Source organism: Canis lupus, chromosome 15 (assembly GCF_048164855.1).
Source record: "Canis lupus baileyi chromosome 15, mCanLup2.hap1, whole genome shotgun sequence".
Taxonomy (NCBI): domain Eukaryota; kingdom Metazoa; phylum Chordata; class Mammalia; order Carnivora; family Canidae; genus Canis; species Canis lupus.
In genome coordinates this window covers 5,963,850-6,108,028 of record NC_132852.1, presented here as the reverse complement: position 1 = coordinate 6,108,028, position 144,179 = coordinate 5,963,850, and the positions used below count along the sequence as shown (strand labels likewise).

Below are 144,179 nucleotides of genomic sequence, written 5' to 3'. Positions count from 1 at the left end.
GACATTTATTAAGATGATATTTGTATACAATGTTTCAGAAAATAAAACAACTACACAGTTAACTCATGAAAGTGTTTATAGTTAGTTACAGCAAACCAATGTCTATCTGACTCTAAAATATCCTCATTTATTGCAGATCATTTTTGATATATAGTAATCACATAGCATAATAACATAGCCGTTAATATTTTTTTTAATTTTAGGCGCTGAACACTGAACTCATGAATGATCTTGCAAAAATTCCTCTCTAGTAATTAGTAATTATTAAAAAGTAGTTCTAACAAGTAACATTTATGGTGTGCTTCCTGTGGTCCAGGCAGTGTTCTTATGGTTTTATATACATTGGCTTATTGAGTCTGAACAAAATCCCTATGAAATAAATCACTGCTGCTACACTGCAACTTAGGCAGTGTGCTGTTCTCAGAGCAGAATTCCTGGATATTTCTGTCCTACTAGGGCTTACATCAGAGGCCTGCTATACCAGAGCCCTGGCATCCCCCAGCATGTGATGGTTGTGTAGGAGGAGATGGTGCTGCAGCTAGCTGCCCTCGTTCACCCCTTTCCAGCCATGTAGTAGCTGGTATCCCAAACCTTTGTGTTAGTAGGTGAGTAGGGATTGGAAGTAGAGGAAGAAATCTCCTTAAAGCAAAGGACCAGACCATATATGAAGATGGGACCAGTACACTGGGCTGAAGACATATTACTGGGTCCAGTCCATTGGTAAAAGAAATTATACTTATTATAAATAAAAATTTTTAAAAAGTCATGTGGCATGAGCACACATATTACATTTATATATAATCGCATGTGTATGTTAAATCATTCACTTCACTTGGAGAAAAAAAATTCACTAAGAAATAGGATTATTGGTATATGTTACTGACAGAGAGAATTAGCCACAGGGAAGAAAGGCCTGAAGAAAATATCCAGATAGAACTACAGAAACATAGAAAGGAGGAAATTCCTTCTTCCAGGAAAGAAGATCTCATGAATATACAAACAGACTATATGAAGCATAGTAAAATGGTCTAAGGTTCAAAAAAAAGAAAAGAACAGGGCAGAAGCCATATTCAAAGAGTTAACGGTGAGAGTTTTCCAGGACTTACAAAATACAGTATTCCTCAAGTTCAAAAAGTAAGAAGGCAAATAAGAAGCAAAATAAATACTCCACTCCCCATAAAGTTACATCTGTTGAAAAACAAGGGCAAAGAGAAAGACAATATAACAAGTGAGACTTGTTAGAGGAAGCAAATAGTAAGACAGTACATTGAACCAACATATCAGTAATTATACACATAAAATGGAGCAAAATCCTCAATTACAAGACAAAGACAATTACAATTCAATCATTCTGAATATTAAGTGACAGTCATTAGCCTTTTCTAAGAAAGGCACTTTAGATACAAAGCTATGGAATGGCTGAATGTAAAAGAATGGACCAAGTTGCCCCACAATTTTGTTTGCCTTAAGCATGTTAAAATATTCCACAATTGCGCATCTGAAACTCTGAAATCCAAAATTCTTAGTGTACCAAAAATTTAGATCATGGTTTCAGCTCAAATATTTGTCACACTTTTGGCAGAAAATCTGACCTTAACTGACCTAAAGTCACCTTTCTTTACATTCCTTCTTATGCTTCCTACGATGAAGGTTCCTATTGTATAAGACGTATTAATGAATGTGTTTACAAAGTTCTGTGTCCCCCCCTAAAGGAAACATTTCATAATATAGACATTGTGAGAAGTTACATTTCATTTGCAAGTAGTTCTTCTATCTCCCCTCTCTTAAGACAGTATACTTTCCTGCTCCCTTGATGTAGGGCCTGACCGTGTTACTCGCTCAGCCATTCGGACGTGAGCAGGTAAGATACATCCCATCTCTAACCACAAACTTCAATCTGAACACAAATTTGCATGGATCATTTTTCTCCTTCCCTTGCACTTCCATTGTAAGCAAGAGAACAGTATGGGTTAGATAGAACCCATTCTTTTGGCCTAGATCCTCGAATTAAGAAAAAACAGGCAGAATAACCCCCCGTTAACCCATAGCTACCAACAATTTTCATGTACAATGAATAAGAAATAAATATTGTTGATAAGCTGTTCTTTGCTTTGCCATGACCATGCTTTGTCTTGCTGTGCAAAAACAGACTAATAGTAATATATCACGTTGTGTTTTTAAAAATCCATCCTAAATAAAAATAAAAATCCATCCTCTTCTCAGTACTAAAACACACTAGCCTCAATGGCTTGGGGTAGGCAGTGAGTTTATTCATACGAGTCAATGCGGTCTTGATCCAACTAGCTCAGCAGCTTGGTGGAACACTGGAGAAGGTCCTTGGCTATATCCACCCAGGTTTGGTGTGTACACAGAGAGTAGGGTGACAAAATGGTGAAGGGTGTTTTTCAATATACAGAAGGAGACTTTTTTTTTTTTTTCATTTCCAGAAAATTTCTTTTGCCTGTCGTCTCCCTTCGGATTTTCCAGCTCTCTCTCCCAGTCCCCAAGACAAAGAACTACCTACCGGGATTTGAAATAATCAGACATCTTGATTTTGCTGGCAGGAAGGATCATTGTTAAAAGACAGAAACTCGGGATCCCTGGGTGGCGCAGCTGTTTGGCGCCTGCCTTTGGCCCAGGGTGCGATCCTGGGGACCCGGGATCCAGTCCCAGGTCGGGCTCCCGGTGCATGGAGCCTGCTTCTCCCTCTGCCTGTGTCTCTGCCTCTCTCTCTCTCTCTCTCTCTCTGTGTGTGTGTGTGTGTGTGTGTGTGTGACGGTCATAAATAAATAAATATGACAGAAACTCATGATGTAGTTTCTCTCTCTCCTCTTTGGTTACATTTTCAAGTAAATTGTCTGATTTTTTTTTCATTTTTTAAATCAATTAATTAATTAATTAATTAATTAATATATTTGAGAGAGAGAGAGAGAGGAAGAGCACTAGCAGAAGAAGGGGCAGAGAGAGAGGAAGAAGCGGACTCCCCGCTGAGCAGGGAGCCACATATGGGGCTCCATCCCAAGACCCCAGATCATGACTTGAGCAAAAGGCAGTCCCTTCATCAGCTGAGCCGCCCAAGTGCCCCCTGGTGTGTGATTCTTAGAACATACTCAAAAAAAAAAAAAAAAAAAAAAACAAAACATACTCAAATCTGTGTCTCTCATTGTCTCTTCTTAATCATGCTTGAAAACAATGGTTATTGTACCAGATTCCTGAACAGAGCAGAAGGTGATAAGATGCTAGCATGTATATTTGGAGGAAGAAGGATGTCTCATTTATGTCTTATGTATTAAATTGATGTCCTTACTTAGTTTTAACATCACAATTTCTGGTAGGGTTAACACATTGTAATAATAAAGTATTAATTATTTTCCCATTGTAGAACCCTGTTGGTCAGGGATCGCTGTTCTAATTCCTCCCTTTTTTGATAACTTATTTTATCATCAGGATCATTGATAAATACAGCATAAGACTTAATTATTGTAAAATATTCAGACAATACATCTGTGCTTCTCTGTATCTGTCTCCTAAAATCTGAAATCTCCTTTCCTAAAAAATATGTTCATCAACATAGTGCCTTATAACAGAAAGCATTTTATGTGGTATTTAAGAGCGAATGCATTGGAGTCAGACAGGTCAGACAGGAATATGCAATTTCAATAGAAATTGAATTCTGAAGCTTCTGTTTATTGTATGTGAACTTAGTGATTCTTTTAGCCCCAATAACTTCACTTGTTGATAAAATTGGAACAGCAGTATATATCTTATTGAGTTGCTGGGACAATTTTATAATATAATGATTTGGAACAATTAACTATATATCTGGCATTTCACAAGTATTTAATTAATCTTTATCATTATTGTTATGAAAGTATCTTTAAAAATAGATGTGAAAAAAAAAAAATAGATGTGCTATGAGCACCTGGGTATCTCAGTGGTTGAACATCTGCCTTTGATTCAGGTTGTGATCCTGGGGTCCTGGGATCAAGTCCCTCATGGGCTCCCCTCAGGGAGCCTGCTTGTCCCTCTGCCTGTGTCTCTGCCTCTCTCTCTCTGTGTCTCTCATGAATAAATAAAATCTTAAAAAATAAAAATAAAACAATAAAAATACATATTCTATGATTTCTTCCTCTGCATTTTATTTCAGTTCAGGAATCTGCATTTTTAAAAAATCTCACAGCAATACAGAATTTTGAAACCTCGTTTACTTTTTTTTTTAATTTTTATTTATTTATGATAGTCACACACACAGAGAGAGAGAGAGAGAGGGAGGCAGAGACACAGGCAGAGGGAGAAGCAGGCTCCATGCACCGGGAGCCCGATGTGGGATTCGATCCCAGGCCTCCAGGATCGCGCCCCAGGCCAAAGCAGGCGGTAAACCGCTGCCACCCAGGGATCCCACCTCGTTTACTTTTTAACATCGATATATTAGAGCTTGTTTGGAGTTGCTATTTTTTTTTTTTTTTGTTTTGGGGTTTGTTTGTTTTAGATATTTCTTAGTTTATCCTCTGTTGTTTTCTTTTATTTATCATCCACTTTACCTCTCTGTTAATGACTGATATTCCTCATCATCTTGGCTTTTCTTATTTAGCATCAGGGTTTTGTTTTCCCTCACCTTTTTACATAATTCCACATAAATTCCATTATATTTTTTCTCAAATATTATCTTTATTAGTTTTGAGGTTTTACTACATGTAGGGAAAAAGTCTACTACTTTATTATGACTGGAGGGCAAATTACAATTGTATCATGCTAGTAGTGTTTTAATTAAATTGTACATAGCAGGGGTAAGGACCACATAGACTACTCAGAGGACTCTCCAGGCACCCACAGAGATCCATTCATGGCAAATGATTTTATACTTAGTATAGAGGAATATCATTTTGAAGACTACACCTGGTTAGTGCTATTTTTTCCAAGCATCTGTTTTTACTACCTATGCCATTAAACTTCATTTATGCTGACTAAAAAGGTAAGGACAAACATTATATGATCTCATTCATTTGGGGAATATAAATAATAGTGAAAGGGAATATAAGGGAAGGGAGAAGAAATGTGTGGGAAATATCAGAAAGGGAGACAGAACGTAAAGACTGCGAACTCTGGGAAACGAACTAGGGGTGGTAGAAGGGGAGGAGGGCGGGGGGTGGGAGTGAATGGGTGACGGGCACTGGGTGTTATTCTGTATGTTAGTAAATTGAACACCAATAAAAAATAAATTAAAAAAAAGGTAATGCTTAGAATTTTGTAGAAATAAATAACATCTTAATTTACTTATTTGTTTAAAGACTTATTTATTTGAGAGAGAGAGAGAGAGAGAATACATGTATGAGTCAGGAGGGTGGGACAGAGGGAAAGAATCTTCAAGGAGATTCCCTGCTCACCTGGGAGCTCAATCCAGGCTCCATCTCAAGACCCATGAGATCATGACCTGAGCCAAAACCAGGAATCATACACTTAACTGACTTAACCCATTTCTTAAAATGAAATGCTATTTTATTTCATTATAAAATGTTACCCTTATTACAGTCAGAGGGAGTGGGAAATACAACTCATTCTAGTCTATGGTATCCTACAATAAACATTTCTAGAAATCAAGCAGAGTGAATTTTGTGTTCTGTGACTATGGCTCTGAAAGGTTCTTCTCCATCTGTGATTTTTCTCATTTTACAAGGAATGTTTGCTTCTTTGAAAGAAAGACAACTGGAGGATGATTGATGTTCCAGGTAGTCCATGCTTTTGCTCACAGATTTTTGACTGGGTATCAACAAGTGGCTCAGTCAACTTAACTACACTGGAAGATGGGGAATATGCAAGAGCACATGGGTATTTGATAACTAGCGAGTATCTCAGCCAAAAAAATTTTTATCAGATTTTTCAAGGTTTCATTCTATCCTTTGGCTTGGGATTTTTTTAAAGATTTTACGTATTAGAGAGGGAGAGAGCGAGTGAGCAAGAGCCAGCACAAGCTGGGGGAAAGGCAGAAGGAGAGGGAGAAGCAGACGCCTCACTGAGCAGGGTGCCCCATGCAGGGGTCCCTCCCAGGATGACCCTGAGATCATGACCTGAGCTGAAGGCACATGCTTAACTGACTGAGCCACCCTGGTGCCCCGATTTGGCTTGGAAAGTTTTAAGGTGGGAGCCCAACTGTATCATTTGCTTTTTCTGAATCTATTAGGATGTTCATATTTTTTATTTTTTCTGTTTGTATAATAATTAAATCCATTGATTTTATAATAGTAATTCTTTGTTCCTTTCATTCCGTGGTCATATCATTATTTAAATATATTGCTGGATTCAGTTTGCTAATGTTTTAACATTTTTTCCCTCTTTGCTAATAAAATACGTTAGTCTGTAATTTTATGTCCATATTATGTTTTGTCAGATTTTAATATTAAAATTATGTTGGCTCACTGTAGCAATATAGTGAGCCTCTTTTTTTTTTTTTTTTGTCTTTTTCTTCTCCAGGAAAGCTTACATACAATTGGTGAAATATTCTCTTTAAATATGAATAATTAATAAGACAAGCCATATGTGAATAGAATTTTAGTTTAAAATTCAATTTTTAAAAACTATACAGCAAAGTTTTCATTTTTTTACTATTTTTACTTAAGATTGGTTTTCAAACAACTTCTATAATTTAATTATAAGTTTATTATTATAAAAGTTGCTCTAAAATACTCTGAGTTTTGAAATGTCTACAGAACTTAAAGTGAATTTCCAATTTTTATTCTTGATATTAGCATGTTTCCTTTCATTTATTCTTAATTAATCCTGCTGTGTTTTTGATGTTTTGTGTGTGTGCGTGTGCGTGTGTTTAAGCAATTTTTAAAAATATTTATTTTGTAATGTACCCCTAGTCCAAAGTAACTATGTTTTAAAAATTGAGGGCCAAAAAACTTACAAGAATCTATTCAGTTCAACCTAAAAACAATGATACCTGGAAAATACTCCATACTAATAAGTCTGGCCTAAGAGGTTAAGATTCTAAGGCATTCCTAAATCATGGTGCTCTGAAAAATATATGCGTTTCTGCTGGTATTGTGTGATATTTTTGTTTGTTTCCAATTTAACCCTTTAAATGAATAATTTATTCCTTTGCAGATTTCCTTATTGTATGTTTCTTTCTATATACTTAGTTATTGTCTCTGTCATCATAAGTAGCTTTCTTTCTTTAGGCTTACTTATGCACTTTTACCTGTTCTTTTTTTTTTTCTTTTTATTATTAGCCCTTAATTTCTTTCTTTCTTTTTTTAATAAAATAATTTTTATTGGAGTTCAATTTACCAACATACAGAATAACACCCAGTGCTCATCCCGTCAAGTGTCCCCCTCAGTGCCCGTCACCCACTCACCCCCACCCTCCTCCCCTTCCACCACCCCCAGTTCGTTTCCCAGAGTTAGGAGTCTTTATGTTCTGTCTCCCTTTCTGATATTTCCCACACATTTCTTCTCCCTTCCCTTATATTCCCTTTCACTATTATTTATTTTCCCCAAATGAATGAGAACATACACTGTTTGTCCTTCTCTGATTGACTTACTTCACTCAGCATAATACCCTCCAGTTCCATCCACGTTGAAGCAAATGGTGGGTATTTGTCGTTTCTAATGGCTGAGGAATATTCCATTGTATACAGAGACCACAGCTTCTTTATCCACTCATCTTTCAATGGACACTGAGCCTCCTTCCACAGTTTGGCTATTGTGGACATTGCTGCTAGAAACATTGGGGTGCAGGTGTCCCGGCGTTTCCCTGCATCTGTATCTTTGGGGTAAATCCCCAGCAGTGCAATTGCTGGGTCTTAGGGCAGTTCTATTTTTAACTATTTGAGGAACCTCCACAGTTTTCCAGAGTGGCTGCACCAGGTCACGTTCCCACCAACAGTGCAGGAGGGTTCCCCTTTCTCCACATCCTCTCCAAATTTGTGGTTTCCTGTCTTGTTAATTTGCCCCATTCTCACTGGTGTGAGGTGGTATCTCATGGTGGTTTTGATTTGTATTTCCCTGATGGCAAGTGATGCAGAGCATTTTCTCATGTGCGTGTTGGCCATGTCTATGTCTTCCGCTGTTAGATTTCTGTTTAAGTCTGTTGCCCATTTCATGATTGGATTGTTTGTTTCTTTGCTGTTGAGTTTAAGAAGTTCTTTATAGATCTTGGAAACTAGCCCTTTATCTGATACGTCTTTTGCAAATATCTTCTCCCATTCTGTAGGTTGTCTTTTAGTTTTGTTGACTGTTTCTTTGCTATGCAAAAGCTTCTTATCTTGATGAAGTCCCAATAGTTCATTTTTGCTTTTGTTTCCCTTGCCTTCATGGATGTATCTTGCAAGAAGTTGCCATGGCCAAGTTCAAAAAGGGTGTTGCTGTGTTCTCCTCTAGGATTTTGATGGAATCTTGTCTCACATTTAGATCTTTCATCCATTTTGAGTTTATCTTTGTGTCTGGTGGAAGAGAGTGGTCTAGTTTCTTTCTTCTGCATGTGGATGTCCAATTTTCCCAGCACCATTTACTGAAGAGACTGTCTTTTTTCCAGTGGATAGTCTTCCCTCCTTTGTCGAATATTAGTTGACCTTAAAGTCGAGGGCCCACTTCTGGATTCTCTATTCTGTTCCATTGATCTATGTGTCTTTTTTTGTGCCAGGACCACACTGTCTTGATGACCACAGCTTTGTAGTACAACCTGAAATCTGGCATTGTGATGCCCCCAGCTATGGTTTTCTTTTTCAATAAATCCCTGGGTATTCGAAGTCTTTTCTGATTCCACACTAATCTTAAGATAATTTGTTCCAACTCTCTGAAGAAAGTCCATGGTATTTTAATAAGGATTGCATTGAATGTGTAAATTGCCCTGGGTAGCATTGACATTTTCACAATATTAATTCTTCCAATCCATGGGCATGGAATATATTTCCATCTCTTTGTGTCTTCCTCAATTTCTTTCAGAAGTGTTCTGTGGTTTTTCAGGTATAGATCCTTTACCCCTTTGGTTAGGTTGATTCCTAGATATCTTATGCTTTTGGGTGCAATTGTAAATGGGATTGACTCCTTAATTTCTCTTTCTTCAGACTTATTGTTAGTGTATACAAATGCCACTGACTTTGGGCATTGATTTTGTATCCTGCCACACTGCCAAATTGCTGTACGAGTTCTAGCAATCTTGGGGTGGAGGCTTTTGGGTTTTCTATGTACAGTATCATGTCATCTGGGAAGAGGGAGAGTTTGACTTCTTCTTTGCCAATTTGAATGACTTTTATTTATTTTTGTTGCCTGATTGCTGAAGCTAGGACTTCTAGTACTATATTGAATAGCAATGGTGAGAGTGGACAACGTGTCTCATTCCCGATCTTAGGGGAAAGGCTCCCAGTGTTTCCCCATTGAGAATGACATTTGTTTGGGTTTTTCATAGACGGCTTTTAAGATGCTGAGGAATGGTCCCTCTATCCCTACACTCTGAAGAGTTTTGATCGGGAATGGATGCTATATTTTGTCAAATGCTTTCTCTGCATCTATTGAAAGGATCATACGGTTCTTGTTTTTTCTCTTGATGATCTGATCAATCACACTGATTGCTTTACGAGTGTTGAACCAGCCTTGCATCCCGGGGATAAATCCCACTTGGTCATGGTGAATAATCTTCTTAATGTATTGTTGGATCCTATTGGCTGGTATCTCGTTGAGAATGTTTGCATCTGTGTTCCTCAGGGATATTGGTCTCTAATTCTCCTTTTTGGTGGAGTCTTTGTCTGGTTTTGGAATTAAGGTGATGCTGGCCTCATAGAGGAAGTTTGGAAGTACTCCATCTCTTTCTGTCTTTTAAACAGCTGTAGTAGAATAGGTACAGTCTCTTCTTTAAGTGTTTGATAGAATTCCCCAGGGAAGCCATCTGGACCTGGACTTTTTGTGTCTTGGGAGGTTTATGATGACTGCTTCAATTTCCTCCCTGGTTATCGGCCTGTTCAGGTTTTCTATTTCTTCCTGTTCCAGTTTTGGTAGTTTGTGGTTCTCCAGAAATCTGTCCATTTCTTCTAGATTGCCTAATTTATTGGCGTATAGCTGCTCATAATAAGTTTTAAAAATTGTTTGCATTTCCTTGGTGTTGGTGCTGATCTCTCCTTTCTCATTCATGATTTTATTAATTTGAGTCTTTTCTGTCTTCTTTTTAATAAGGCTGGCTAATGGTTTATCTATCTTATTAATTCTTTCAAAGAACCATCTCCTGGTTTTGTTGATCTGTTCCACAGTTCTTCTGGTCTCCATTTCATTGAGTTCTGCTCGAATCTTTATTAACTCTCTTCTTCTGCGGGGTGTAGGATCTATTTGCTGTTCTGTCTCCAGCTCCTTTAAGTGCAAGGTTAGCTTTCGTATTTGGGTTCTCTCCAGTTTTTCAATGGATGCTTGTATTGCGATGTATTTCCCCCTCAGGACTGCTTTTGCTGCATCCCAAAGATTCTCATTAGTTTCCATGAATCTTTTAAATTCTTCTCTGATTTCCTGGTTGACCCTTTCATCTTTTAGCAGGATGGTCCTTAACCTCCACGTTTGAAATTCTTCCAAACTTCTTCTTGTGATATAGTTCTAGTTTCAAAGCATTATGGTCTGAAACTATGCTGGGGACAATCCCAATCTTTTAGTATCCGTTAAGACCTGATGTGTGACCCAGTATATGGTCTATTCTGGAGAAAGCTCCATGTGCACTTGAGAAGAACGTGTATTCAGCTGCATTTGGATGTAAAGTTCTGTAACTATCTGTGAAATCCATCTGGTCCAGTGAAGCATTTAAAGCTCTTGTTTCTTTGGAGATGTTGTGCTTAGAAGACCTGTCAATTGTAGAAAGTGCTATATTCCAGTCACCAAGTATAAGTGTTTTATTATTTAAGTATGTCTTAACTTTGGTTATTAATTGACTGATATACTTGGCGGCTTCCACATTCGGGGCATAAATATTCATGATTGTTAGGTCCTCTTGTTGGATAGATCCTTTTAGTATGATATAGTGTCCCTCTTCATCTCTCACTACAGTCTTTGGGACACACTTTAATTTCTCTGATATAAGGATGGCTACCCCTGCTTTCTTTTGAGGACCATTTGAATGGTCCATGGTTCTCCAACCTTTTATTTTCAGGCTGTAGGTGTCCTTTTGTCCAAAATGAGTCTCTTGAAGACAGCAAATAGATGGGTCTTGCTTTTTTATCCAGTCTGAAACCCTGCACCTTCTGATGGGGTCATTAAGCCCATTCACGTTCAGAGTTACTATTGAAAGATACGGATTTAGTGTCATCATGATACCTATTCAGTCCCTGTTTTTGTGGATAGTTCCCTTGGACCTCCTCTTTCTTTTACAGGGTCCCCCTTAATATTTCTGGCAGAGCCAGCTTGGTGGTCACATATTCTTTCAGTTTCTGCCTATCTTGGAAGCTCTTTATCTCTCCTGCTATTCTGAATGAGAGCCTTGCTGGATAAAGTATTCTTGGCTGCAGGTTCTTTTCATTTAGGACCCTGACTATATCCTGCTGACGCTTTCTCGCCTGCCAGGTCTCTGTGGAGAGGTCTGCTGTTGTCCTAATGCTTCTCCCCATAAAAGTTAGTGATTTCTTATCTCTTGCTGCTTTAAGGATCTTCTCTTTATGTTTGGAATTTGCAAAGCTTCACTATTAAATGTCGAGGTGTTGACGATTTTTATTGATTTTGGGGGGGGGATCTCTCTATCTCCTGGATCTGAATGCCTATTACCCTCCCCCAGTTAGGGAAGTTCTCAGCTATGATTTGTTCAAATACAGTTTCTGGACCTCTGTCCCTTGCGGCGCCCTCAGGAACCCCAATTAAACGTAGATTTTTCCTTCTGAGGCTGTGATTTATTTCCCTTAACCTATCCTCATGGTCTTTTAATTGTCTTTCTATTTTTTTACTCAGTTTCCATACTTGCCATCAACTTGTCTTCTATGTCACTCACTCGTTCTTCTACCTCGTTAACCCTTGTCGTTAGGACCTCCAGTTTTGATTGCATCTCATTTAATTGATTTTTAATTTTGGCCTGATTACATCTAAATTCTGCAGTCATGAAGTCTCTTGAATCTTTTATGCTTTTTTCTAGAGCCACCAGTAGTTGTATAATAGTGCTTCTGAATTGGCTTTCTGACATTGAATTGTATTTGAAATTTTGTAACTCTGTGGGAGAGAGGACTGTTTCTGATTTTTAGTATTGAGGTGAGTTTTTCCTTCTAGTCAGTTTGCTCAGTGCAGAGTGGCCAACAACATGTTGTACTGGAAAAAGGAGAAAAAGGGGGGAAAAAAAAGAAGAAATAAAAAAGAATAAAAAAGGGTGTGGGGAAACAACAGAAACAAACAGAAAAGAAAAAACAAGGGGAGTATCCTCTGATTCCATATACTGTAAATCCCTTGACTTCCCCTGGAACTTTCCAGGCTGCTTGGTCAATAACTTGCTTTTCCTCTGACCTTCGAGCTGGTCTTCTGGGGGAGGGGCCTGCTGTGCTGATTTTCAGGTGTGTGCACCTGGGGGAGCTGCCCAGCCCTCTACCAGGTCTACAATTCAGTGGGATTCTTTATCCTGTGAGGCCCCTGCTCAGGCCCAGGTACAGGGTGACACCAGGAGGGACAACCACAGTAGCGGCGGCCAGCTGTCCAGCTCTGGAGTCAGCTCCCACAGTAACTACTGCAGCTCCCAATGTGCAGGGGTCTGGGTGCTCCGGGGTAGGGGCACGATCTGCACAGCTCGGGGCCACCCGGCGGCAGGAGAGACCTGGCTGTCCTTTGTCCTCCCGGCCTCTGCCTGTGCTGGGGGAGCCCCAGATCCTCGGCTGTGTCTCCCAGTGCCCTGGGCTCTGGGGCCTCTGACACTGTGAATGGACCTAAAGTACCACGATGTGTAATTTAAAAGCATCAGTCAATTTTGTGTGAAGTTAACTTATCCTTTATTGCAATAAAACTCTATAAGCTATTATACAGGTTAAAGAAAAACTCAAAAAATAGAAACAGTGAAATAACAGGGGAGGGCAAGCCTCTGTTGGGCTGTAGCCATCACGAGCCCCGCGGTGGGAGCTGGGGCGGGCCCCCGAGGTGGTCAGGGGGCTGCTAACGGATCGAAGCAGGTTGTTCCAGAGGCAGGTTGCAGGTCTGGCCCTCTGGGGACCCCGATTGCAGGCACCAGGGCCTACTCTTCCGGGGTGGCCATGGGAGCAGGTGGCTCCTCCTCATCGGGGCAGGGAACCATAGGTTCGACCAGCACGTGCACCACCTTCACCTCAGGAGCCAGCATCTCTGCCTTGACCAAGTCCTCATCTCCAGCAGCCACTATCCCTTCAGACCCGGAACCTTCCCCAGGCTCCACAGTTGGAGCTGGGGCGGGCTCCTCGGGTGGTTCAACAGGTTGCTCCATCCCCGAGGCCAGTTGCTCCATCGAGTTAGGAGGTGGCTGGGGCACATCCACGACCTCGAGAGCAGGGGGTGGTGCCTGCTCCTCTTCCAGGGCTCCCAGGGGTGCAGGGGGCTCCTGCAGGGCAGCAGTGACCACTATCTGCAGGGGCTTTGCCTCCCCAGCAGGCAGCTCATCGCAGGCCAAGCCCTCAGCCCCAGCAGCCAGGCCCCATGGGGCAGCAGGCCCCACGGTCGGAGCTGGGGTGCACTCCAGAGTGGGTTCAGGGTGTTTTCCTCGGGCCGAAGCTGTAGATCCAAGAAGACAAAGTATCACCACCAGGACAGACTGTCCACGTCCCTCCCAAATCAAGGCCACTCTTCCCGCCACTCGACGTGTGTGAGGGCAAGAGCCCTGGGAGGTGTCCCCAGGCTGCAGCCCGTGGGGTGGGGTGTGAGCCCACCCCCTGCTCCTGGTCCAGCAGCAAGGAGGCTGGATCTGCGGCCCCCCGCATCCCCAGCTCGGCCACCCCCAGTCCTCCTCACCCCCAGCCTCTCGCTCTGCTGCATGGAGGCGTCTGAATTGCCTCAGGTGATGCAGGGCCCGGAGATGCGCATCTGTGCCTGGCATGTGCTGTCTTAACAATTCCAGGAGTTTTATAAGGGAGGGAAATTCTGGGAACTGATGAAAGTCGTCCCCATAATAATTCAGCCATATTTCCATCATGAAGGACATGGCCCTGGGGAGGGACAGGCGGGAACAGGCATCAGAAGATAGGGTTCTGTCACATGCAGGTGTCCCGGGGAAGCCCTGCAGGACCCGGCCTTCCGCGCAGGGTGTCAGAGACCAGTCCTGCTCCTCGTCCCCCTGCCACCTGGTGGTCCTGCCTGCCACAGGCCTGCTCCCCGAGGAGGGGCTGGGATGCAACCTCTGTGTGGGGAGCCCAGGCCCAGCGGGGTGACCATCAGCGTCTCTCCTGGGGAAGCAGGGCTCCCTCCTCAGCCTGGTCCCTGCCCACCTGCCCCTTAAGTCCACCGGCAGGCATCAGGGGACGGGGGGCGTCTGACCTGTCATTGCCCTCACTGCACACACTGTTGCTCTGGGAAGCTCCAAGGCAGGAGGGCTAGGGCTCTGTGTCCTGCCAGGCCTTGCCAGGAGCCACCCGGGACCGCCACCTTCCTTCCTGTGTCTCTGTGCTGCCTCCCTCCCGAGGGGCCCCCGGGGGTGTCCTTCCACTGACTCTAATCTCCGTTCTCCCACGGGGCGGGGGCCGCCTGGTCCGGGAGCCCTCACCGGCCCTCCTGAGCACCTGCTGTTCCCCCGGGTCCAGGTGCCACCAGACTGGGGAGTATGATGCTCCCCACCCCCTCTGCTCTGGGCTCCAGGTGTGGGGCAGAGAGAGGGTTGGGGGGGCATGGAGAAGGTCTCCCTGAGGGGTCTCAGTGCCTCCCACCAAGCCCACACCCCATCCACCGCTCTCCTTTGCTCTTTTCCAGAAGGGGCCTTAGACTTTTCCCTGTCACAGGAATTGCAGATGTGTGGGGTGAGGGGGCAGCCCCCCCACCGCCCCACAGCCCCTTCGCTGCCCTCCAGGAGAGGGAAGGCCCTCCTGCAGGAGCCGGAGTCACTCACAGTTTCCAGCACTGCAGGACCACATCGTTGTTACCCCACGCATCTGCGATGCACCCATACCTAGAGGAGAGCAGGGACATCCCATGAATCGTCCTGTGGACGCGACCTCTCATCATAGGGGCTTCACCCTCTGACCCCGACTAGGCCTTGCCCCGGGGGCAGTCAGCTTTGTGCCCCGGGGGCAGTCAGCTTTGTGCGTGGGGCCACGGGCAGCTCCCGGAGAAGTGCCCGCACCTGCTGGGGCCTCCTGAAGGCTTGAGCATGAAAGGGCTCTGGGCAGGCCCATGGCCCATATCTTAGTGGGCTTTTGGGGTCCCGGGGTTCCCCTGTCTGGCTGCCCCAGGACACAGACCCCCGATGGACTCTCAAACCTCCCTTTCAATGGGGAAACAGGCCGCTCAGGACCCTGGTGATGGGGGGGCGGGGAGGAGGCACAGGCCTGGTCACGGGGAGGAGGACGGCTGCTGAGCACAGGCACAGCCCCTCTGGCTGACCCGCCACAGGCCAGGCCCCGGGGCTGCCCTCCAGGACCCCGCTAGGCCCTGGGGGACCCTGCTCCAGGCGGGGGAGCAGCCCGAGGCCGGGAAGCTCACACCATCCCCAGCCTCCCCAGCAGCAGGTGGCCCAGCCCTGGGCTGCGGAGGGGCAGGTGCTCACTCGGTGAACAGCAGGTCCAGCACCTCGTCCGTGGTGGTGAATGTACGATAATCCTCTAAAAAGCTGAAGATGTAGATGACGTCCCTGCGCTGCAAGGTGAGCAGCAGTTGTCGGACTTTGTACTCCAGCAGCTCCGTCCAGGTGAGCTTGGTCAGGACGATCTGATGCCCCTTCCCGGCCGCTGCCCCTGCACCCTGAGGTGGGACAGAGGTGACGTGCAGCCTGCAGGGAGCCGCCAGGAGACCTGGGATCCCGCCCCGGCAGGCCCTGCGCTGGGGCCCCGTGGGCTTGAGGAGCTGGGGCTCCCTCTCCCGCTCAAGCTCCCTGCCTGTCTCTTACACAAACAGGACCAACTATGCAATAAAGAAACAATCTCAGAGGATAAATGTTCAAAATATTTGGATCATTACAAGGACCTCCAGAGACACAGAGAGAGAGACCGAGAGAGGCAGCCACACAGACAGAGGGAGAAGCAGCCCGTGCAGGGAGCCCAGGCGGGGCTCGATCCCGGGCCTCGGAGATCAGGCCTGGGGGAAGGCAGGCGCTAACCCCCGGGGGACCAGGCCTCCCCTGAGGGCTCTATTCTGATGTTCCCACACATCTGTGCGCAGGGACTCTGCATCTGGCCCAGGCAGGGGCAGGGCCATGGGGGCAGGTGTGGGGAGGGGGGGATCCAGACTCATGTGGGAGCAGGAGTGTCGGGGGGCCCAGGGGGTAGCAGGCTGGCTTCTGGGACCCGGGGTCCTTCCTGCTGCATCGGGGCCCGGGTGTCGGGGGGCCCAGCCCCTGCACTCACCTTGAGCCCGTGCTGGCCTCCATTAGCTGCGCAGGGCACCTCCCTGCTCCTGGAGGCGGTGGGGCAGACGACCCCTTCCTCCCACTCGCGCCCCACGACCCGGGTGGAGCTCTGTGGAGACAGTGCCCGGCAGCCAGGCAGGAGGCCTCAGCGCCCGGTCTGGCCCCCTCGGCTGGGCCGCACCCCCAGCTGCCTCCACCCAGACACCCCACAGTGCAGGCGGCACCCACCGCCCCTGGGAACAGCAAAGGGATGCGGCTGCAGGGCCTCGGAGTGACTCTGGGGCGGGTAGAGGACCTCAGGAACCCTGTTTCCCCCCTGCCCACCTTGACATCAGGGTGACCCTGAAGGGATCCCCGGGGAATGTGCCGCCCTGCAGCGTCCCCCAGCCTGGATGGGACCTGCCCACACATCCCTGGTTCCCTGAACCTGAGGAGGAGGGGATGAGGCTCCCAGGATGGTGGCACAGGGGGCCTGGCCTGGCCTGCGCTGTGTTACCTGACGGCGCCTCCTGATCACCGCCCTGACACCTTGGTACCTATGCTGGAGCCACTGCCTACAGCATAGGAACAAGCCGCACCCCTGGGGTTCCTGGGAGCCAGAGCCCCCAGACGTGGGCCGGCAGCAAGAGAACATCTTCTAGTAGCAGATGTCTCCAGCCAAGTGAGCCTGAGCTGGGGCTGCACTGGATGCGGCTGCCTGGTTACGGGGGTTCCGAGTTCTGTTGGGCTCTGTGACACGGCAGTGACCTCACTTCCTGGGACCCCCTCCCTGACCCACTCCTGGAGGAAGCTGCAGGGGCAGCGCTCGTGCTGCCAACGTCCCCCCTCCCTGCAGGCGATGGCCTGTGCACACAGTGACACAACCACACCCCTGTCCACAGGCCCCAGGGAAGGACTGTGTGCACCCAGGGCCCCAGCTTGGACACACACCTGGGTTCAGACACGACTGTCCAGTCTTCCCCGGTTTGACCCCGGAGAAGCCGTTGTGCCCGTCGGGGATGGTCTGCATCTTGCCTGTGGGATAGGGAGTGTCCTAGCGGGTGCTTCCCCCAGACGTCCCAGGCCACTGAGGCCTCATATCTATGACCTTGGAGGCGGGTGTCACCTGCAGGACATACCTCCACCCACACGTTCTTCCTTGGTGTGTACATGCGTCCAGGCCCACGAGGTCCTGTGTGCACAGGACTAACACACTAATGTTACCTATATGGCAGGGCTGTTTACCTGTAAAATACTGCAAAAAACTACCTATTACAATGTCTGCTATTTATTGCTGTCACCAGTGATGTCGATGATAAGAGTCTTTTAAAAAGATACTTTTATTTTAAGATTATACTTTATTATACAGCTCTAAAGCCACACATGTTTTAAAATCCTAAATCCACATTGGGCCAGAACAGCTGGCTGATAAATAGATTACATTCCAAATATGTGTCAGTAGACACCATTAGCCAAATTAAAAAAAAAAAAGAATAATAGAAAAAGAGAGGCACTTTCTAGGGACAGTGTCCTTTACATCTCAAGACTATGTCTTGTTTTTTACATGTGGTATCTTATAGTAGTTGGAATTTTTGGTATTTTAAATAAAGGGATTATTTTCCTCAAACACACACACACACACACACACACACACACACACACATGGGCACCGGTACCCTCATTCTGGAGGCCCAGAAGATGACAGTCCCCCCGGGGCAGGGATGGGCAATAGCTCCCCACGATCCTAGGCTCCTGAATCCAAGGCAAACCCTACAGAAGGTGTCGGGGTCTTGGCCTAGAAGGGGTGAGGCCGTCCTCATCCTGAACCCCTGCCTGTCGTGCGTTCCGGGTCCTTCCCTCGTTTCCCCTGGGTGAGCTGTGGACGGCGGTGCCCCCAGTGGGTCGCCCTGACCTGGGCCCTAGGAAACCTGCCGTCAGTCGCAGAACTGAACGTAGACAGGAGGCCCTGACTCTCCAGCCTGACCCCGACTGAACTGAAATCATGTGGTGTGTCCACGCACACTGACCGAGAAACAGAGACACGGACACACACGCAGACACATGTGCAGAACCAGGAAGTTGGCAGAGGAGAAGCAACATCATTGAAGATCATTAAATAAAAAAAGAAAGAAAGCTGAATCTCGAATGGAGAAAATGGAGCAATTAAAATAGAATCATGAAAAAATAATTCATCAAACCAAAAAGCAGAAAGAGGGATAAAGAGGCAGGAGCACATCGGTGACACAAAGCGGCAAGCCTCGAATGTCAGGATGATCGTGCCTCACGGACTCCACGGAACACAAGTCGAGCAACAAGCAGCACCTTCCAGCAAAGGCCTAAGCGGATTATTTTGTGTTGTTTGTTTTTAGTTAAAGATTTTTATTTCTTTATCCAAGAAGGTGGATTTATTTATTTCTTTATCCATCCGAAGGTGGATGCTCAACCCCTGAGTCACTCGGGGGGTCTAGACTAAGCTACTTAAAATGTTCAAGTGATTGTGAATACTGTTTGTAATGTGGTAAAATTTCTGTTTACTAAGAAAGAGAGGGCAGCCTGGGTGGCTCAGCGGTTTAGTGCTGCCTTCGGCCCAGGGCCTGATCCTGGAGTCCCGGGATCGAGTCCCACGTCGGCCTCCCTGCATGAAGCCTGCTTCTCCCTCTGCCTGAGTCTCTGCCTCTCTCTCTGTGTGTCTCTCATAAATAAATAAAAATCAGTATATACCACATTTTCTTTATCCATTTATCTTTGATGGACATTTGAGTTGCTCCCACCCCTTGGCTATGATAAAGAATGCTTCTATGAAGATGGAGGTCTCTCGGAGACTTTATTTCTCTTTCTTTTTTTTCCATCTTCTTACCTTAATAGAAGCGCGAACACTTCTCACTGTAGTATTCCAGCTGTTCTCTCTTTAAATCTCAGGCCGAATTCATAGGTTTTCAGGATGATTTGAAAGTTATCTAGGTAAGTGGGTGGGGACAGGTGACCTGGGGACCCTACTCTTCCGCCATCTTGCCCCGCCTCCTAAAAAATCTTAAATAACTGACTAAAAACTATTAGAAATGGTGGAAGAGTTCAGTAAGCATTGCACATAAAAGATCAATCTCCAAAAATCAACTGTATATCTACATACTTTCAATGAACAATCCAAAAATAAAATTTGAAAAAATAAACCCATTTACAAGAGCATCAAAAATATATAAATAAAATTCTGAGGAATAAACTTTACAAAAGAAGCTTATAACCCAATTTCTGAAAACTACAAACACTATTTCAGGAAATTGAAGATCTAAATATTTGGAAAAAATCATATATTTATGCACTGAAAAATTTAACATTGTTTCATAGCACCCCTGGTCCAAATTATCTCCAGATTCTATTACCTTCCAATAAGTAGATAAACATTCTCACACTCAGATGGAATGCATGGGTGCCTAGTATCCTGAAAAAGAACAAAGTAGATGGAATTCTCAATTTCGAAACTTTCTGAAAAAGAATAGGAAACAAGACAGTGTGAGAACAGTGTGGTACTGGCGTAAGGATAGATATATTAATCAATGAAATAAGTTTCAGGATCCAGAAGTACACCATACATCCATGATCAGCTGAATTTAAGTATCTGTGCCATGACTATCCAATAGGGTAAAAAACAGTCATTTCAACAAATGGTCTTGGAACACTGGATGGCCACATGCAAAAGAATGAAGTTGCATCTTCACCTTACACCAAGTACAAAAACTAACTCAAAATGGATTAAATCTAAATACAGGACATAAACTAAAACTTCTTAGAAGAAAACATGCAGATAATCTTTTGACCTTGAGTTTAGCATAGAATACTTCAATATGGCACAAAAAGCACTGGACTTCAGTGTTAAATGCTCTTGTTCTTCAAAGGACATAATAATGAAAATAAAAAAGCAATCCATATAATGAGATAAAATGTTTGTAAATCATATACCTAATGAGAAACTTATTTCCTGAATATATGAAAAACACTAATAAGTCAATAATATAAGTACAAAAAGCTCAATTTAAAAAAAATGGGCAAAGGATATAAATAGACATTTCTCCAAGGAAGATCAGAAATTGCTGATAATTACTTGACAAGATACCCAACACATTTTCAATTTTCATTGTATTCATTACCAAAGCATCTAACCATACCGTGAAATAGACTCCTATATGTACCACACCGTACAGAACAGTGCCGCTTCATAGATACCCAATGCAGTTGTTCCTCAGGACAATCCTATAAAATAGGTATCATGGTGCCCATTTTATAGATGAGGAAATTGAGGAAAAGGTACCTCATCAGAGTTTTACAAAGAGCAGGACGTAGAACTAGGATTTCATCTCAAACTTTTATTAAGTCCACAAGTCCAAAGATGACTTTTAGAGCTGTAAACTAAGTATTATATTAATGTTTTGCTCTATTCAGAGTTTTTCAACTAGAAGGAATCTGAATTTATAAATTGTAATTTTTCTAGAAATATTTGCTTTTTCTAAATGATCAGAATAATTAACAAAGTTCTATTCTTATATTTTCATAATCTCCTACATATGTAGGTTTATAGATCTACATCCTTTCTCATTATAATAAGTCTTCATTCAAATTTCTGTCCTCCTTCCTTTTTGGTGGATTAAGATTGATGAGATTTGGTGGATTAAGATTTCATTTAGAAATTAATAATTTTATTTTATTAATATTTTATATTTAGAAACATTTTAAATAAATATACTTAACAATGGATTTACTCTACTTTTTAATTTTATCCATTATTTTATTTCAGTTATTATTATTATAAGATGTTTTAAATAATTATTTTTTCTGAATTTCTGGGAAAAGTTTACATTATTTTTATTATTTCTATTCTATTCTATTTATTTAGTTTTAGAGAGAGAGAGAAAGAGCAACCACAGGAGTTGAGAGGGAGAGGCAGAGGGAGAGAGAAAGAGAGAATTGTAAGCAGGATCCACACCCAGTGTGATGTGGGACTCCATCTCATGACCCTGAGATCATGACTTGAGCCAAATCAAGAGTAGAACGCTTAACTAACTGAGCCATCCAGGTGCCCCTACTATCTCTATGTTAAAAAGCTTTAGCAAAATTTTTCTAAGTGAATGAATGTGTACTATTCTCTTTTTTGCCATTATTTTTCATTTTTAGGGCAAGGTCAGTTCCCATCTGATGGATGTCAATAACCATAGCTGATGATGATACTTGGTAATACGCTTTGTTTGACTGCACAGTAGTAGAATCCTCTTTGCAGACCTGCGGCTGGCAAGACAATTGTTTCAACTTCCAGTTACCAATAGGCTCGTATCAATCATATTTCTTCTACAGGAAGGGTGGCATCTTTCACTTCATATTCTAGATTCTATATTGTCTCTGTGCAGGGGATGCAACACTATCCCTCTTTGGATGGAATACTAGTAGAAATCACCAGTCTCCTTTCATAAAGGATTGCACTGCACTGTACTGCATATCCCACAATATTCAATCAATTCATTTATTAGTTCTACTTTCTCACTATTTTTTTAAAGAAACTTAAAGATATTTAAATTGGCATATAAATCCAAAAAAGAACTCCACAGAATATTTTGTGAAAAAGACACCTGGATACAGTGCTAGAGATGGTGTCGTCACAGTGCTTCTTCAGAGATACTTGGCACAGTGCAGCAAGAGTTAAATGAAAAATGAGAAACCATTTGAACGGTGACTACATTTAGAAATCTATCTTAAAGAAACCATTAAAGATATTCAAAATGTATATTTAGTATTATTTAGATCAGTAATATAACAGCTGGAATTACATATTTAAAACAAAGGCATTTAAAAATAATTATGTGTTATATGTGTGATAAAGCATTAAATTCTACCCTTGAAAACGACATTACACTATGCCTTAACTAACAAGAATTAAAATAAAAACTTAAATGAACAAAAATAAAAATACAGGATAAAATAACACCGTTAGAGATTATAAGGAGTTCCCGAAAATCTTTTATTAGTGAAATTCATTAACATGAAAATACTCCAAAGTTAATGTTAAATGAAATAAGGGGTTAAAAACTGAAACAGAATATGTATATTGCAGAGAGATGAAAGCTAGCATTTTGAGGTGACTGTTATTATTCTCTTTTTTTCAAGATTTTCCAGGTTTTTTATGATATGTATAAATCACTTCTATCACCTAAAACTTATAATTAAATTATTGTAACAATAACTTGGAATTAATTTTATTGGTTAATTTTTCTTCATTCTCTGAATTTATTCTGGATACATATTGATGAGCACTCAAAGTTCAATGTACTATTGTACATTGTTAACTGTAGACTTTATTTGTTCTCTCATCTTATATGGAAGACAACAATACAAACTTATATAATATAACACCACTATCAGTTTTTTTGTATATTATGGTTTGTGTAAATTAAATGAAATTAATTAAATATTAATTATTAAATATTTTATGTAGTCACCAGTGGGGAATGTAATGAGCGATAGAAAGGATGCATTTGCAATTATGTGTCTTTGTATATATGTAATTATAAATAAATATTTTTGAGGCATTAAGATGACTCAACTTTCAGTACTTTACTATAACACTGTCCAGTCAGTATAATTATTTTTCAAAATTGGTTTTTAAACATTTTTAATTAATTGTAATAGCTTCAAAAATGGATATATTATGGAAGTGTCCTCAAAAACTTAAAAACAGAATGACTATGAACTAGCAATGGCACTATTAGGTATTAAAGAATACAAAAATACTAGTTCCAAAATACGCATGCACCCTGATGTTTATAGCAGCATTATCTACAACAGCCAAATTATGGAAGCAGTCCAAGTGTCCATCAACTGATAAGGGAAAAAGAAGATGTGGGGGATCCCTGGATGGCTCAGCAGTTTAGCGCCTGCCTTCGGCCCAGGGCATGGTCCTGGAGTCCTGGGATCAAGTCCCACATCCGGCTCCCTGCATGGAGCTGCTTCTCTCTCTGCCTATGTCTCTGCCTGTCTCTCTGTGTCTCTCATGAATAAATACATAAAATCTTTAAAAATAAAGATATGGGGATCCCTGGGTGGCTTGGTGGTTTAGCGCCTGCCTTTGGTCCAGGGCATGATCCTGGAGTACCGGGATGGAGTCCCATGTCAGGCTCCCTGCATGGAGCCTGCTTCTCCCTCTGCCTGTGTCTCTGCCTCTCGCTCTCTCTCTGTGTCTTTCATGAATAAATAAATAAAAATCTTAAATAAAAGATATGGTATATATAGATATATAGATATAGATACATAGAGCGTGTGTGTGTATATACATACATATATATATATATGTATTAGAATATTACTCAGCCATTAAAAAAGCCATATAAAAAGAACCAAATCTTGCCATCTGCAAGGACGAGGATGGAGCTAGAGTATTATGTTAAGCAAAATATGTCAGTCAGTGAAAGACAAATACTATATGATTTCACTCATATGTAGAACTTAAAAAACAAAAGAAATGAGCAAAGAGAAAAAAAAAAGAGAAAGGCAAACCAAGAAACTGACTTCTTAACTATGGAGAACAAACTGATGGTTAAAAATGGGCAGACAGGTTAAATAGATGATGGGAATTAAAGAGTGTCCTTGTGATGAGCACCAGGTATTGTATGGAAGTGTTGAATCCCTATCTTGTAAACTGAAGCTACTATTACACTGTATATTAACTAACTGGAGTTTAAATAAAAACTTAAAAAAAAGAACAGATGTCTACTATTTGAGTTCCTGAGAAAATTATATAGGGGGAAAGAACATCTTCTTTTTAAAACAAAAAGCTCAGCAACATTAACAGCTTAATTTTCTATTTAGAAATGCATATTTCAATGGCAAACCAATTCAGATTTTCAAAAAATCATATTTCATAAAATACTTTAAGAGTGAAATACTCAAATACATATATTAGACCATGTTTGTAAAAATAATTCTATATTTAAACCCACTAATATAAATATGTGTGATGTTTTTAGATTTTTAATAAACTACAGACAATATTTAAAGTAAGTTATGTATGTTGATACTAGTCAGATTAGTGACTTGATAAAGAAACTTTTTAATGCAGATTTTAAAAACATTGTTGATTAACACATCATATGTTTTGTGCTTTTACATTACTTTAAAATTAAGTACTAAAGAGAAATAATAAGTTTTTAAAAACCTAGTCATCTACTATCAACTTATTTTGTTATATATGTCATGTTTATTTTTATTTTCCACATACTGAAGGTACTAAATAGCACATCTGCTATCTAAATATTTTCATTGAAGTGCTGCTGAAATTGAAATCATTTCTACTCGTGGACACTAAAATATCAGCTGCTTCTGGTTAGTTAATTGAACTAGTGATTATTCTTGAACATGTGGGTTGGTTGTTTTCTGCCTGAAATAATTACCCAATGAGGCTTACACTAAGGCTATCAGCAGGAAGCTAACAATTGGGGTGTTGGTGAGAAGAATGTACATAACACTTCTGTGTCTGCTGCCAGATGGAGAAGCAGATGGGTGTGTAATACATTCAAAACTAACTACATGACCTCAAATCTTCTCAGTATCTATTACCAACAAGGTCAAGATTTTTGAAAATCAAATTTTCCAACCAATAAATTACTAAAAATTAGCTAAGAACAAGTTTCTGCTTAAAAGTCTGCATATTTACCTGCAAAATCATTATTGAACCAAATTGTACATTGTTGTCTGTCACTAAAATGTGTGGTAATATGAATTTTTATTAATATATATGACTAAATAAGCAGTTACTTACTAAAAAAGTGGTTATGTCTTAGTGTTTCAACTTAATATCATTCCCTGGGTAAAGAATTAAACAATTTTAGTGCAATTATTCTTCTAAACTGTGGTAAATAGAGGTTTTAATTTGTAGACCAATTTGTATTTGTTTTTTTTTTTAATTTTTATTTATTTATGATAGTCACAGAGAGAGAGAGAGAGAGAGAGAGAGAGAGGCAGAGACACAGGCAGAGGGAGAAGCAGGCTCCATGCACCGGGAGCCCGATGTGGGATTTGATCCTGGGTCTCCAGGATCGCGCCCTAGGCCAAAGGCAGGCGCCAAACCGCTGCACCACTCAGGGATCCCACCAATTTGTATTTGTTCTGTGTGTATGTGTATGAGAGTGCAGGTACATCTATTACCTATCTATCTAAATATATGACTTATTATTGTGCTATGCTGCCTTAGAAATAAAAGTTCAAATATTTCCAACACATCTGTTTAATATTCCTTTTGGAATTTTCTTAATTATATGAACTTGTAGGAAAACATTGCTTAATTCCAATAAAAGTAAATAAAGTACACTTTTTTTCCTGATTATTCTTAGTTGTCCATTAGGTTTTCTTCAGGTGTGCTGTCATTACAAAGGAAAATTAATACTATAGAAGAATGTGTTCATGCCACTAATCTGAAGAGGTAAGTTAATCATAATACTCCGAAAATAGCACTCAGAAAATATATATTTACAATCAAATAATACTGCTACTTCATTTTCCCATGTTTGTCATGCTATTATTTACATTTCTTACATTTGTAACTATTGCATTGTACTTTGTGTCTCAAACACATAAATGCTTCAATCGTTTGAAAATTTAATTTACCAAATTGGAAAATGGTACAAGAAATAGTAACAAATGCAACTGAGATTAATGCCATAAATTCACATAATGAACATAAGTATTCAAAGAGTAGATGAATCTATATTTGCTAACAAATGAATATGTGAAACTTGTTTTACACAATTACGCATAAGAAAAAATTCAAATGAGTCAGTAACACCTTTAAAAGTGGGAGATTTGGGCAGCCCCAGGGGCACAGCGGTTTGGCACCACCTGTAGCCTGGGGAGTGATCCTGGAGACCCGGGATCGAGTCCCACGTCGGGCTCCCTGCATGGAGCCTGTTTCTCCCTCTGCCTGTGTCTCTGCCTCTCTCTCTCTCTGTCTCTCATGAATAAATAAATAAAATCTTAAAAAAAAATAAAATAAAAGTGGGAGATTTGTTTTTACATTGGTTATATATTATTCCTAGTCCTAACAGAATACATAATACTATAAAGACGTTTGATATAGGGGATCCCTGGGTGGCGCAGCGGTTTGGCGCCTGCCTTTGGCCCAGGGCGCGATCCTGGAGACCCGGGATTGAATCCCACATCGGGATCCCGGTGCATGGAGCCTGCTTCTCCCTCTGCCTGTGTCTCTGCCTCTCTCTCTCTCTCTGTGTGACTATCATAAATAAATAAAAATTAAAAAAAAAGAAACTCCTTGAGCATGTGGATCATAGATCTCACTTAAAAAAAAAAGACGCTTGATACATATCTTCAAAGTTATTGACAGACATGGCTAAAAAATTGCAACAGTTTTCTGGCAGTATTTGTCAATCAAATCACACTAATGCATAATGACACTATTTTTACTTGGCCATACAAGCAGATATTTTATTTTTGCATGTGAAAAAACACTAAAGGTCAAAATATAACCAGCTTCTGGCATGTGCTGTGTATATATAGGATAAATGTTCATGCCTTTTTATTCTTTTTAGCACTAAAAACCCAAAGCTCAGAACTTTTGGTTTTAGTTCTGATGTGTAAAGAGCTTAGACATTGTCACTCCTGTCTTTGCAACAAGAAAAATCAGGACAAACTGAAAGCTCTTGACTTCTCTTGGCCCTATCTGAAAACTGGGCTTGTAGGGAAAAGCACAATCTTAAATCCAGAGATAGAGAAGAAAATTCAGAGAATTATAACCAAGATCTGTTTACCTGGAGAAGTAATTGTCAGACCCACAATCTAGTAAGAACATTTATGCAGTAACTTGCTTAATTCCTGGAGGCTGAACATGGTCTTGTGTGAGCAGGAGTAATCTCTGGGCAATATACTCCTGAAGGCCCCCAAACTTTCATGAGTTTTATCTTGAGGATCCCCACCTATTTATTACAGCGATGATTTTTTTTAATTTTTATTTATTTATGATAGTCACACAGAGAGAGAGAGAGAGAGAGGCAGAGACACAGGCAGAGGGAGAAGCAGGCTCCATGCACCGGGAGCCCGATGTGGGATTGGATCCCGGGTCTCCAAGATCGCGCCCCGGGCCAAAGGCAGGCGCCAAACCACTGCGCCACCCAGGGATCCCCACAGCGAAGATTTGAGCAAGATCTTCTCACGACCTTGGCAAGTGAAAGGGGAGAGTAATCCTTGTGAATATGACCAGAACTGTCTCCATTAACAAAGACCTCCCATCCAAGGAAAAAGACTTTACCAGAGCATTATTGAAGCTGGGTAAAAGGTATCCCTCTAATTCCAGTTTCCTATAGTTTTCTTGTCTTACTAAAGGGAGAAGGAGAGAATACTATATAAGAAGAAACATATGTGAAGTTCAGAAGGTAAAGAAACAGGTCCACAAAATGAGATTTAGTCATAAGATTTTAGAGGGTTTCCCTTCCAAGACCCCAATACAATAATAGTGGATTATAGGTGAAAGTTTGCAAGACATGAGACTCTGAAAAAAATACATGGGAAAGCCCAAAGTTTCTGGCATTTATAGCTACAGTAATCATCAAACAAAGCCAGGCTCCTAATCATATACACAAAATCCTCACAGGAGAGTCCTACTTACCTCACCTACTATTACCCAAAACTACATGTTCAGCTTTCAACAAAAAAAATTACAAAGAATACAAAAAAGACAAGAAAAAACACAGTGTGAAGATACAAAGCAAGTATTAGAATCAGATTCATATAAAACACCGATGTTGGAATTACATGGTAGAAAATTTAAAGTGACTAGGATTAATATGTTTAAAATTCTTAGAGTAGAAAATAATAGAAACAGGGATAAAAACCCTATGAAAAGAGTAAAAAAGTCAGAAATTAAAAACACATAGACAAAAAGGAAAAATGACTTTCATGATTTTACAAGTAGATATGCACTGCTGAGTACAGAATTTCTGAGTTTGAGATAGGTAAAGAACATATCAAACTAAAGTGCAAAGAAAATATTAACTAAATAAAAAAAAGAAAACAAACAACAAAAAACAGAAAAGATCATCTAAGAACCATAGGATGCTTTTAAAAGATGTAACATATGCTTAATTAAGAGACCAGAAGAATAAGAAAGAAAGAATGGAGAAGAAATATTTGAATGAGTAATGTCTGAGGATACTCTAATACACGCCAAATCACAGACACTAGAAGCTCAGAGAACATCAAGCAAGTTAAAACAAACAAAAATACACTATACTTGGGTATATATTATTCAAATTATAAAAAACTAAATGAAAGAGAAAATCTCAAAGCAAGATATAGAAGATAAATACCTCACCTACAGAGAAAAGGAGTAAGAATCACAATGGACTATTATCCAAAACCATATAAGCAATAAAAAGTGAAATATTTAAAGTGCTTTAAAAAAACTAGAATTCTATTTCCAGTGGAATTATCCTTCAAGAGAAGAAGAAATATAAGGTATTTTAAGACAAACAAAAACAGAGAACTCATCACTAGCTGATCTTTTTTTTTTAATTTTTAAATTTTGATAGAAGGAAAATTATTTAGTTCAGTAGCCTGGATCTATATTAATAAGAAAGAATGTCAAAGAAGAAATATTAAGGTAAAATAAAATTTGTTTATTTTTAATCAATCTAAAATATAACTGTTTAAAGTATTATTGGGTGATTATAGTATAGGGATAAGTGAAATGAATGACAGCGTATCTATAAAGGACAAAAGGGAAGAATTGGAAATGATCCATCATAAGTTACCTGCACATGAAGTGGAGCAATATTATTAGTAGGTTAACACAGATTAGCTAAACTCTAGGGAACTATGCATAGTTTTTAAAGGAAGTAAATCGAAATAATAACAAAGGACATAAATGGAATAATAAAATAACTAGAAGATAAGAAGGCAGTAAAAGAAGTGAAAAGAAGGAATAGAAAACAGATACAAATATGGTTGATACCAATCAAAATATGTTAATAATCAGTTTAAATGTGAAAGATCTAAATACAGTGGTTAAAGACAGAACTAGTCAAAATAATAAAAAAGACACAACTATATATTACCTAGAAAACATCCTCTAAATATAAAGAAGTTGATAAGATGTAAAATGATGGATGAAGATATATTTATGGTAGCACTAATCAAAACAAAGTCAGACTAGTTATATGCATTTCAGACAAAACAGACATCAGAACAAGGAAAATTATCAGTTATCAGTGATAAAGAGAAGTACTATGAAATAGTAAAGAAGTTTATTCTCCAAGAACTAACAATCCTAAATATATATGCATCTAAGGACAAAGCATCAAAATATCTGGGGCAAACAGTGATAATATATTATAATTCATAAATCAAAGATGCAGAAAATCAGAAGAGATATAATTGGCCTAAACAATATATCAATCCACCTACCTAATTGAATATCCTAAAAATATTCCATCCACAAGGAGTAGAATATAATTTCTTCTCAAACTTACATGAAATATTCACTAAAATAGATTACATAGGGCCATAAACCACACCTTAGCACATCTTAAAATGTATAAATCAAACAATAAATATCTTAGATCACAATGAAGTCAAACTAGAAATTAGTAATAGAAGCCCACCTGGAAAATCCTCAAATATTTCTAAAACCACAATTCTTAACAGTACACAGGTCACAGAAATGTTAAAACATTTCAAAAAATTCTTAACTAAATGAAAATAGAACTCATTAAAAATGTGCCAAATGCAGGAAAAAAGTAGTGCTTAGAGAGAAATTTATAGCATAAAACACATATGTTAAGATACAGGAATAACTAAAACTGTCAGTTTGGGAAACCAGAGAAAGAAGACTAATGTAAGCAAGCAGAAGAAAAGAAACAATAATTTTGAAATGAACAGAAATAAAACTCAAATTAAGAAAAAAATAGGGAAAAATCAACCAAAATAACACCTCCTTCTTTGAAAAGATCAATGAAATTGATAATCTTCTAGGTAGGCTAAAAAAGAAAAAAAGAGACGAGAAGAGGAGAGGAGAGGAGAGGAGAGGAGAGGAGAGGAGAGGACAGGAGAGGAGAAGAGAAGAGAAGAGAAGAGAAGAGAAGAGAAGAGAAGAGAAGAGAAGAGAAGAGAAGAGAGAGGAAAAAGAAAGAGGAGAAGGAGGAGGAGAAGGAGAAGGAGGAGGAAGAGGAGAGGGAGAGGGAGGAAAGATGGAAGGAAGGAAGGGAGGAAGGAAGGAAGGAAGGAAGGAAGGAAGGAAGGAAAGAAGGAAGGTAAGAAGAAGCAAATTACAAATGTCATAAATAAAAGCCAATACTACATCTACCATGGGATTAAAAAAGATAAGAAAGGGCGGCACTTGGGTGACTTAGTCCCTTAAGCATCCAACTATTGATTTTGGCGCAGGGTGGTGAGCCAACTCTGATTTTAGGATCTCGAGGTGGTGAGACCCAGCCTGTAGTCAGGCTCTATGCTGGACGTGGAGCCTGCTTAAGATTCTCTCTTTCCTTCTTTTCTGCCTCCCCCTTATTCTCATGTGCTCTCACTCTGTCTCTCTCTCAAATATAAAATAAAATAATAAAATAAAATAATAAAATAAAATAAAATAAAATAATAAAATAAAATAAAATAATAAAATAAAATAAAATAAAATAAAATAAATAACATAGGAATACATTAAATAATAATTTTGTGCCCATAAGTCTGGTAATTCAGGTAAATGGAATACTTTGTGAAATATACAAACTACCACAAGTCTCAGAAAGACAGATAAACTTGAGAGTGTTTTATCTATTAAGAAAGTCAGTTCAACTCAACTAACCATTTAAGGAAAAAAATGAAAGCAATTATCAACAATCACTTAAGTCAATAGGATTAGTAAAAGCACTTCCTAACTTATTCTACAAGGCCAGTGATATCCTAACAACAAAACAAGATAAATACCTATAAGGAATAAAAACTATAGATTAAGACCTTTTCAGGAACATTAATATATCTCATGAACATAGAAGAAAAGTGAATTAATTCGTTCAATTAAATATTAACATATCAGATCTAATAATGTATAAAAAATTATACACCATGACCAAGGGAGATTTATTCCAGATACACAGAGCCAGTTCAAGATGTGAAAATCCATCAATGTACTACACTATTAATGTAATCTTTAAACCATCAAAGACTAAAGAAAAAAATAGTATGACCATAGCAATTCATGCAGGAAAAAAACATTTCACAAGGTGTAAAAATCTTAATTATGTAAACCTCTCAGCGAAGCAAGAATAAAGGAGGATATCTCCAACTTTATTTAAAAAAATCTACAGAAGCAAAACTGACTTCATGTTTAATGGTGAGAAACTGGACCCTTTCCAACTAAGACTGGGAACAAGGGAGGATGTTTTCTCTATAGTCCCATTCAATGATATATAAAGAATCCTAGTTAGTGCAAGAAAATAAACAAACAAAAGGAAATTGATTATTTGCAGATTGAGAAGGAAGATATGAACTATCTCTAGTCACAAATAATTTGATTGATTTTTTTTAAATCCCAAAGAATTAAGAACTCATAAAAATCATAAGTGAGTAGAGGAAGAAGGATAAAGGATAAATATACAAAGAGTGATTCTATTTTCTTTCCAATAAAAGCAATTAGAATTTGATATTTAGGACATGAACTGACATTTTACCAAAGACATACAGACAGACAACAGACCCATGAAAAGATGCTGAATATCACTCATCATGGGGGAAATGCAAATCAGAATTACAGTGAGATATCACCTCATGCCTGTTAGAATGGTTAAAATCAACAACACAAGAAACAAGTGTTGGTGAGGATGTGGAGAAACTGTAGATGAGAATGGAAACTAGTACTTTCACTCTGGAAAACAGTATGGAGATTCCTCAAAAAATTTAAAATAGAACTACCATACAGATCTAATAATGACATCATTGAATATTTACCTAAAAAGTACTAAGACACTAAATCAAAAAGATATCTGCACCCCTATGTTCATTACAGCATTATCTACAATAGCCATTTGTAACAACATGGACGGAGCTAGAGAGTATAATGCTAAGTGAAATAAGTAGTCAGAGAAAGACAAATACATATGATTTTACTCATATATGAAATTTAAGAAACAAAACAGATGAATGAAGACCAGACAAAGGGATACAAACCAAAAAACAGATCATTGGCTATAGGGAATAAACTGATGGATACCAGAGGGGAGATAAGCAGAAGGATGGGTGAAATAGGTGAAAGGGATTAAAAGACACTTATCTTGATGAGCACTGAGTAATACATAAAAATTTTGAAGCACTATCTTGTACACCTGAAATTAATATTATAACACTATATATTAACTATACCTAAAATAAATAAAAATTCTAAAAATACCATTTACCACAGTATTCCAACACTGAAATCCTTAACAAGAATGAATTTAACAAAATGTACATAGGAATTGTATGTGGAAACTATAAAATATTGATGAAAAAACACAAAGAAGATTTAAATAAATGGAGATTTATTACATAGTTTTGTTTTGGAAGACTTGTTATTATTAAGGTGTCAATTCTCTTAACTTGGACTTTAGATTCAACTCAATCCCAATGCAAACAGATCTAGTAGAGCCAACACAATACTGAACAAGGACAAAGTTGAAAGGCTCGTAATATTTAAGAATTACTATAAGCTACAGCTATTAAGATAGTTTGACACTGGAAAAGAAAATAATAATTGAACAGATTAGAAAGCACCAAAATAAAACATAAAATCAGTCAACTAAATAAATACCAACTAAAGTAGTAAGGGTAATTCAATGAAGCAATGATAGGCTTTTCATTAATGGCTGAAATACTTAGATGTCCATATGGAAAAGAATGCACACAGAAACTGAACTTACACAAAAACTAGTTCTGAATGCAGCAAAAACTACACAAGCATAAAATTTCCTGATGAAAATGTGAAACTTAATGAAGAAAGTCTTCATAACCTTGGCTTTGTGAGTTTTCTGATGTAATAGTAGCATAATTAATAAGCAAAAATTTTAAACACTGGATTAATAAAAAACTGCAAATATGGATCTTCAAATGATACTAGCAAAAGTATGAGATAGTAAGTCATAGGCTGGAAGAAAAGATTTGCAAAAGACACATCTAATAAAAAAATTTCTATCTAAAATTTATCGAGAACTCCTCAAACTCAGGAATAAGCAAATAAAGAGCCATTTTTTTTTTAAAAGGGAGACAGAACTTAAAGACTGCTAACTCTGGGAAATGAACTAGGGGTGGTAGAAGGGGAGGAGGGCGGGAGGTGGGAGTGAATGCGTGACGGGCACTGGGGGTTATTCTGTATGTTAGTAAATTGAACACTAATAAAAATAAATAAATAAATAAATAAATAAATAAATAAATAAATAAATAAAAAGTAAATGTTCTAAAATTATACATTAAGGAAGATATATGAGTGGAAAACAGTAATATGAAAAGATATTCAAAGTTTTTTCAATTAGGAAATTACAAATTAAAACCTCACTGATATGCTAAAACATTTGAATGGCTAAATTAGGAAAAAAAAGACAATACCAAATGCTTATGAGGATGTGGAGCAACATAAACTCTCATTTCCTGCTGGTAGGAATGCAAAATGAAACAGCCACTTTGGAAGACAGTTTAGCAGCTTTACAAAGTTAAGTAAGCATAGCCTCACTCTATATACAGCAATACTACTCTTAGGAAATTGGTTGAGTAATTTGAAATTGCTTGAGTAATTCTGCACATACATAAACCTGACTGCAAACGTTTATGGAAGCTTTATTCATAATGGCCAAACACTAGAAGAAACTAAGATGTCCTTCAAAGGTGAATGGATGAATAAACAGAGGTATACCTATACAACAGACTATTACTTGATAAAAATTTTAAAAAGAACTTTAAGGTACAAAAACACATGGGTAAATTAAAAATGCTTACTGCTAAGTGAAAGGATCCTGCCTGAAAAAAAAAAAACTCTATAATTCCAATAATCTGACATTCTGCAAATGTTAATACTATAGTTATGGTAAATAAATCAGTGGTTCCCAGTTCAGGAAGATGGACAGATTGAATAAGCAAAGGATGGCATATTTTCTTGGGGCAGTGAAATTACTATCTATAACACTGGAGGGTGACTATAAGACATTAAACAATATTATTTGTATATTATTTATAAAAAGATCAAGTAATTCAATAAGATTTAATAGGATAGACATGTGTTTATTTTCCAACATTTAAAAATATATTTAATGTATTTTTGCAATGCCAAGATTTCCATTAAGACAACTCATGAAAATGATCTGGGAACTGTCATTAGTTAATAATTGTTTAAAAATGCAATATTCTATCAATTTATCAACTGCACATGTTTTTACATTTTTAACTTCTGTGACATTAAGTTGAGTCTTATAATGGATAGCATGTCATACTCTAATTGGCAAGATTTTTCTTTCTCAGTGGTATATGTAAAATGATACATATAAAAAATTAAGGAAATGAAGCATTTTGCTTATTAGACTTTGCTTTAATTTTTGTTTTCATTTTTCCAGAGTAACTAAGGAAAAATATAAAAGCAAGTAAAAATTATAGTTAGTATAACTTGAGATGTTCTATTCTATTTTTATTATCTTTAAAAAGATTGTGCATTTTTTTTTTGAGAGAGAGAGAAAGAGAGAGGGAACATGTTAGAGCATCCGCATGCAAGGTGGTGGGGGAACAGAGAGAATCTTATGCAGGCTCCAGGCCCAGAATTTATGGAGTTGATGCAGGGCTTGATCTCATGGCCCCAAGATCATGACCTGAGCAGACATCAAGAGTTGGATGATTAACCAACTGGGCCACCCAAACGCCATTAGAGATTGTATATTTTATTTAGGTCTTCCCTTAAAAATCAGTAATATTCTCAGGAAAGAAACTTTGAAATGATGCTTAGAATTAGATCAAAATACACATATTGGGTAATCTGAAAAAATATTAAAATGTCATGGAAATATTTGCACATATCATGATATTGAAATGCCATTAACTGGAATGAGGAACATAATATACCATGATTGTCACTTCTACTCCTAAATGATCAAGCTCAGTTTAAGACCAAGTGTTATTTCCCCCTGAAAATGAGATAAGAAAGGCTAGATCTTTGATCTCCATGGAGTAGCAATGGGTAAAGAGATGTTTTTGAAATTTGTCATTTATAGACCACCATAAGTCTACATAAGGAAAAGTTTCTATTCCAGTTATGTTTTGATTTTCCCTAAAAAAGAAGACCACATAAAATATAGGGAATTTAGGACACAGGTAAAAAACAAAATATGATCATCCTTAAATTGATAAGAGAGAGAACAGTTCTATTAAGATTTTAAAGATAAGCTGTACAGATATTATAAGATATTAACTTGGAAACCTTGACTGAGGCAGTAAGATATAATAGGTAAGACATTCTTATAGACCAAGATGCAAATTTTCAAACAACATTTCTGAAAATCAATTTCATCACCCTTACAATCTTTCATTTGCATGGAGAATAAGAAAATCACTCCTCATTGTATCTGCAATCAGATGTTCCCAGCCTAGAGAATACAAAGCTAATGTATTTCTTCTTCCATTTGACTTGCCTCTTGTCACTCTACTCAAGATTGAAGAGATTAGACACTGTGCTTAGGAAAGAAAGAGAGAAAGAAAGAGAGAGAAAGAGGAGGGAGGGAGGGAGGAAGGACGGAAGGAAGGAAGGAAGGAAGGAAGGAAGGAAGGAAGGAAGGGAAGAATGCAGTAGAAATGACTCATCTGCCTTCCATTACTCAAAGTTCTCACCTGCAGTAGACCCCATTAGGGGAAGAAAAGTCATTGTAATGTTTAAGGAAGTTGGATATTGGGAGTTTAATTATTAACTGGTAACTACCATTCAAATTATTAAATTAAGATTGTTTTGCAACTTATAGTGATATTAGAATCTTCCTACTTTCATCATATATTTTCCATAAATTTTAAAGTTAGCATCACTATTAGGGCTTTCCCTATTCTTGATTGCTTGAAATATCACTTATATACTTAGAAAACGAAATTGTAGTATACATATTTGAAATACATGTTAGGTTATTAAGTAAACCATTTTCATGATGTTTTTAACAAATGTGTACTTTGATTTATATATTCTGAGATACACGCAAGATAAAATTGGTGTCACTCTGCTTTCTCCCTAGGATTAAAAAGATTTTCCAATTCTAAATTCTCTTCAACTACCAGGACAGCCCTGTTTTTAAAATATAGTCCTGTATGTAGGCCTGGATAACACATGGGCATGTTTTCCTCAAATTATAAGTATAAATTTTGTATTCCTCATCTTTAGCATCCTACGTGTGTGGAGAGGACCATTTGCGGTTTCTTGTCCTGTATGGTCATTTATTTAAGGACTGCACATATTCTGTAAAGAAGCTACCATGATTCCATGCTTTCTAGGCACTAGAAACTATTTTAAGTACTTAAAAATATTATTTATTTAATCCTCTCAACATCTGTAAGTGGAAAGTATTGTAATTATACCCATTTTAAAGCTGAGGAGACCAATGGCCAGAGAGTTAGGGAACTGTCCAAGGTCACACGGTTACAAAACAGCAATCCTGGAATTTGGCCCCAGGCACTCTTGGCTGTGGTGGCCACCACAGGGCCTACTGTCCTGCACTGCCAAGGAGAACTTTCCAAAAACAAGCAGGGAGTGTGCTTTGATCATTTATAAAGCTCAGCAGCCAGAGTGGAACATGAGTGGGAGGGTTTGTTGCCAACGAAAAAGAGAGCTGATAGTGGGCAGGTCTCCAGACTGGACAAAATGAAGAGCTGAGCCAAGACAGGGGCAATGCAATTGAGACAGAGTGATGGAGATGGAAGAGAATGAAACAACAGAATTTAGAGAGAGGTGAGGAGGAGGAATAGGTCTACCTGTGGTTTTCTGACTTTGAAAAAAACCAAATCCCTTTGTCTCCTGTTTACTTCAAATTGGTTCCTTCCACTCTGTGGAGAGAGTATTTTGGGAAATCTGTAATTTCCCTGATATATGTCGGTGTATCAGTTTGGAATGGTTGGTAAATATAGCCCCAAATCTGAAATTTAGAAAGGAAGAAATAAGACAGATTGTATGTGTTATAAGGCCGGTACCAAAACAGGTACTTTGCTCCCAAGGGCACACATTTCTAAGCTGAGATCTATGAACTTGATCTCTGGATGGGCTCTAAAGGGTCTGAGCCACTTAAAATTGCAGGCAAAATTGTGCGTACCTTTGCGTCTCCGCGCTTCTCTGGGGAGGGTGTCCAAGCCTGTGTTAGAGTCTCAGGGGCTTTGTGACACAAAACGCTCATAAACCACAGTCCGAGACCCTTAAGGTAAGTGCCATACTTTTTTATAACATAGTGCGGTGCTCAGGATTAGTCTGCAGACAGACCATCTCAGTTTAAAGCCTGCCTCTGCCACCTGCTTTTTTATGACTGTGAGCAAGTTTTTTTTTTATTCTCTCCATGCCTCAGTTTCCTCATCTGAAAAACGAGGAGTCTATTCTAGTAGTTTTGGGGGTTTAGTCAATACAGGTAACGTTAAAAGGGCAGTGCTGGCACCAAATAAACTCTGATATGCTCTAACTCTTCCTTTGACCAGCAACATTTATTTTTCTTCACATAGAACTGTATCTTGCAGTCATTCCTGCCACATGGAGAGATTATATTAATATTATATTATGTAAAATCGTTCGCTCAGTAACTATTGTATGAAACTAAAATGCACCCCTCATATAGGGAGGGGCAACACTCCTCATCAAACCCTGTACACGGGTATAATACAGAAGAATCATAAAGAATGAATATTTTATGGATTCCTACCTAGAAATATTCACATTCTATAGATCTGTGTTCAGGCCAAGTTTCTGCATTTGTAATAAGGGGCCTCAGATATGAATGATTTAGGTAATCCAGAGAGTAGCCTGAAGAGCATTATTTTAATTGTTCTACTTTCGTCCTTTTATACCTGCAGTCCTCCTAGTTATATTAGTCAGGAGTGATGGGATCTCTAAAATCTACAGATCATACATAAATTGCCCATGAACAAACAGGGGTGGAATGGATAAACAAATGTCCTTTTTTTTCCAGGAAAGCTGGTTACTTCGCCCTCTTAGAAAAAAATTGCCTATCGCTTTTCTACTCCCAAACTAGCTCTTGTTATTTAAAATACATCTTATTAAAATTACTTCTGTTATAATTTGGAGATCCTTAAATTTCCATCTGGCTATAGCTTCATTCCCTGTCATAGCAGTGCCTTTGCCACAAGCATCCAAGGCATGATTATGTCAATCAGTCATGTATTAGAACATTTTCTGTTTTCCCAAGAGCATGTCTAAGAAGCGAAAATTAAAAAAAAAAAACCACTCACACACCCCTCACAGTTTATAATCTGATTTTGCATGAGAAGTCTGCAAAACCAGAATGATACGAAAATCTGTGAGCATCTTGCACCAAGACATTGATGGTATTCTGGTTTTTCGATATCATGTGGATTCTTTAAAAATTAATTTCTCATCTTCTGAGTAGCTAAATATTTTGAAACTGTAATTTTTCCATCACAGAAAAAATAATTTAGAAACATACTTCTTGGCATATCATTCCAATGGGAATTTCATGCAAAAGTAATATTTTAACAGCAGGCTGGAAGGAAGACTCATTGCCTTGTCAAGTGCCAGTTACAAAATTAGACACAGCCTTAAAGGGAATAAATGGGGGATTAAAATGTTTTTGAAGCTGCTCATTTGTCTAAACTTTATTAAAATTTCCATGAAAGGGTAATGATATTGATCGACATATTGTCATATATACAGAACAAAAACAAAGTGAACGGAAGAATGATAAATTATTTCGCCTTAAAAATTCACGTTACTGATGGCCAGTGCTATCTGAACTGTATTTAGATGAATTAAGCAGATGCTACCCTTCTATTTCTAACAAAAGGAATGAAATTCAAATCAAAACATAGGAAGGCAAATCTCAGAAAAGTATGTGAAGGTTTAAAGCGGCCACAAGTCTACGAGTTGAGATGTCCTTAGCAAACAATTATTCCATCTAATACATCATTGATATCATTACCATATTTATCACCAGTATGCAATGTTTATAAATTGTGTTGACCTCAGTGACTAATTTAGGTTACAAATCATGAATCACTGTATCATTTTTCGCTTCCGTTTCTTTTAATGTCTGGGTCCTTTCTGGTTTCAGAGTGATACATTCTGGGTTCTGTAGTCCTTTGGGCTAATATCTTTTATACAGGGTGGGGGGGGGGCTGAGCCATCTATCCCTTTGAAGGAATCTGCTTTGTAAATAGACTGATGTACACTTTTTGTACACAAATATGTTTGTATACAAATCATGTTTCCTACTTTTAATTTTTTTCCTGTGTGTGAATATATCATCATATTCCAGAGTAAACGACTGGATACACCAGGTCTACTGGAGTAGACCGTATCTGGGGATCTCACGGACAGAAGAGTGATGGGTGCCCAGGTGCCTGCTTCTTTCGGGACCCCCCAAAGAGTTGTCGGTGGGGTTTTAAGCCACACAGTGTTCTGTTTTGTTTCTTAAACTTAGAGGAAACTTCTTTTTAAAATGACAACAAAGGGGATCCCCGGGTGGCTCAGCGGTTTAGCACCTGCCTTCAGCCCTGGGCCTGACCCCAGAGACCCGGGATCGAGTCCCACGTCGGGCTCCCTGCATGGAGCCTGCTTCTCCCTCTGCTGTGTCTCTGCCTCTTTTTCTCTCTCTGTGTGTGTCTCTCATGAATAAATGAAGAACATCTTAAAAACAAATAAAATGAGAACAAAGAACATAAACCGTTGTGGCCGCGATAAAGGGACAGCAGGGAGGACGGGGACGGCCAGGGACTTCCACGGCAGGTCTTCTACCTCCTGGAAACGAGCTCGTCCCAGACTCTGGTCACTTCGTGGTCTTCTTGGGTCCGCTCAGCGGTCTTCCCCGGAGAGTGGGTGAGATCTGCTGCTTCCCCGCGCCCCGGGCCCCCCAGGACCTGAGGGCTTCCATCACCCCCTTCCGTCCCTCACAGGGCTTGAAGGGGTTGGAGAAAGATCTTTTCCCATGCTGTTTGTCTCATAAAGCCCTATTTTTTTCTCTTCCAGAACCTTCCAGAGTTCGGCTTTGGCGAGTCCCCCGACCCCGTGTCCGAGCACCTGCAGCGAAGGAGGGTGCACGGGGCGGGAGGGCTCCGGGGCTGCGGGCGGCGGGGCGGGCTCGGACACCGGGTGGGCTGGGGTGGGGTGTGGAACTCGCCAAAGCCGAACTGTGAAAGGTTCTGCAAGAAAAAAAAAAAAAAAGGGAAAAAGGACTTTATGCACACAAACAGCATGGGAAAAAAAATCTTTCTCCAACCCCTTCAAGCCCTGCGAGGGACGGAAGGGGGTGATGGAAGCCGTTTGGTCCTGGGGGCCCGGGCGAGCCCAAGGAAGGCGCAGATGCTCCTGGGAGCCCTCCGGCCACGTGCACCCTCGTCCCCTGCAGGTGCTCCCCTGCAGCTCCTCACACCTGCCCTTCCGCAGTCACTGTCCCTGCGTGTGGCTGCGCGGGGGCGCCCAGGTCCTCCGCCCCGCTCTCCTCCCCCCCCCGCAGCAGGTGCACCCGGGAGGGGGGGCACGGGGCCCCGTGGGCAGCCGCCCACCAGCGCGCGGACAAGGAGGCGGCGCAGGTGCAGGTGCAGGTGCAGGGACCTCGGGGCTCGGCCGCTTCCTGTGGCCCCGCGCACCCCCCCCCCCCCGCCGCAGTGCGCAGGTGCGAAGGTGCCCGCGGAGGTCCACGGGCTGGGGGCGGGGGGCTCCAGGCCTCGCCCTCGCCGCCGACCCGCAGGTGCCGGAGCGCAGCCGGGTCAGGCCCCAGGCGGGCCCTGCACCCCCCAGGAGGGCCCGGCTCAGCGGGCGGGGCTCCCCGAGAGGCCGCGGTTGCCTGCCGGGCTCCCGGGGGTCTTCCCCGCGGCGCATCCCCTCCCGCGGCAGGTAAGGCTCCGCGCCCCCCGCCCCCGTCTGCTCCAGGGGCCCCTCGCGCCCGCAGGACGCCGGCCGTTGGGTCGTTGGGCTGGTCCCGGGCGGGGCGGGGCGGGGCGGGGCGGGCTGTCGGGCCCCCGGCGCCCCGGGCCGCCGCCTCGGTCTCCCCGCGCAGGGCGGCCCGCTGAGGGCTGCGTCCCCAGAGAAGCCACAGGCCAGCCCCGGGGCAGGCCCGAGAGCGCCGGCGGGTGCTCCCAGGAGGAGCCTGGCGGGGCCTGGCGGGCTGCGGGGGGGCCGGGCGGGGCTTCTCCGCCTCCCCCGGGGCAGCACCAGGAAGCCGAGCAGGGACCCGGGGGAGCCTGGGCCGCTCTTCTGTCCTGGAGCCCGCAGCCCGGAGGCTCTGCTAGCCTCCCCCTGTTGGGGCCGGGGCACCCTGACACCGCCCGGGGAGGCTGGGCCCTGCCAGCACCTGCCGAGGCGGGGCCCGGGGCTGCAGCAGGGCCACCCCCGCCTGACATGACCAGGCCTGGGGGGCGAGTCCAGCAGCTACATCCGTGCACATCCCTAGTAGGAGGGGACGGCCTCCCGCCTGACATGACCAATGCTTGGCCATTGTTATTAACCTTGGCCTTAGTCGTTTTTCAGGGCGCTTAGTGGAAGACTTTTCTTTTTTTATTTTGAGAGACCAACTTACAGCAGGAATCAGTCTTTGATTTGTTCCTTTCTCTGTTTAAAAAAGTACTTTTTTTCCATTAATATGTGAGCAGTAGTTTTAGTATATTACACCTCTTAATTTGTAATGCCTTTAAAATTATGATTTGCTTATCATTTAACGTGCATCATTATAAATTAGATCATAATTTAATCTATGTATTTTTCCTGTATATGAAAGGTAGAACAGAAAGCTTAGGAGTTATTATAAATATGACTGACAATACGGTCTAATTATAAAAATTATGGTGTCAACAGACTTTTACAACTTTCATCATGGAAAAGTATTCACAGAGTTTCTCCCTTGTTTTGTTTCAATAGAGATAATATATTTACACAGTAAAAGAGAAAAATTAAATTGTGCAAAAATAAATTATATAGGCTCTAACAGGCTCCCTCCATAATCCCCAAATGATAGCCTGTTCTCTAGAAATCACCAGATATTTTAAGGTTTTAAAAGGTTTTTAAAGAAAGACCTTAAAATATCTGGTTTTGTTTGATTTGATTATTAGTACCATCGTTCTAATGAATGCAATTAAAACATAATATACCAATTTGAGTTTACACATCCTGTTGTCCGTTCTTACAGGCAATAAACGTGGGGGTCCAGCTTCTGGAGGCAGTTAGGTCTTGAAAAAAAATACCTGAACACTCTGTACCTACAGTCTCTAATTTTTAAGCAGAATAATATTAACTTATATCTTAAAAATCTGTTGTTAGGGTTCATTAAAATGCATTCAGCGTTCAAACTGGAGAGATTTACAAGTCAGTATCATGGCTATGTACATATTATTAACTACATAATTAAGGTTAGCGATGGTCTCAAGTAAGAAAACATGTATCTTTTTCTTTAAACCATGTGAAGGAGCATGTTCAAGCTCTCAGGTTCAATTCATTCTCTTTCTTACACTTTATCAACTGCTTAAAACAATTATCATATGTTAGATTGCTTTGTAATCATACCATAACTACTGGTACAGTATTGTGATTTTCCTGGAGTTAATATCTTGTGGATATAGAAAAGTCATATGAAATATTGCAATTTCTATAACCTATTTTTTTGATTGGGAACTACATTATCTTGATCAAAGAGCCATCTTTATCTTCTTACTTCTCAAGTGTATACATGTAATTAGATTAATTGCCCTAAAAAGACAGTCTTCATGGGGCCTCCTTTGTCTTCCTTTCATTTGAATCTTGTTTTAATTTTCCTAGAATACTTTCTTAGGTTAGTTTGGATACTGGAGTTAGCTGAGTCAGAAATGACTCCAAATAATTGTTACTTTAAAAAAAAAGGTAGTTTGTTTCTCCAATAAATATAAGGTAAAGCAACTCCATAACTGTCAGTCTTCTGTTTCATTGCTCCATTATCTCAACACATGGCTTCATTCTCATAGTCCAATATGTCTACTCCAGTTTCCTCTATTATATTGTGATTTATGCATGAGGAGTGAAGCGATGAGGAAGGCTGGGATGTAGAGGGAGGATTTCTTTCTGTTAGGGAAAGAACCCTGACAACTCTTATGTTTATAGTGCAATGGTCTGAACTTAGGCATAGAGCCATACTTAGCCGCAAGAGAGATTGGAAAAGTTTGCTTTAGCTGGATGACCATTGCTCAACAAAATACTCTTATATTGCGAGAGGAGGTTATTAGAGGGCAGCTCGCTGTCTCTGCCACAGTTCTTGCTCTTGAAAAGATAAGAATACTTGCATATCTTTCTTTTCACACGCAAAATTCACAAAGTTCTTTCCATTATGTCACCCATCCCAGGATTTCTAGCTAATGTGTGGTCTTCTCTTTCAGGGTCAATTATAGTACCAAGTGGTCTGACCATATATAAACTGAACTTAAAAACAAACAAACAAACAAAAAAACAAAGGCAGCTTATCTGTACACACTCCCCTCCCCATGCCAAATATGCAGTGGTTTGGTTAACATAGGCAATCGCAATACAACATACAATTTGAAAAAGGGTAAACAGAAATAAAACACTGAACAACTGCTCAAGAGCTATTATCCTATTTCGCTTGGTCAGAATTATGAAGCCTTTAGGCAAAGGCAGAGAGGTAAATCCCCTGGTAAATCCATATATCAGCCCTGTACTGCTTTCTAGGACAAATCCCTATGTCCTTCACAGTTGAAATTTGTTGTGCTAAGTGGTCCTTCCTTTTCTGTTGTCTTCTGTACCCTTTATGAGATCTACAGAGCATTTGCAGCTAAAGTTTTCCTGATGCAGTTTTGGGATAGAACACTCACAGGCTTCTGCAGACATGTAGTCTCTGCAACAAAACATTTTTAGGAGCACCTGGGTGGCCCAGTTGTTTAAGCATCTGCCTTTGGCTGAGGTCATGATCTCCTGGTTCTGGGATGGAGCCCTGAGAGTCAGGCTCCCTGCCCGGTGGGGAGCCTGCTTCTCCCTCTCCCTCTGCTCCCTGGCTCTTGCTCTTTCTCTCTCTCAATCTCTATCTCAAATAAATAAAATCGTTTTACAACCTGACAATACATTTTTTAGCCAAAAAAAAAAGAAGAAAAAGGAGGTTTCTAGTGTTTTTACTTTTCATCAATTTCTTCTTGCAAATGAACCCAGATGGAGAGCCTATCTGGACATAGAGATTAAACCTGAACACTCTCATCTGTGTATTGGTGTCTGTAGTTTGTCCTTCAGGATCTCTCAGATGATAGGAAACTGCAACCTGGCCAGTTGTTTAACATTTAACAGTTATCACTGAGATCTTATTGTACCAAGTTGTATTGTCAGTAACAAGTTTGATGGTTGTCCAATTTTTTTGTGTATTTTTCAAAATGTAGATCTTTTAGAATTATGCATTTTTCATCAGAACTTTGAAAACTCATGTCTATGTGTTTATGTCTGGGAACTCAATGTGCCTTTCAATTAAAAGATTTATCAGACAGTTGTCTAATTAGTTCCCATAGATAATTGCGTCAGTCTTCCTGGCCTTTGTCAATGTATTTATAATCCTATAACCAATGTTAGTAAAAATGTTACTTTTTTTTTACATATTTTCTAACTTTGTTGGGATTTATAGTTTTGCTGTGATTTTAAGAGGAAAATTAAATTTAAAATGTGTTCCCAATCCACTTCCATTTAAAACAACAAAAAACATACAGAGATGTGAATAAAGACTAGAGCTTTACAAATGAGAATATTTACCAGGACTATTTCCAACTCCCAAACTATTTGGGAAGACAAAAGTATTTTAATAATACAGTTTTCTTTTTATCTATAATAAGTAAAAGTGTAAGTTATAAATTCACTTATTTTTACTTTTAATTTTTTGTTGTCATTGACGTATTTAATATGATATTATTCACCACACTGCAGATTCCAAAGTTAGATAGTGTTACATTCTGAGTATTTTGAACAATAGAACTAAGTTAAAACGATCGACTAAATATATCACAATCTCTCCCATGACTGTGACAGCGTGAAAAGCAAGATGTATTTTATATGTAAATAAATGTGGTTTGGACCTATGTTTTTCATTCTCAAGTGATAGTAGAACTTTCTGATTGATGGCTTTATGTTAATAAATAGCTGCACTTTGGGAGACTGCTTGGGCTGTTGGAAACCACAAAGCAACTGAACAGTGGAGCAGTGGAGAGGAGCATTTGTGTGCATTGTGAATGAAGTTACATATTTATACTTAAAATGCTATTTGTCATACATTTTTAATCTTTTGACCTCATATGAAACTTTATTGATCAATCTTTAGAACTATTTTTTGTTTATCTCTGTATAAATTCACACATATTCATCAATCTGTCTACCTGGGCATGATTTAATTAAATGAGGATTTCACCTGACTTTTTAGCTGATTTTGATAATATACCCACATTTTTTTCTTCAAACCCCCTAAAGAACAATGTACAGTAAATAAATGTATAAAAACTCAAATTTTATTCTTTTTTTGTGATATTTGACATAAGCCTAGTAATGTGCTTCACAATAGGCCTGGACAAGTATGATGAGAGAGGTAGATTATTCCAATGCTAAAACTTCTTCCTTGTCTCTATTACTCCTTTAAACTTTGAATCTACTTGTATCCTTTCCAGTTCATAAATTATTCTTTGAAGGATATGTTGTAAAAATATCCCTAATATTGGCTCCCCCTGCCCTTGAAACCATATTTTGGTGACTCGAAGAGCTAAATCTGAGTGAATTTAAGAGAAATAAGATATTTTGTGGGGAACTTGGGTGGCTCAATCAGTTAGGCATCCAACTCTTGATTTCAGCTCAGGTCTTGATCTCAGGGTTGTGAGTTCAAGCCCTATTTTTGACTCCCAGTGTGCAGCCTACTTAAAGATGATATTTTTAAAGGGGAGAAAATAACTTGTGTGGGACCTGAGAGAAATGGCATCAAGCTAGTTTGTATTATCCATTTCATTTTGTTTTGTTTCTTAGTATGTAGAAAGGAACTGTGTGTGTGTGTGTAATATTCCTGAGAATAAAATTGCACAAAATATAGAGTAAGGAAGGAAGAATAAAAAATTGCTAGAGCATAAAACTTAAATGGACAGAGGAGATTCTGTCTAGAAAATAAACAGATTCAGTTAGTATAGTACTTTGACAATTGATTCAAGTAACAGTTGGAAAGAGAGTACATAAGGTGCAGATCCTGAGAGTGGGTATGTGTGGTAGTGGGATTCTGTAGAACATTTTTTTAATGTTGAAATTAAACCAGCAAAGGGTAAATCAGGACATCTCCTGAAATTAGGGAAAAGGGAGGAAGGAGAGCTAGAATTTTTGAGGAGAGCAAAGACAGTAAAGGAGCCATCTAGGAGAGTGGGAGTTGAAGGACCTGGAGTTGTGTGATTGTTGGACAGCCTAAAAGTTCCTAAGGTTTGTGCCATCACATAAGTAAGGCTGATTAGTTGCAAGAATGCAGAAATAAATGTAGACAATTGGGTTAACTCAGAAGTGGTGCTTTTTCCAAGTGAGTTTAAATTAAAAAAAAAGAGGGGAGAGACAAGGAATTGGTAAAAGAAACATTATTTTGATTGACCATGGTATTTAAGATAGCTAAAGACAAGAGGACACCCAATAGGTAAGAGGCAGTGGAAATGCAGTAACATTTGTAGCCCCTATGGTGTAGAGAGATTCTTGGAGCCTAGATCCTTTTTTTTTTTTTTTTAAGATTTTATTTATTTATTCGTGAGATACACACAGAGAAAGGCAGAGACATAGGCAGAGGGAGAAGCGGACTCCTTTCAGGGATCCGGATGTGGGACTTGATCCCGGACCCTGGGATCATGCCCTGAGCCAAAGGCAGATGCTCAACTGCTGAGCCACCCAGATGTCCCTGGAGCCTAGATCTTGAAAGAAGTGACCTCAAATGCTAGTTGGCAAGGATCAGAGAAGGAAATGCCTGAAATTGAGATGAAAGATATGCAGAAATCTCTAAGGACAAGATCTGTGGTGAGTTGCTTTTGTAGGGTGAAGAATAGGAACATCAAGGGAGAGGACTCAAGGTGTCAGAAGTGAAGGTGTTGGAAGGATCATCTATACACATACTGAAATCCCAAAAAGACAGGTAACCAGTAAACAGGATGACAGTGAATTGGGAACTGAAGTCATCCAAAAATAAGGATTAATAATGTAGGTATTGGGAAACTGCATCAATAATTTTCATAATTGGAAATATAAAGTAATAACAAGAATTTTATTTTATTTTTTAAGATTTTTAAAAATTTATTTAGTCATGAGAGACACACACACACACAGAGAGAGAGAGGCAGAGACACAGGTAGAAGGAGAAGCAGGCTTCATGCAGGGGGCCCGACGTGGGACTCGATCCTGGGTCTCTTGGATCATGCCCTGGGCTGAAGGCAGGCGCTGAACCGCTGGGCCACCCGGGCTGCCCTAACAAGAATTTTAAATGCAGATAGTTTTAGGGAAATGCAGGAGATAATAGTTTTAAGGATGGGATGAAGAACAGGAAACACACCTTTTTTATATCCAGACCCAACGGTTCAACATCTTTTCAGTGGCATAGAGAACAGTTTCTATGTATAAAGACTATGTAAAAGCACTGACCTCTCAGGCAGAGTGCAGGTTTATTGGAACAAAAGGAATAAGGTTGTTCAGAGAAAATATGAAGACAAAGTGGATTTTGCAGATGATTGGTCATTTCAAAAGGCATGATAGAAAGAGTTCAGGAATTGGGGAAGGCTTAAAAGTGATGAGAATAAGGAAGATTTAATCAATTTGTAGATTGGAATGCATAAGATGCCTAGTAAAATGAAGGTTTAGGCTTCCTGTGATTACCTATTTGCACAGGATGAGAGGGCATAATGAAATCAATTCCATCATATTTGAGACAGATGACAGTGGCAAGGCTATGGATTTTAGAAGGGAAGGACATCCATTGATGTCTGGAACTTACTCATGATCCCTGTCAAGTGAAGCCAAGAGATGAGCAAAGTAAATTTGGGGAAGACCGAAAACCAAATTCGGAAGCTATGAAAAAAGTAAATGGCACTTGGCATGGTCAAAAACACAAAAAGGCCAGGTAGGATGAAGATAATTGAGATGAGGTCAGAAATGTGGCTAAAGGCCAAACCATGTAGAAACCAGCAAGCTCTAAAAGACTTGGGTTTAATTTAGAGTGAAATGAAGAGTCTTTAGAAGGTTTTGGGCAGAGAAGATTTTACTGGATTTAGATTTAGAATGGCTAATATGAGATTTGTGTAAAATAAATATCCAGGTAAGCAAAAATGGTAGCTTAGAAAAAAGGCACAAGTGATAGAGGTGTTGAGAATTGGTAGGATATTGCCTATATTTTGGAATGAGGTCCGAATTAGATTTTTTTGTTGGAATGGATATACACTTGAAGGACAGAGAAGAGTCAGAGATCATTTAAGATCCTTGTTCTAGCCGCCGACCATTGAGTTTCCATTTACTGAGATGTAGAGGGCTGATGGAGAGATTTTGTCTATATGGAGATAAAGTCAGGAGTTCTGTTTTCAACAAGCTGTATTTGAGATATCTATCAGACATGCAAATGGAGCTGTTAAATGAGAAGCTGGTTTTATGAGTCTCGAGTTCATGGATAGGGTTGAGGATTTAATTTACACTAATATTTTATGCTTTTATTTACATTTTTTCCTTAAAAATGTCATAGTTAAAAAAAAAAAAAAAAAAAATGTCATAGTTATACTATTGGTATTTTTTAGTCAGCATTTTAACTTTTCTCTGTATGTTTTTAAAAATGAGTGACACTTTCCTCTTTTCACCTTTCTTACCCTGCCTTCTGCTCATTCCTTCGAGAAGTTATAATTTGATTTCTATACTTATTAACTCTTCATTCATGATTTTATCTCCCTTTGCATTGCCCTTTCCCTGGGAACATGGTCCCATTTTATTTGCCTGCTCATTAAGTGTCTCTTTTCATTCTCCTCTCATTCTCCTATTCAGTTCAATATTGAGCTTTTCTTTTTTCTTTTTCCTAAAATAAAATATTTCATCTGAAAAATCTCTAGTATGTTACCTTATGGATGCAGGGCCTTCTCGTATCAGTCTTGTTTTTTTATATATTTATTTAAATATTTTTATCTGCTGCTTTATACATTAACTTTCGTTATAGAAAAATTATTACCTGTTTATTGAATTTGATCTCTTAGGTTTACGAGATTATCTTTTCTGAACATTTTGCTGATTCTTGGTTTTATATTCCTGTTTTGAATCTGAGATTCCCATTAGGTTGTTTTGAGAGTACTACATATGGCTTACTATACCCTGCCTCCAGGTCTGGTGCTGCATGTGTGGTGATATATACTTCCAGATGGTATGCCTATCTATGACTGGACCTTTGAGCATGGAACCTTTTGATTAATCTGTGTCTCTTGCACAGGGTTCTTTTCTGCTTTCTGGCCAAAGGGTCCTCATTATTCCCTCCTTCCCTTAGGGTAGATGTTTCTGTTGCCTACTGTTTAGTATGATAAGTGAGGGATAAAAAATCTGATTAGCCTGGTTGTCCCTCCAAACAAACATTCTAAGGCTTTTCCCTATCTCCAAGATGTCCCACATTTGAGTTCAGAACAACTCGTATAACAAACAGAATTGGTATAGAAATGAAAGCACACTCTGAGTTTAGTCACAATCTTCCTACCAAATGTATGCCAGGAATTTAACTAAATACTTTGTATGGAATTAACCATCAGATGCACGAAGTAAATCATATTAGTATCCCCAGTTTGCAGAAGAGGGTTGTATCAGAGTCCAAATCATTTTACCAAGGTCAGTATAAAATAATCCATCCAATTTCCGTTTGGCAACATGGCCCATACCTAATCCACCATGATTTTCTAGCAGGTCTCAATGAGATGTGTGTGTGTATTTCCTTTTCTGTAATTTGGGTGTTGTCCTTTGTCCACTCTGGATCTCCTATTTCAGGAATGACTCCTTTTTGTTCTACCTATCTTTTCTCAGTGATGTTCTCACATCGTTGCCCTTTCCTGGGGAATTTTCTTTTTTCTGAATTAATAGTGAAGGGATAATACAAATTACGGGCAAAGTATTTTTAGCAATTATCTATATTCATCATTTTAAGTCTAGCTACAACTTTGAAGTATTTAAAGTTTCCAGCACTGCAATTATGGCTGTTTTCCATGTTTTAATTGTTACTCTTTGTGTATGAATGTGAAAAGAATTCGGGATAAATCTGAATTCTCTTAAATTATATATAGCATTGTGTTTATGTCTACATTCATATTTTCTTTTTTTTTTCCTATGGAAAGGGTCCAAAGATTTCATTAGTCTTCAAATTGTAGTAAATCACAAAGACACACTATGTAGGAGAAACATGTCCCTACATACGCATATAATACTATGCTTCTATTTTCTAAATAAAATGGGAAACTAAAAAATGCATACAGACCTAGCTACATGAAAATAAATATTTTTCATTGGATTTACCATTGGAAATGAGGGTAAAAAGAGATCCGTGAAAGTACAAAAATGCTAAATCCTAAATCTTGCAAATATAGGAGAACAACAAATGAACATTTCTCATTTCCTCATAAAATGTAACATTATTTACAGACCACATAAAACACACAAAATCGCTGTAATGGTAGTAAATATGTATTATCATTCTAAATCAAGCCATAACTAATGACACTCTGGGAAAGGTTTAGCTTATACTGAGGCTAGGTGTCTTGCAAATGAAAAGCTATTTAAGTGCTAAAATCAATTGACTATATAATACCACGTTTTCTGATGGGAATAGTGCACAAAAGATGCCTGGAAGTTGTTTGTTACAATGGCTAAATCAGATTCTACCTCTGGTTATTATCAACCCATACATTCGTCATTATAAACTGCTTCATATTTATTTTATTATATTGATTTACTTTAGCTCCCAAGACAGTTTGAACTCCTACAAAATTCAGAAAACATTGATTTACTTAAATTATTCAATACTTTACTGTATGGCTATTATGTCATTTAACATTTTAGACAAATCAATACAACTTTTCTTAATTGCCTGTCACATACCAAAGGTATCGCAAATGTGTATCGCTGGAATCATTAATTTGCACTATGTTGATGACATTTTTATAAATCAACTAGCTTAAAACCATAAAGTGGCATATGTGGGGGGAAGTACTAGGATATGAAATGAATAATTTAAGCTAGTTGGAATATATAACTGCAGAATACTTTATTAAGTTTATAATAATTCTATTTCTCAAATAGCTGAAAGGTGGACTGCTGTCTTCTGAGGACATTGTGTATGATTTCTTTCCCCTCTTTTAAGTCTACGTAAGTATGACAGATGAGATGCTAAGTAACCTCAATGCAATGTTTTCTATTCTGAGAACTCTTCTATGGAGAATTTTGACTACAAGGTAGAGGAACCACACTGTATTTGTGCAGAAAAAAATATACTTCAAGCATATTTTTGTATATCAAGTGATAGTGTGCTATCCTTGTGTTTTAGACGAGACCAAAATAATCAAAATGGGAAAAAGAACTCATCCAACAAAATGATCATCCAAAAGTGTTATAGGTCAACTTGCTGACACTATGTCCTTTTCGAACATTCTAGAAAAAGTTATTGTGCATGTCTCAGTTTTCAACCTAGGATATAAGGCCTGCATGGGCAGGAATTTACATCTGCTTTACTAATCATATATATATATATATATATATATATATATATATACTCACACACACACACACTCATATGTATATATACACACATATATTACATATATTTTACATGTAATTACATTCCTAATAATAGGTAATCAGTAAATTCCTAATAATAGGTAATATAAAAGTAAATATTTCTTGATAAGCAATGGATCAGAAAGTATGATAATTGTTCTGTATTTTATTTAACTTGGGTACTAGCACATGATGCTTGAGGAAGCTACATTTGTATTTTCCTACTATATCTAATAATATTGTGTTACATAAAATATGTGCAACATAACAAAAGGTCATGTTTAAGTGGATATGGTGGTCATATTACATTGAAGCTGTATTTGAACCCAGTATCATTATTGCTAAGATATCAGCTATACATTATAGAATGATGAGAAATATAGCAGAGCTCGAAGAAGAAAATAATAGTCACCCAAAGTCACAGCAGCCAAAAGATAGCAAGATAAATACCATTTGTATTTTGGAGAATAATTTTGCACTTGCATATAAATTACTATGCTCCAAGACTGCCCTGACAATTCTGTTTGATACTGTCACATATCAAAATACATTTAGAATTACCTACTTTAAATTTAGCGATATTGTAGCCTTGAAGAGTTTATATTGTATGAATGAGTGTGTTACTACAGTTATACTTGTAATAATTATTTATGTAACTATTTAGTCATTGATTTTATACTGTGTTTGAGGCATTTATTATGATCCAGAAATAGCTGTAGATAATTTCTTGCAATTGAAGAACTTTAGGTCTGAGAAAGGAAAGTACAAATGAGAACCTTAAAAGTGTGCTCGAAGTGATAGACTACAGGAAGAACACGGTGTAGGAATATGAACTATATCAGTGCTTCTAAAATCATGTCTAAAGCATCATTACCCTCTCATCTGTCATAAACTAATACTTCTGAAGAATCCAACAAGAAACTGAAATTCCGGAAAAATGAAAACAAAACATGGAACATATCAATTTTCATTATTAGGTTTGGTAAGGATAAAAGTATATCCAATAGATCAAAATAAACATAGCATTAAAAAAAGAAAATATTCACAAAACATATACTTGTTGATCCTTAAAAATGAACAGACTGGAGATGAGCTACAAGAATCAGTTTTGCTCTACTAACACTGTGTCCTTACACATCACACCTAGTCAGAAATTTATGAATGAAATAGCAGTTCTCTGTATAGAATATTTTTAGGTCCACTTTAAAGAGGTCTATCAATATTTACAGTTTTTATTGTGGTGAAAGTGCTTGTTATGTACTTACTACCAAATCTAGAGTGGATTATAACCTCACTACTTGCAGGAGGTAATACATATTTAACCTCTTATATAGTTTGTTTGAAAAATATATGTCAAAGAAGCGAGACAGAGGTGCATGTTGATAAAAGTAGGAGAGGAGATTATAAAGCAAGTTCAGCATACTAATTTATAATTTTTATCCAAATGTAGAGTTATACTTGGTTTTTGAAATATACTCCCCTAAAAATTTATAGTATAAATCTTTTCAGTTTAAGCAAGTTTTTTGATGAAAAAATGTTTAAAAATAGATTCAAATCCGTGGATCTATCATTGATTGATCTAATTAATGAAAAATACAAAGCATTGTATTAAAATAATAAGGGATTGGTGATAACTTCCCTCTTTTATATTTTTATAAGTTCCTTTTTAAAAAGTTTTTATTTTAATTCCTGTTAACATACGTAGTTAACATTAGTTTAAGGTATACATTACAGTGATTCAATACTTTCATTCATTACCCTGTGCTCACCATGACAAGTACACTCCTTAACCCCCATCACCTATTTAATCCATAGCATCCAGCCTCCTCCCCTCTGGTAACCACCAATTAATTTGTTTGATTAAGAGTCTGTTTCTTGATTTGTATCTCTCTCTCTCTCTCTCTTTTCCCATCTGCTCATGTGTTTTGTTTCTTAAATTCCACATATTAGTGAAATCATATGGTAGTTGTCTTTTTGTAACTTATTTTGCTTAGTGTTATATTCTTTGGCTCCATACATATTGCTGCAAGTGGCAAGATTTCATTCTCTTATGACTGAATAATATTCCGTTGTGTATATACATATACACTACATCTTCTTTATCCATTCATCAATTGATAGACACCTTAGACTGCTTCTGTATCTTGGCTATTGTAAGTAATGCTGCTACTTAAATTCAAAATGTATGAAAGACCAAAATCTGAGACCTGAAATTATACAAAATGTCTTTCACACATGTCATGGTAAATGTACGTGTTAGATATTAGTTTGTTGGTCTTACAAAATCAAAGTGCTACTTTATAAGAAAAACTGGAAAATAATAATGTTTATATGTAAAATACCTATCTGCCTCTGTCAGCTTTTTTGTTCAGTAGTTTTTCAGGTAACTTGCTTTGAATTTATCCCTATTAATATTATGAATGTAAATGCTGATTAAATTTTGATGATTTCATGGCCAGTTAATCTCTGCAAATAACATAGTGAACTTCATGCTTCAACAATAGTTTGGGATACAAAAACTGAACTCAGTACTTAATGAAGCTGGAACAGATCATTTGGATCTATACATTTCAGAGTCCTTTCCAACATTATTATTTGGTTTAGTAATATTGCACATTCAGAAGTTGTTTTTTTTTTCAGGAAAAATTCAAATGAAGTTTGTTTTACCATCTTTGAATTGGAATTCAAATATACATTTCAGGGATCCCTGGGTGGTGCAGCGGTTTAGCGCCTACCTTTGGCCCAGCGTGCGATCCTGGAGACCCGGGATCAAATCCCAATCGGTGCATGGAGCCTGCTTCTCCCTCTGCCTGTGTCTCTGTCTCTCTCTCTCTCTCTGTGACTATCATAAATAAATAAATAAATAATTAAAAAAAAAAACAAAAAAAACCCAAAATATACATTTAATTTTCTAATTTGTCTAATACTTAATAATAAAATTTTTAAAATAGGCTTTGCTAATTTTTTAAAAGATTTTATTTACTTGAGAGACAGTATGAGAGAGAGAGAGAGAGAGAGAGGAGAGGAGAGGGAGCACAAGCAGTGGGGAGGGGTAGATGGAGAAGCAGACTCCGTGTTGATCAGGGAGCCTAATATGGGATTCCATCCCAGGACTCTGGGATAGTGGCCTAAGAGGAAGGCAGGCAAACACTTAACCCACACGGCCACCTAGGTGCCCCAGGTTTTGTTATGAATTTTAACCTGATAAAAATATTTTTTTCTTGCAAAACATAAGATGATTAGCAGGATAACATTAAACTTTTCCATGTAATTTAGAAATATATCAGAAAGTAGAGACTTTTCAGAGTAAATCTATTTATCATAATTGACTTGAGTTGTGCTCTAATTCTCCTTCTGTAAGGAAAAAGCAAAGATAAAGTTGCTACTATGATCCATTCAAAATGTTGTCTTCAAGATTTCTGAAGTGTCCTAGCCAGAAGCATATCCCATAAATGTATTCTGCAGGCAATCTTTAATGCAGTAATCTAAATTGTTCAGATATGGGATATACATTGCAAATATTATTGTCATTTTTTGTATTACTATGTCCTTACAGTTTATCCCTAGTAAAAACATGTTTTCCATTACATGTGATTGATTCTGTCAAATACAGCTTCACATCACACTCCTTGCTCATGCCTATACCTGAAATTCTCCACAGTCCCCCCACCCTGCTAGGTGGCATGCTAGGGTAATCAGCGCTTATATTTTACATGTTAGAGTAAATGTTACCTCGGAGAGGCATAATCAGAGTTAAGTGAATTCTATTCATTCTCTCAAAACATCCTATACTTGTAGAACCTAATCCAATTTCATATTATGTATCTGGCATGTGTTACAGATTTTGATAAAGTTAAGGACCATGTCTCATTCCTCATTATGCATCCATTTTTTAACATGCTGATGATACATAGGAGGTCTTTACTGATCACATGCTGAATGAATACTTGAATATGATTATTTGCAATGGCATAGGTTGAATATATATATAACTGAATGCTTTTTGGACTTGCCAATGATTTCCAACCTTGTCAGTCACTCAACTGGATGATTTAAGTTGCTTTATTACTGTGTTTCTGCTTGCATTTGACTCATTAGAATCAATTTAAGACAATCAAAGTTTTGTGTTTTTAAAAAGAAAGCCAAATTAACATGTAGAATCAGAAGCAATTAAATCTGTATTTTAAACATTTTCAGTATGTCCATATGAGACATAGTTAGTTTCATAAAGAACTATGATTCATAGCAATACATTCTCTTAGTGTTATATCTCAACTTACTTCTACACAGTGTAATTAATTACCTGAGGAGCTTCTACTTAAACATTTCTCCCAGTAGGTCACATGATTTCTGTGGGATATGCATTTTCATTACCAGTAGCACAGCTAATGTGATAAATAAGTGGAATCACATCTTTAAGAGTGCAATTATACAGAGGGATTGATGGCTTCTATAAAAGCATCTAAAACTTAGGCTAATAATGCTACATATTAGATGTGACTTTTTAGTAGTTTTGAAGGAAAACCAAATTGTACATAGAATAACACTTTAGAAAATAGAATAACCATGTAATTTGCAGAAATAAGAATGACCTACCTACAAAGCTTTGGATGAGCAGGAGAATCAGTTGTTGATGGGCTTGAAAGCATTTGTCTTACATATGACTTTTTTAAATATACAACTACTTTTGTTCTATCAACTTCTTAATTTGCAAATTCTAGGCTTAGATCCTAAAGTATGTTATTTCATCACTAGTATCACTCTATATTACTAGTTAGCTGTTTTATTTTATTTTTTTTGTTTGTGAAGGACAAATTGAACACTAATTAATTTAATTTGTGTTAACATTATCTCTAAATAATCTGATTTGGTATGATCCCATTACCAGATTCCCTTACATAAGAACAATCTCATTAACAAGGCCCTGAGATAGCACTTTAGATCCATTTGGTAACACAGATACAGGCATAAACTCATTACATGATGCACTCTCCATTCTTAAATTGATGAGGTTTGCTCTAGCTATTGTTTGGGAGTAATATGCCTATAATCTAGTATTTCTGGAAGGAATAAAGAAAATCACTGTTTTTAAGAGAAAAGCTTATAAAGAGAAGGAAAGAGGAAGGAAAGGAAGGAGGGAAAGAAAGCAAAGACAGACTGAAAAATTAAAGGTATAAATGATTTCTTAATCACACTACACAATAAGGTAATACTTATTAAGTTATAGAAACATTTTAACCTGCGCTACTCAACCCCATAGAGGTTCTGATTATGACTCAATGCTATTAAATTATTTGAAGACAGACAACTATAAATACTTCGCCATTGTTACTGAGACTGTCTTGTATCTTCAAGGAAACTGATATGAATGTGCATCTCTTATTTGAATATTGGTTAAAAATTAGCAATACACTAAGTCTACTGACAGTATTTGATTGATAAATCTAAGATCCTGTGTTATTTCAGTACCCTCCTCTTACTGAAATATTGAAATATAATGGGTGGTTGAGTATGGGTGTGTGCAGGAAGCCAATGCTCAGGGCACCAGACAGAAAGCAAAGCTTCTTTATTTCCTTTATGTTAGGATTCAAACTGAAGTACTGTGGGCAAATTAAAACTGATATGACAGGAAAGTTTTCTGATACCCTCTTTCATTTCCAAGCTGGTAGATATCTGGATTTTTTTATGTGGCTAAAATGAAAGCATGAATTGTAGGGAGATAAGTTTTAATTTTTTTTAAATGTGTAAGTTTTATTTAGGAAAATAATAGCATTATAAGCTATCTAAGGAAGAATAGGAGTTTCTACCTTAATCCTTCTTTCCTGATTCCCACTCCCCAAAGGTAAACCTATGCGACTCAATCATCTATTTCTTCTGGCATGTTGCATTGTATTTCTAAACATTGGAATCGCTAATGTCACAATATCTAGATTTTTCTGTTTATGAATAGTTGTCTGCCTGCTGTGGATTGTGATGATGTAACCTTGTTCAAAGTCCTGTTACCCATCTTCCTCGCCACATACTTTCCAGTACTCATGTCTCAGTTCCTGGCTCAATGTTCTACTATTTAATTTTATTATTATAATAATAAGTAAACTGGCTCCCATCATTTATTGTTCCTATTACATTTCCTGTTTGGGACAGCATTTTGCTTTTCTTGGAGCTAGTAATGATTTCATGTGAGTGTATGTGTGTATTTTCTTTCTTCCTATCACTGATTGATTAACCTAGGCTTTCCAAGAGAACTGTAGAACTCATCTCAACATGCTCAAATATTTTATCAGGTAAGATATCCATTCCATCTTTTTTTTTCTTGGACTCATGTTTCCTGAAACACTTGGTGTTCATCTTGCTTCCTGAACTGGTTGTGTTCTAGATCTGACAAAGAGCTGTTGTAGAGGAACATTTTATTTTGTTCCTGGGAAGTCTTGTACCTTTTTTCTGTATTGAATACTTATCTTTTGTTTCCCACACTGTTTATTTTTTATGATTCACTTTTATCATATTTATGAAACATGTACTCTAGTAGCTTTCCGAAAAACAATACATGAAGATAAATATTTTGAAGCTTGCTATTCTTAAATGGTCTTTGTACCATTTGATATATTCTTTATATCCTTTGATATTTAGGTTGACATTGATATCCATTTTTGATTTAAATATAAAGTTTATTGATATTATGGTCAAGACTGCAGGTTTTTTACTATTACTTTGTGACACTCACTAGCTACTTGCTCCCAATATTTATTTGCATTGTTTTCCCTTTATTTCCTTTGTGGTGTCTGTGTGCTTATCAGAAAGACATCAACTGGGGATCCCTGGGTGGCTCAGTGTTTTGGTGCCTGCCTTTAGCCCAGGGCGTGATTTTGGGTCCCAGGATTGAGTCCCACATCAGGCTCCCTGCATGGAGACACAGCCCTCTGCCTGTGTCTCTGTCTCTGTCTCTCTCTCTCTGTTTCTCTCATGAATAAAATCTTAAAAAAAAGACATCAACTATCTACCATTATCAATTAGATTTGGTTACTGTAGAGACTGAATAACAGTGGCTTAAATCAAATATTTCTCTCTTCAGGTAGCTGTCTAAATATCCTCAGTTGAAGGCTGACATGATACCTCCCCTATATTAGGAATCTAGTTTATTGATTCTTAAATCTCTACTGTTCCACCATATGGCTTCCATTTTATCATTTGCCATGGCTGGCCCAGCCACTTGCACGCATGTCAGTTAGCAGGAAGAGGAGAAGGGAGAGTAGGGCACCCGTTACCTTTAATGGCATTGCCAAGAAGTCACACATATCAAAAACTTTATACTTTGCAAGCCAAAAAAATATAATTAGTTTCTTTTCTGAATACTCCATTTGCATAGCATTGTGATATATTTTTAAAGAATGCATTTCATTTATGTTGCCTGGCTTTATACATTTACTGGAATTTTTTTAAAACTAAGAACGCTGCCTCCTAAAAAAAAAAAAAAAAAAAAAAAACTAAGAACGCTGCTTATTTCTTCTGAGCTGTTTCGTTTTGTTGGTTTTTTGTTTTTGCTATTGGTATGGACACATGCATGGTGATCTCTGGAAAACTATAATTAAAAATAGGGCAGTAAGGTGGCGATTGGAAACACTTTTTGGATGGGTTTCATTAACAGAGTAAAGAATTTTACCATAGTGTGGTTAATAAGAGTATGTTAATCCACTGGGCAAATCTGAAATGTCATTATGTTTTGACGTTTGGTCTGTTCCACTGCTCAGAAAGAATCCTGGGAAGTATGTTAAGAAGAGAGCAGAGGGGTGTCACCATGCACTTTGTAGGCTTGCATTCATTCTTAATTTCATTCCTTCTCTGAGTTTAGTTATTTGATTCCAGAGCCTTACTAATCCAGCCTTCTCAGAGACGTTACTTTCTCTATTATGCTGTGGTGGGAAATCTACATTCTCTTGGTAGCAAAGCCTTGCAGAAAAAAGTCTAGAGGCCTCAGTCATACTACTTGCAGTCTTAACTCTCACATTCCAGCCTTCAGAGATAGTTGTTGCATCCAAAGTTCTGAGACCCCTGTTTTCTGTTGGATAAATTAGCTGCTATTAATTGGCTCCATGACTGTAAGGATTATCTTCCTTTCTCTGCTAAGTCAGTTGTCCTTATTTATCTACTTTCCCTCAAAATTCATCAACATTTTTTATCTGTACTTGTATTGGAATACAATTTGATATTTTATTTGTATTGCTGGGGTTTAAGGAGGGAACAGAGAGAAAACCATTGGATAAATCCTTCGTACATAAGTGGAAGTTTCCTAAATTTACTTATGGAGTAGCTTTGAGGGTAACAAAGGAATATTTTATCTTGTAAAACACAAGAGCAGGGAATAGAGATGTGTTGCTCCCAAATGGCAAACTGCTGAGATTGCATCTGTATGAGATACCTGGAAGCTAGATCTCAGGTCTCTGAACTCTCATCCTCAGCAAGAGGACATGACACAAAGCAGGAAGGCCAAGAAAGACTTCAGCAATGAGGACAGGCCATTTTTCAATTTGTAGGGTACCCAAGCAGAAAGAGGACCCTCCTGAGACATAGTCATGTTCTATCCCTCTGTTAGAACTGTCAACCAGATGCTACCTAGAAACACAGATCTTTGATAAAGTCCTGTCTTTTGTCAACACACTAAAAGTCTTATCCCTATTACATCATAAGACTCATAACACTTCTTTTGTGCATGTTACTAAATTCCTCCTACTGGAACTTTACTAGAACCAGGATTAATCTAATCACTGAGTAGTTAAAGGTGTGACAGGAATCCTGAGATTTTGCTCAGCCTTTCTGAAATGCTTTAATCAACTTTTAAAATTACCATTCTTTATAAGCTAAACAATTATTTTTACGTGTGATATAGCCATAATTATGGAAAGAAAAGCACTGAATTAAACATACTACCTGGAGTGTGGATAGTTACATTAGACTGCACTTGGTGTAATAGTTTTTTGTTACTTCTGTAATAAGTTGCCACAAACTTAGTAGCTTAAAAGAACCACAGAAATTTATTATGCTGCAGTTCTAGATATCAGAAGTCTAAAAGGAGTCAGAAAGGCTGCATTTCTGTTCAAACTCCTTGTGGGAAAGGGAGAAGGCAAAAACTGGAATCTGTACCTTTGCCTCTTCTAGTTTCTAGAGAGCATCTTTATTCTTCTCTCATGATCCCATCATCACATCGTCTGAACCTCTGCTTGTTATTGTATCTCCTTCTCTGACTCTAACCTTCTGGCCTCCATTTTATAAGAACCTTTGTGATTGTGTTGGGCCCACCTAGGTAATCCAGGATAATGGTCTCATCTCCAGGATTCTTTTTTTTTTAATGCTTTTTAAAAAACTATTTATTTATTTATTTGAGAGAGAGAGAGAGAGAGAGAGAAACAGATAGAAGAGCCTAAAGTAGGGAGGAAAGGGAGAAGCAGACTCCCTGCTGAGGATACCATACAAGTGGGGCTCAATCCCAGGAGCCAGGGATCATGACCTGAGCTGAATGTAGAGGCTCAACCAACTGAGCTACTCAGATGCCCCTCACCTCCAGGATTCTTAAGGTAATAACCAGTAGTCCATTTGCCATGCAAGGTAACATAATTACAGGTCTGGATATTAGGAAACAGACATCTTTGAAGAACAATTATTTGGTCTACCATGCTTTGGAATCATGAAATTATCTCTAATTATTAGATCTACTTACAATACTTAGTATGTTGTTACTTACACACACACACACACACACACACACACACACACACCACAATATTCCAAAGACTGTGCTCCATCTTAACTTTCTCTTAGGTAAACATTTTTCTTCCAACATAGGGATTTTATCCCCAAAATATATAGCTATCATTTTTAAATAATGAACATAGTTCTGTTATATAAAATAGTCATTTACAAAGATGTTTTAAGATGTGTGTGTTAACAGAAATGACAAACATAGGGGAAATCTTGTATTTCCTTTTTGATACAATAGTAAACATGCTATGTTGTTACTCAGTCTTAAAAAATTGTGTATGTTGACAATTCTAATGTTAATTGTGTATTTTGTACTAAGAAGCATGTTTGGGTTTATTGAGTTCTTTTTGAGTCTTTTGCCAATCAGTTACAAATAAATGGAACATGTAGTTATTTGGTTAAAATAACCATTGAAAAATAGATATTTATACAATTTAGTTGCTAAACTCATAGAAAAAAACTATAATATATTGAACATGTGCCTGTTAGTTATTCTAAGCCTAACAGTTTAAATCCTAACCTCAGTGAGATTTCCATGTTAATTGAGTATGCCAACCAGGTATCTAGCTATTCTTGGAGTGTTGTCATTTCAAATATTTGGTCACCTTCTTTTCAGACCATTTTGTTTTGGAAAATATGCTCAGAATGCAATTAAGATATACTTTGAGGGACTGCAAGGCACACACCAGGAGAAACGTTAGCACACTCAGAAAATGCCAGAGCCACTTACTTTTGCATTACTAAACAAGCAAAGACTTACTTTGTATAAGAAAAAAAAATCCACATAGGCTTTTTGTGTACCCTCAGTTCATGTGCTTTGTTAATTTTTTAAAACTTTTATACATGGGATTCTTAACTAATTTGATTCTTTTTTACTGGCATTCATTAAGCTTTTCCTCTCTCCTGGATCTCCTCAAAACATAAACACCCAAATCTCTCTCATCCTTGACTTTCTTAATTTCTGCACCATTTTCATCTCTGCCAAGTTTCTTGAAAGAACAATAGGCCGGTATAATCCCAATTCATACTACAGTGCTCTGCCTTCAAATTTATTTATTTTTCTTTTTTCTTTTTTTTTTTTTCTGCCTTCAAATTTATAACTCCATTTTTCCTCTGAAACTTCTTTCTAAAATAAATTCTATATTCAAAACAAATAGGAATTCTGAGTGCCTGTCTTGATCATCGATTGTTTTAAGTATCTGTGTCATCTTCCTTTTTTCTTTTTCTCCTGTACCCCTCCATATTTCCTTTTTCTTTTAAATCTGAAGATCTCAGGATCCACCCCATGATATGCAGGATTCCAAAATGGCAGCCCAAAACTGTGCCACCCTATACCAGTGAAATATGATGTAATATCACCTCTGTGATCATATCATGTTGTATAGCACAGGAAATTTATTTGATTGGACATGAACTAATCCTGTGAACCATTTCAAAAACAGTTTCTATCTGGCTTAGCAGACGGAAACATTTGAAACAGAAGGATGTGATGCACTGTGGCTGGCTTGAAGATAGAGGAGATTATCTGACATGGAAGTAGGTGGCTTCTAGAAGCTGAGAGCAGCTCTCATTTAACAGACATTGAAGAAATGAGGACTTCAGTCTTACAACTTCAAGGAACTAATTTTCTTTTGAGAATCCAAATGAGCTTGAAAGGGAGAGCCCTAATTCTGGATAAGAAAATAGCTGGTCAACATTTTGATTTCAACCTGAACAGAGAATCTAACCAACCCTGCTACACTTCTGACTTACAAAAACTTGAGTTATTAAATGGGGATTGTTTTAAGTTAAATGGTTTATGGTAATTTATTACACAACCATAGACAATTAATATATATTCTTTAAGATGTTCCTTTTATTATTGATATTTTTGCATACAGGAAAATGCCATCCTGTCTTGATGTTTAAAAACCACTTGAATATTCATAAACACTATATATATATGTTTATATTTATAAATATAAAGAGGAACCAGTTGTTGAAGGCGATCAGTTTATATAGTCAGATTGAGAACAACTGAATAGAAATCATCACTCCATTAGTCAATATGGACATATAACAGGCATTCAGTGTAAAATCCAAGTTCAAGTTCCACAGACCAAATGTTTTATATTTAAACAATATTTTGCTATCAACCATCCTAGAAATAGAACTTTATTCATGAATTTTAGTCTAGAAATCTCCATCGATTTGAAACAAAATTGCATAGATAACCCAATTATCCTTCCTTTCACACTTGTTGATCTCTATCTCTGGAGGATTATTTTCAACATACCTGTAGAAACTAAAATATTTAAGTTCAGTAGTCTAGAATAATACTTCCAAAAGTATTTTATTTTTTTTCTTTTTGAATTAAAAAAATGTGAATTAGAAATGCTAAATACCTAAGAGTTCTCATCTGAATTCACTGATATATCTCTCTTGTAACACAATACCAATCCATAACAACTGAAAATAAAAATTTAAGAAGAATGCAATTAATCAATATGGAAGTCACAATAAAGAATTTGCTATCCAGGGCAGCCCGGTGGCTCAAGCAGTTTAGCACTGCCTTTGGCCCAGGGCCTGATCCTGGAGACCTGGGATCGAGTCCCACGTCAGGCTTTTTGCATGGCGCCTGCTTCTTCCTCTGCCTGTGTCTCTGCTTCTCTCTCTCCTCTCAGTGTATTCCCAGAAATAAATAAATAAAATCTTAAAAAAAAGAATTTGCTATCCAAAAATTTATATTTGTATATTGAGGCATTTGCCACACATTCAGAGTGCCAAAAAGAAATATCTGTATTACTTTGTTAAAAAAATAGAATCAGGACAGTTCAAAGATATACAAACTCGGTGAGTATGTTGTGTTGAAAGTTTTTTAAAATTGTTTTACAGACAGCTAAATCACAGGTGATCAACTACATTTCTCCCTACATTTTTATTTTTATTAAATTTATTGAGCTAAAGTCAAAAGACAGAGAGAAAGAGAGAGAGAAAGAGAGAGAGAGAGAGAGAGAGAGAAATGGGGAAAAAAGAACATAGATCCCGAGCTATACATTATGTAAGTTTGAGATACTGAGTTTATGGTTTATCAAAGATTTGACTTGAACTATACTGTAGACTAAATGGACCTAACATGTATATGCAGAACATTTCATGCAATAGCAGGATACACATTTTTCTCAAACACATATAGCGCATTCTCCAGGATAGACTGTGTATGAGGTAAGAAAACAAATCTTAGAAAATTTAAAATTGAAATAATAACAAGTATCTTTTTTTTGACAATAGTGATATGTAAGGAGTAATTAGTAACAGGAGGAAAGGAGGAAAATTCACAAATATGTGTCAATTAAACAATATGCTCCTGGACAACCAGTGGGTCAAAGAAAAAATCAAAAGATGAATAAAAAATATCTTGAGAAAAATAAAAAGTGAAACACAATATTCCATATACACAGGATGCAGAAAAGACAGTCATAAGAGGGAAATTTGTAGTGATAAACACCTAAATTAGGAAAAAAGAAGGATCTTAAAGAACTTACCTTACATTTCAAGGAACTAGAAAGAAGAAACTCAGAAGTTTAACAAAAGGAATGAAATAACGATCAGAGCAGAAATAAATGCAATAAAAAATTTAAAAAGCAGTTGAAAAAATCAATGAGACTAAGAGCTGGTGTTTGAAAACATTTTACAAAATTTGACAAACAAGCTATATTAAGAAAAAAGAAATTCAAATGAATAAAATCAGAAATGAAAGAGGACACAATGCAACTAATTATATGCCAATAAATTGGAGGAACTAGAAGAGACACATGGTTGTAAACATACTAACTACCAAGACTCAATCATGGAAAAATAGAAAATCTGAAAAGACCAATATTTAGTAAGGAGATTGAATCAGTAATCACAAATATCCAAACAAAGAAAACCCCAGGACCAAATGGTTTCACTGGTGAATTTTATCAAACAATAAAAGAAGAATCTTCACAAACTCTTCCAAAAACTTAGAGAAGGGAACTCTTCTAGCCTCATTGTATGAGGCTAGCATTACTCTGCTGCCAAGGTCAGATAGAGACACCAAATAAGAAACTATAGACCATATCTCTGAGGAAAATAGAAATTTGAAACTGGATTCAACAGGATATTAAAAGTCATACACCATATCAAGTAAGATTTATCCCTGGAATACAAGGATGATTCATCATACATAAATCAATCAATGTGATACACGTTTATAGAATAAAAGTTGAAAATGATCATTTCAATAGATGCAGAAAGAAAGACATTTGATGGAATTCAACATCCATTCATGACAAAAACTCTCAATAAATTATATGGAAGGAACATACCACAACTCTATGTGATATATTTAAGGCCATTTATGACAAGCGCACAGCTAACATACTCAATGAAGAAGGAATGAAAGCGTTTTTATACAAGATCAGTAGTTAGACAGGATATCTGTTCTTACCACTCCTATTCAACTAGTTCTGGATATTCCAGCCAGAGCAATTAGATAAGAAAAAGAAATATCCAAGTCAGAAAGAAAGAAGAAATATTTGCTGTTTGAAGATTATATGATCTTATAGATACAGAAAATTCTAAGGATTCCACAAAAAAGCTATTATAGCAAATTCATTAAAATTGCAGGATTCAAAATCAACATAAAAAATTAGCCGTGTTACCGTAGACTAACAACATGATATCTGAAAAAAGAAGTAAAGAAAAGAAACTCATTTACAGTAGCATCAAAAACAATAAAAACCTGTATACTGAAAACTGGAAGACTTGGATGAAAGAAATGAAGAAGTTGTAAATGAATAAAAAGATCCAACCCCATGTTTGTGGACTGTAAGAACTGATATTAAAATAACCATATTACCTCAGACAAATCAAAATTCCAATGGATTTTTCTCCTAGAAATAAAAAGAGAATTCTAAAATTCATACAGAACCACAGATGACCTTGAATAGCCGAAGTAATCCTAAGAATTAAGAGCAAAGCCAGGGGCACCACACTTGCAGATCTGAAATTATATTATAAAGCTATCATAATCAAAACAGTATGTTACTGACATAAAAATAGGTCGTAGACTATGGAACAAAATTGGGATCCTAGAAATGAACCCTCAGATATATAGTTTACTAATATTTGACAAGGCAGCCAAGATACTTAATGAAGAAAGTAAAGTTTCTTCAATCAATGGTGTTTGGAAAACTGGATAATCATAAGTGGAAGAATTAAATTGGACTCCTATCTTACACCACTCACAAAAACTACCCAAAATGGATTAAAGACTATGAAACTCTTAATAAAAAAAAAACATAAGGAAAAACTTTATCGGTTTCACAATGATTTTTGAATATGCCACCCAAAACACAAGCAAGAAAAGCAAAAATAAATAAATGGAATATGTGAAATTTTATCATAGCAAAAGAAAAAGTAACAATACAATGGGGGAAAAATATGTAGGTTTTTTTTTTGTAAGGATATAATATTTGTAAACTATCTGTTAAGGGGTTACTATTTGAAATAGTAAAATATGTTCAAAATATAATAGCAGAAACAAAGCAACTCAAATACTATGATTTGTAAAATGGACAGATGCGAATACACTTTTCCAAAGAGGGCATACAAATGGCCAAAAAATATATTAAAAGATATTCAATATCACTCATCAAGGAAATGCAAATGAAACCACAATGATATATCCCCTCAAATCTGTTAAAATGGTTGCCTTTTAGAGAAGAAATAATGAGTGTTGCAAAGAAGTGGAGTAAAGGGACCATTTGTGTGCTATTGTTGGGATTGTACATTGGTACAGCCACTACTGAAAATAGTGGAGGAACTGTTGATATGTCAGTCAAAGGGTACAAACATCCATTTAGAAGATGACTATTGGAGAGCGAATGGTTCAATATGGTGACTATGGTTAACATTGCTACATTAAATACTTGAAAGTTACTAAGAGTTACTAAGTTACTTGAAAGTTAGTACTTTCAAGTACTTTCAAGTACTAAGTAAGTTACTTGAAAGTTTTAGTAACTTGAAAGTTACTTAAAGTTACTAAGAGAATAGATTCTCTCTCACACACATGTAATTATGTGAGATAATGGAGGTTTTAACCAACTTTAGTGTGGTCATCATTTCACAATACACACAAGTATCAAATCACCATTTGTGTACTTTAAACTTATGCAATGTTATATGTCAATTCTATCTCAAAACTCCAGAAAAACTAAACTTCGTTGGTTAGGACATTTTTGAATTACAAAAATATGGGGAATACGTATATAGTACAGTGTCCACATACCTCAGATCCAGTTCCCTCTATGGTGAGATCTTACATTCTAGCATGGTACATTGCTATAGCTAATGAACCAGTACTGATGCATTATTACCAACTTAGATAACTTGAGTTTTTCTGTTCCAGGATCTCATACCATATTACATTTCCATTTTCATGTCTCTCCAGATTCCACGGTAACGTTCTTCAGACATTCCTTGTTTCTGAGGACCTTATCAGTTTTTTAAATTGCTAGACAAGTGTTTTGTAGAATGTCTATCTGTTGGGATTTGTATAATGTTTTTATGAGAGTAGACTGAGGTTATGTGTTGTGGAGGAAGATCATGGAGGTAAAGCATCATTTCCAACATGTCATATCAAGTGTACATACTATCAACATGACTTGTCACTATTGATATTGACCTTGATCACCTAGTAGAAATGATTTTTGTCAGATTTCTCCACTATAAAGTTACTCTTTCTTACTCATCCTATACTGTGCTCTGGAAAAAAGTCAGTATACACAATGCAAGAAAATAAAGTAGTGTTGAATTTCACACAGATTTTAAATTTTTGTGAGTGTATGCTGATATAAATAAATTATCAGATGAATTAATCAACAGAGGAGACAAACCGATGCAGAAGAATTCCAAATTTCTGTAGTAATAATTTAGTTCAAGAAGGTAGAACCCCGTAAATTCCCCCTCCATTTTTTTTTAATTCCTGAGGGACAAAGAGGGAGGCAGAGACACAGACAGAGGGAGAAGCAGGCTCCATGCAGGGAGCCCAATGTGGGACTCGATCCTGAGCCGAAGGCAGATGCTCAACTGCTAAGCCACCCAGGTGTCCCAACTTCCCACATCTTAAGTGACTTTCCTTTTGACTTTTTATGTCTGAGCAGATATATTAGATGACAGACTAGGAGTAGAGAATATTTAAGCATATGATGGCTGGTATTTTCCAAAAAAGTTAATAAAGTCACTTACATTCTTATTCAAGCATTCTAATGAAACCCTAAGCTAAGCATTATACTTACTAATGACACAGTGGAACATTTAAAACAAAAACTTAAAAGTTCTTTGAGAAAAAAATTATATAAAAGAACAAAGAAATTATATGAAAATTAGATAAAAAATTGGAAAGAGGGATCCCTGGGTGGCTCAGTGGTTGAGCTTCTGCCTTCAGCCCAGGACCTGATCCTGGAGTCCCGGGATCAAGTCCTGCATCAGGCTCCCTGCATGGAGCCTGCTCCTCCCTCTGCCTGTGTCTCTGCCTCTCTTTCTGTGTCTCTCATGAACAAATGAATACAATCTTTAAAAAAATTGGAAAGAATTTCCAGGAAAGAGAATAAATATCTTATTAGTGAAGTGATAGATTTGAGGCCTTGTAAACAGCTCCCAGATTTCTAATGTATTTTCACAAGGGTATACTTTTAACTATACACAGCCACCCATACATGCATATATATTCCATACATTTGAGTTTTCTACATGTACAAAACTCAAATGTACACTCACATGTCTCTGTGAGTGAATGTGTACATGTGTGCATGTGTCAGTATATGTGAATGTGTTTGTATATGTCTAAGTGAATAATGTCACTATTAGCATACTCCTTTATGTGTCAAACAGTTTGAGAAATTCCTTGGTTTATTCCATGGGAACTTTCATAAGCTGGAAAACAAAGTGTCTTAACTGGTAAATTACAAAATCTATGATATGTCAGGAGGTTATATAAAATTACCTACATTTAATATTAATGATCATTCATTCTCTTGTTAATATATATTGATAAATTTTTTCCAATGTATGTGATTTAAATACTTTTCATCATGATTTAGAAAAAATGGTGAAATTTGATGGTTTTGGAAAAATAATTTATGATACCTCATGCACAAAATATCTTCAATCAATGTTTGAATTGGTTTTATTTAAATCTAAGTATTTTTCTGATTATTTAGAAGGGCATGTTAATTTCTTCCTACATTTTAAGTTATGTAAAATGCCATCAATTATTTATGAAATCTTATTTTGGCAAATTTTAGCCATTTCCATTTTCACTGACAATAAAATTGATATAAAGATGCAAAGGTGCTTGTCACCTACGTTGTTGGCTTTTTTTTGTTTTTTAAGATTACAAAGCTACAATGTGAAAAACTAAAGATAAATCTTGGCATTGGCAGAAATATGGTTGTCTTGGGGTGCCTGGGTAGCGCTGTTGTTAAAGCAACTAACTTTTGCTTTTGGCTCAGGTAATGATTTCAGGATCCTGAGACCCAGCCAGTGTTGGGCTCTGCACTTTGTAAGGAGTCTGCTTAAGTCTCTCTATCCCTCTGCCTCTGCCCCTCCCATTTCTTTCTCACATAAATAAATCTTTAAAAAAGTAACATTGTTGAATTAAAATAGTATGAGATTACCAAAATATGTAAAAATACTTTGTGTAAATTACCTTTACTTTTCTTCACTCAGCATGGTGGTTAGGGACAGAAAAGAGTAGTGGTCTCTTAGGCACATAATGTTTATAAGTTCAGGATTTTGTGTACTCAGAATTGTTTTCTAAATGACATAATCTTGCTTAAAACATCACCCAGAAACCCATTTGCTCTGACAAGAGACTTTTTAATTAACAGTCACATCTGTGCTATTACACTATATTTTTGCAAAGCTAGCAACAACTTAAACCACATTATTAAATCATGAAAAAAATGCATAAATCTCAATGGACTTGTTTGGTGTTTCAAGAGCCAGAAATAGTGATCCCTATGCCTCTAGGGTCTTGCCTTGAATTACTTAAATGTTTTGTAATGATATTATTAAATATTTAACAGTCGAATATTTTGAGCTCCTTTCAAATATAAATGACATTAAAAATTAACCTGTTTAAACTATTAAAGGTTACCTGAATGAAATTGATTAGAAATATGTTTCAAATCTATTTAAAGTAGCAGTGGTGCTAGAGGATGCAATTTTCCAAGAGATCAATAAACCAATAGTTTAATATTAAAATTAAATATATATCAAACTTTGAAAATATAGGGGGCCTATAGGTCTGGGTCCGTTTAAAAATATTAAGATGAATTGTTCTTGCTATATTGTCCTCATCTAACTTCTGTATACAAAATCTTTATTTAAAAAAAAGACCGGCCTTATTATATATATAGCTTTATTAATACCATAAGATCAAATGCTAAATTCTCCTCACCTTCAGGGTTTTCATATTATTTCTTTCCCTTTTAATGTATTATTTTCTAATCATTTCCTGAAAAGTTGACTAGAAATTTTGCAACGTCTTTTTTACCTTTAAATTAGAATGCACATCCTAACTCAGGAATTCATATTTAATATTTGATAATAAAATATTACTGAAATAGGGGAAGTGTGAAATCTATATTTATTCAGTAAATTATTTTCTTTTAAAGTCTTTATCAAGTTAATAGCTATATTCTGCCCTTAAAAAGTATAGGATTTCAGAATCATAATGAGGTACATATTGAACATATTAATATTAGGTCTTATTAAGGAAAATATAATTGTACACAGTGGAAAAGCATTTAATATTATGTCAAATCACTTCATGGAAAATTGTTGAAGCTTTACTCAACTTTAAATCAAATGCAAATCCAAGAAGTAATTATAATTGATTTTATGGAAGAGTAAAGCAGAACTTTTAAAAATCTGTTTCTTAGAAAGTTGTGAATAACACAATTTAATTTGTCTTGATATCACTGGAGACCAGGAAAAGCTGATTTAATTTGGTAATGATAAGACTTGTCCTCCTTTTAAATACAATATTTAAAATATCTCAGCTAACTCTAATGATTTACTGATTTATATAAAAAATTCAGTGCAGCATATAATAATATTGTTTTGTCACAGAAAGTAAAAAATAAAATAAAGAAATAAAAAGAAAGGGACCATGAACTGTGGTTCTGTGATTTAGAAAGAGGAATATGTGAATGATGTTTTTAATGAAAGGATAGTTGTAATTGGTATTATTTAATGCAGTCTATACAAATAAATTTATACCTATACCAAGGAGCATGAGTACATGAATTTAGAGTGTGACTTTTTCCTTTTTATCTTTGTGAAATACTTCTTTTAAATTACCTTTTCTATTTATGCATTCATTAAATAAACCTACACAATATTTTATTATGTCTAGACACATATTACACATTTTCATGGAGATTTATTATGCAACATCATGCCTCTCTTCTTGCAGAATTACAAATATTATATATACCATATAATTGAGATTTGGGTTGCTAAATGCATCTCATCTTTAAAATGAAACAGACTTTAGTAACCCAAGCCAGAAAAACAAAATAGGATTAGCTTTTGATTTAAGGAGAAAAAAAACAAAGCAAAACAAAAACAAGAAACAGAAAAACTACATCTTTTTCTGAGGCAGCAGAGAAATAAGAAAAGTTATTTCAGATGCTGTTAAGGTTGTAGGTAGTTAAGTACCCCTGGTGACTGGGGAAGTGTGAGAGTCTCAGAAAAACTGCTGTCAATAAACATTTTACAAAGCTGTCTAGGAAACTGGAAGAATGTAGAAAGATTATCGATATTGGAGTCCTTGAATCTTCATTGATGTCCATTGGTAGAGTTAGATGATTTGCCAAGATAGGGGTTAGAATCCTGGGTAAAAGAAATGGGAATGATTATGGTAGGATTAATTCAGAATTGGAAGATGAGGGACGATTTATCTCAGGGGAAAGAGAATTTTTTAAATCATCAAGAAAGTGATGGGAATGGTGAACTGTATTGTCTGCATTGGCCAAGAAAAAAAAAAAGTCAAACAATAAACGGGTTGTTAAATTAGAAAAATTGTTATTTCAAAGACTTGCGTATAACAATAGAACTGATAAACACAAGTGGTGAAAGGAAGGGTTTGAGTGAAATAGTGTGATAAAAAGTAGAGAAGAGGACTATGACATTGAATAGTCAAGGACAATTTTAGGTACAGGTCTAGTAGTAAGTAGAGATGAAGGCTACTTGAGTTTACTTTAAAATATATTTCTCATGGAGATGAAGTCTATAAACCTCAGTTTCTTTAGATGACAAAAAAAAGATAAAGTGGCTTATTGAAGTATTGCTAAAATTAAGTAATAGCAAGTGATTGATATTGCACCGGGCACAGTGTTATATATTCCATCTATGGGTGAATTTTTAAAATTCATTCGTTAATTTTTTTCCTCTTTCTTCTTAAAGGGATGGTATGATTAGTGATCCCTTTAGTTTCATTTGTCAGATTTGTGTTTTTCAAATGAAATATTGTCTCTGTCTATAATCTACTTCCTCATGGATTTCTGTATGTCTTCCTGAATTAGTTTTGTCTGTCCTTTCACAAATGCAATTCAGTATCAAACCTATCTCAGTCATCTTTCATGTGCAGTGCCTTGGCCACTAGCCAAGTCATAAAGTCTATCAGACTTTCTGAAAGCTGTTTTTTGGTCTCTGGGTATCCAGCCCACTGTGATTTGTTTAATGGTTTGACGTTGCTCAATACCTCTTCTCTAGGCATTGTAGATTGTCTCATTATATCAATCTCACATAGTTTCCTGAGTTTCTATCAAGCATACAAGAAAATTCTTCTTTCCATTATTCTGCAGATACTCTGCCTGCATTGTGAGCTATCACCCAAAGAAAAGAGTAAATCTAAAGAGTTTCTCTTTATCTGCATCAATAATTTCACATCTAGCACTGACGTTTTTGTTTTCATGTAGCTTGCTCAAGTGTTCCTTTTTCTCCTATTACATTTTTCATTAAAACGATTTCTGTTTCTTGGCATGGAGTCAAACTAGAAATAATTATTGACTGATTTCTCCATCATTAACTTTGAGAGTTTCTTGCTTGTTGCTCAGCCATTTGTTTGTAGATATATTAATTACAGAATCTATTTCACATACTTTTTTCTAGTATTTGTTTTAACATCTCCCGTGTCTTCTTGAAAAACCTAGAATCTATCAGCCAGATATATAACCCACCTTCTGTGAAATAAGACAGGATAGAAAATTCATGGTTACACTGTAACAGTCATTTGATCTATTCCTCTGTTTATCACTCCTACAATAGGTGATTCAATCTCAAACTCAATTCTTTGTATTTGTTCCAAAGTGGAGATTTTCAGGGCAGTATGAAGCTTTATTAACTCTTTCAGCTCACTGGGATTCCATTATAGTTTGTGCTTTAATGTATGAGAATTAAAGACTTGGTAATAGTGTGTATTTCTAGTAGCTCATCAATATTAATTGCATTTTCATTCACTCATTAGATTTATCTGGGGGTACTCACTGTTATAATTAAGTTGCTTTTAGGTGTACTAAAGGCAACTTAAGTGCCTTAGGTGTACTCTAAGGGTTTAAAAGCAATACTTTCTGAAGGTGCCAGGTTGGTGACCAGAGAGTAACCAAGACCCTGTGAAAATTGAACTATTATATTGACCTCCATTTCACTATTTTTTTTCTCATTAATCTTTATTATGTACCTATTATATACTACATTTAGTGCGAAGCAGTAAGGGTATATAAATATATGCTAGCTTTTTTAGCACTGTTAGTTGAATAGTAACAGACATATTAGATCTTCCTGCAGTGATTTCTTTGGCTCAACAGGCAGCCAATTAGCACTCTAAGACGTAGAACTATAACATCACAAACAAGCTATTTGTGTATTTCAGTACTAAATTAGTTTTCCTTTAATTCAATGAAAGTAATGCTAATGATAAAATCTGATGAGTGAACATGCATTCTCAAGCATTTTCTTTTATCTCCAATTCATTTTATTTTCCTTTATCACTTTTCTTCAACATTGAAAGGGACTCATTAAGGAAAATACAAAGATATTAATGTAAAGATTTAACTGATATAAAGCGTACTGTCCAAGGTACAGGTACATATCAAATAATTTTAGTTAAAATAATGGCACTTGGGAAGCATTTTAGAGTATGGTAATCTCGAAGCTTGATAAACTGGAAGAGCCATCTAGATGTAGTTACATACTGTCTTCACTCAGCACACTTACAATAAAGAAAACGAAAGATATTTAATTTACCATTGTATTAAGAAATATTTTATGTTCAACAAAATGTTTACTTTAACATTGGGATTGCTTTTTAATTTATGTTTTTTAATAATTCCTTCTAATGACACAAAACCTTCACTTCAGTTATATTCACTAAGGAATTTCATTCACTAAAAAGCATGTACTAAATCTGATTTGTTAAAAAAAAATCCTGGAATGCCTGGGTGGCTCAGTGGTTGGGTGCCTGTCTGTGGCTCAGGGCGTGATCCTAGGTTCTGGGATCGAGTCCCGCATTGGGCTCCCTGTGAGGAGCCTGCATCTCTTCTGCCTGTGTCTCAACCTCTCTCTCTCGGTCTGTCACTCATGAATAAATAAATAAATCTTTAAAAAATCCTTTCCATATTCAGATAGATGAATCTAGTAGGTATGAAAGTATTTCCATAATTTAAATTCAGCCAATCAGTCATGGTACTATTTGGTGTAGTTTTGTTGGACTCTCTAGATAACTTAGGTAATTGGAGAATTACTGCAGATTCTCTGGCAAAGGTGTTTTTATGGGAATAGTGAAGAACTCAGAAGAGTTCTTCTCAATAAATAGTGCAGTGGAACTTGTGAGGTGCGATAGCAAATATGTGATGGCAAGATGAAGGAATTATTGACACAATAAAAGGAGGGAAGGAAAAAATGTGAAAACGTGACTCACTATTTCATATCAGGAGTTTTAAAAAATCATTTGACCAACATGCCAGCATTTTATCAACAACCTGTTAGCCTTGAAGTACATTTCTTATAAGTCAGTTTGATTTTCAAGCATTTTGCCTTACCGTGCCAGCCTTATACCTGGCCAAGAAGAGCTTAGAGCTTCTGATATGGGCCTGATTTCTATGAGGGACTCATTCTGGCTCTTCTCTGGCTATAGCCTTTTCTTCAGGCCCCTGGGGAGAGTGCTGAACCTAATGAACACCTATCTACATTATAGCTGCCTTAGAGATTCTCTTCTACCCGAAATGAGCCTCAGTTTGGTTCCATGGCCTATGCTAGCTTCCTTGCTAGTGTTGAGATATTTTTTTAAATTAACATTTGTTAAATGAGGCCCTTGGGTGAATACTGAGCCACAGTTTAACAAAGACCACAAGGGAAAGTGAAATAGAGAAGTTTATTACTCACAGTACTGGAGGAAGAACACAGCATGCCTTGAGTGGCCACATGGGGAGGTCAGGGCAGGGTGTGGGCAGAAAGCAAGCAGCAGACTTGAGGTACATGTCTTTGTTAGGATTTGTGGGTAGAATGCTTTTGGAGTTCCCAGGCTAAGGCTGGATTGGTCAATTTAAACTAACCATGAGACATTTTGGTAAGCTCTAGGATGGTCTTATCTCGAGGGTGCATAAATGAAGGAGTTGAGAGGCTGAAGAGACTGTCCCTCAGCAGCAGCATAGGGAAAGTCCTAACAGAGACTTACCCTTGTTACTATGTAGGCTGTCATCAGTGGCATGCACTTGAGAAAGAGGCTGGTGTCAGTTCAAGGGGCCTGCGAGCCACTTAGTTTACAGACTAGATGCTGAGGCAGCAATAGAATAGTTTAGTTAAATCCTCAACAGCCAATCAGTCTTCTATAGCTCAGACCACCCATTTAGATCTACCTCTAATCTCAGAGGGTTGTTGAAAGGGAATTGTTGATTGTAGAGACTACAATATAGACTGAACTTGGATGAACAGCCTAGAGAGTATATGCATATGTGAATGGGAGGCTCATCCTGATGAAAGAAGGACCTAGAGGGTGGAAAGAGAAAAGGGATGGACTGTGAGCCTTCTTGATAACAATAAAGAGGTATTTATCAAAATGGGAGGATAGTAGATGTTTTGCTTAATAGTTTGATAAATAACAAATATCTGGACATACGGTATGTGATTTTTTTGTTCCTTTCCTGGGATTGCAAATGTTAAGAACTTACCCAATACAATTTTCATACAACCAGAAATGCCATAGAGTATAATTGCACTTCTATTTTACTTGCTACAAAAAATAATTCAGAAACATTGCTAAGTAAATTGTTATACAAAATTTCCACAACGTATATTTTATATTTTTGAAAGAGCTTTTTAAATTTAATTAAATATATCTTTTAATCATATATCCCTCATGCTCAATTTAAAAAAACAAGTGAAAAGAATTCATTAAGATATGCCTAAATCTTTTCTTTATTTATATTCTGGAATTTTAAATCCAGTTATTGATTAATTGGTGTATCCACATCTGTGTTTTTCTGTACAGTATTTTCCTCTGTGATTTGAAGAGCTTCAGTAATGTAGGATTTCTGAAAATGTACTTTTTATTTTCTTTAAAAGTTCTTTTAGGCTACTGACATCTCTTTTATAACATTTGATATTGCCATATTCTTTGTATTATTGTCAACAAAAGAATTGCAGTCCAAGCTAGCATATGTAAAGGAAATAGAATTTTCATTATAAAATTCCTTTAACCAACTATGATTACAGAACATGTTCTAATTTAGGAAATATTAAAACACAAGTATGTGTATATGCATACGTGCACACATAAGTGATGAAAAAAGTTCATTCATTTATAGTGTTCTTAACAACATTGAACCCAAAAAACCCCAACAAATGCTTTCCTTTAGCCAATCTCTATTATCTCAACTTTGAGTTTTAATATTTTTTCTCCTTTACCTTTACTTTTCTTCTGCCTCCTTCTCCTTCCTTATTTTCTTCACATATTATAAAGGTCATTAGGGACATTTATTTTATTATCATGCATGATACTTTCATACACCTGATTCATTACTGTTAGGTACTTGGAGATATTGTTGAAAATGCCAAGGTTCTCGTCATCAATAGCTGTTGAAAATGAAACCTATAGCTTATCCAGCTACATTTTATTGTACAGCAAATTGATATTTCACAAGGATACTATATATAGACAATTATATTAAACAAGTAAAATGATGTATTAAAAGTGTTTATATTTTAATTAGTAAAATTGCCCTAGGTAATTTATTTGATTATATGCCAATTATGGGTTTTATAGTATTGAAAGGAATCTTTCATCATTTTTCCACTGTTTTATGAGGTTAAACCACACTGGTCTTTTTAAATTCCTGTTAATCACCATGGCACTGCTCTGTTTTCCTGTTGCATGTATGAGTCCTTTCCCATGAAGTTTATTCCTTTAGAAATCCTCATTCCTTTGCTAGATCTCTTCTCTAAATATGATTCCTCTTTGGTAAGTTAATTAAAAATTAACATTTGAGTTTTGCATTTTTGTATCCAGTTATTATGAACAAAGATGATACATATATTCATGTGAAGGTTTCTGTGTGAATATGAGTTTTAATTTCTCTAGGATAAAAGCCCAGTAGTGCAATTGCTCTGTTTTAATTTTATGAGAAACTGACAAATTGTTTCCCAGAGATGTGGCAAGCAAAAATTGAGACCCCAAATTCCCACCCTATAAACTCTTCCACTTGAGTACCAGTAACAGCTGTGAATATGATGAGAAATATTCCTGTGATATGGTCAAAGGAATTTTGAAGACCTAATTAATGTCCCTAATCAGTTGACTTTAAAATAATCAGTAGAGAGGTTATCCCTACGTGGATCAGACATAATTAAATGAGCCCATGTTAAAAGATACTCAAAGCAGAGACTGATCTCTTGGCCTGAGGAGCAAATGGGCATATTGCTGAGTGGGCCATGTCACAAAGACCCAGAAGTGGCCACTAGACATTGAGAATGCTCTCCAGCCAAGAGCTAACAACAACAACAACAAAAAAAGAGGATATCAGTCACAAAACTACATATGAATGAATTTCTCAAACAACCTAAGGGAGATTGAAAGTGCTTCATTCCTTGATTCAGGGTCCACATTTAGGGAACACCTTAATTTCAACCTTTTCATACCCTGAGTAGAAGATCTATAAAATAAAAAATGTGGCTGGATTTTATCCTCAGTTCTTGGGACATAACCTTTAAGCTCTTGGAATTTGCTAAGTGATAGGAGTGTCTATTATTCATCATGAGCCAATCAGATTGCACCAGATAATGTATGCTAGGAAGGTGACTTATGGTGGGACCCTAGGTAGCCAATGCTAAGGAAATGGCTCAAGATGGGGTTTGGTCAAGACAGAAAGACCATGTGGTCAAAGAGTTGAGGCTTTAGGGATTAAAGGGGGCTGGCTTTAACTTGAAACTTCTCCCTGAATAAAAGAAGAGTGAAACATAGAAGACACTGGCCTTTTAGTTGTGCTACCTGAGGGGCCAGTTTCTGTCTTGCTTCACATGGAGTGTTGATGGAATAGCCAAAAATAAGATACCTAGAGGCAGGTGAGAAAAAAATAACATGGTAAGCTGCTTGCTTGCGGAAGGTGAGATGGCTCTGTGAGATTGAGAGAAAACAGAATCTGAGGCTTCTCCCCCAAGAAAGAGATAAAGTGTTGAGTATGCCTGCTATGGCCCTGATCTATCAATGAGCTGTTGGAGGAAGTAGTTTGTTTCTTTTTACGTGGAATGCTGAAGGAACTGGCATAGTTTAATGAGAGCAAATCAGAACAAAGAAAAGGCGCAGGTGGCTTACTGTACCCAGACTGGCTCAGCAACAGAGAGAGAAGGTACAGAGTTAGACACCTGGACAAGGAAGGAGGGATAGAAATAAAGCATGCATCCAACATACTGGCCTATTGTACAGCAGTCAGACACCAGATGGAACAAGAGATTATGGGCTCCTAAAAGGAAAAGAGGGATCCCTGGGTGGCGCAGCGGTTTGGCGCCTGCCTTTGGCCCGGGGCACGATCCTGGAGACCCGGGATCGAATCCCACGTCGGGCTCCCGGTGCATGGAGCCTGCTTCTCCCTCTGCCTGTGTCTCTGCCTCTCTCTCTCTCTCTCTGTGACTATCATAAATAAATAAAAATTAAAAAAAATTAAAAGGAAAAGAAACCAGTCAATCCTTTGTTCAGTAATTTATATAGAGAAGTCCAGAGAAGACACATATATACAGAAAAGGCTTGAGAGACTCCTAAAATCTCTCCCTGGATTGACAGGTGAAGATTTTCCTTGTCAAAGATGGTAGATAAGGACTTGGAGAGGTGGCTATTTTTTCATATGCACAGACAGCAACACAAAGATGTAAGGAACACAAAGGATCAGGAAGCCATGACACATCAAAGAAAAAAAATAGAAATCTCCAACAAGAGACCTTAAAAAATGAGATCTATAAATTGCCTGACCAAAAAACAAAACAAAACAAAACAATCACTTTAAATGAGCCTAGTGCATTAAAAGGAAACATAGCAACAGTAAATGAAATCCAGAAAATGATGCATGAACAAAATAGAAATATAAAAAAGGGGGAAAAAAGAGCCAAACAAAAATTCTGTACCTAAAGAATACTGAACTGACAAATTTAATAAACAGCTTCAACAGCAGACTCAATCAATCTTAGAAGGAAATAACAATCAGCAAAGTTGAAGAAAGATCATTTAAAATGATCAAGTTAGAGAAGCAAATACAAAAAAGAATGAAAGAGTGAAGAGAGTCTAAAGGACTTATGAGAAACCATCAAACAAATCAGTATATACACAGTAGGAGTCCCAGAAAGAGACAAGACAGAAAAAAAAAAAGGACGGAAAACTTATTTTAAAAAATAAAGGCACAACAAAGGATCTGTACTTGGAAAACTATAGAACACCCATGAAAGAAATTGAGGAACACAAAAAGAAACGGAAAGACATTCCATGCTCATGGATTGGAAGAACAAATATTGTTAAATGTTTATGCTCCCCAGAGCAATCTATACATTCAATGCAGTCCCTATCAAAATACCATCAATAATCCTAAAATTTGTATAGAACCAGAGAAGACTCTGAATAGCCAAATGAATATTGAAAAAGAAAACCAAAGCTTGTGGCATCACAATGCTTCAAGTTCTATTACAAAGCTATAATCACCAAGACAGTATGGTACTGGCACAGAAACAGACACAGATCAATGGAACAGGATAGGGCGCCCAGAAATGGACCCTCAACTTTGTGGTCAACTAATCTTTGACAAAGCAGGAATGAATATCCAAAGGAAAAAGACAGTCTCTTCAACAAATGGAGTTGGGAAAATTGAACACCCACATGCAAACTCATTTTATGATGTTGGCATTACCCTGATACCCAAACAAGACGAGAACACTGCAGGAAAAGAAACCTATAGGCTAATATGCCTGATGGACATGGGTACAGAATAGTCAACAAAATACTAGCAAATTGGATTCAACAGTGCATTAGAAGTATCAAACACTGTGACCAAGTGTGTTTTCTCTTTGGGATGACAGGATGGTTCAAAATATACAACTTCTAGTCCTTGGAAGTTTTTTGAGTAGACAATTATATCACCATGTTAATTTTTTTTTTTTATTTTCCCAAACTGTAGATCTTTTTATTTCATTTTCTTGCCTTATTGCTCTGTCTAGGATTTTCTGTACTATACTCAATAGGATGCTGAGAGCAGACATTCCTGTCTTGTTTAAAGGAAAGTCCTGAGTGTTTAACCACTAAGTATAATGTTCAAGCTTTCTTATTCCTTACTGATTTTCTGTCTACTTTTTATGTGAGTTATTTGTAAAAAAAAAAAAAAAAAAAAAAAACTTACTATGATTTGCCTTGTTCTCTTTTCAGTTCTTTTTTATGTATTCTGAAGTTTTGTTATTAAGTTCATAAACATTTAGGATTGCTTATTTCTGGTGAATTGCTGATATCAATAAATAGTGATCATTTTATCCCTAATAATATTTTTTCTCTTAAATTTATAACATTTTATTTTCAATAGCTGCATCACTGACAATCTCTACTTTTTAAACGGGATGATTAACCTATTTGAGTTTGATTTGGCTACGATATGGTTAGATTTGTATCTATCATTTTGGGCTGTGTATGTGTGTATGTGGTTTCTTTGTACCTTTGTCCTAGTCTTTCTTTTTTAACTTTCTTTTGAATTAACTGAGTTTTTCATGACTGCCTGTTATTTGCTTTGTCCATTTATTAACTGTAATTCTTTGTGCGTGAGATAGATTACTTTAAATTTCCTAGTATACATTTCTACTTGTCATAGTATGCTTTCAAATAATATTGTATCACTTAAAACTTATGTGAACTATAAAATGAATATTTCCATATATACTTTCCCATGCTACATGTAATATTTAAACATTTCTTTCTACATATGTCATAAGTGCCATAAAACATTCTTATTATTTGCTTATAAACAATTATTCTTGAAGGGAATTTAAATAGGAAATTATATTTATTCACAGATTTTTAGTATTCTTCATACTGGGTTGTTATGTGTTAATATTTTATTCTAGTAACTTCTATTAACATATTTCAGTGCATATCTGTGGGTAATGAATCCTTATAGTTTCTGTATATTTGAGTCTTTGCCTTTGTTTTGCCTCTGTTTTGCCTTTTTACTGGATATGAAATCTAGGTTGACAATTTTCTTCTTCAGTCCATTCAATTGTTGTTCTATTATATTTTGTATTACCTTGTTTTAATCCTGTAATTGTTCTTCTATCCATAATGTGTCCTCTTTCTCTGATTACTTTTAAGTTCTTCTCTGTGTCTCTGGCTTTGAAAAACTTCATGATCACGTGCCTTCGTGTAACTTTCTTTGTATTTCTTGTATTTGGAGTTTGTTGAGCTTCTTGGATCTGTGGGTAAATGATTTTCATAAAACCTAGGGAAATTTTTGCTCCTATTTTTCCTATTCTTCTACCTTCAATCTGGCAACTCCCTTTGGATATGCCCTGGGCACTGTCTCCAGGCAGTCAGCTGAGATGTTGATAGAGGTCTTATTTCTATCTCTCAGAAATCACTGTCCTACACTGACAGAAATTATCTACTTTTTTGAAAGCCATTAACTTATATATTGTGTTCAGTTTTTGAGGCATTTTAGGAGGATGGCTAAGATGCTGTGGCCAGAAGGTTCTCTCATCTTTTTAAAATGATTTATTCTAGGAATGCCTGGGTGTCACCATGGTTGAGCGTCTGCCTTCAGCTCAGGGTGTGATACTGGAATCCCAGGATCAAGTCCCCACATTGGGCTTCCTGAATGGAGCCTGCTTCTCCCTCTGCCCGTATCTCTGCCTCTCTCTCTTTCTGTCTCTCATGAGTAAATAAATAGAATCTTAAAAAAAATACTTTATTCTGAATGGTTCTCCTCAGGATTTCCATCTTACTTGTTTATTGATTCACTCATTCTTGTGAAGCATGATACATTATTAGATGAATTTGAAGTACAAAAATAACCTCTGATACTTAAAGTCCTGACATGAAAATACACACTTACTTTAAAAAGTTTTTGTTTTGTCTTCCAAACTTACAAATTGCAAAACATTCCAAGAATCCATTTTTGTGCAGGCAATCTCATTTCATTTTACAGATTTAAAAAGTCAGATATGTAATGATATGAAATGTATAACTCCTGAACATTTCCTCTCATGAACTTTTCAGATTTATTTTATTTTATTTATTTTATTTTATTTTATTTTATTTATTTTATTTTATTTTATTTTATTTTATTTTATTTTATTTTACTAAATATTTTATTTATTCAATTGAGGCAGAGAGATAGAGAGAGAGAGAGACCATGAGCAAGGGGAGAGGCAGAGGGACAGGCAGAGGGAGAAGCAGGCTCCCCAACGAGCTGGGAGCCCGAGGTGGGGCTTCATGCCAGGATCCAGAGATCATGACCCCAAGCTGAAGGCAGACACACTTAACCATCTGAGCCACCTAGGAGCCCCTGAACTTTTCAGATTTATATATGCAACTGTCTTCTTAACATTTTGGGTTGGATACAAAATACAGATTTTAAATTTCATTAAAAAGAAAGGGAAGAAAAGGAAAGCTAAGGAAAGAATTTAAGGGAGGGGAGGAGGAAAGAAAGAGAGAGGAAGGAAGGCACGAAGGAAGGAAGGAATGAAGGAAGGAAGGAAAGAAGAAAAGAACACAATTGTAGATTACATACTCTGTCTCTGCGTATCTGCTCTCCTATTAGCTTTTCTGTCTTGGTAAATCCCGAAACTGTATATGCAGCTGCTTGGGTGGGAGGAGGTGTGGGAAAATCTTACAGTTCTTTCTTCTCTTTCCTCCAACCTCAAACCATATCTACTCTAATTCCTAATATATCATGTATTTGACCAGTTTTTATTTCCTATCTCAGTAGGGTCTTTTCCTAGACTATTTCAAGGATTTTGACATTGGTTACTTCAGTTTGCCTACTTCTTTACTTTTTGAAACTTGCATTTTCTCTCCCGAACACTCCCTAAACTTTACTTTCTGAACTTAAATTTCTCACCAACAACCAGAACATGCCTCCCCATTTCTCATCAATCTTCCTCACATTTGCTTATTCCTAACCATGAATCATAATATGACTTTTGCTAACAAAACTTACTTGAATCCATTCTTCCTTCCATTTATCTCATTTCTGGACAACTGAATTTGTTGATTTCTTCAGTTTAATCCTTTTCTGAACTCAGAGCTTTTTTTTCTTTTCTTTTCTTTTCTTTCTTTTCTTTTCTTTTCTTTTCTTTTCTTTTCTTTTCTTTTCTTTTCTTTCTTTCTTTCTTTCTTTCTTTCTTTCTTTCTTTCTTTCTTTCTTCTTTCTTTCTTTCTTTCTTTCTTTCTCTTTTCTTTCTTTTTCTTTCATCTGCCTGGAACTCCCTTTCCTTAAATCTCATACAGATATTTAATTTAGGTATTATCTTCTCATTATTAACATCATCAGAACTGGTGAATTCATACTGATCTCACTTTGATTATATAACATTCCATTTTTGTGGGAAGAGAAAGAGCATAAATTTGGAAATAGTTATTTGAGATAAGAAGGCCAAAGATATAAATTATTCTTGGATATCCATTTATCTTCTGTCTTCATCATAGTAACATCTACAAATGCTTTAATCAGAAAAATTACTCTACTAGTAAAAGTAATTATAATAAAATGCAATCATTGGAAGCAATTTCAGTAAATATAATGAGTGAAATCCTTAATTATATATTTGAAAGAGAATAAAAAGTTTTTGGGTTTTACAAACGTGAAAAGTAACAGCATAAATTAATCTATTTTGAAAAAAATAAAAAAAATAAGTTAATCTATTTTGAATAATAAAAGTCAATCAAACTGCTTAATAAGAAGATAAAAATCATTAATAAATTTCTCTATTATGGCTTCTCTATAATACTTTGTCTTTTAAATAGGCACTATCTGGATCCCTGGGTGGCGCAGCGGTTTAGCGCCTGCCTTTGGCCCAGGGTGCGATCCTTGAGACCGCGGATCAAATCCCACGTCAGGCTCCCGGTGCATGGAGCCTGCTTCTCCCTCTGCCTATGTCTCTGTCTCTCTCTCTCTCTGTGTGACTATCATAAAAAAATAAAAATTTTTAAAAAAATAAAAAAATAGGCACTATAAAATAATTTTTAATTTTTTTAAAGATTTTAATTATTTATTTGACAGAGCACACATAATCAGGAGAAGTGGCAGACAGAGGCAGAGAGAGAGGGAGAAGCAGGCTTCCCGTTGAGCAGGGAGCCCAATATGGGGCTTGATCTCAGGACTCCTGGATCATGACCTGAGCTAAAGGCAGATGTTTAACCCACTGAGCCACTCAGGTGCCCCTAAATTTTATTATGAAAAAACTTAGATGAAAGAAGACTAATATGATTCCTCATGTAAGCATCACATAGTTTCAATGATTATCAACTGAAGTCTAACATTATATTATTTATATCTTAACTGCTTATAAACCATACTTTTATGTATGTAAAAGCTTAAATATGTATCTTTAAAAAAGTATTTCTTTAAAAAACCATAATGTCATAATCATATGCAAATTTTAAAACCGTATCCTTTAAAAATCATTGTTCTTATGTTCCCATTGTCTTAAAGATTCCATTACTTTTATTTTGTTTGAACCAAAATTATTGTAATTTATATATACATGCACATGTTCACACTAAACTCATTTATCTTCAAGTTTTGTCTCTGTTTTTGTTTTGTAATTTATTTGTTGACAAAATCTTTTTCCCATAGGATCATATGCAGTCTGTATGTTATTGATTACACCTTCATACTATTTTGGGGACATTTCTCTGACATCTGTGTTTCTGTGTTTTTAAAATGAGTAGCTAGATCTATAGGTTTCAACAGAATCAGGTCTAACATTTGGGCAGGACTATTTAAGTAGTATTATAAGTAGCATTTAAGCATATTATGTTCTTTCATCAGATACTAGATTGTGTATGACTGTCTCCTTTTGTGATGTTATCAGTTGTGCTAATTGATATCTATATTTCCTTTTCCATGATAGGTTTATTAAAGGGAATTTAATTTTTCTTAAAAATGTGAATCATGGTTCCATGATAATCATAGTACTTTTGGCAAAGTTTATTCATTAGAGTCAGTACATTTAAAGGTACCTTTAAACTTAGCTCTGATAGAATTATCATGAATTTTGAATGGAAATAATATTTATATCCTGTTTCAACAACTGATTACAATAAATGCATTTCTTTAAACATGTTTTATATAAATATGTATCATAAAATAAGGATGATTTACTGTACTCAGATGAGGCAGTATTTTAAAATTATCAGTGGGATATCTTTCACATGTTAGAATTTAATATTTGATTAAAATAAATTTTTAAAATACTTGGCCATAGCATATATAGAAAATACACTCAAATAATTTTGGAATTTGTTTATAAAGCTCAAATCTAATAAGATGCAGTTAGTGTTATGGAAAATGTTGTTTCTCTTAAAGCTGAAGAAATCCTTTGCAATGAACTAGACCTAACATTTTAATGCTCTAAACAGTGACTTTCCAAGTTATCATTTCAATGAGTGGCTGCACTAATAGGAGAGTGCATATTTCTAAGCATGATACTAAGCAAAATTGTGAAGTAAAACATAACTGCCACACTTTTTTGAAGTATTGTTGATAATCCCATTTTTTATGCAAAAGTAGCTCTTTTTCATTTACTTCTATCATAAGGCCTTTCTTTTATTTCTCTAAACACACTATTCTACACCAATACGTATTATGTCACCACTGAGGTTTTCTTTCTTTTTTTGTACTTTTTTTCTAGAGTGTCCTGACACACTAATAATACACACACAACTCAGCATGTTCAGATTTATATTCTGTAATAGCTAGTGTGTATGTTCTGATCTAAACAAAGTAATCTTTGGTATTTTTGACTTTATACTTTATCTTTCCATTTATTTTTTTAAATTTTTTAAAAAGATTTTATTTATTCATGTGAGACAGAGAGAGACAGAGAGAGAGAGAGGAGAGCAGAGACACAGGCAGAGGGAGAAGCAGGTTCCACGCAGGGAGTCTGATGCTGGACTCGATCCTGGACTCCAGGATGGCGCCCTGGGCCGAAGGCAGGCACTAAACCGCCGAGCCACCCAGGGATCCCTATCTTTCCATTTAAATTTAAAACCTATTAGGCAATTTTCTATGAAAGTGACATATTTACTAGACATCATGAAATAATGCATACAATTATTTGTCTTTAAATGGAAATCTTTAGGATGAATTTCTTAATTATATAATCTCATTTTAGCTTTACTTTTATGTTTAGCAGATATTAAGGTTTCATATAAACAGTAATTCCATGGAACAATCAGCAGAAGTGTTTCAAACTGTGTAATCTACTAGTTGGTGACACTAATTTAATAGCAATCATTGAAGCTGGCTTATATAAGGGACTATTATAGTTAGCTTTATGGGAAATAAATTATACCATGTACTACCAGGTTAATAATGGATGATATGCTAAACTATTTGACTTGTCTCTCTTAATAAGTATACTTGGTTTTGCAAATAGAAAAAGCTTCTAAGTCATCTATCCTATCAAATCTCCCTACATCTTGAGTAGCTAGCTACCTGCTATGTGTTATAACTTCTTGTACATTTGCATGTTCCATTTTAAATTCCAGTGTAGTTAACATTTTTCATTATTGTTGATATCAGGAATATTATTTGTTGTGGAAATGAAATCGTTTTCATATTTGTAGCAAATGTTTATATTCATTATACAACTTCTTGTTTTCTGGCATGTTTTAAAATCTGTACATTTTTATTTAGTAAAAGGTACTTATCTTCTATTTTTGTATGTTTTCTGTTTTGCTAAAAATTTTCCAACATTAAAAAATAATTTCCACAGTTTTTGTAATTTTATTTGAACTATCAAGCTTATTCCAAGTCTGTATTCAAATGAAGGCTTTTTCTGGCAAGCCAAGAAATAAAGACCCCAGAAAAAATTTTGTAAAATTACCTTTTTCATTTTCTCCTTCTATTTGGCGTTACTTTCCTATGGCTATTTCTTTTTCAATTACATTCCACATGTGGGCAAAGAAAGTTTGGAAGATCCAAGATTGCATAACTCTTCTAACTAGTGATCCTAGAGGAATAAAGACCCTCTCTTTCCCATAAAATATGTATCAAATCTCAGTATTTGATACAGTATTTGAGATTGTGATTTGGTTCACAAAAGGAAGAGAGGACCTCTCAGTCACCCTAGAAAATCATCACTCTGAGCCAAGTAGTGGGTGTGGGAAATCTGATAGGCAGTCCCAGGTGGACCATATGCACTGAGAGAGAGAGAGATGGGCACAGAATATGCACACACTTAGAAATGTTTCTGAGAGCTGACATTTTGTTTGACTAACCCTGAAATTCATACTATTGTTTCATCATATAAAGGAATAAAGACCCCCGATCAAATACAAACAAATTATATCAAGATATTTTCAGATGAGATCCTTAAGTGTTTCGAGTGGTTCTACCGGGAAGAGTGCATCAGTTAGCATGTAGTGTTCTATGACTGAAAAATCACATTTTCCTCCCACTATCTCATTTATTTCTTACCGTTTCCATTCTGTACTGAAATGCCCATCTCTTTATATACATGTTCACCTTTTTCACTGGAGTGTTTATTTTTAAAGATTTGTCTTTGATAATTCCAACAACTGGGACCTATCTAAGACTACTTTTCTTGATTACTTTCTCTACTGATGGTACATCCGTTTCTTGTTTCTTTGTGCATTTTGTAATTTTTGGTTGAAGTTGGATATTATCTGTAAGCTGAAAACACTTAGGAAAATCGTATCAATGCATGCAGACACATTTCTTTTTTCTGCCAGGTTTTTACTGTGGGTTGTTGAGTCAGTCTATTTCAGAATTGATCTGGGTTTGGTCCTGTTGTTGCTATGGTTATTTGCACCTTACCACAGGCTTCAAATTCCTCTAATGTTACCTTGTTTTTAGTGTGGGAGTTGGATTGCTTAAGAATTTCAGGGATGTTGCTCTACCCTCAGTTTTAGGTCTTCCCTTTGTGACTACTCTTCGAGAAGATTATTACTCATGCTTCTAAATTTCCTCAATGGTAAATTGTGTTGTCATTTAGTACTTGCTAGCCTAAGGTTTGGGGTGGAGACGGGCCTACAATAAATTTCCTATTGTCTTGATTTAGCCTCAGACTCAGGCAGACCTTGTATCCCTGAGTCATGAAGGTGAGGTTTTCTCAATGGTCCTCTCTGTGCTCCACTTTAGGGTGACTTGAATGGACTGAAGCTAGATTTCCTCGTTCACCTCCTAGGAGTAGCGGGAGTACGTTTCTGATCCCTTCTCTCGGCTACAGTGGACCTTAGCCTGAGTTCCAAAGGCAACAGTGTTTGCGATTCTTCTCCCAGTATCTTGAGGCTTTGCCTCATGGGAAGAAAGTAAAGAGGATCCTTCTGAGGTGTGTCTTTCCCACAGCATGTGCTGCTCCCTTCCTCTAGGTTTATACAACAAGAGATTCTTGTTCTGGCCCTTCATCCTGATTCCATCTTCCTCGTGCATAGCTGTCTTAGTCATTCCATGCCGCTATAATTAATCATCATAGCCTGGGGGCTTAAATAACAAACATTTTTCATAGTTGGAGAGGTGGAAAAGTCCAAGATCAGGATGCTGGCATATCTTGTGTCCTATAATGGCCTACTTCCTGATTTGCATCTGGTCTTCTCTTTGTACCTTTACAAAGAGAGAGAGTGAGAGAGTGTGTGAAAGAGAGTGAGAAAATGAGTGAGAGAGCTCTCTCATGTCTCTGCTTTTAAGGGCACTAATCTCACTCATGAAGGCTCTACCCTTAGGACCTAATGTACCCCCAAAGGCCCTGCCCCCTAACAGTATCACATTAGGGTTAGAACTTCAGCATATAAGTCTAGGGGTGACATAAACATGCAGTCCATAACTACCCAATTAGGTTCATGGACAATAGCTTGGGAGTAAATGTGGATCTTGGATCTGAGGTTCTCAGGGTTTTATGTATCCTCATAATGGCCCACATTTGTCTTTAATAATTTTTTGAAAATATAACCTGCATTATTTGTAGCAGTTTGTATATCACATGGCATCTTCTGGATGTATGCAAATGCTTGTGATTGGTAACTCCTTGGAGTTGACTGTCTTCCCTTAGATTTCAGATTTTGCCCTGTCCTTATTTTTTTTTTCTGAGAAGTTCAAGAAGAGTTTTGCTTTTTTAAAAGTTATCTCGTATTTTTTGTTGAATGGGTGGGATTAGCATACTTTCTAGTTTTGTTTTGTTTTGTTTTATTTCCATCTATGGCGAACCCAGAATTTACCTGCTATTTTAATTTATTATTATGAATCATTTTAATTTACAACGTTTGGGTTGCTTATTCATATTTTCCTCAAAATATTTATTGAACAGATAATTTTATAAAGTCTATGCTAGTTTTAGACAGCATACAAAAATAAATATAATCATTGTTGGGATAATGGGAAACTATTGCTCACTCTTAATGTTTTCTTTTTTTTTTTTTCACATGGAGGACATACCATTAGAATATCTTTGATATCTCCCTTCTTTCCTCCTTTAGTTATGGGAAGATGAGTGGTATTTTGTCAGTGACTTTGAGAGTAGACCTGGGAATGTGTAGCTCAGTCCACTATTTTTCTCTAATTTTACAAGTCAGATTACTGGGAGCCCACATTTTGTTCTTCAGGACAGATTTTTTTTTCAAGCTGACTATACATGGTAATATCTGAAATAATTCCAAAGCTACCTATCATTGGGTGAGTAAGTTTTCTATGGGATTCGGCATTAGAATCTGTCACTGCCTTTCAACTGTATCACCTTCATTCATAAAATAAAGCAATAATATTAACAATAATAAAAATTCTATTTTATATTCTGTATGCCTTATTATTCTTTGCCTATCTCAAGTAGATTTCTAATAAAGATAGATAGAAAAAGATATTACTTTCAAGTCCCTTCAAATAATAAGCAGCAGCATTATGACAGTCATTAATATTTTTTGATTGATGTGTTAATTTGCTAAGACCTCAATGCAATATCTAAAATAGTCCTCACAATTGTTATGAGGTTGATAGGAATATTTTTTCTTACGGTATATTATGGCCACTTATCTTAGTATCATCATGACTCATAATGATAACATTTTAAAAATTCCTACCTCATAGAATTTTAGCCGATCATTTCTATTTATTCCGTTCTGCTCCATTGCAGCTGTTTTCAACATGTGTACTTATTCCTTGCTGTATAACCAGTTATCAACACCTTAGTGGCTTAAAATAAACAATAATTAACTCATAGTTTCTGTGGATTGAAAATCTGGGTGAACCGTGACAAGAGGCCTCTTGCTCAGGCTCTGTCACAGGCTATCACTTAGTTGTCACCTGGGACTCCAGCCTCCTCAAAATGTGCCTGGGGAAGGATCTGCATCAAGCTCACTGACATGGTTATTGGCAGGTCTCAAGTTGTTCTTGACTTTTGGCCTGAGATAACAGTTGATTGCCTCATGGACAAGGTAGCTCACAACATTTTGAGAGAGAAAGGGAAAGGGAGAAAGAGAAGTGGGGTGTGGGAAGAGGAGGAGGGTGCTAATATAAGTGGCATATCATCTCTGTTGCCATATTCTATGCATTAAAAGCAAGTGACTAGGTTAAGCCCACACTCAAGGGGAAAAGCTTATAGAAGTGCACGGGAGCTAGAAGTGGGACACATGAAGTGGCGGCACTTAGTGTTAACAACCATGATTATACATAAGACCTTGTTTTGTATTTTCACCACCCCACCTCTGACATTTTAAACCTAATGCATCAGTCTTTGATTTCAAGTGCTTATCCTTTCCACTGTCTCACACATTGACTGTCAGCCAATTCAACAGTGCTATTCAGACTTCTAGGGCTTTCACTCTTCTTTCTTCAACTCTCTGTATCTCTGTTTTCTCTTCTTTCCTAAGCTCTAAAACTTTTATGGAATGTACTCATTATATTACTGACACTGTAGTCAAGAGCTGAAAATCTTGTTTTCTTTTACATTGCTCTTTGTAATAGAGTTTCTGAAGTTATTATAGGCAAGGAAAAGTGTACAAATAGAATACCATTTCATTATTGTATATGTGACCAATTTATGGATGCATAGCTTTGGGTGAACACTGTTGAACTGTTCATCTTGAACCATTATAGGGTCCAGAAAGCACAACTCCCTATTAAGCTTCAGGGACAGCTGGGTGGCTCAGCAGTTGAGCATCTGCCTTTTGGCTCATTTTGTGATCCCCGTGGTCTGGGATCCCTGCAGGTAGCCTGCTTCTCCCTCTGCCTATGTCTCTGCCTCTCTCTCTCAGTGTCTCTCATGAATAAATAAATAAAATCTTTAAAAAAAAACTAAAGCTCCAAAGAAATCATAGATTTTTAACCATTAGCCTTTACTATACTAGTGGTTATTGTGGAATAAAGGATCTGATGGGTTTTACCACTCTGATTATCATATTCTCAATTGCAAAGATTCTTTAAAAAAAAAAGTCAAGGGAGTAATACTAACAAAATCCATAGTAAGTTTTTTTTAATACCAACATAAAATTTTAAAAATATATTTTCTAATGCTTTTAACCTCACCTTCTTTCCTTCTCAAAACCAGATGACAACCATGCTTCCTATGAGGGAAGTCTTTAGGCTCATCCACCAGTTTATCTTACTGTGTATCCATCCCTGTTTCTTCATTTTGCCTTCTCCAAAGAGATCAATTTCTGCCTATGCAAAGTAAAATCCTATCTCTATATGGTAGAGACTGACCCTTTATGTCTTTCTAGCAAAGTAAGTACATCACATTTCTAGTTCACTGTGTATCTTTTCCTTTACAATCAGTTTCTCTCCCTGAGCATATAAATTTGTTTAAGTTTTTAAGACCTTAAAAAAAAAATTCTGCCATGATTCCACAACTCTTTATAGCAAGCTTTAAAAAGGAAACCTTTGCTCCCAAACTACCTTTTTATTACCCATTCACTACTTAACCCACTTAAATCAGACCCCTGTACTCAACTTCCCAGTGAAACTTTTCTCGCTAAGGTTATCAATGACATTTACTACTAAGTACATTGAGCACTCTTTAGGCCTTATCTTAATTAAACTCTTCTGTGGGTATTTGACATTCTTGATCATTCTTTTTTTTCCTTTGAAATTCCTCATGGACTTTACTAAGATCTTTATGTGGCTCAAGCAGGCATCAGTTTATACCTGCCTTCAAAATTGCTCAAGGTAAAATGAATTCAGCCAAGCTCTATAAAACGGAACTTTGTGAGAGCTCATTCTTAAGTCAACTGTGCAGCAAAGTAAATTCAAAACCATTATCTGAGGTTAATTTTGACTGGCTTGCCTGGAGACACTCTTAAGGCTTCTCTCCTCATATACATTGGATGTTCTTCAGTTCCAGATGCTTTTATTTTTAGACTGTTCAGCTTTCGTGGAAGATTATTAATCTCCGAATACATTGCTCAATGAATACCTTATAATAGTTTTCAAGCAATCATTTACTGGGGAATATAATCTTGTGTTTAACTTCTGTGACCGGGATCCCTGGGTGGCGCAGCGGTTTAGCGCCTGCCTTTGGCCCAGGGCGCGATCCTGGAGACCTAGGATCGAATCCCATATCGGGCTCCTGGTGCATGGAGCCTGCTTCTCTCTCTGCCTATGTCTCCATCTCTCTCTCTCTCTCTCTCTGTGACTATCATAAATAAATAAAAATTAAAAATAAAAAAAAAATAACTTCTGTGACCTTTTAAAAAATAATCTCAATCTGGAGAAATGATATTGAGGGAGGAATAGTGGTTAAATATATGCAAAATACCCCCTCTTTTAGAAAAGCCTGTGTACTACCACACTAATCTTTCCCTAACAAGAGAGATGACATATATATATATATATATATATATATATATATATATATATATATATTTGTTGATTCCATATAAATTGCTGTATGTGGAAGACACAACATGACATGCCATTAAGAACTTGTGTTTTGGAATAAGACAACTCAGGGTTTGAATCAGTTCAGTGAAGTCTGAATTAGGTAATCATGTAAAGTATTATTTCCACTCACTAAACCTAAAGAAAATCATAATAATATTCACCTTAAGTGTAAGTTTGCAGTCAATTTCAGAAAAAAGTCATGCCAGCAGTATTCAGTATACTATTTCATCTTGCATGCACTAATAGTACTTTTAATATTACCACTAATATTGAAGTTCTCAGAAATCGGAAGCTTCTTTCATACATGTGCACATAGGAGTTTATCATGAGACTATAGGACCTAGTCTCTGTTTATCAGCCAGCAAACTATGTGTAATGCCTTTTCTATGTCTTGGGAATCCTCTTTTTTTCCTATATGATCACCATGGTTTATAAGTTGTATATGGTTTATTTTAATAGTATTCACGTGTATTTCCTAAAACGTGTGTGAGGAGTATATGTGTAAGCACCTCTTTTCCTCATTCACTCAAGATATAAATTTTGGGGGTTAGAAACTTTTTTGTTCTTGTGTTTTGGTTAGATTTTTAGATTTTTAGGGTCATTAGTTTATACAATAAGTGATCATTAGGAAACATTTCAAAAACAATTACCAATTGTATGCATACATAAACAAATGATGAAATGCAGTATATTATGACTATTTGGAATTTTATCTTATATCTGTTCAAGATTGTAGCAATAATTTTAATAAATCTATGTAAAATATAAAATTTGTAGATGACACTTGCAGGAAAGCGCAACAAAGATATCTGATAAAAATTGTATGTAAAATTTTTACCTTTTGGGCACCTAAGGTAGCTCAGTCAGTTAAGCATCCAACTCTTGATTTTGGCTCAGTTATGGTTCAAAATTTCTCTGTGCAAATACACAATGAAGAAAATAGAGCTTAATAGCAACACAAGTAAAAATAACTTTGGGATTTTTAAGCTTAAATGGGTTTTATAGGATTTATACTTCCAGGAACATGCAATAGACATATTTTTCTTCTTCTTTCATTTTAATGCAACTAAAAATCCATCAAATTATATTTAAAACAATTAGAAGATGACTCTGAAAGTTGAGGGAAAGAAGACAAATCAGGTAGGGATCTGGGGATACAAGGAACTTCATTGTAGTGAAACTCCTGTCTTTATTTATTTGTTTAACCTCATATATCACATGCATATTTAGAACTGAAGAAACTAGAACTAGAAATACCAAGGAGCAGACAAAAGAAATGTCCCAACAAAAGTCTTTTCTCTCTAGCCAAAGGATCAGGAAAGAGTAGCCTAACATTACAGAAAACTTGTAGACAAAAACTGTGTTTTCCAAACCAACACCCCCAAAAATTGTTGCCACCCACCCACATCCCTGCCAGGACAGGCCCAGTGGAAAGCCTAAAATTTTGTATTCCCTAGGCTGAAATGATATTATCAGGTTCCTAACTGACATTTATAGAAAAGTCTACCAAACACCCACAGAATTCATAGTCTCTTCAAGTGCTCGTGAAACACATACCAAGATAGACCAGAATCTAGTCCTTAAGAAAAAATCTCAACAAATTTAAAAGAATTTAATTTTTTTAAAAGCATGTTCTCTGACCTCAATGACATAAAACAGAAAGACAATGAGAAAATTCCCCAGACACTAGGAAACAAAACAGCACACTTCTAAATAATCTATGGGTCAAAGAGGAGCTCTCAAGCAAACACACACACACACACACACACACACACATACACACACACACGTGTTGAAGTGAATGAAAAGGAATCCAAGAAACCATAACGTATTAAAATATACGGGAACATTTGTAGCAAAAAATTGCATATATAAGAACAGTAGAAATGTCACAGATAAACATTCTAAGCGTCCATCTTGTATCAGTCACCTTGGGCTACCAAACAGAAGACTATATAGGCTGGGTGGCTTAAGCAACTGAAATTTCTTTTCTCACAGTTCTTGAGACTGGATGCCCAAGATCAAGGTGCCAACAGGATAATGTCTGGAAAGAACTCTCTCCTTTGACGTAGATGGTTGCCTTTTCACTGTGTCCTCACATGGTGGAGACAGAGAACAAATTCTCTGATGTCTCTTCATCTAAGGACATGGATTCTATTGGATCAAGGCCTCACCTTTTTGACCTCATGTAACCTTCTTCAATTTCTCATCTCCAAATACAGTCACATGAATTTGGGGATCAGGAGGATAAACACTCTATAACATGCATCATGAAATGAAGCAAAGTGAAGTCAAAGCAAACAGAAGGAAGGTTATAAAGATATAAGTAGAAATAAATGAAATTTTAAAGAGAAAAAGCAATAAAGTCCATGATATAAAGACCTGACCCATTGTAAAGATCAACGTATCAGATAAATTTCTTGACAAATAAGAGATAAAACACAAATTATATTTGAACAGGAACATCACTATAGACCCTGAAGATTTATTAAAAGGGTTAAGAGAATACTGTAAAAAAAAAACCCTGCACATATATATCCCTTGAAAATCACAAGCTACTACAATTAAGTATAAGTCCGATAATTTGAATCATCCTATAACTATTCAGGAAATTGAATTTCTTTAAAAACAACTGAAAAAGAAAACTCTATGTTCAAATGATTTTCTTGGATAATTCTCCACAATATCTAAAGAATGGATTCTACACAGTTTCTTATAGGAAACAGAAGAGGAAGAAATTCTCCCAATTTTTGTTTCTTTTTTGGTTAAATTAGAATTTTGCTGATACCAAAGCAATAAGAGGACTGCCCAAAAAGAAAAGAAAAGAAAAGAAAAAAGGAAATAGATACAGAGAAAAAAGACTAGCGTCTGTCATGTATATAGAAGCAAAATTTATAACAAAATATTACCAAAAAATATTTAGCAATATATAATAACTTTTGCAGAATGCCCAAATTGAATTTGAATTCATTCAAAATGATCCATGACAGTAAGAGATTAAAGAAGATAAAGTCCACGTTCATATTAACTGAAACAGAGAAATTGACAAAATTCAACACACATTCATTATAAAAACTGTCAGAAAAAGAGGAATAAGGGACCATTTTGAAAATTTCATAAATAAGTTCTACAAAAGGCCTTCCACTAACATTGTTCTTAAAGTTGAACTAACAATGCTTTCTCTCTAAGATCTGTAATGAGGCAAAGACATTTACTGTCATCATCATTAAGCAATAGAGAACTAGAAGTTCTAGTTAATACAATAGGACAAGGAAAGGAAATAAAAGCATACAGACCAGAAGGGAAATCATTAAAAGTGTCTCCTTTTACAGGTGACATGATCATCTCTGCTTAAATCCCTAAAAGTCTATAATTTTTAATAATCATTTTTAAATTATTGAGATAATCTACATAACATTGTATGAGCTTCCAGTGTACAACATAATGATATGTTTATATTGTGAAATGCTCACCACAGTGAGTAAATAACATTCATCACCATATGTAGTTACAGTTTTTTTTTTCTTGTGACAATAACTTTTAAGATTTACTTCCTTACCAACTTTCAGATAAATTTTTAAATAATCATAAAAGAAATCAAGGCATGTCTAAGTAATTGAAGAATCAGAGACATGTCTTGCTCATGGTATGAAAGCTTCAACATAGTAAAGTTGTCTGCTTTGCCCAAATTGAAGAGGTTTAGGGTACTTCCTATCCAAATCCCAGCAAGATTCATTCATTCATTCATTATTTTATTTTATGTATTTATTTATTTTATTTTTTAGGTATATGGGGTGGAACAGGGAAGAGAGAGAGAGATTCTTAATTTCTAAGACCAGCCCAGAGCCCAACAAAGGGCTCAGTCTCACAACCTGGAGATCAGAATCAAGAGTCAGACACTTAGCAAACTGAGCCACCTAGGCACATTGCAAGAATCTTTATTATAAATATAGTTATTTATAAAATTTATATGGAAAGACAAAAGAAATAGAATAAGGAAAGGAAAAAAAGGAGGGGCATTATACTATCCAATTTTAGAACTTCCTGTTTCGCTACAGTAACCAAGACTGTATGATGTTGACACACACAGAGATAGACACAGAGATCAGTGGAATTGAATAAAGAATTCACAAACAGACCATACAGATATTTTTCAACTGATTTAAAACTTGAAGTGACAGATGCAATTTAAGGGAAGAACAAGAGCTTTTGCAAGAAATGGTACAGAAGCAATTGGACATAGATTGCCAAAAAAAAAAAAAATCTTCAGGATCTAAGGCTAAGCAAAAGTTAGTTCATTTGATACAAAAAGCATGACAAATAAAAAAGAAAACTGGATCAATTGGCTATATCAAAATTAAAAATTTGCTCTATAAATATCATATAAGAGGACAAAAATTCTAGGTACAGGCTAAGAGAAAATAATTATAATTCATTAGAGATGGTAAATAAGTATGTTTAAGATGTTCAACATCAGTAGCCTTTAGGAAGTTTATTATTAAAACTAAAAAAAGAAGAGTACCTGGGTGGTTCAGTTGGTTGAGCCTCCAACTCTTGGCTTCAGTTCAAATCACAGCATCAGGATTGTAAGATAGAGTCCCTCATAGGTATCCACACTTAGCACAGAGTCTGCTTGAGAGATTCTCCTCCTCTGCCCCTCACCTGCTGTGTGCTCTCTCTCTCTCTCTCTGAAATAAATAAATAAATCTTAAAAAAAATAAAATGGTACCACACATGTATCAATATCACTAAAATAATAAACAGTGACACCAGTAAACAATAGTAAGGATCTGGAGTAACTTTAACTCACGATGATGGCGAGAATGTAAAATAGTACAGCCATCTTGCAAACCTTTGGCAGTTTTTTTTTTTATTTTATTTATTTATTCATGAGAGACACACAGAGAGAGGCAGAGACAAAGGCAGAAGGGGAAGCAGAGGGCTCCTACAGGGAGCCCAATGTGGGACTCAATCCCAGGACCCTGGGATCACACCCTGAGCCAAAGGCAGATGCTCAGTCACTGAGCCACCCAGGTGCACCCCTTTGACAGGTTCTTAAAAAAGTAAACATGCAAGTATTCCATGTACCAGCACTTAGATTCCTGATCATTTATATTAGAGAAATGACAACATGTTGATACAAAGCCTAAACCTGAATGCTTATGCTTGCTTTTTTTTAAGAATCAAAAACTGGATTCAAATGTCCTCCAACAAAAAACAGTTAAGTAGACTGCAGTTCCTTCATACTATGGAGTACAACTGAACAATTACAAAAAACAACAAACAAACAAAATAAACAAACAGAAAACTACTGATACATGCAACAACCTGTATATTTCTACCGAGAGGGAAATAAACCTCAAAAGGTAACATACTGTTTTGATCCCGTATATATGACATTCTTGTAATTATAATATAATAGATAATAAAAAGAGATTAGTGGTTGCCAGGTGTTTGAGAGGGTGTGAATTTGAGAAGGAAGTTGGTATGTTTATATGAAGAAAAAATGAGGGATCCTTGCGGTGAACTACATTTTTGTTTCTTGATGGGATCAGTGTCAGTATTCTGGTTGTGATATTGTACTATAGTTTTGCAATCCATTCTGTCTTTGGAAGGAACTTAATAATGGATCTATAAGAACTCTCTGTATTATTTTTGCAACTGCATGTGAATCTTAAATTATCACAAAATAAGAAGCTTAGCTAAAAAAGAAAAAAATACAGAGGCATGTGTCTTACAAAATTTCAGCATGATCTATAACACCCTTAGTATTTAGGGAAAAAAAGATATGTTTTTGGCATTTAACATGCATAGTCCAAAATCAAGCCAGGATGACTGGATTTAATTCTTCATAAACACCTTGAGTGTTTTAGACTAATTGGGGTTTATTTATAAATGAAAAACAGGAATGAGGAATAATTTAAAACTGTATGATATGCTGAATTAGCAACTATATTCAAATATTTGAAAATTTATACAGTCATATTTTCTTTTTTCTTTAAATGAATACTGAGAGTAATGACAGAAGTATCAGTGACACAGGTTTCATTCATCAATGAGGAATTACTATTTATAATATTTAATACCTATTAATTGATTTTTACCTGGAGATATTATAAATACTTGATGTATATAATTCATTTAGTCCTGAAAACAACATAATATGATCATTAATTATACTACCCACATTTTACAGATGATGAATGAATATAGAGGGTTAATATTGGCCTGTAGCAGGGATAACTTTTGAGTCAAAACAGTTTGACATTGAAGCTTTTGCTATTAATAATTGTGCTATAGCATTTTTGCTATATGTTAGTATGTTTTCCAACTACAGTGGAATGAACTAGAAATACATAACCAGGGCAGCCCCAGTGGCCCAGTGGTTTGGCACTGCCTTTGGCCCAGGGCGTAATCCTGGAGTCCCGGGATTGAGTCCCACATCGGGCTCCCTGCATGGAGCCTACTTCTCCCTCTGCCTGTGTCTCTGCCTCTCTCTCTCTCTCTCTCTCCAGCTCTCATGAATAGATAAATAAAATCTTTATAAAAAAAGAAATACATAACCCAAGAAAGTTTATTAGCCTCTTTATTCACTAATCCTGTCATTTGACATCTATAGACATATTTCCGAATTTCCTTAATTCAGATAATGTCAGCAAGTTTTCCTTGAACAGTACTTTGTTGTTTGAAATAATGTAATTGAAAGAACATCCTATATTAAAATTTATATGTATAAGAATGTATAAAAATTAGGGATCCCTGGGTGGCGCAGCAGTTTGGCGCCTGCCTTTGTCCCAGGGCGCGATCCTGGAGACCCGGGATCGAGTCCCACGTCGGGTTCCCGGTGCATGGAGCCTGCTTCTCCCTCTGCCTGTGTCTCTGCCTCTCTCTCTCTCTCTCTGTGTGACTATCATAAATAAATAAATAATTTTTTAAAAACTTTAAAAAAATCTTTAAAAAAATGTATAAAAATTAAACATAAAATGACATGTCTTTAAATGTATATTTTCTCTGTATATGTAAATTTATATACATGTAAGAATATAAATATATAAATGTATATATATAAGAATACATAAAACTTAAACATAAAAGGACATGTCTTTAAATGTATATTTTCTCTGTATATGTAAATTTATATATATATGTAAGAATATAAATATATAAATGTATATATATAAGAATATATAAAACTTAAACATAACAGGATATTTCTTTTTTTTTTAAAAAGATATTTCTTTATATATTTTCTCTATATGTATTCTTGATATATATTATATATATGATATATATATTCTTGATATATACATATAAATATGTATTCATGATTATATATTACATATTATATATATATATATATATATATATACACTATGTAAATGTCAATCAGGAAAAATATTTCCTCATATTCAGGCTTATGCCTGATTTTGTTTAATAATGAAAGCATTGTATAGTTTTCAGTTGTTTTGATAATCTATAAATCTTGTTGCCTTGGAGCATCTAATTCATTGATGCTTAGGTGAATGCATGTCCACTGTATAGAATTCATTTTTTTAATGCAATTTTGAACTATGGGACTTGAAATCCAAGCAGTTTAAAGGGAAATATATCTTCTTAATTTCATTAGCTCTTGGTTGTAATTGTTGACTTATTATAATAGAGTTTTATGAAATGGAGGTCACAATCAGACAGGGCTGTGGGGACAGGGGAGATTTTCCTTTCCTGTCACATGTAAAGTCTAAAAAATAAGAAGAGAGAACAAACATTGGCCTACAATACAACCCACATCTGGAACTCCTCTCTTCATAAAAGTTTGGATGGAGTAATATTGGAGGATTTAAGAAAAATGCCTGAGGAAGTTCCATCTTTTGTCGTGTTTAGTTCTTTGCCTCCTACACCAACCTTGTTGCAGACACATTTATGGAATCTTATTTAGTCTGGTTATTCAGAAGGAGAAACTTGCTTTAACTATTCTAAATTACACTGCATTTTTATTTTATGTGAATAATATTCACATTGGAGAGGACAGTCTTAATATGGGGTAGCACTGTTGCCAAAAGCTATAGTGAACATCTTTTTTTATGATGATATTAGAATCACAGCAGACCCAAGAAGGCCAACAGAGATTATATAAACAGACCCAAGGGGGTTTTCAGAAACAATGATAGCTGATGTTGGCTGTCATGTCAGGGTAGATGGCCATACAAATTAGAATATGATATTGTCATTGCATATGAGATACATCAACCAATGACATCATCACAAGATATAGGCAGATATCTACTCAGAGGAAAATCTGGACCAGTATTTTCTTAGCACAGGCTACAGAAAATAAGTGTGGGATACTATTTTCACTTTACCATCGCAAGGTTAAGTCATATGAGTCTACTGTGAATCCACTCCATATCTTGAGAAGGAGTAGTAAGATAAATGTGGAAATTTTAAAAGAAATATATTTTACCTAAGAGACTATAAGTTTCCTTATGGATCTATGTGAGTTATTGAATTAGAATAACTTTCATAGATTTTAACAAATACTAATCTCTCCTATCATGTGAGAAAATTTAAGGGAAATAAAATGGTTTAGATACATGAAAAAAGGAAGGACAGAAAAAGATATGTTGTTTGTATATCTTAATATAATATCAGCAAATTTGGATCCCCATATTAACAATGGTAAAGTGTTATAAAATGGGGGGGGAGGGCTATACTAAAGAAAGATTATAAATTCTATAGAAAGATCAGGGAAATTTTCACATGCAAGAAAGAAAGCCACATGTATAAAATTACTGGGTGAACAGAGATGCATCCGATGCTACTGGCTGGGGAGAGCATCTTATACAGAGGAATGAGCCTTTGTAATATACTATACATTACTATACGTTTCAGTTTGTATTTGAAAGAAGGAGTTTTAGAATCATCAACGTTTGAGGTGCAAATGGAGCTATGAATAACAAGATTGGGCTAGAGAAATATAAATAATTATGTCATAGATGGTGCACTTAAATGTTTCACAAAAAGAAAGGCTATGGTTTAATTTGTGTTTTGCCTTGATCATTCTCCCAATAGTATGAAAATTTGATGTAAAAAGGTAAGATACACTGAGAGGGAGGATTACTTGAGAAGTAGTAGTTGTAGTCCCAGAGATTCAAGATGAAGACCAATTTAAAGTAAGTAATCAACTGTACGGATAATTAGGTGAAAAGGTATTTGAGAGAGACTTAATGGGAGTCAGTCAGTTGTTGGCTAAGCTTATCGATAAAACTAGAGATCTGGACTACTTCTTGAATCTGAGTTTTATGATTGGGTGGAAATTGATGCCATTGCATAATTAGCAAAAGCAGGCATGAGGTAGATTTGAGCTAAGGAATAGGTTCAGGGTCAAAGAAGAGAAAATGAACTTACTTTTTCTCATGTTGAATTCTTGGTATCATTAGCACATCTAATAGGAGGTGTCCCACAAATATTCTGTTCAGAATCTCAAAACTAGAGATCTGAATGTGCTGGTTAGTTACATAGCTGTCATCTTTACATCTTTCTCAACTTACTGAGGAAAATTAATATATTTTATTAATCTTTGAAGCTTCAAATGACTGAAATGTCACATAAGTTGTAAGTTCTTATGGTTTCTTTCTCAAAAAATAAGTTACAGTGAACTCAAGTTTCTTGTACTGTTCTAGTATTCTTATATTTCCTATGGTGTGGAGGTTGCGAATGCCTAAAGTTTTAAATTGGCATAGAATGCTTAAAATTATGGTAACATATTTGATTGAAGTATTCATGATTGTCCAATTATAATTATAAAAATAAGGTCATAGGAAAAAAAATAAAAACTCTTTTTAGTCCTTAGTGGCAGATTGATATGTGACCACTCATTTGAGCAAAGAAATTTCTACATTTCTTCATAAACTGAAACTAATGTGGTTATTTATATGATGAGGTAGAAAGTAGACTTTAAAGATTTTGATTCAAATTCAACTGGAATAAGACATCAAATCAATATATTGAAATTATTCTATCATCCATCTTTTCTTGAATGGATTATATTGTTTTAAAAAAAGGTTAGTTTATTTTTTCAGTCATTCTGATTAACTAACAATCCTGCCAAAAATGGAATGCCATGGCTAAAAAATCAGTATACTCAACTCAAATGTTCAACATTATTCTTAATACAAATAGCTTGTAATACCCAATAAAGTCACTTTTCTTTGACATGAACTAAAAATATCTAATAAAGGGGTGGCAAAAGCACTAAAATGAAAGCCATCATTATATTGAGTTAGAAAGAGATTTATTTAACTGGTTAGGATTCTCACTAGAAATAACTGCATTCAATTTGTTAATAGTACTGTGAGGTTTTTTATAGGCTGCAATTTTTTTAACTGTTCCACTGATAGTTCAACATTCACAGGACTAGCTTTAGTTCCACCATCAACTCGCTGTGTGAATTTCAAATTTACATTTGGCAAACAACAGGAAATTACTTTACCTACAGTGCTTATTCTGAAATATAATTTAGGATATGGTGTTTATTCTTCTGTTTTTTAATAGCATCTACTGAGAAATCACTTTTACTGGGAATCCAAACAACTGGAATTTATTTCATGCTCTATAATTTTATGAGAAGCAACTGAAAATAAAAAAGGCTGATACCATGACTGTATCCATAAAAGGAACTTAGAGACTATGGTCAGTACAAAACCTATATTAATGATCCTACTTTTGGCAACAAAATACTGGATGTGTATGAAACAAACACATGCATATTAAAAATGCCTATTACTGATTGAACTATTAGAGGAAGATGATAACCTATTTTCTGAGAATTTTGGTTCTGGCATCTAACTGCCCAGATTTGAAACATTATGGCTCACTGTTAATTATAGCATTAAATGCAGGTTATGTTACTTTAACTTTAAAAAGTTGTAAAAAAAAAAAAATATATATATATATATATATATACATACACACATATTTGATCTTGAATTCATTAGAAATGTTTATTCATTTTTGAAAAATAAACATAAAATAACTGATAATAATCATCTCCATTTTATAAGTAATCTCCATTTTATAAGTAAGGAAACTGACATAACCATGGTTGAGGAGCATCCCAGATTTATCAGCTAGTATGTCTACAACTATGTTCTCACACTGACTTAGTCACCATAGATACCTAGCATATTTGTTTTATTAAGAACACTGTTGTACCTGTATTACTGCAGAATAGGAAATAGGGCAACCTAGATATCTCATAGGACTCAAAGAAATATTCTGTATCTAGAGAATATAGTCTGAATTGAAAATTATAAATATAATTTCTGTATCCAAAAGGGATTACCAAAATAAGAATTGGGCTTTTAGTTGATGATAAATTTAATGCAGTTATTTTAGGTGCTATTTACTAGAAAATACCAGATAATCCTAAATAGCTATTGTCATTATTATTCTTTGGGTATACCTAACTCTGCTGTTTAAAAAAAAAAAAAAACTAAACTAAATTTGCATTTCTCACTCTTTCCTTATTGGAGTTAATGAATTACAGTTGTAGATTCATTGCATTTATGTAGATCTCCCTCTGATTATTTTTCAACACTCTGATGTATATTTTATTATTTTCATGTCTAAATGTCTACTTCAGTGGCCAGTAGACCCATGGAATACACATGCAGCCTGTACTTTCTCTATGGTTGTTCAGGAAGTCTTAATACATTTGGTTTTGTTTACTCATTTGTTCTAATTATCTATAGATATCTGCATTTGTGGACTTGCTCATGTTTCATTTGTATTGGGAAATAGAAATTCTATAGGTATACATATATACACACATATATATGATGAAGTATTACTCAGCCATCAAAAAGAATGAAATCTCGCCATTTGCAATGATGTGGATGAAGCTAAAGCATATTACGCTAAGCAAAATAAGTCAGAGAAAGACAAATACCACATGATTTCACTTGCATATGGAATTTAAGAAACAAATAGTTGAACATCGTCTATCTCTTTCATTTTCACCACTTACAATATAATGATTATGGTTTCAAATTCCCCCTCCTTTTTTTAAAATTAAAAATAGGGAGCATTTTTTCATGAATGATGACAATGGCACTCTACCATAGTGATCTTCCTCCAAAATGCTCGTAGCCCTGTATTATCATAAGGAAAATACCTGAAAACTCCCAATAGAAAGACTTCCTACAAAATGCTTGAGCCAATACTTCTAAAATTGTGAAGGATTTCTAAGAATCAGTCATAGTCAAGAGGAACTTCAGCAAGATGACCACTAAAGGTAATGTGGTATGGTGGATGGGACCTTAAAACAGAAAAAAGTACATCAAGTAAGAACTAAGGAATCCTGAAAAAAGTATACACTTTAGTTAACAATAATGGTTGGTTCACTATTTATGCATGTTAGCTAACGATAATATTGGTTCATTAATTGTAACAAGTAGACCATATTAATGTAAGATGCTGATAATAGAAGAATTTCAATGTAGAGTATATGGGAATTCTCTGTAGTATGTTTACAGTTTTTCTCTCAAACTTCAATTGTCCTAAAGTGAAAAGTATATTTTTTAAAAAAATAGACTTTAGAATGTCTTTGGTTTTGGTTTTGCTTTATTTTCACGTTCCTGAGGCTCCCACTCTGAAACTTTAAAACAACGTTAAAAAGTCTGCTAATAAGTATATAGATCAATCTCAGGTAAAATAAAAATTGATGTTTCCATATCACACATGCTTAAAAGAATGAAATAAAATTTCCCAAAGTGCAGTGTAAGACGGTTACTTAAATACTCAGAGTTGCCCTTCGTAGACTCTGAAAGAGAGATTAGCAGGAACATAGATTGCTAAACTGCCTCACTGCACTGATACTCCATGATTGACTTCCTGTGACAAATAGTAAATGAGATTTTCTTTTTCAGAGACTACAATGCCACAGTGACTAGTTTTTCTGCCCCAAGCATTGTAGGTAACCCAGAAGCCAAAATAATCTCTCTCTCTCTCTCTCTCTCTCTCTTTTTGAGAAAGAAACATCACTTTTATTTTGTCAACAGAAGAGATTAATTTCAGCACAGCTGATCTCCATGAATACATTTTCCTTCAGACATTGCCAAGGTCAATGGAATTTGACTTGTCTGGTACATTTGTGCTGGATATACAGTTTAAGCCTTCCAAAAGCAAATATAACTTACAATCTATCAAGGTTACTTTTTAAAGTTCAAGTTGAATATTTCTATTTTGAGCTCAGCCTTTGCAAGCTCTGCTGGTTTTTTCTCTTTGCCATATCCCTTGACTTTTTTTTTAAATGTACCTAAAATTTCTGATTATATTGATTCAGACTTTTTAAGGGAAGTAGAGATTATTGGATCAAGATGGTGAATACCTATGTGCCCTGAGCTTCTAAGCATAAACTCACATTGATGTTTATCTTAATTAGAATAAACTATAATGAAGAAATTAGATTTGTCTATGTCTGGAAGAATGGGTGATTTGGTGGCCTTTGTAGATCATATGCCTTATGTGATTGGTCTATGTATTTTTAAATGGATCGCATCAAACAGTATAAAAAGTACAGTAATGAAATAATGTGCGCAGCTGAAAAATAAAAGCCTTGAACTTATATACTTTACATCATTTGGTTTTAAGCTAAATTTAAAATTCTAGATATTTATCTTCACATATTCAATCCGTTTGAAAATACCTCTAAGTTTTTGTGATTTATGATTGGTCTGGATGAAGGGCTCCATTGAAGCTGTTTCTGCAAAGTCTCCAATTCCCATATACTCAGTTAAAATAGTTATGAGCTTTGACATATAAGAGTTCTGTTGTATATCTAAAGAGTAAAATAAGATTGGGTCCATCTGGGGTGGTATATTAATAAATGAATATTACTTTATTTTCAGTTAAAAAAAACTCTTCTTCGATACATGGACTTCTTTTCTCTATCAATGCACAATATAAACATTTTACAGTGTTCATTTGGAAATGATGATCTGCAATAATATAAACGTGACATTTTTAAAAATGGGAATTTCAGGCACTGAAAGAAGATAATATTACAGAGGTTAATCATACAAATAATTTAGCTTTCTCCTTGTTTCTTTCAAAACATCTATTACTCCTCTCCTTTCCTTTGATGATGGAACTTTTCATTTATTTTGAGAATCGTCCCTCCTGTACACTAATGTGATCTACAAATGCAACCTTCAATAAAGGAAACATCATGGTAGACTTCTGAGACCGGCCAATGTGTGACATCCCCATTTAGTTAAGAAAAGGATATTTGACCAAAACTGAAATGGTCAGATTTATTTTAACAAATTGAAAGGGATACAGAAAAAGGTGAAAACTTTCCATAAACATTATTTACAGTAAATCCTAGCTCTTCTAGTGTTTATTTGTGCTACTGTGTAGAGACCTCTTTCAAGAGAATGGAATCTACAGATAGGCACACATAGACAAAAGACAGATGAAATATTACTGAAGAACAGTTTTGTTTGGTTTGGTTTTCCCTTCAGGAAATTTTTGGATCCTTTCTCAAGTCTTGTCTAAGATTATTTATTGCTTGAGCTTCTTAGTTAGATTTTGAATATGTTTGATTTGGATTCCTGTCATTTTTATTGGAAAATAACTGATTCATACCTGAAAGTATGAGGATGGCTACTTCCTTGACCTGTGGTCTTGGTCCTTTGTGTGTGTGTGTGTGTGTAGAGTAATATTGCATGTGACAGTCTATGACAATTAACTTACAGGAAAAGGGAAAACAGTTAGGAAAAGGGGCCTACAACAGTGCTTCTGAATAAAAGGACAATATAAACTATCTCACTAAAGAGAATACCACCTATGCTTTATAAAATTGTTTAGAATGATTGATTTTAGAATGAGAAGCAGAGTGTGCTCATGAGCAGAAGAGGGGCAGAGGGAGAGGGACAAACAGACTCGGTGCTCAGCACCGAGCCCAACACAGGGCTCAATCTCACAACACAGAGATCAAGCCCTGAACTAAAATCCAGTTGGACATTTAACCAACTGAGCCACCAGGCACCCCTCACCTTAAGCTTTTTAGGAAGTCATAACTACTAGAATAGTTTCTCTGAGGATATAATTTGTTAAGATCCACTTTGTGACAATGGCCACTGAAAAATCATAGTTCTTTTTTTAAAGAAAATCTACCCTCAAAATTATATAGTCTCCTTTGAATTCTTAAAATCTAAATGGGCAGAATTGAAGAATCCTGCCAGTAATCTACATTTAGCGCCATTTGTCATCCAATAGAATTATGACCCCATTTTGATGTTGAGATTAATGTTATGTTTTTATGGCGGGAACTCTTTATTTCCTTTCACCTGGTATACTTCTGGATTTCACGATTAAAGAACCAGCATTTACTAAGTTATAATTAAATTTAATTAATATGCATGAATGTTTTTCCTCTTACTAAAGGAAGAAAATATTGGAATTATTTTTAGAGGATAACGTGCCAATTTAATACCGAAATCAGACTCATAGTATTGAAATTTTGGCACATGTTGCTTTTTGGATATTCCAGTAAATCAAATAATTTCATGTGGTATATAAGCTTAATGGCATTTGAAACTGCAGTGCCCTGGCTTGTTTTAAATAAGAATTAAAGATGTGCCAACCTGTCACAATGCCTATGCACAAAGTACACTACAGTTCTCCACACCCCTTTGAGTTCATATCAATCATTTCAAAATTACATTTTTTCCTCAGAATGAGTTGTCACTACCAATTTGAATAGTGGCTGTTGAACTGGAATTCATCCAAATTTTCAGCAAGCCATTTGGTTCATTATATCACAAACTAAATGACTTGCAAAACCATATTTTTTCATACTGTTTTCAAGCAAATACAATACTATCTCTTCAAAGATTGCTGCAATAAATTAAGATATTTTTATTCAAATATCTATTAAGACTTCTATTTTGTTCCTGCCTTTGTACCGTTTCTGATTCACTTTCCAAAAATGAGCCAAATGCATCAAATGCATTTCTTAATATCAAACGTATTTTGATTCAGCAGGACTTTACCTCTGGTTTATCTGTGATCACCAAATTACACAGCAATCTTTGTGATGTCTCACCTCGGTTCCTGTTATAAATGTGTACAACCTAGAGGCTATACGATAAAGATGCTGTTCAGGGTAAAATAGTATTTGTGAAACATGCATCTGAATACAGAGTTTTGTTTTGTTTTGTTTTGTCTTTTTTTCTCATTTTGCCACATTTACCATACCTGGCATTTCATAAAAATCTTATGATTTAGGATTACTTTTGTATTGTTATCGGTCACTAAGTGTGACACAGTCTGTTGCATGGGACAGAAATTGTGCAATCAGCTGCAATGTTTCTTAGCAGAAAATATCTGTTGCCCCCTTCTTTTTAGGTTTCTGTTTTCATTTTATTCGAGAAATAATATATAAGGTTTTATTTTTTCTTCAGGAGGAAAATAGTTTATCAACCACAGTGATTTCAATCTATATAATTTGACCATAAAACTTTGTTCAAATAAATTTTGTAAACTCCGATGTAAACTATATTGGTAGATTACTACCAGTGATATCAAAGAAATATGACAGAAAACATGTTTCACAATTTCTGGCAAAGATTAATACCTAATACCTTGGAGGTATTGTTGAGGTAAAATAAAGTCCTGATTGGGATATTCAATTACAGGTTGAAGACCTCAATCTGACCACTACTTGCTGTGTCACGTTGAGTTCCTTGTGTTACTTATCTCTGTAGATATCACCTACTTCACTCAGAAAATGGAGCTAACAGAATGGTGAAAACTGGTCAGTGACTGTCAACTTTCCTATATTTGCCCCATCTTCTGAGTGCCAACCAAAAGAGAGCTGAATATTCTCTCCAAACTCATCACATAAGATGCCCCTCTCCTATGATGGTTGTCTTTCTTGGATTTGCTTGTTTCACTTAGCATGATGCCCTGTAGTTTTTTTCTCCACGTCATTGCCAATGGTTGGATTTCATTTTTTTTGATGGCTGAGGGTTGCTGGAGAGGAGGGTGGTGGGGGGATGGGGTCATTGGGTGATGGGCACTAAGGAGGGCCTATAATGTGATGAACACTGGGTGTTATATACAACTAATGAGTCACTGAACTCTACCTCTGGAACTAATAATACACTATATCTTAATTAATTTAATTTAAATACAATAAAATTCAAAAAATAGGAAGAAAATCTTAAAGAAAATGGAGCTAAAACACTAAACTGCTTGTATCACTGGGAAGCTCTAATGGCAAAACAAAATATCAAATGCAGAAGAATCTCAGGTACGGTATTTGTCACAATTCAGGAAAAGTAGAGAAATCACCTGTTATAAGGATGCTGAAAAATCCAACTTAATTTTATCTACATTTTCTCAAGTCTGAAATTACATCTCTTAAGCACACTTGCATCCTACTATCTTTTGACGGCATCAGAAACTTAAGTAACTTACGTTTCCCTAGACAGCCAATAAATTCTTTGTTGAATGTATTCTATTCCTTCTGTTTTGCTCTGGGAAATCTGCAATCTCATGTGAACAAACTTTTCACACTCTTGAACATTTGCAATCATTGTATCGATTCCTAGTTCTTTGCTCTCCATCAGGGACAACATATAGCCCACTCCCCTGACTAACCACAGAAGTGATGGTGTGGGTTACCACATTACTACCAACTCTTTTTTCACTTGCAAATTATTGATCTGCCAGTACCATTAAAATGGCTTCCTGAGAAGTTCATGTCTCCTATGTAGGCATTACTCTGTGTTCTCGTCATCGTTATTTACTTACCCTCAGGTAACAAATGCTTGTCCTATCCTATTTTGATTCTATGGTATATTATTTAAAAGTACATTGTATACAGGTTCTTAAATTTTTTGTTCAGCCATTTTTTGAGGTTTTATATTTTTACTTCCTTCTTCAGCTTTATTGAAGTACAATTGACAATTAAATTGTAAGACACTGTAAGTGTACATTACAATCATTTTTTAAAATAATATTTATTTATCCATGAGACACACACAGAGAGAGAGACAGAGACACAGACAGAGGGAGAAGCAGGCTCTGCGTGGGGAGCCTGATGTAAGACTCGATCCCAGGAACCCGGGATCACAAACTGAGCCAAAGGCAGATGCTCAACCACTGAGCCACTCAGGTGTCCCACATCATAATGATTTGATATACATATTTTAAAGGCAAAGAAATTACTGCCTCCCTTCCTTTTAGGAGTTTTATGGTTTCAGGTCTCACATTTAGGTCTTTAATCCACTTTGAGTTTATTTTTGTGTATGATTTAAGAAAGTGAACCAGTTTCATTTTTTTTTTCAGGTAGCTATCCAGTTTTTCTATCACCATTTTATTGAAGAGATTATCTCTTCCTCATTGTGTATTCTTGCTTCCTTAGCTATAGATTAATTGATCATATAAACATGGGTTTGTTTCTGGGCTCTCTATTCTGATCCATGGATCTATCTTTGTCTATCTTTGTGCTTGTACATTACTGTTCTGACTTACTCTAGCTTTGTGATATGTCTTGAAATCTGGGATTGTGTTACCTCCAGTTTTGTTCTTCTTTCTCAGGATTGCTTTGGCTTTTCAGAGTCCACACAAATTTGAGGATTATTTGTTCTAGTTTGGTATTTTGAAAAGGATTATATTAAATCTGGATAGGGATCCCTGGGTGGCGCAGCGGTTTGGCGCCTGCCTTTGGCCCAGGGACGATCCTGGAGATCCGGGATCGAAGCCCACGTTGGGCTCCCGGTGCGTGGAGCCTGCTTCTCCCTCTGCCTGTGTCTCTGCCTCTCTCTCTCTCTGTGTGTGTGTGACTATCATAAATAAATAAAGAAAAAAATATTTTTAAAAAATCTGGATATTACTATGGGTGGTATGGACATGTTAGTAATTTTGTTCACCCCCGAGCATGGAAAATCTTTCTGTTTGGTTGTATCATCTTCACTTTTCATCATCATTTTTTAACAATTTTCAGAGTACAGGTCCTTTGCCTCTTTGGTTAAGTTTATTCCTAGGCTTTTTATTGTTTTGGTGTAATTGTCATTGAGTTTGTTTTCTTAATTTCTCTTTCTGCTACTTCATTATTGGTGTATAGAAATGAAACAGATTTCTGTATATTAATGTTGTATCCTCTGACTTTACTTAATTCATTTATCAGTTCTAGTAGTTTTTTGATGGAGTCGTTGGTTTTATCTAATATGGTATTATGTCATTTTAAATAATGAAAATTTTACTTCTTATCAGTTTGGATGCCTTTTATTTCTTTTTTGTTTGTTTCTTTAATTGTTGTGTCTAGAGTGGGTAGAGGACCTGAACAGACATTTTTCTGAAAAACACATACAGATGGTTAAGAGACACATGAAAAGTTGCTTAACATTACTAATCATCAGGGAAATGGAATTTATAAGGGAAGGGAGAAGAAATGTGTGGGAAATATCAGAAAGGGAGACAGAACGTAAAGACTGCTAACTCTGGGAAACGAACTAGGGGTGGTAGAAGGGGAGGAGGGCGGGGGGTGGGAGTGAATGGGTGACGGGCACTGGGTGTTATTCTGTATGTTAGTAAATTGAACACCAATAAAAAATAAATTAAAAAATAAATAAATAAATAAAACCGTGATGACGTATCACCTCACACCTATCAGAATGCCTAAAATGGAAAAAAAAAGAAATAACAAGTGTTGGCAAAGATGTGGAGAAAAAGGGAATCCTTGTGCACTGTTGGAGGGAATGTAAACTGGTTTAGCTATTACGGAGGTTCCTCAAAATTAAAAATAGAATTATCATATGATCCAGCAATTCCACTATAAGGTATTTACCCAAAGAAAATGAAAACACTAATTTGAATAGATACACTCCTGTGTTTATTGCAGCATTATTTATAGTAGCCAAGATAATGAGGCAATCCATGTCCATGGATAAATGAATGGATAAAGAAGTAGCATCCACTTCTTATGTATATATAAGCTATTATTCAGCTATAAAAAAGAATGAGATCTTCCATTTGCCAGTACCTGGATGAACCTAGAGAGTATAATGCTAAGCAAAATGTCAGAGAAAGACATATTCCATATGATTTGATGCATATGTGGAATTTAAGAAACAAAACAAGAGACAAATCAGACTCTTAAATTCAGAGCACAAACTGGTGGTTGTGGGGGGATTGGTGTGGGTGGAAGATTGTTGAAACAGACAAGATTCAGAATATATGAATCTTGATGAGCATTGAATAATGTGTTGTTGAACCATTATATGGTACATCTGAAACTGTTGTAACACATATATCTTTTTCTTTAATATATTTATCTATTGGAGAGTAAGGGGGAAAGAGAGAGAGAGAATGAGCAAGGAGAGAGAAATAAGCAGACTCCCCACTGAGCAGGCAGCTTGACCTGGGACTCTACTCAAGGACCCTGAGGTCATGACCTGAGCCAAAGTCAGACACTTAACCGTTTGAACTAGCCAGGGCACCTAAACAGGGACACATATGTTAATTACACTTAAATTGAAAGAAAAGGAAAGGAAGGAAGGAAGGAAGGAAGGAAGGAAGGAAGGAAGGAAGGAAGGAAGGAAAGAAAGAAAAGAAAGAAAGAAGAAAGAAAGAAAGAAAGAAAGAAAGAAAGAAAGAAAGAAAGAAAGAAAAAGAAAAAGAAAGGAAAAGAAGAGGAGAGGAGAGTTGAGGAGGGGAGAGGAGAGGAGAGGAGAAGAGAAGAGAGGAGACGAACACCTGGGTAGCTCAGTCAGTTAAGCATCTGACTTTGTGTTTTGGCTCAAGTCATGATCTCAGAGTTGTGAGATCGAGCCCCATGTCAAGCTCTGTGCTGAGTGTGGAGACTTCCTGGGATTCTGCTCCTTACCCCCTGCTCACGTTCTCTCTCTCTCAAAAACAAAAACAAAAACAAAACACATACAAAAAATAAAAAACACAAAATCTTCCAGAAGATAGAAATGCATGGAGACTCAAAGCATACTAGTAGTTATCAGGGGCAAGGGAACAGGGGGAGAGGTAGTGATGGCTTAATGGGTCTTCTCTCATGGTGTTTTCTTTTATTTAGCATGATGAAAATATTTGGGAGCTACAGAGGTGATGGTTGCACAATACTGTTGAGTGTACCAAATGCCACTAAATTGTACAATTTAAAGAGATCAATGGGGATCCCTGGGTGGTGCAGCGGTTTGGCGCCTGCCTTTGGCCCAGGGCACGATCCTGGAGACCTGGGATCAAATCCCACGTCGGGCTCCCAGTGCATGGAGCCTGCTTCTCCCTCTGCCTATGTCTCTGCCTCTCTCTCTCTCTCTCTCTCTCTCTCTGTGTGTGTGTGTGACTATCATAAATAAAAATTAAAAAAAAAATAAAGAGATCAATGATTAATACTACATGAATTTTACCTCAATTAAAAAATTTTAATATGTATTATAAAAATTTCTAAAATTTTATGTCCTAAAATTTCTTCTAACAACTTTCTTGGGATATCCAATGATATTTATTGTCTCAGCTTCTACTCCTCAGTAACCATTTTTCTCTATCTTATTTAAGATTTTTCCTTTCTTCAGCTGCCTGAATAGCAAGTAGTGTCTCATGTTTTCCACAGTTAGTTTCCACATATCATGTGCTCTCCCTTTCTTCTAAGTCTTTGTTTAATCAATTGAATGTATTCTTCCTCTTTTATATACACTTTACATGTGCTTATTTTGTTATTTCTTTTGTCTACACGTTTAATTTAGTTTATTTGAAAATGGCATCTTCCCTTAACCTTGATCCCACATAAAAATTTATCCTATTATACCCATTAACAACACTCATCCTTAATGGGAGACATAAAATAAGGCTAAGACATTACATCTGCCTATTGTATTGCAGAAACTGTAGCCTGTGGGTCAAATCTGGCCCAACCCTTAATTTTGTAAATACATTTTATTGGAACACAGCAATGCTCATTCATTTATGTTGTCTATAGTTCCTCTCACAGTATAATCACAGTATTGAGTAGTTAAGACAGAGACACTATTGCTCACAAAGCCAAAAATACTTGCTATCTGGACCTTGACTTTTATAGAAAAAAAAATTTCTAGGGCAGCCTGGGTGGCTCAGTGGTTTAGTACTGCCTTCTGCCCGGGGCCTGATCATGGAGACCCGGAATGGAGTCCCGCGTCAGGCTCCCTGTGGAGCCTGCTTCTCCCTTTGCCTGTGTTTCTGCCTCTCTCTCTCTCTCTTTCTGTCTCTCATGAATAAATAAATAAAATATTAAAAAAATTCTAGACTCCTATATTAGAAAACCAATAGCTACTTTACGAGGGAAAACTAAATCTCAGTGGATTTGCATAATGAAAAATTTTTTCATTTAATATATATATATATATTCTCACATAAAATCCAACCACAGGCAAGGTAGAGGTGATACAGGAGAAAATACGATTACACATCTCTCAAAGGTGTCTGTCCTCTGACATTTAACTGGCACAAGGGCAAGAAAATATATAACTTCTTCCACCAAAACTCCTTGTCCAGAACTCACCAATTATATGAGTTCCAATCTAGTTGTAAGAGGGATGCAAAATGTTCCCTTGGCTGGTAAGCTTTTATCCAGCACAAATGCAATATTATGGCAGAGAACTATATATTTTTGATGGGCAAATAACTGTCTCTGCCACATGTATTCGTAAAGTTCAGAAAGATACTACAGAGTTGATTTTACTGCTGAGTTTGAAATTGAAAAAATTGAGTAGTTGAGGGGGCCAGTTATTAAGCTGCTCTCTCTGTGAGAAGCATCTCGTCTACCCGGTTTTGTAATGCTGAGACTGCACATCACATTACTCCCTGGCAAACTGTTAGATAAAAGCAGCAGTTGTCTCTGGCACCATTTGGTTCTGGTCGCTACCTTCTTTTTTTGACCTTGTAGAACTAGTTCAGTCATGCTTCCTCAGAGGTGAAGAGTTACCAGGATGTCCTTGAAAGTGCTCTCTCCTCAAAGGTCCATATCTCTGTTCCTCGGAGAGAAAGGTCTCCAAGTTCACAGGGTCGCAGAAGGAGGCTGTGACAATCCTGCCAGAAGTCCACCTCTTATCTCCAGAGGGGCCCTTTTCCATTTCTGGATTCCCATAGCATCAATTCCCAGAGAGTGTTTGCTGGATCTGGCTGAAAAGATACTGGTGACTTATAATGTCAGATACTACTGGAATGGATGCAGTAGATTCCAGTCAGGATTGATTTGGGGACTTCAGGTAGGTCTCACATGTAAAAAGAAGAGCATCAAAAAGACTGTAGAACACAATAGCTGAGAAAATCCACTATTCTTTTCCCAAAAAACATTCCTGAAAGGAGAATTGCTTTCCCTGAGTCCCATTGTTAGTTACACCAAATACATTCCTTCAAATGTTTGGATCCACTTTGTACAAAAAGCAGTTACAAGGGAGTATACCAAGTGATAAACAACATCTAATTTATCAATTAATAAACATAATGTATATTTTATTCACCCATTTCTCAGGCTTCTACATATCGTTCTTGTATTTTAAAGTATCGGGTACGTGTTACTTTTCTTTTTTTAAGATTTTATTTATTCTTGAGAGACAAAGAGAGAGAGAGAGAGAGAGAGAGAGGCAGAGACACAGGCAGAGGGAGAAGCAGGCTCCATGCAGGGAGACTGAGGTGGGACTCGATCCCAGGACTCCAGGATCACTGCCTGGGCCGAAGGCAGACACTAAACCACTGAGCCCCAGGGATCCCAGGTACCTGTTACTTATTGAAGTCTTACTTCTTCAAAGCCACTTTCTCGCCATCTTACCTCCATTGTTCCTGCATATTTATACCTTTACTGAAATCTGTGTTCTCCCATCAGCTACAATGCCCACTGCCTTATCCCCACTGACAACTAGGTTCTGTAGTTAACCCTGGTTATCTTTTTTGTTAAAATCTTCTCTAGTCTTCTCTTTTCAAAGAAACCAATTAATTTCACTACTTATTTTTCTATTTGTTAAGCAGAAATGTATTTTTTAAATTATTAAATATAACTTGCATTAAGAAACATGCATAAAGCATTTGAATACATTTAGAGAAATAATTATATAGTAAGCAACTGTGTGAACACCACTGTGGCCAGGAATTAGAACATTACTAGTACCTTAGTAGATCCCTGGATTCTTTTTCTGAATTCTAAGTCCCATTCCTCTCAGGTATCTACTCTCCTGACTCAAATTTTTTCTGTATTTGATTTTCTTCATAAATTTATCACTTAAGTTTATTCCCAAATCATAATTTAGCTTTGTCATATTTTTAACTTATATTCATGTACTCATACTTTCCATAATTTTTTGACTAGCTTATTTCCTACAGTATTTTATTTGTAAAATATATCCATGTTTCTGCACACTGCTAGTTTATTCATTTTTACACGTGCATTATATTTAGTTACATAAATATGCAGCAATTTACTCATCTATTACATTCCTGATGGATATTCAAGTTTTAGATTTTTATGATAATTAACAATGGTGCTAATGAACATTCTTGTACACGTGTCACAGTCTATATGGACAAAATTTTATATAGAAAAAGGAGAATCATTATGGTTTTATAGGACATGTATTATTTAAATGTTATTGAATAATACCAAAATGTTTTCTTTTTTTTTTTTTTCCAAAATGTTTTCTAAAGTGATTCTTATCAATTGACATTCCAACTAGCAATAAATTAGAAATTTTATAGCTCATAAGTTTCTTGGTTTCTTTTTTCTTTCTTTCTTATAATTGATTTAGTGTACAAGTACAGTTCTAATTTTACATTTTCCATATCAATAAGGACACTATTGAAAGTCCTGACTATTCATTACTGTTTTCTTTAATATATTTTAATTACATTTATAATATTCTTAATGATATTTCTCATATATGATTGCGTATATTCTGAACATTTCATATATTTTTATGTAATTTTATTTATTTTTTTAATTTTTTATTTATTTATGATAGTCACAGAGAGAGAGAGAGAGAGAGAGAGAGAGAGGCAGAGACACAGGCAGAGGGAGAAGCAGGCTCCATGCTCCGGGAGCCCGACATGGTACTCGATCCCGGGTCTCCAGGATCACACCCTGGGCCAAAGGCAGGCGCCAAACCGCTGCGCCACCCAGGGATCCCTATTTTTATGTAATTTTAAATGGTAGCTTTTAAAATCTCATTTTCTGATTAGCAGACTTATATAGAAACAAAATAATAAAATTTATTTTCTTTGTATATATTACATTTACAACAAATATATTAAAAAGTACAATCATCATACTAAAAATTCATAATGATTATAATATAGTCATTTTTCACTATTTCCTGTATATATAATCTCAGTGTTTACAAGTAATTACCATTTTTAATCTAATTCTTTCAAATTTTATTTTATCTCTTTTTCAGATTTATTGAGAACAATTTACATAAATATAACTTAGATGACCTAGACCATAAAATTTACCCATTTTTTAGCGTCCACTTTTGTGATTTTTGACAGACACATGCAGTCATGTAATCACTGTCAAATAGAGAACATAAAAAATTTCTATCATTTAAAAATTTTTGCAGACCCTTTTGTCTGAAGACAGGCCACTGCCAGCCTTTAGCCCCCAATGACACTGCTTCCTTCCAATAATTATGTCTTTTACTCAGTAATAAATCAATGAATTCAGACATATAGAGTCATGTAGACTTCGAGCCTTTGTTCACTTAGCATTTTACAGTTTGTATTCATTAATGTGGTTGCATGTATCACAAGTTTATTCTTTTTCATAGCTCAGTAGAATATCATATGGATGTGCCAACATTTATTAGTTGAAGGATATTTAGGTTGTTAGCAGTTAAGGCACTTTGGGAGTAATTATGAAAAAAAAATTCTATATATAATCACAGCAATCTGGAAAGTATTGTCAATCTTAACAATATTAAGCCTTACATTTATTTAGGGCACGTGAATCACCAGATTATATATTTTATAGTTTTAAGTTTCTCAGTATATTTTATAACTTCTAAATTTCTTGTAACCTATGTAAATTTTAGGCCTGTTAGGATCCCTTATTTTCCTCACAAAGATTTTACTTTCATTGAAGTCATTTTCCCTTAATTATTTCAGGAATATTATAGTGAAAATGCAAAGTACGTTTAAACAATTGGTCTTCATAAAATTATCTGATATATGCCTACCATGCAGTGTACATCTTCTTACTAAGATTTACCTGCAACTTTTACAATTTAATAATTTCATGGAATCTACATGCAGATCCAGAGTAAGGGTTTATATTTAAATGTTACATCTCAGATAAATATTTGTACATTATTACAATACGTATTTGTTTAATTTGAGTTATATAGATTCCTTATTAAAGATATAGTTCTTCAAAAAATATATAAAGCACTAGGGAACATAATTATAAAGAGAAATATGATAAAATCAATGAAATCGGGATCCCTGGGTAGCGCAGAAGTTTGGCCCAGGGCGCGATCCTGGAAACCAGGGATCGAATCCCACGTCGGGCTCCCTGCATGGAGCCTGCTTCTCCCTCTACCTATGTCTCTGCCTTTCTCTCTCTCTCTCTCTGTGACTATCATAAATAAACAAAAATTTAAAAAAATTAATGAAATCCATGTGTATTACAAGAATGGCAAGAATTTTGGCACACTTTAAGGATTTTAAAATACTTTTCTCAAATTTCAGAAAACATATCAGAGTAATTAACAAAACAACAGTGACGATACTCCTGAAACTAATAGCAATTATAGCAAGATTGTAGGTTGCAGGTAAATATACAAAAGTCAATTGCTTTCCTATATATCAGCAATGAATGAGTAGAATTTGAAATAAAAAAACACGGTGCTATTTACATAGGGTGCTATTTACATTAGAACTCCCAAAAATAAAATTCTCAGGTATAACTCTAATAAAATATGTACAAGATCTATATGAGGAAAACTACAAAACACTGATGAATGAAATCAAAGAATAACTAAATGAATGAAGAAGAGATATTCCATGTGCATGGATATGGGGAGACTTGTTATTGTCAATATATCAGTTCTTCTCAACTTAATATATAGATTCAGTGCAATCCTAATTTACAATCCCAGAAATTTATTTTATGCATATTGATAAAGTGATTCAAAAGTCCCTGAAAATCCAATATATTATTAAGGCAGAAGAACAGAATTGGAGGACTGATACTGACGTTAAGACATTATAAAATGACAATAATCAAGACAGTGAGATTTTGGTGAAAGAACAGCCAAATAGATCAGTTGAACAGAATAGAGAGCCCAGAAATAGACCCATATATAGACGACTGATCATTGACAAAGTAACAAAGGCAATATAGTATAACAATAGAGTTGCTTCAACAAATGGTACAACTGGGAACACTGAATCTACATGCCAAAGAATGAATCTAGATGTAGACCTTGCAGCCTTGACAAAATTAACTCAAAATGAATCATAGACCTAAATATAAAACACAAAAATATAAAATTCCTGGAAGAACATAGAAAAAAAATCCAGATTACCTTGGGTTTGGCAATGACTTTTTAGAGTCAAAATCATGATCCATGAAAGAAATAATTGGTAAACCGTATTTCATTAAAATTAAAAGACTTATGCCCTGTGAAAGACAATGTTAAGAGAAGAAAAACCATTGACTGTGAGAAAATGATTGTAAAAGACTGTTCTTCAAAATAGAGAACAAACTCTTAAAACTCAATAATAAAAAAACAACAATTTGATTAAAAATTAGGCCAAAGAAGACCTCATCGAGGAAGATATGAATGCAAAATAAACAAATAAAAAGATGCTCCATATCATATGCCATCAGGAAATTATAAATGAAAACAACAATGAGTTATCACTACACATCTAGTAAAATGCCCCAAATCCAGAACACTGACAACACCAGTACTGCCAGGCATGTAAAATGGTATAGACACTTTGGAAAGTATTTTGGCAGTTTCTTACAAAATCAGCATACTTGGGGATCCCTGGGTGGCGCAGCGGTTTGGCGCCTGCCTTTGGCCCAGGGCGCGATCCTGGAGACCCGGGATCGAGTCCCACGTCGGGCTCCCTGTGCATGGAGCCTGCTTCTCCCTCTGCCTCTGTCTCTGCCTCTCTCTCTCTCTCTCTCTGTATGACTATCATAAATAAATTTAAAAAATTAAAAAAAAAACAAAAAAAAAACAAAATCAGCATACTTTTACCATATGATCCATATTTATTAGTATTTACCCAAAGTAATAGAAAACTTATATACACACAAAACTGGCACATGAATGTTCTTTGCAGCTTTATCATAACTACCAAAACTTGGAAGCAACCAAGATGTCCTTCTGTAGGTAAATGGATAAATATAAAATGTGGTACATTCAGACAATGGAATATTATTTAGTGCTAAAAAGAAATGAGCTACCAAGCCATGTGAAGACATCAAGGAATCTGAAAAAGCTATGTACCCTATGTTTCCAAAGATATGACTTTCTGGAAAAGACAAAACTATGTAGATGATAAAAATAACAAGCAGTTGCCAGGGGTTGAGAGAAGAAGGGATAATTGGCAGAGCAGAGGGGATTTTTAAAGATTATTTTAAAATGATGTGCACAATATCATAATGACAGATACATGTCATCATATATTTATCCACACCCATAGAATGTAAAATAATACCGAGATTGAATCCTAATGGAAACTGTGGATTTTGGAGTGGTTATGATGTGTCAGCATAGGTTCACCGATTGTAATAAATATACCACACCAGCGGGGGATGTTGATACTGTAGATAGCTATGCATGTGGAGCTGAGTGCAGGGAGTATATAGGAATTCTCTGTACCTCTGTCACAATTTTAGTTTCACAGCAAAGTGAGAAAAAGGTATAGAGATTTTGCCATAACTTTTCAATTTGGCTCTGAACCTAAAATTACCCTAAAACATAAAATTTTAAAAATATTTTAAAAGATAAAAATAGTTAAGTACAATAAATTTAAAAAAAATATAATTATATATAGTTGCAATTAGTCATAGTGTATAGTGCAATTAGCCATATAACTTCATATAATTTTATTTTTATATATGGTAATTCCTTCCTTACTTTTATTACATTTTTTTCTTTTTTAAACCACTAGTTAAATGTTTTCTTTCCAATGTTTATTTTATCATCTATCTATTTATCTATCTACCTATCTTCATCATCATCATCATCTATCTATTTGAAAGTGCATTATTATCCATAAACTGTTTCACAGAGGCTGAGAGCTGTACTTCACTTATCTAAGAGGAACGTGGAGTTGAGAATTTAACAGAGAAGAGTCATATGGTGTATGACTACTTACACTTTCCAAATAGGGCCACTATGACATATCCCACCCCACATGCTGTTACAATATGACAGATAGTCTTACCATTGGCTGAAGGGTTCCATTCCTCTCCACTTTGTTGAATGATTGTTTCTGTATCCCCAAAGAAGATGGCATAAGTAAAGCTATGTGTTTTCCAAAGGCAGGCATAAAAAAAAAATCATGAAATCCTGCCTTGTTCTTTTAAGAATCTTGCTCTTGAAACACAGACATCATGCCGTGAGGAAGCCATATAGTAGCCCCTTAGAGCTGCTCTAGTCTACAGACCAAGATCTAGCCTGTAGCCTGAATCAATCAACACACATATGAAGGAGCAAATCTTCATGTATGCCAGCATCCACCTGTCTAATCATCCTCAGCATGCCAATCACCTCAGCTGACAACATGTGTAGCAAAAACAAGTTATGCTTGCCAATTGCTACTGAAATTACAGTTTCACTATCAAAGTATCTACTGATGGTTATTAAGCCTAGAGTAGGTCATATACATCACCAGACATTGGGAACATTATAATACATGTGCAGTAGGCTTAAAGATCAATTTGTCCATTTTAACAGAAATTTGGATGCTTTGGAAGATATTTCTTTTATTTTTTAAGATTTTATTTATTTATTCATGAGAAACACACAGAGAGAAAGGCAGAGACACAGGCAGAGGGAGAAGCAGGCTCCCTGCAGGGAGCTTGATGCGAGACTTGATCCCGATCCCGGGACTTTGGGATCACACTCTGAGTCAAAGGCAGATGCTGAACTGCTGAGCCACCCAGGCATCCCATTTGGAAGATATTTCTACAAGAAAAATATGAAAGTGATAGGCTGAGTTGGAGTATTTGGAAAGAAATATTTGGTTTAGCATTTTAAAGATCTGTATAAAATTTTGAGAATAGAAATTTATAATAAGCTTGTAGAAATTTATGAAAATGTAAAATAAAATTCAGTTATTAAGTTCAGTTAATACAAATGTTTTCAAAAAAGGAATCATGATGGTATTTTTGACTCATCATTAAGCATTATTATAATGATAATATTATTAACTGAGGATTTAACTTTAAAGGATCATATTTACTGGTAGAAAGATAGCAGTGGATTTTTTAAAACCATGTTTTTCTATTAAAGGATTTATTTAGTCATAAAAATTGATCAATCAAAAATGATATAAACATTTTTATATAGAATGATGACTGTAGATATCAAGAGGATTGCCAACATTTTAACCTTCAGCACTACTGTTTTTTTATAATATACACTTCTATTACTCTAATAAAAATTAACATAATATTTGAAAAAGTATGGACCATGGTCTTTAACAGTTTATTAGTGTATTAGAGTCAATATTATTTGAAATAAAGAAAATAGAATGTCCTCAAAGACCTGTGTCCCTTTCTGTAAATAAATATGACTTTTCCAGGCATTAATTGAGATCTCAGCTATAATCACAAAATACAACTATAAATACCTATATCCTAGTCCTAAATTTATTTCCAATAATCATGATCAAATCTGTGTCTCCATTAAAGAAATCACTGAACCTCAATCATTTTTAGAGGCAAAAGATGCTTATAATAGTATAATAGTATGTTTTAAATAAGGTGAGTCTTTTCTGAGATATTTTTCATGTTATCTTGCTATTCTGCACAAAATATTTAGTTTCCTGAGCATTTTTGTCACACCACAAATTATGAAAGAATTAAACACTTGAAACAAAATATAGAACAGTTTAAAGTATTATTTTATTAGCTTGCCATTGAAAAAAGCAAATGTATGGTACCTGGAAGTATGAGAGAAGATTGAGATTATCTGTAAAGAAAAAAGAATGAGCTATAAAGAGGGTACTGTGCACGCCATGACAGTGTAATACCTACCTGTACAATATGGAATTTCCATCAATTCATTTCATAATTGACTGCAAAGTTTATACATTTTCAGCAATTGAAAGTACTCTCAAAATGCCACAGAGCATTTTCATGTAAGACTATTAAAGGCTTCTGAAGACCCAACCAAGCAGTGAACATATATATACCTGGGATTTTTCTCAATTATATAGAATGTACTTGGTCTTTGGAGTATGAACCACCAAGATATGTGCAAGAAATCTTCATTTTAGGAGAACTTCCACGGAAGTTTTCCATGGGGTCTTTTTCCTCAGGTTATGTAGCCAAGTCAAGCTGCCTCTCAGATTATACCAGGTTAAAGCCACCAGTAAACAAGTCGGCCCTACCCAAGGAGGGGTCAAACTAAAGAATGTTTCAAAAATCATTATTTGACTCATTCCTCCTTATCTTGTCAAGAATTGACACCAGAATCTCCAGTCATCCCTGGAGCTAAGTATGGAGATTTTTTTTTCCAAACTAGCAATAAATAATTCTACTTTATGCATAGTAGGGATTCAGTCAATACTTTTTTAAGATTTTATTAATTTTTGAGAGAGATTGAGCCAGGAAGAAGGACAGAAGGAGAGGCAAACTCCATGGGAGCCCAATGTGAGACTCAATCCCAGGACCGGAGACCTGAACCAAAGGGAGACGCTTAACTGACTGAGCCACCCAAGTGCCCTAGGTAATATTTTTTAAATGCCTGTAGCAGTGTAGAGTCCTACCAAACAGAAACCATAAGGCCCAGTAGGATGAAAACTATGCTCTGATGCAAACTATACTTAATTAAAAATATATATATATGCAAATTAAAACCGGAACCAATACATGCCCTTCTAATAATATGGGAATCTGTAGCAATAATTACCAATAAATGAGGAAGGCCAGTCTATTCATTCATTCAGCCTGTCAATTAACAAGTATTTGTTGAGGACCAGCTATTGCTCTACATGGCACTTCCCCTGCTACTTTATTAATTTTTAAAAAACATGTAAATGTGAACTTTATTGGACACTATGAGTCAATTAAAAATTCACATTATATTCAAATATCGGTTATTATGGTAAGGGGTATTATTATCATGGGGCTTACTGCATTTAAGATATTTCTAAAAGTCATAAAGAGAAGACTGACTTAATATCACAGAAGAAAAGGATTTTGCATTAACATTTTTTTTTGTTTATTTCTTTACCATAAATGCATATATTCTCTAGCATTTGATTTTGACCTGACAATATGACTCTTGGTTTTTGGCAATGAATCTGTGCATTGTCAATTTTATTTTAATTGAAGATCTGAAAAAATATCAATGGCCATAGACCCTGTGTAGACTTAATATCTCTGATCCCTAGTTCATCTTGATAATTTATTAGGTATTGTAACTCATAGAGATCAGCATAAAGGCAACACATTCAACTGTTCTCATAGGTTTTGTCTTTTGAGGGGATAATTATGCAAACCTCAGGAGGTTTTGAACAATAAAATCCTATGATTTTTGCAAGATTGTTATGGATGGAACCTGAGATGTATTTTCCAAGTATTGCAGATTTACATTAAATATTTTAAATATCTATCAAATATAAAAATATGCTTTTCTGCATTACTATTCTTCATAAAATGCTTGCTTGTATTGTTTTTAGGAAGAATATTTTGACTTCTCACTTATAGCCCTACTGCCAAATATGTATCACTTAATAGAGGAAGAAAATAAAAATACGAATTTAAACTGTCCTATGTTTTTCAGAAGACTGTACTTTTATGGCCATTTAGAGCACTGTAACTACTTGTTTTTTGCTCTCCTTGCCAAATTTTTTCCCAAGCCACAAATGTCAGTTCCTACTCATCTGCTGCTCTGTTTCTTACTGACACCCTACAGATTGCTTGAGTTGTATTCCAGCTCAAATTGGATCATTTGAGTAAAAAAGGAATTTTAAAATCTGTTGCTTGTTTCTTTAACTTCTTTTACCTCCTTCCCATACAACTTTATACTATTGTAAATAGAAATTTCTATTTATAGATCCCAGGAAATCTTTAATTTAAAATAAGAATTGTATATGTCAAAGATTTTAAAATGCCAATCAATCATGTAGACATTTAAAGTAATGGACACAATAGTTCTATAAAAACAAAAAAAATACTTTTATTAAAATGAATTTTAATAGCATGATTTCGATTATTTTCAAGTAGTTTAAGATAAACTGTCTTTGGTAAAAGGAAATCTAAAAAAATTCTCAACACTTTAGAATACTTTAAATGATTGATGATCTTTTGCAATATTTTATGAACATCTAATTCTAACAAAAATTTAATGATTCGGGATCCCTGGGTGGCGCAGCGGTTTGGCGCCTGCCTTTGGCCCAGGGTGTGATCCTGGAGACCTGGGATCGAATCCCACGTTGGGCTCCCGGTGCATGGAGCCTGCTTCTCCCTCAGCCTGTGTCTCTGCTTCTCTCCCTCTCTCTCTCTCTCTCTCTGTGACTATCATAAATAAATAAAAATTTTTTAAAAAAGAAAATCTTAAAAAAATAAAAATTTAATGATTTGGAATCAACCACAGTCAGTCACTGACATCACTCAGTGGCATTCTAAAGTATGCAAGAATTTATTACCATTACCATATCTTCTATATATATGGTTTCCCATTTTTAGTAGCATTGTAGCTCAACGATATACAAGATCCAATATTTTCATGTTCACCCCAAGTCTTACTTTTAGGATTAAAAAACAAAAAAAAATGTATAATTCATTCATATTTAGGCCAACTTTGAAATTTTACTCTACATATATATTACTTGAAAGCTTGTCTAATAGCTAATTTCAGTCTTCACTAGCAGAAATACAATATATGTCTAGAAGTATTTAAATAATTCTCAAACATAGTAATTCTGATTCCAGGTGTCCTCAGACCATGTTTTAGGAACATCATACAAAATATTAGGTGATTAATTACAGCATGAACTATTTACCACCCATAAGAATTTTTTTTTACTGGGCACCAGGGTGGCTCAGTGGTTGAGCATATGCCTTTGGCTCAGGTCATGATCCTGGGATCCTGGGATCGAGTTCCACATCAGGCTCCCTGGATGGAGCCTGCTTCTCCCGCTGCCTGTGTCTCTGCCTCTCTCTGGGTCTCCTATGAATAATTAAAATCTTTTTTTAATGTGCTATATCACTCACACACAATTCTGGTAATTCAGTAGTAAGCATTCTAAATCATATGACTGGACTTGGTGGGTTCATCATTTTTTAGATAGAGAATAAATTCCTTAAGGATGTTAGATGTCTGGACAATCCAAAGCCCCTTTTGAAGTGTGATGCTATCCATAGTTTAGCAGCAGTTACAGAAAATGTTAACTTTTGGATTTATCTAAGAATGCATTTTTTTCTTCCTGTATGTTCTAAAGTATCTTATAAATTCTTTGTAGTATAACTGCAAAGCAGTGGTGATTCAAAACTGCAGATTGGAAGTAGCATTGCCATTAATTATAGGACAGCAGAAACAATTGAAGAAGGATGAATAGGAGTCTTTATTCAGAAAATATTTAGTGGCTGACATTGTAGTGGTATCAATATCTATAGTATGATGATAATATTAGGCAACTGAAAAGGAATGGGAAAGAAAGTTATTATATACCACTAAAGAAAAGAGTTGCATCATATTGCTTTATAAGTGCAAATTTAGTTTTACATATAAAAGAAGAAAATGGATGCTATCTTTACATATCTGAAAGGGTAATGTCTTATTCTTCATTTAGTCAGAGGTCTGCAGGAGTCCTGGGTAACTATAAGTATCTAGCATCATTTCTGTAAGATTTCATTTGAAAAATGAGGGATGTGCTTAATAATAATCCATTGGTTTAAAGAAGAAAGAGCTAACCTTTATGAACTAGATTCTCAATTTCTTGAGGTTATTGAACTATTTCTCCATATTAGCAAGCATGACTCAGAAATGTGGTTTAGAACTCTTGAATTATTTATTGAGAGTTTATTTTTTAATATTTTATTTATTTATTCATAGAGACACAGAGAGAGAGAGAGGCAGAGACACAGGCAGATGGAGAAGCAGGCTCCATGCAGGGAGCCTGATGTTGGACTCCATCCAGGTTCTCTAGGATCACGCCCTGGGCTAAAGGCAGTGCTAACCCACTGAGCCACCTGGGCTGCCCTTATTGAGAGTTTAAAAAAAGATTTTTAAAACTGCAAGAGATACATTCATAAGCACTATAATTAAATATAGAGAGAAGAAAAAAAATATGTTCAAATGACCCAAAGGAAGGCAAGATAAAAAACAAAGGGACAACAAACAGAGGACACATTTAAAAAAATGACAGAGCTGTACCATCTCAGAAGTTATATTAAATATAAGTGATACTAATATACCTCCCCCCAAAAAGAAAGACTGATAGAGTGGATTAAAAAATAAGACCCAACTTTGTCCTCTTCAAAGATTTATTTGAGCGTAAGAGGGACAGAGAAAGAGAATCTCAAGCAGACTCCCTGCTGAACATGGAGTGAAGCTGGACTCTATTGCAGGACTCTGAGATCATGACCTGAGCCAAACACAAGGGTCAGGTGCACAACTGACTGAGCCATCCAGGCGCCCCCCAACTCTGTGCTCTTTATAAGAAATTCATATCAAAGTCAAATTAAATGACATAGGTACATGGAAAGTAAAAAAAAAAAAAGGCAAACCAAGAAACAGGCTCTTAACTATAGAAAGCAAACTGATGTTATCAGAAGGGAGGTGGGGGTGGGAGATAAGTTAAGAAAATAAATAAAAACAAAACAAAAGGAAAACATACAGATGATAGTAAAGAAAATTACTAGAGACAAAGTGAGGATAAAAGGACCAATCAGGAAGATATAATGATTGAGATGTGTACATACCAAACAGTAGAGTTTCAATACAAATGAAGCTAAAAACTTTTAAGATCTACTCTCTTAGCAACTTTCCGATATGCATTACAGTATTAGTAACCTAGTTACGATGTTGTACATTATATCGCCAGAATTCATTTATCTTATTAGTAGCAGTTTATATCTTCTGATCGCCTTTACCCATTCCCTCCAAGCGCCCTTGACTTTGGGAACCAACAATTTGCTTTACATTTCTATGAAAGATTTTTTTTTGAGATTCCACATATAAGTTAGATAATATATAAGTGTCCTTTCTCAACAACCTGACTTATTTCATGTATTATAATGGCTCTCAAGTTCATCCATGTTATCATGATATATTACATTTTCTTTATCCATTTATTCACTGATGGGCACTTAGATTGTTTCCATGTCTTGGTTATTTAAATAATGCTACAGGATACATAGTGCTGTAGATATCTCCTTGACATAGTGACTTTGTGTCCTTTGGATATATACCAAGAAATGGAATTGCTGTGTCATATGGTAGTCCTATTTTTAACTTTTTGAGGAACCTCCATACTGTTTTCCATAGTGGCTGCACCAGTTCACATTCCCACCAACAGTGCATACGGGTTCCATTTCATTTATCCTTGTCAATACATTATGTCTTATATTTTTGATGTAGGTCATTCTAATAGTATGAGATCACATCTCATTGTGGTTTTGTTTTGCAGCTCTCTGATAATTAAGTGATATTGAGCACTTTTCCTGTACTTCTTAATTGTCTATGACCCTTCTTTGGAAAAAATGTTTATTCAATTCCTCTGACCATTTTTGAATCATTGTTGTTGTTGTTGTCATTGAGTTATATGAGCTCTTTCTCTCCTTAAGATAGTAACCACATATCACATACGTCATTAGTAAATATTTTCTTCCACTCCATAGGTTACTATTTCTTGTTTTTGATGGTTTCTTTTGCTGTGCGGATTTTTAGTTTGGTGTAGTTCCACTTGTTTATTTTCGGTTTTGTTGTCTTTGCTTTTAGTATCACTCTAAAAATGAATTTATTTTTGTTAATTAAGTTGTTTTCTACTACCTGTACTCTCTTGATAGTAATAGATTTCATAATACTTCCTAAATTTCAAATCAATGATTGCTATATCGAGATGTAATACAAAATCAATTATGGATGATATAACAATTAGATAAAATAGCTAGATAAAATGTTGTTGTGCTTCCCTGTGTCACGTAATTACTGTGATATGTATTAGAAAGAATAAAATACTATAATGTCAACAATAAATGTGCATGTATTTTTGAAAACCTATTGATAAATACAAAAAACTACAAACCTGCAAGAGCAGATAAAGATTGTTATGCATATGAAGGGTTTATTCTTTGAAAAACTGCTTAGTAAAGATACCACAATATAATCTGTGCATTCTCCTCCTTTATGAGACTCTTTCACACATCACATTGGAATGGATTATACTGACAACAAGGCTAAGCAATACAGTGTCTGTTTCTGTTACCACAACAACAGTAGTCTTTACATGGCATGGTTTTCATTCTGTGTTCCTGTTAATCTTTCTTTCTTTCTTTATTCATTTTTAAAGACATTGATAGAAGGCACATAATCTTTGTATACAGTAAACATTACAATTTGAATAACTATGCTGAGGTGGAATTTTACATGACAGTAGGGAATTCACATGAGAGCAATTGAAACACATCACTTTATTATACTTAGGAGTGTAACACTTAATTTTTATTTTATCACTGGATGTCAGGTACCTAGCCTGATTCTGTTTCCAAGTCTGTAATTTTGGAACTCTTTAAAATATTTTTGTTGGCTTATTTTAACAAAAACTTTATTCAAAACTGCAATGAAGTTTTATTAATATTAGAATTACCTCAAATTTTGAATATCTTAGATAATTATTGTGTTTAGTGACTTCATAAAAAGAAAATGACTGAAGTTCTTTTTGTCTGGCCATTGTAATATTTCATGAAAGTATTTTTCATGTTATAATATCTGGTATGCATATTATAGCTCTATGTACACATATATAACTATATCTCTATGTGCATATATTTTTCTGTCATTGTTTTTATTACTAAATGTGTTAAACTTAAAATGAAAATTAAAATAGGGATCCCTGGGTGGCGCAGCGGTTTAGCGCCTGTCTTTGGCCCAGGGTGCGATCCTGGAGACCCGGGATCAAATCCCACATCGAGCTCCCGGTGCATGGAGCCTGCTTCTCCCTCTGCCTGTGTCTCTGCCTCTCTCTCTCTCTCTCTCTCTCTGTGACTATCATAAATAAATAAAAATTAAAAAAAATAAAGTATTAAAAAAAGAAAATTAAAATATAACTCTTTTAGCTTTGTATTTATTGCATTTTAATTATATCTCATGTGTCAGGGAGATGGTACTATTGCTGCTTCTTTTAATGTATGAAAAATATGACCAGAAAAATATTTGAGAAACACATGAGAAAGAGTCGGTAGTACTTTTCATATTTCATAATGAAAAAAGAAATATTTCTTTCTTTAATTCCGTATCATCAGGCAGGATTACTGTCTTGATTTTTATCAAGTTTTATGAAAGTTCACAGGTGTGAAAGTCATACTCTTCTATAATTTAATCTATCATGGTTCCCAGACAAGCTGAAAATGAGAAGAGTAGTTGTAAGTTAAATTTAGACGACTAATTTTTTTTGTAAATTTAAGTTAGAAATTTAATTGATAAGAATGATAGTGAGGTATTTTAGAAGACCTACATTGTGGAAGTGTAAGATACAGATAAAACGAAACATATATGTGAAGACTAATGTCAGGAATGATAAAACAAGAAAGCATAGGAAGTAAGAGAGAAAGTTTGGAGAAGATCAAAACAAAGTTAAAATTGTAATACTTAGACCCTGATATATAGTCTTAACAGGAGTCTAATTTAATGCTGAGTGATTCTGAACTATTGAATTAAACTGAGATAAAATTCTTTAAACCACATCATTCACCTTCTGAATATAATACAGTGAATTAGTGTCGCCTTATACATTATTCTTTGCTCATCTCAGCCAACAGTAAAATTCTTCACCAGCACTGCTTCAATATACCTTTTACAAATATCTCTGCAACTCAAAAAAAAAAATATCTCTGCAACTCTTTCATATTCCTTTGCCTAGCCTTGGCACTAATACTTCTGATAAACTTCATTTCTGCCCTATTGTAATAACAGTAGGTGTAGAGCTTATTTTAATGTCAGTTTTGGGAAAGATATGCATAAAGCATAAATTTTTCTTATACTCACATTGAATTTCAAGCCTTAAAAAAAATCTTGCTTGTCCTATGAATGAAAATGTTGAATAGAAAAAGTAGTTTTTTTCTTTCCATTTATTTCAATTCTAAACAATTAATTGGTTATTTTAGTAAAACTATAATTTTTTCCATTACCCAATTAACTTTTCCCTCTATTCATGCAATAAAAAAAAAGTCAACACATTCACAATTCATTTTTGATATTCCCAAACAGAGCCAACATCCTTAGAGTAAGATCATAGTTTCCAGGATGTCTACCTACTTACAAGAGTATAAGAAAGACATTCACACAAACGACTAAAGCCAAATTTTCTTATGGTTTCTTTTCCTTTTATTAGGGGATAAAAAGTTCAACATCAGAAAAACATCCTATTTCCTGAAGGTGCTCAATTCCATCAATAGGAGTTAAGAGAAGACCTATGACATATGTGCAACTTGCCCCTTCCTAACAGAGTAGAATAACCCCCTTCATCCTTGCTAGACATACATATCCCAACTAGGACATTGAGCATCAGCATCACAGATCAAAAAAGCAACAATGTGATTGAAATAAGAACCTACCTTCCCCAGCCCACATGTTTCTTTAAACAGAGATTAAGAGAAATCTTAGATACCCATTCTTCTCTCCATCCTTTCACCCTGTTTCTCCATAATTCTATGCAACAAGCCCACCAGGATGATTGGGAATTAAATTTCTTCCATATCAGTGACAATAGGAATCACAGGTCAATCTTAACTCCAAGACTCTAAGTTTTATACGTTTTTCGGGTTTCTATCAGTTTCTCTTCCCTATTACTCCCCCACACTCTTGAAGACTCTTCAGTGTTCCCTTATAATTGGAAGTTGCCCAGATCCTCAATGTCTTCTTTGAACATTCTTCTCAACATTTTGCTCTGTTGTGAATTTGGCCTTCCCCGAAAGTTAGTGTTTTCCTTGAAGTTCACTCAAGTGGTGGCTCATTGTTGTTTGTTTCTTTTCTGAATCAGAGAACACTAGTAGGATAAATGCTAAAAATGACACCTGGGCACATAATTTTCAAACTACCCGGAAAATAAAGCAAAAGATAAACTCCTGAAAGAAACCAGAAGTTGAGGAAAAACACTTTACCGATAGAAAAACAGCACTTAGAATTGCATCCTACTTCTAAGAAACTATGCAAGCAAGAAAAAAGTGAACTACATATTTAAAACATTGAGAGAAAAATAACATCAACATAGAATTTTTTACCCTACAAAATTATGCTTCAAAAGTGAAGGAGAAATAAAGGCTATTTTAGACAAATAAAATTGAGGGAATTAGTTGCCAGTAGATGTGCACAAAACTTTGAGAGTTTCTTTAGAGTGAATAGAAATGATACACATTGGAAACTAATTTCCACATAAAGAGAGAGCATTAACGAAGTAAGGGAAGGCAAAATTTAAACTGTTCCTATTGTTAATTGATCTAACCGAGAACAATTTGTTCAAAATGATACCAACAATGAATTTGATTATACATACTTATATATATATATGTATATATATATATACACATATATATATATATATAATGAATATATACATGCTTGTGGATGCCCATATACAAGTAAATTGAAAGACACAAGACAAGAGAAAACAGGAGGGGACTAGGATTGTGGTGTTATTATAAAGTACTCACAGTATCTGTTAAATGACATACCGTTGTTTGAAAGTGGTCATGGATTAGTTGTAAATGTATATTGCAAACTACAGGGCAACTAGGAGAAAAAATATTAAAAACAAACAAATCAAGTATTGATATGCTATAAAAAAAGGAGAAAAATGTAACTGTAACTGTCCAGTTAAAACCACAAAACACAGAAAAAGAGTGGAAGACAAAAATAAGAACAGGGCAAAAATAATAACACTAAAAAACAATAACAGAAACAAATGTGTATATATAGAGAGATAGATATATGCTTGATCCTCCTTTAATTTTGAATGCAGCCACTTTTTTTCCCTTCCTCTCTTATGATCTCACAGGATGAAAATTCCCTTAACTGACTTGATGGCTTTTCAGTTTCCAATGGAGTAGAAAAATATTTGCCACTCTGCAGAATAATTGCTATTTAGAGAGATGCACAGTGAAACTTTATGGACAGAGAAAGGTGTAAAGGTTCAGAGGTGTTTTTTAAAAAGAAGCAACATTTAGACTGACATTTAAGGTTGTGAAAGAATCTAATAAACTGGTTGGTGAGTTCAGGCCATCTAAGAATAACAAGATTGAGGATATTATATTTATCAGCATTCTTTAGAGTGGGGAGCCACTCATTTAAAAAAAGCAGCAATTTGTTCAGTACTTGGCCTACACTCAGTATATACTGCTGGAACCCAGACTTTAGAGAAATTTGTTGAAATTCTCTGTACAACAAAAAGGATAAATTTGATCCATTCAGTAAGAAAGGATGAAAAGCTGAGGACTGTTTGAAGGAGGGCAGAGGAGATCCAAAAAATGCAAGAAAAGAAAAGATAGAAAACCAAGAGCATCATGGATGAAAAAGTTTCTTGAGGAAAGAATATTTTTGCTATGTGATGCCTGAGATACATACACTCTTCTTCAACTTTATCAAATTTTAGTAAAGTACATATTGCTTACCAGTGCTTCTTATTGTAGGAAAATTTTAAGATGGATTGAACTCAGAGAGAGGAAGAGCTTATATTCACATCTTTGCGAATGCATGGCATGTCAGGTGAAAAGCTGGAGGAAAAATATTTCAGTTGGTATCAGGGTTAACTGAGATCTGTCATTTTAGAAATTACTCTTTTTTTAAAAATTGAGCTTTATTTATGAAAATAAAAATTGTAACTTAACAGATGCCTTATGAATTAAATTAGCTAATTCTGTAGGATATTTCTCGCCTTATAAATTTCTTTTTTCATATACTATAGACCTAATGCTTTGTGGAACCTGCTTTGGGAAAAGATGGCTTCACTACCAAAAATGAACGTCAACAAAAAGAAAAATATCTGAATACAAATGAAATCTGTAACTATTTATGGAAAATATTTTCTATTAACCAACCAAGTAGAAATAGCTAGAACAAAAGGAAAGATTTTATTTACAGTGTTTTCATTCCTTAAAATAAGGGCCCGTGAATGGCTTTTTGTCCTTTCCTTTTTTAAGTCAGTATTATTAGTCAGAATAGGCTGGGTTAATGCAATAATAAATAAACCCTGAAGACCTTAGTGCTTAAGCCAAGAACAACTTTGTGTGTATGTATTTCATACTTTGATGATTTGAGAAAAAAATATGTAATGTTATAGATAAGTAGGGAGATAGATGACAGTTGAGTGACTCTCCTTTTTTTTCTAATTTTTTTTTATTTATGATAGTCACAGAGAGAGAGAGAGAGGCAGAGACACAGGCAGAGGGAAAAGCAGGCTCCATGCACCGGGAGCCCAATGTGGGATTTGATCCCGGGTCTCCAGGATTGCGCCCTGGGCCAAAGGCAGGCGCCAAACCGCTGCGCCACCCAGGGATCCCCGAGTGACTCTCCTTTATAGCATGATACTCTTTAAAATTTGGGCTGTTTGGATGTTCTAATTCTATCATCTATTAACTACTCAGATGAGAGAATTTGGAAAAAATAGTTATAAACAATCAAACTATCTATGATACGGGAGAGCTTGGCTCTTATCTCACAGAGTCAAAGAATGAATTTTGCAGACAAAGGAGAGTGAGTAAAGGAATAAAAGTTTAGTAAACACAGAGAAAGTTCTCAGAAGTGAGAGATGTCCCTACTGGGTTGCCACTGCGGGCTTGTAGGGTTGGTCTTTTACTGGAAGCCAACCAGGGAACTTAAATCTTTTAACATTGTCTACTGATATCACCACTGAGTAAGGACTAGTGATAACGTCTTTGATGCCTTACTTCTTCTTTGGGGTCTGGTTATCCTTTGTTGGTCACAGATGACTGTCATAAAAAGATACCCTCCTCACCCACACCTAGGGCAGGGTGGTCTGGCTTGTTCCTTTATCTCTGGTTTCCTTATACCTCAGCATTTTGGGGATTTTTGTGAGCCTACTTCCATGGCCCCCTACCTAGCCCTGCCTAGCCCCATTTGTCCTTAACTCATATAGTTGCCTTGGCTCAAAAGTAGCAAATAGGTTGGCTAAATGTCCACTGTCAAGAGTAATTAAGGGACCTCATTTAAACACAGGAACAAGGAAATGTAAACAGGTTTTTTTGGTAAGACTAACACTCTTCTGCCAATGTATTTTTTTTCCTATAAGTTTGGGGAAAGAAATCTACTTTTGGTTACATTTTAGGTGGTTATGAAATAATCATTTTATTACTAGTTTGAACATTGAAAAATACTGCCTCTTACCATACTTTAGCACTAAATTTTATTGATCAGATTTTCATATTTATGAATAATTCACTATATGAGATAAAGGAATTGTAAAGGAAGAGTCATGAGTGAAGGAAACTGTCACCTACCTGACATGTAAAAATGGAAAATGTGGCATATTGAAATTATGACTAATAATAGGAAAAATCACATTTCTTAGAATATTGGTAAGGTTGCAAATACACACACATAGGAGCATTTCATCATTATAATAAGATATAATGAAAGTTTGAAACTAATTTGAGATTGATCATTGCTACATCTTATTTGTATAATTGAAATTTAAATCAGTAAGTATTTTTTGAGCATTTATGTTGTTCGAAGCACTGTACTAAACACTGGGAATTAAAAATATCAAACTGCTGACATATTCTCCAAATACAGAAATTTACATTCTACTGAGGGACACAAATAAATATGGTCTCTACAAAAAAAAAAAAAACAAAACAAAAGCAGATAAATGATTGTCCTATTAAATGTGTGGCTTTCAATGGGAAATTTGGAGGTAGAGATTATTTCTGACCCAAGGTGTTGAGAATTTTCCTGGGAAGAGGTTCTCATTGAGTAAAGGTCAGATCATGGTTAAGCAAACAAGGACATGAAGATATTATCTGTAAGAATATCCATGGACAAATACACAAGAAAAGGACTTTTCAGGAGATGTTCTGGGGGAAGAAATGCTTTATTTGGCTGCAGCACATAATAGGATAGAATAATAATATTAGCAATATGTATTATTAGTGGTAGATAATCCATTTACTACTTGCTTTGTGATAGATACGATTAACACTTTACATATATTAATTCTTATACAATTGTGTAAAGTAGGTTATATTATTATTCTCATTTTCAGAGGACAAGTGAGATTAAGTAACTTTATAAGTGTATACATCTAGTGAGTTATAGACCTGAAATTCAAAGCCAGATCTGGCTGGTGAGTCAAAAAAAATGTAAAAGTGAATTTAGTATTGGATAAAGTGCTTTGATTATTGGGCAAGATACTTTTAACTTCATTGAGCACATGTTGGTCTGTATTTGAGTCAGATGGTGAGATCTGCTTTCTATTAGAACAAAATTAAGAGCAGCCTATAAAGTACATTGAAATAGGAAAAAACAAAATGGTTAGTAACAGCTTCTGGGCCTGAATTTTTGTTGGTGTGATTTAGGAAAGTGCTAATGAAGTGAAAAACATAATTTTGTGAAACAGACTAAAAAATGACTTGTGGGGGAGAAAATACTGCTATTTAGAAGAAAATAAATGAAATAAAGCATGTATCAAACACAGATCAGAGTGGAAATTGTAGTAATTTTACTTATTAAGTGATAATTAAGAAGTGAGAATTTGAGGCACACGGATGGCTCAGTCAGGCATCTGACTCTTGGTTTCAGCTCAGGTTATGATATTAGAGTCATGAGATTAGGCCTCACGTTGGGCTGTACACTGAGTGAGGTGTGAGATTCTCTCTCTCTCTTCCTCTGGACTTCTTGCTTGTGCTCTCTCTCTCAAATAAATAAATAGATTTATTTTAGAAAGAGAGAGAGAGAGCATGAGTAGGAGGAGGGGCAGAAGAAGCAGACTCTGTACTGAGCAAGGAGCCTGGCATGGGCTGGATCCCAGGACCCTGGGATCATGACCTGAGCTGAAGGCAGACACTTAACTGAGCTACCCTGGTGCCCCATAAATAAATAATTCCTTTAAAATTTATAATTAATTTATATAGGTATGTAGTACATATCCAAGAAAGGAAGGAAGCCTAAAAGGATAGGTCTGTTACTGTGAGCCACTGAAATTCAAAGGCAGTTCATGACCATAGCAAAACTTAGTAGAAAATTATGATGATGAAATGAATTATGAATTTCCACAACTATGAGATAAGAGAGATTGCTTTCTAGAATAATCAGTCTACGGAACTAAACAGTAGTGCAGAAGGTTTCCATTTCACTAGAGCAGGGCCAACACTTGACACCAACGAGCTTCCCAATTTGTCCCAAACTAACAGGAGGAGAATAATACTTAATTATTGTTTTATTGTTAATGTTCCTGATGACCAATGATGTTGAGTATCTCATCACACATTTACTACATTTAATTTTTTTTCTCTGTAAATTATATCATTTTAGGTAGGGAAGCAGTATTATTATTTTTTTTCAAATGGTTTGACAGTTTTTCCCTCTTTTACTAGACTATCTTTTCTCTCTTTCTTTATGGTACCTAATTCCATAGTTGATTCTATCTCTGAATTTTCCCATTTTGCAGATGGGTCAGATTGTCTGTTCTTGTGAAAATTCCACACTATTTTTATTTTTATTACTATGACTATAATAATGTCTTCATAACACCCAGGGAAAGACTTTCCCCCATTCTTTGTTTTTACAGCCTGATTCACCTTCAAGATCTTTAGTATAAGATATCCTATAACATACACATGTTTATAAATGTTATAAATACATAAATTTATAAATACATAAATATTATAAGGTTCAGCAATTTGCCTAAGAAGGTTTCTGGATTTTTATTAATATTGAATTTGTTTTGTAGCTTGGAATCTTGACCTTGTATAATATTATCTGAATGCCACGAAGCATAAATGACAAGCATCTTTGCTGCAGCCACTTTCTCCAGACTTTCCAGCTATTTAGTTCCTCTTTTGGTTTGCTGTTAATCATTAATAATATCTTAGCTCTTGTTCCTTTTACTAGTTGACCATTAGAAAAAAATGCTTTTATAGGTTGATCGTTTTATTTACAATATTGGGAATTTTTCTTATAGCTATTGTTTTGGCTTATTTTTTCTGTTGTCTCCCACCCGTCCATCCCCCAAACTCCAGGCTAAGGACAATGTCCTTTAACTATCGATGCTTTCATTTTGGGATAATGACAATAATCCCTCCCTTCAAATCCACTTACCTCTATTGCACAAGTGGCTAGGTGTCATGCTAGATATCAGGAATTGTATCTCTAAGTAAGAAAAGGAGAATAGGCATTTGATGACAAGAATATTGGTATTGTCCACTTGAAATAATTTTGCTTTTTTATTTTTCTAATTTACTTTTTAATCACCTAGCAAAGACATTTCTTAATAAATTCTTTTTGAGAGATTTATATCTTGAATAAAGAGTTGGTTCCAAAAGTCCCTGCAATATTATTAATTTTTTGCTATATTGAAGGAAGAATCTAGAGCTAAGTGTTTATTTGAAAATTTAAGTTTTAGTGTTTAATCGAACAATAATAGAATTGCTAAAAATTAATGCTGCTTTTCATGCACATTGTCTATTAAACTGTAATTTCTAACAGGTAAAATATAGTGATCTTTTAGCCCATAATGCTATTAGGCATTGAAAACAATAATTATTTGCCAAAACATAGTATAGTGGAGGGTCTCCATGAATTCATATTTGTAGATTTGGTATTAAAGATTAAAGTAATGCAGAATGTTAAAAAAAATGTGTGATTAGAAAACATCAAATGAAGCCAATGTGTGACTGCAAAGCTATTTTGCCAATCCTGTGTACTCTCAGTCATTTAGCAAATGATGATGGTACATTTTATATAACATTTATGAATGCCTGCAGGCAACATTAAGACAATTCTTCAATTAGCTTAACGGACATATTCTAGAGGAAACAAAAAACTGTTAGTTATTTTTCATATGATTTAGCAGGAGTAAAAGCCACAGCAGAATTGGGAAAAGAAAACATTGATGGCAAGCTACAGATGTTATTTCAAGGACAATATTGGAATGGTTATTTCAAAGGGTATCATCCTGTTAAGAGCTGAACTCTGAGTTCTTCTACTTCCCTAAGATCACTTTGAAATGGAAATGATAAGAACCTTTAATGTCTTGCCCAAATAGGAAGGTGCGCAGAAATCAGAGCTATGCTTGGCAAGAGATAAGAGGCATTACAAATAAAGCTGGGATGAGCAAGTATAACATGCATAGTCCCAACAGAATAATCAGAAGATAGAATGGCCCAAGACTGCAAGTGGAGATATAGGAGTAGTTAGAGATACCTTCTTTATGTGTTATCTTCTAATAGTGACTATATAAATATTTATTCTGTGAGTAGGGAATATTGTGGCAAACCTGGATCAAAATTGATATGCACGTTCTTATTTCCCTCTAGAAATATCCCCAAAGATTTTCTACATGATGTTGTTTCCTCTATTAAAGCTGAAGTAGAAATTATTTTAATCTCATACAGCCTTGGTTATATCATGTATTAACCTATCTGTGTAGGAAAAAAAAATGTAAGATGAAACTGTGGAAGGCTACATTCAGATTTTATGTTAACCGTAAGTGCCAGAAATAAAGAACACAATATACTTAAAGTTGCACTCAGGAAAATTTCATAGATATGGCTAATAGAGTTACGGCACTGAGTGTATCATCCTGAACTCATTCTGTACAAACACTGAACTCCAGAAGAACTTGACCTATTTTTTTTCTGTTTACCAGAGAGCTTGTACAGGGAACTTCCTAGAGTATCGATACTTATTATCTTTCTTTTATTGTTATCTAGAGGGAGCACTTTTTTAAAAAGTAAATGGAGTCGCCCCTGTGTATCAATAAGGAAACTTATAGCTCAGCATTGGACAGCTGAGACCAGCAGGGTGCTCCTGCTGAATACAGATTCATCGATTTTTCTCTTTCTCAGAAAGTTACTACTCCATTTACTCTGTCAAAACCCTTGCTTCCAGGCGATGTAGGAACATGCTGGATGTGAAGTAAAATCACACTGCTATATAGGTGTCTGTGATTGTTGCTTATTTAGACAAGTTTCAGAAGGCAAATAATCTAGTGTTCACTTACATTATAGAAATAAATAAACCAAAAACCCCTTATAGATAAATTAATTCATCTAAGTTTATAAGAATACTATGTAACCCATAATAACTGTCTTCTATGTGTAAGTTTTTCCTTTCCAACATATAAATACATATTTAGTAATGACTATTTCTTCTGAAATACAATCTTTTAAAAAAATTCCTACTGAGAGAATAAGTGATTTTTAACACCTGCCATCTAACAACATTTTTAGAATAATTTTTAACACTATTTTACCTTACTAAACCAGCTTATTTAAATTAAGATCTTAGTTTGAAAACTGGAGCTTAGTTTATCACTCAAAATTCTGTTTGATTATTTTTTAAATCTACATTTTCCATTTTATAAGAATATAAGCTTGAATGTGAATAAGTAAATGCTTATAATAAACTTATATAACTTAAATTTTAGAAAAGAGGTATGTCTATTGCATAACTGTAAATCAACATTTCTTTGCTTTTAAGTCATTGCAATAATTCTAACTGAACTTTAGGGTACATCATCAAAGATATATTTTTAAAACTCCAGCTATAATTTTTTCCCTTATATGAAAAATATCTTCAAGTAATCATGTTTTAAAATTTTGAACAAAAATTTTGAAATCTGGGATCCCTGGGTGGCGCAGCAGTTTGGCGCCTGCCTTTGGCCCAGGGCACGATCCTGGAGACCCGGGATCGAATCCCACGTCGGGCTCCCGGTGCATGGAGCCTGCTTCTCCCTC

General features: G+C 35.9%; 1 protein-coding gene and 1 long non-coding RNA gene across 4 annotated transcripts; one reads left to right on the top strand and one right to left on the bottom strand.

Moving 5' to 3' along the window:
• Positions 1 to 12,915: 12,915 nt before the first annotated feature.
• On the bottom strand, positions 12,916 to 17,128 carry LOC140604580 (ral guanine nucleotide dissociation stimulator-like). Its single transcript, XM_072775815.1, has 6 exons — positions 16,953 to 17,128; positions 16,455 to 16,565; positions 15,659 to 15,852; positions 15,002 to 15,061; positions 13,915 to 14,108; positions 12,916 to 13,677 (listed from the first exon to the last, which is right to left on the bottom strand). Exons 1-6 carry the CDS (start codon positions 17,088 to 17,090, stop codon positions 13,169 to 13,171), a joined length of 1,206 nt encoding a protein of 401 aa, XP_072631916.1. The 5' UTR covers positions 17,091 to 17,128; the 3' UTR covers positions 12,916 to 13,168.
• A 24,204-nt stretch (positions 17,129 to 41,332) lies between these two features.
• Positions 41,333 to 137,486, top strand: LOC140604581 (uncharacterized). Of its 3 annotated transcripts, XR_012007403.1 has the most exons (4): positions 41,334 to 41,525; positions 51,945 to 52,010; positions 105,365 to 105,502; positions 106,893 to 108,322. It is a non-coding gene; the product is annotated as an uncharacterized lncRNA (long non-coding RNA). The 3 variants fall into 3 exon arrangements; XR_012007402.1 differs by lacking the exon at positions 106,893 to 108,322 and having other exon boundaries at positions 41,333 to 41,525; positions 105,365 to 106,199; XR_012007401.1 differs by lacking the exons at positions 105,365 to 105,502; positions 106,893 to 108,322 and adding an exon at positions 137,171 to 137,486 and having other exon boundaries at positions 41,342 to 41,525.
• The last annotated feature ends 6,693 nt before the right edge of the window (positions 137,487 to 144,179 follow it).

Bases quoted from the DNA above. Each gene is read 5' to 3' on its own strand.
- LOC140604580 (XM_072775815.1), bottom strand. From the start codon at position 17,090: ATGTTCTCTTGCTGCCGGCCCACGTCTGGGGGCTCTGGCTCCCAGGAA. The intron at 16,566-16,952 runs GTAACACAGCGC...CTGTCTCCACAG, and splicing joins TGATCAGGAGGCGCCGTCAG to AGCTCCACCCGGGTCGTGGG. The intron at 15,062-15,658 runs GTGAGCACCTGC...GCTCTCCTCTAG, and splicing joins CTGGACCTGCTGTTCACCGA to GTATGGGTGCATCGCAGATG.